The 144,179-nt window shown below is 35.2% G+C and overlaps 3 protein-coding genes across 7 annotated transcripts; 2 read left to right on the forward strand and 1 right to left on the reverse strand.

Annotated features, from left to right (window-relative positions):
* Positions 1-5,138: 5,138 nt before the first annotated feature.
* LOC134843634 (uncharacterized) lies at positions 5,139-56,616 on the forward strand. Of its 4 annotated transcripts, XM_063859818.1 has the most exons (22): positions 5,139-5,556; positions 18,750-18,883; positions 19,171-19,370; positions 19,611-19,915; positions 20,331-20,566; positions 21,569-21,699; positions 24,821-25,091; positions 41,304-41,579; positions 41,816-42,037; positions 42,272-42,575; positions 42,958-42,984; positions 44,724-44,922; positions 45,445-45,465; positions 49,470-49,715; positions 50,191-50,388; positions 51,951-52,070; positions 52,327-52,484; positions 53,412-53,540; positions 54,040-54,261; positions 54,796-54,874; positions 55,954-56,105; positions 56,348-56,616. In XM_063859818.1, the coding sequence occupies exons 1-22, from the start codon at positions 5,297-5,299 to the stop codon at positions 56,526-56,528; spliced, it is 4,071 nt and encodes a 1,356-aa protein (XP_063715888.1). In that variant the 5' UTR covers positions 5,139-5,296; the 3' UTR covers positions 56,529-56,616. The 4 variants fall into 4 exon arrangements, with proteins under 4 accessions (XP_063715888.1, XP_063715889.1, XP_063715890.1 ...); XM_063859819.1 differs by lacking the exon at positions 45,445-45,465; XM_063859820.1 differs by lacking the exon at positions 42,958-42,984.
* A 5,910-nt stretch (positions 56,617-62,526) lies between these two features.
* LOC134844606 (sodium/calcium exchanger 2-like) lies at positions 62,527-77,766 on the forward strand. Of its 2 annotated transcripts, XM_063861364.1 has the most exons (10): positions 62,527-64,037; positions 65,210-65,817; positions 66,034-66,051; positions 66,581-66,679; positions 72,663-73,083; positions 73,625-73,854; positions 74,495-74,920; positions 75,245-75,682; positions 76,597-76,670; positions 77,469-77,766. In XM_063861364.1, exons 1-10 carry the CDS (start codon positions 63,814-63,816, stop codon positions 77,706-77,708), a joined length of 2,778 nt encoding a protein of 925 aa, XP_063717434.1. In that variant the 5' UTR covers positions 62,527-63,813; the 3' UTR covers positions 77,709-77,766. The 2 variants fall into 2 exon arrangements, with proteins under 2 accessions (XP_063717434.1, XP_063717435.1); XM_063861365.1 differs by lacking the exon at positions 66,034-66,051.
* A 33,746-nt stretch (positions 77,767-111,512) lies between these two features.
* Positions 111,513-133,976, reverse strand: LOC134845186 (somatostatin receptor type 1-like). Its single transcript, XM_063862080.1, has 4 exons — positions 133,833-133,976; positions 133,427-133,676; positions 112,879-113,366; positions 111,513-111,742 (listed from the first exon to the last, which is right to left on the reverse strand). The coding sequence occupies exons 1-4, from the start codon at positions 133,899-133,901 to the stop codon at positions 111,572-111,574; spliced, it is 978 nt and encodes a 325-aa protein (XP_063718150.1). The 5' UTR covers positions 133,902-133,976; the 3' UTR covers positions 111,513-111,571.
* Between the last annotated feature and the right edge of the window lie 10,203 nt (positions 133,977-144,179).

Raw genomic sequence — 144,179 nt, forward strand, 5'->3', positions numbered from 1 at the left:
AAAGATCTTTGAATCACCATGGTTTTTAGTTGGTCTTGTTATAAACAAAATTTTACCATAAAAATCTTGGAACCACAGCTGTAGTCAGTCGGCTATTTAAAAAACAATTTCACATTCAAGATCTATCAAGATCTTTAAGCCACTGTTGTATCTAGTTGATCTCGTTTCAAGTTGGTATCATAATCAAGATCTATCAAGATCTTGGAGCCAGTGTTGTACCTAGTTGATCTCGTTCTAAAACAATTTCACAATCGAGATCAACTGAGATCTTGGAACCACTGTTACACCTAGTTGGTCTGGTTTCGAAAAATTTTCACCATAAAATTGTGGAATCACCGTTGTACCTAACTTAGCTTGTTCAAAATAATTTTGCAGTTCAAAATAATTTTACAGTCAAGATCTATTAAGTTCTTGGAACCACTGTTGTATCCAATTCATCTCATTTTAAAACAGTTTCACAATCAACACCTATTAAGGTCTAGGATATACTGTTGTACCTAGTTGGTCTCGTTTCCAGTAGTTATCACCATAAAAATTTTTGAACCACTGTTACACTTAGTTGGTTTCGTTTGAAACGGTTTTCACCATTAATATCGTGAAACAACTGTTGTACCCAGTTGACCTTGTTTCATAATATTTCCGCAACTAAGATCTATCAAGATCTTGAAACTACTGTTGTACCCAGTTGGTCGCGTCTTAAAACAATTTCACAACCAAGATTTATCAAGATCTTGAAGCCACTGTTGTACCTAGTTGATCTCGTTTCAAATTAAATTCATAATCAAAATCTATGAAAATCTTCGAACCACTGTACTATCTAGTTGGTCTGGTTTATACAGGTTATCACCATAAAATTTCTAAACCACTGTTGCACCTAGTTGATTTTGTTTCTCATTAAGATCTTGGAATCACTATGATTTCTATTTGGTCTTATTTTAAACAACATTTCACCATAAAGATCTTGGAATCACTATTATTTCTAGTTGGTCTTGTTTTAAACAAAATTTCACCATAAAGATCTTGGAACCACTGTTGTACCCAGTCGGCTATTTTTAAAACAATTTCACATTCAAGGTCTATCAAGATTTTGAAACCACTTTTGTATCTAGTTGACTTCGTTTCAAATTTTTTTCACAATCAAAATCGATCAAGGTCTTGGAAATCTTGTTGTACCTAGTTGACCTCTTTTTAAAACTTTTTCACAACCGAGATCTATTAAGATCATGGAACCAATGTTATACCTAGTTGGTCTCGTTACAAATGGTTTTCACCATAAAGATCTTGAAACCACTGTTGTACCTAGTTGGTGTCGTTCCAAATGGTTTTCACCTTAAAGATCTTGTAACCACTTTTGTACCCAGTTGACCTCGTTTTATAATAATTCCACAATCAAGATCTATCAGGATCTTGGAAATATTGTTGTACCTAGTTGATCTCGTTTCAGAATAATTTCACAATCAAGATTTAACAAGATCTTGAAACCAGTGTTGTACCTATTTGATCTCGTTTCAAAACAATGTGACTTTCACATAAATATTTTGGCATCACTATTATACTTAGTTGGTCTTGTTTTAAACAAAATTTCTCCACATAGATCTTGGAAATACTGTTGTACCCAGTTGGTATCGTCTTAAAACACCTTCACAATCAAGATCTATCAAGATCTTGAAGCCACTATTATACCTATTTGATCTCGTTTCAATTTAGTTTCATAATCAAGGCCTATCAAGACCTTGGAACCATTGTTTTACCTAGTTGGTCTCGTGTCAAATGGTTTTCACCATAATGATCTTGGAACTACTGTTGTAGCTAGTTGGTTTCGTTTGAAATGGTTTCCATCCTAAAGATCTTGAAACAACTGTTGTACCTAGTTGGTCTCGTTTCAAAAATTTTCACCATAAAGATCTTGAAACCACTGTTGTACCTAGTTGGTGTCGTTCCAAATGGTTTTCACCTTAAAGATCTTGTAACCACTTTTGTACCCAGTTGACCTCGTTTTATAATAATTCCACAATCAAGATCTATCAGGATCTTGGAAATATTGTTGTACCTAGTTGATCTCGTTTCAGCATAATTTCACAATCAAGATTTAACAAGATCTTGAAACCAGTGTTGTACCTATTTGATCTCGTTTCAAAACAATGTGACTTTCACATAAATATTTTGGAATCACTATTATACTTAGTTGGTCTTGTTTTAAACAAAGTTTCTCCACATAGATCTTGGAAATACTGTTGTACCCAGTTGGTATCGTCTTAAAACACCTTCACAATCAAGATCTATCAAGATCTTGAAGCCACTATTATACCTATTTGATCTCGTTTCAATTTAGTTTCATAATCAAGGCCTATCAAGACCTTGGAACCATTGTTTTACCTAGTTGGTCTCGTGTCAAATGGTTTTCACCATAATGATCTTGGAACTACTGTTGTAGCTAGTTGGTTTCGTTTGAAATGGTTCCCATCCTAAAGATCTTGAAACAACTGTTGTACCTAGTTGGTCTCGTTTCAAAAATTTTCACCATAAAGATCTGGAAACCACTGTTTTACCCAGTTGATCTGGTTTCATAATAATAATTCTACAATCAAGATCTATCAAGATCTTGGAATTACTGTTGTACCCAGTTGGTCTCGTCTTAAAACAATTTCACAATCAAGATCTATCAAGATCTTGAAGCCACTATTGTGCCTAATTGATATCGTTTCAAATTATTTTCATAATCAAGATCTATCAAAATCGTGAAACCACTTTTATAACTAGTTGATCTCTTGTTAAAACAATTTCACAATCGAGATCAATTAAATCTTAGAAACACTGTTGTACCTAGTTGGTCTGGTTTCGAAAGGTTTTCACCATAAAATCGTGGAACCACTGTTGTACCTAATTTATCTCGTTCAAAATAATTTCGCTATCAAGATCTATCAAGATCTTGGAGCCACTGCTGTACCTGGTTGATCTCATTTCAAAATAAATGTACAATCAAAATTTATTAAGATCTTAGAACAACTGTTGTACCTAATTGATCTCGTTTTAAAAAAATTTCACAATCAAGACCTATTAAGCTCTTGCAACCACTGTTGTACCTAGTTGGTCTCGTCGTTTCAAATGCTTTTCACCACGAAGATCTTGAAACTACTGTTGTTTTTTAGTTGGTCGCGTTTCTTATGTGAGCAAAACGATCAAAACAATCTTTTGATTTTGATGTGAAATTTGATAACAGTGTAATGGTGCAAAATTATTCTTTTATATTGCATATAGAAGCATAAAAAGCTTTTCTCGGAAATTCAATAACAAAACTTTTTCGTTTATTTTTTACACAATCCTAGCTCCCCTGGATCAAAAAAGTTTCTAGTTTTTTTACGCGGGCAAACTTTTAGCAAAACATGGAAAAATTGACATTTCAGGGCAGTTTTTTGACGATTCTGTTCTTGTTCTTGTTCGGCCTTAACAGATGCAACATTATCACATAGGGGATATTTTGGATAGTTAGGAGGGTTGAATCCCTGAGCAGGAAGGAAGTTTGCTCCTAATACCCCCCTCAACAATTCTCATGTTCCACCGTTTCGTTTGCGCTAACACTGGATATGGTTGCATAAAGCGCTGCACAAAACGGAAAATGAACTGAGAACTAATTCTATTGTTTGTCTCAGATTAATTTCCGGAGCAAATGACCTCTTTCAACAACCTTTGAAATTGAAAAGTGGAAAAGGTTTTTCTCACCCCGTTAAATACTTCTTAACGGCTCAAAAATCAGTGTTCATTGTTATTTTGGCAACACAATCAAATATTAATCTTTATCTTTCTTTTCATTCTTAGCGCTCAAGTTTTTCGTATCATTGAGAGTTCTAAACAAAAAAACCGCTCATAATACTAAGAGCAAACCCGAAAATAGATATTTTTTGTCCTTTTTTTGAAAATTCAGTTGACCAGGATTCGACCCCTTGACCATCAAAAAACCGACTTACTATTTTTCTTTGATATCGAAGACTTCTCACTAAGCCTAAACCAGTTTCAGTCAGTGGATCCTAAAAATTTTCAAAAGGCGCCATGGGCGCTTCCACATACCTATTCTGAGGGGGAGAGCGCCTTCTTTAGTTAAAACTAAAAACTTATAAATACAAAAAACTTTAGCAAAAACTGTCTTTATAGGGTTTCGGGAGGCCTTGAAAATCATTTGATCGACCTGAAAAGCGTTGACGAACTTTCAAAAAAATTTTCCCATCCATTCCGTTCAGAAAATTGTCCATACGCCCCTTTGTTTAATCGTCCTTTTAATGGATTCAATTTAGTTTTTGGCGACAAATAACGAGATCACAAATTAGGGGTGGTTTTAGGCGGGAGGTGGGGGGCGGGAGGCGAAGGGTTAGTGACGCCTTTCTCAGGGATTTGACAAATCGAAGACCCAAAGGGTCCCCCCTTTGTACTATTTTGAGATATCCATTTTTGGCTGACGGGCCCTAAAATTTGTCTTAGGGAGACTTTGGCGCCAATATTTACAAATTTCGAGGGGAAGCGCGCGCCGAAAAAACGCAATTTTTTGGTCAAAGTTTTCTAAACAGTGCCTAAAATCGCCTTTTTTGGCCTGTTTTATCAAAATTTTGCCTGCAGCGCAGAAAGTTTGGCCAAAACAAGGTCTTTCTAGTGTTTTGGGACAGCTCGGACAATCAATTTGGTCGACCTAAAAAAAATTTCGACAATTTTTTAACAATTTTTTGAAAAACCGCCTCCCCTCAACCTCGGGGAAAATCCTAGATCCGCCCCTGTCAAAAATCTTTGTTAAGCCCAGTATAGCGCATCATTTTCTTTTAGAACAAATTTAGGTTTTATAGGTGCTATGATAAATTTAGGTTTTGTTACCAAATGATTTGTCTATAATTATTGCCATATATCTCAATTATCGCGTGATTTCTTCTACTGTCTGGACTAATTTGTTTTTTGTCGCGATCAATTATATCAATTGCAAACCGTTTTTTATACAGAATTAAACCATGCAATAATCACCTCAAAATTTTTTTTTGAAAACAAAAGCATACAAAACACATGAGCTGATGAGCTCAATGCATTTTAAATGCTTTTAATATCAACTCGATTCTCAATTTTGATACCATTTTTAAACGTTTTGCTGTTCAAAGAGCGCTCTGGTCATTTAGTCACGTCGTGTATGCGTATACACAGGCGCTTGTATACAAGTTTGAGCAATCAATACAAAGCTTTCAAAAAATGCCGATGTTTATTACCATTGAAAATTAAACTCATTCAATTTATGATCAAATTTACCTTCAACTGATTACCAAAAATGGTGCATTTTGAATCTACCCAGCGCGTGGCAAAACTTCGTCCGGTTGAGAAAGGAGCGACTCAAGTTACATTTGAGAGGTCAGGAACTCTGGCTAGTTCCAGAAAGACAGTGGGGAAGGCGGTCCGGAGCCAGGCGGGGAAGATAAGGGGTGCTTCAGCTGTGAGTGGGGAGGATTCTTTTCAGCCGACAGGTCCTCTGGAGTCTATGGACCAGAGGAGGATCCGTAATAAAGCAGCGACTACTCAAGTATTAGACTGGTTAGCAAGTTTTTAAAATATCATTTCGTCAAATCGCATAGGAAATCGAAAGATAATTAACCTGTCGAGTAAAAGATACTCTTTTGTTATTAATTTAACGGCAGTCTAAACCAGGCATTTGTTTCAAACATTTTTCTAAACTCAAAGTCGCTTTAATTCAATTTAGAATTTTCATGTCGTACCAAGTTGTACAGGTATATATTGGATAGATTCGAATATATCATGGCTGCCAAATTAAGTTTTTGAAAACCTCGTTTAGTTTTATTTGCTTGCTCTAATTTTTTTTGCTTAACTGCTTTAACTGCTGAAAAAAAATGTTGTACTTAACGCAGAACACAGGAAAAATGGTTCAGTTTTTATTACTTTAAAAACTCCATCATATTGTGAGTTCAAAAAAAAAATATTTCACAAACATTACAGGTCAGTTATAAAAGCTAAGGCTTTATCCTGATACGAGCATTCTTGTCTAACGTTTTAGCTGCATTGTTTTTTCGTTTTAATGAATCTTGAGCTACAACTAAGCATCAGTAATAAAAAACAACAAGCGTTTTTTTATTGCAAGTATTTAGCCGGGTCGAGATGCTCACTCTGTGTTTCGACCATCTCGTCATCTCGACCACAACTGATTACTTTCCATCATTTCGACAAGTTATGTGTATAGTCTGAACATCTGAACCATCTTCGGGTAGATTTCGGCGTTGTCGCCGAACAAAAATAGCTCTCATTTGCTCTGCCCGAGCCTGATATATTTCCACCGACTCGACAGAACAAAAACAATCTCGACACGGCTAGGGCATCACTCGGCTGCAAAAAAAAACTAAAACGAAAAAGTAATCTCTTTGATCTTCAGATCGGAAAAAAGGAAAACAAAAGTATAATTGGAAACAACGTTAAATAAACATTTGAAAGAAAAAGATGTTGATTTGACACGATCAAAAAGATGAATTGTCATGCAAGGAAGTTAATTATAAAAGTTACGAATTACCAATATTTGAAAAAACTACTCTGATTAATTAAGCTTACAGATCTAAACTGGAGGTACAGCCTAACTCCAACTAAACAGCCTGAGGAGAGCGGTGGTGAAGTGGTTACGTCTCCGCCTCTCAATCGAAAGGTCGGATGTTCGAGGCCCACCATGATCCGCGCTCGTTGTTTGAGGGTGAAGCAATATTACCCAGCCCAGAAAAATAACCAAAAAAAAATAATTGCATGTAGTTCTTAAACAGGGGCACAACAGCGGTTTGCCGTGATGAGCTGTACAGCTCTTGTGTTGTTCCTTTCCCCCGTGGATAAATGATCTTAATTAACTTAATTAACTGATCCAATATGACCAATCTACAATAGAATTGCCAATATTGAAAAACTACTCTGACTAGTTACAACTACGGATCCAAATTGAAGGTACATCCTAGCTCAACGTCTGAATCCACAATGAACGATCTTTATTAGAACATCCCATTAAAAAAACTGCTCTGAATAGTTGAAAAGAATAACGTGAAAAGAATGCAGACTTATCTGAGCATTGGCAACGTTAGTTTTTTAATTCATTTTGTTGTTAGATGTTATTAGATGATTTCATGTTATTTTAATTTAGCAATCAAGGTTCAATTCATCTTTAGTTTTTGATTTCTACATTTTTTTATTAAACATCAAAAACAAAACTTAAAAATTCTGGAACTGGTAGCCTATTCCTTTTCCAGTGATGATCAAAGATTCTTTGAATAAGGCACTCTTTCGAACAGAGTCTCTCGCGTCCTAAATTATCTCGAAAAAGTCAAAAAAGCACCTATGTTTCCAAGGAAATTTTGGAACAAAATAATTGCTGACAACGACGCCATCTCAGCTAACTGCTTAAAGCGATGTTTTCAAATTGTCTTGGCGACTTTGAATTTTTTATTTTCTGATGAAAAAGTGTCTTTGGCGACTCAAGGAATGAAGTCTCCAATTAGAAGTGTGTTTATGAGAAGTACAGTCTTCACCGGACAAAAAGTCAAAATTATCCTAAGCAAGTTAATTCCTCATAAATTACGTGGCCCTGACGGAATTGGAAACTTGATTCTAAAACATGCAGCTAAAATTATCTTCAAACCTCTGTTTTTTTTAAAATTTTTTGCCATTAAAGAGCCATTTTACCAAAAAAGTGGAAAGAAAACGATGTCACTACCAATTTAGAAAGCGATAAAAATTAAATCACCGATCAATCAGTCTTCTGTGCTATCTTTCTAAGGTTTTTGAAAACTTGTTTGAGACAAAATCTGAGCAGAAAACTGTCACTTTTTCATAGATGTTACTTCGGTTTTACGTCCAAAAAGCTTATAACCAATCAAAAAACATTCTATGTTGTGACAGTCGACCAGAATGATCGAAATGCATACCGTCCACGAATTTTTATTTGGGGCGGTTTTGACTGATATGTAAATTTTCAGAAAAAAAATTCAATTGTAAAGACACGTTACGACGTTCAAAAAACGGCTCTATAATCCAGATTTGGATTTTTTGCTTTCGGAAAAGAAAGTGCGCCTTAGGTTTGCCTTAATTTGCTTAACTTTTATTGCTATTTTTTTCTGATTTTCAAAATCTTTCTAAGTGTAAAAATTTTGCTTCGTTTTGTACATAATTGATGATGCTAGTAGTAGTGAAAACTATCGTATTTTAAGGTAAAATGTTATGACTTGCAGTTATCTTCAGCAAAAATTTTTTTTTTGGAGATTTACCAGTTCTTTTAGACAAGAGCTCTGCCTTTTTGCAACAACATACTGGAACAAAAAGTACTCACGAACATTTAAGACAATGAGAGTCTGTGATAAGTTTTGTTTCATAAATTTTGTCTCGAAGATCAAACATAGACAGCCTATTTTTTATTTTTTGATGTAAAAGTGTCTTTGGCGACTCAAGGAAGGAAGTCTCCAATTGAAACTGTGTTTATGAGAAGTACAGTCTTGGTGTACAAAACTCAATAAAATCATAGGCATATTAATTCCTCATAAATCTCGTGGCCATGAACTAGAAACCTGAATTCTAAAACCTCTATCTGAATTCAACAAATCGGAAATCAGACAATGTCATTACCGTTATCAAAAACGATAAATTTTAAAACACCGACCAATCAGTCTTCTCTGCTGTCTTTCTAAAATTTTTGAAAATTTTGTTTGAGACAAGTTCTGAACAAAAATATATATAATTTTTAAATAGATTTAACTTCGTTTTTATGTGCACGAAATTTATAACCAATCAAAAGTTATTCTATGTTGTGAAATTTGACCACAATGATTGAAATGCATACTGTCAACAAATTTTTTTTAGGCAGTTTAGTTGGAAAACGCTGTTTCCAACAATTAGTAGTGCTTATCGTTCAGTTGAAAGAATTGGGAGAGGTCGGTTTTGACTGAAAAATAAATTTTCAGAAATTAGTTCAATTTTAAAGACATTCGTTAACATTTCGCGACAATCGAAAACCGCGAAAAACAGAACAACGAATTTCGCTGACAAAAACAAGACGTGGGAGAAATATAGCGAACGACAGAAATTGTATACAAATACATTCAAAGAAGAGTGCTCCGAGTTATTACGATTGTACAGCTGCAATCGTTACTGAGCAATTCCCGAAAATCAGTAGGGCTAATGGGAAGATTCGCTACCCTTAATGGTCGACAAGAACACAGCTCTTCGTCCGGATTCCAGAATCCGGAAGCGTCTCGGGAAAACCTTGTAAACAGTGGTTTTAACCTTTTTTAGTTTCCCAGATTGTCCTGAGCTGAATTGAATTAACATTTATTTCATTTTTTTTAGATATTGAGAAGCTAGGAACTGAACGAAAAGGCTGATCCATGTCCGATGGATCTGATGATTTTTAACTACTGAACAAAAACAAAAGTAAGTTGATAACAACGTAGTAGCCCTATTTCTAGGAGTACGCTGACGACTAAAAGATTCCGCCCACGAACCCAGAACCATTATAAAGTGGTTTTGCTAAACTACTGAGCAAATTTGCCACAAAAACAAGTTGAATTTTTCTTCGAAAGGCAATTCCCGAGAATCAGTAGGGCTAATGGGAAGATTCGCTACCCTTAATGGTCGACAAGAACACAGCTCTTCGTCCGGATTCCAGAATCCGGAAGCGTCTCGGAAAAACCTTGTAAATAGTGGTTTTAACCTTTTTTAGTTTCCCAGATTGTCCTGAGCTGAATTGAATTAACATTTATTTCATTTTTTTTTTAGATAATGAGAAGCTAGGAAATGAACGAAAAAGTTGATCCATGTCCGATGGATCTGATGTTTTTTAACTACTGAACAAAAACAAAAGTAAGTTGATAACAACTTAGTAGCCCTATTTCTAGGAGTGACCTCGTGGTCTGGGGATAAGGATACTGAGACCCAGCCACAAGCTGACTAGTTTTGCATGTATCTATGTTAATTTGCGCGCTTTAAGTACCAGTAATTAAAAACAACAAGCGTTTTTTATTGCAAGTATTTAGCCGGGTCGAGATGCTCACTTTGTGTTTCGACCATCTCGTCATCTCGACCACAACTGATTAATTTCCATCATTTCGACAAGTAATGTGTATAGTCTGAACATCTGAACCATCTTCGGGTAGATTTCGGCGTTCTCGCCGAACAAAGATAGCTCTCATTTGCTCTGCCCGAGCCTGGTATATTTCCACCGACTCGACAGAACAAAAACAATCTCGAGACAATTCGGGCATCGCTCGGCTGCAAAAAAATTTAAAACGAAAAAGTAATGTCTTTGATCTTCAGATCAGAAAAAAGGAAAACAAAAGTATAATTGGAAACAACGTTAAATAAACATTTGAAAGAAAAAAATGTTGATTTGACACGATCAAAAAGATGAATTGTCATGCAAGGAAGTTAATTATAAAAGTTACGAATTACCAATATTTGAAAAAACTACTCTGATTAGTTAAGCTTACAGATCTAAACTGGAGGTACAGCTGCTAAACTGGAGTTATTACGATTGTTCAGCTGCAATCGTTACTGAGCAATTCCTGAGAATCAGTAGGGCTAATGGGAAGATTCGCTACCCTTAATGGTCGACAAGAACACAGCTCTTCGTCCGGATTCCAGAATCCGGAAGCGTCTCGGGAAAACCTTGTAAACAGTGGTTTTAACCTTTTTTAGTTTCCCAGATTGTCCTGAGCTGAATTGAATTAACATTTATTTCATTTTTTTAGATAATGAGAAGCTAGGAACTGAACGAAAAGGTTGATCCAAGTCCGATGCATCTGATGAATTTTAACTACTGAACAAAAACAAAAGTAAGTTGATAACAACGTAGTAGCCCTATTTCTAGAACTGACCTCGTGGTCTGGGGATAAGGATACTGAGACCCAGCCATGAGCTGACTAGTTTTGCATGTATCTATGTTAATTTGCGCGCTTTAAGTACCAGTAATTAAAAACAACAAGCGTTTTTTATTGCAAGTATTTAGCCGGGTCGAGATGCTCACTTTGTGTTTCGACCATCTCGTCATCTCGACCACAACTGATTAATTTCCATCATTTCGACAAGTAATGTGTATAGTCTGAACATCTGAACCATCTTCGGGTAGATTTCGGCGTTCTCGCCGAACAAAGATAGCTCTCATTTGCTCTGCCCGAGCCTGGTATATTTCCACCGACTCGACAGAACAAAAACAATCTCGAGACAATTCGGGCATCGCTCGGCTGCAAAAAAATTTAAAACGAAAAAGTAATGTCTTTGATCTTCAGATCAGAAAAAAGGAAAACAAAAGTATAATTGGAAACAACGTTAAATAAACGTTTGAAAGAAAAAAATGTTGATTTGACACGATCAAAAAGATGAATTGTCATGCAAGGAAGTTAATTATAAAAGTTACGAATTACCAATATTTGAAAAAACTACTCTGATTAGTTAAGCTTACAGATCTAAACTGGAGGTACAGCTGCTAAACTGGAGTTATTACGATTGTTCAGCTGCAATCGTTACTGAGCAATTCCTGAGAATCAGTAGGGCTAATGGGAAGATTCGCTACCCTTAATGGTCGACAAGAACACAGCTCTTCGTCCGGATTCCAGAATCCGGAAGCGTCTCGGGAAAACCTTGTAAACAGTGGTTTTAACCTTTTTTAGTTTCCCAGACTGTCCTGAGCTGAATTGAATTAACATTTATTTCATTTTTTTAGATAATGAGAAGCTAGGAACTGAACGAAAAGGCTGATCCAAGTCCGATGGATCTGATGAATTTTAACTACTGAACAAAAACAAAAGTAAGTTGATAACAACGTAGTAGACCTATTTCTAGAACTGACCTCGTGGTCTGGGGATAAGGATACTGAGACCCAGCCATGAGCTGACTAGTTTTGCATGTATCTATGTTAATTTGCGCGCTTTAAGTTGGAACGACTTTTTCGACCCAATGTTAATGGACCCAACATTGAACTGGCTTTTGTAGAGTTGGTTAAAAGGATATGAAGCTGTATCTAGACGCTAGCCTGTCGTTTCATAACTTGACTTTTTTCCATTGGTATGTACTTCCGGTCGAAGGTACATGTAGACGAAATTTACTCATTTCGATCCTGAAACAAAAAATCCTAGTAGCTTACAACAATTCAAAAAATGTTTACAATTTTGTGTCTCACCAAATTTTTTTGAAAACGTTCAAAACTTTCGAACTGGCTGGAATTCATTTAAAACTCTTCCACAGCTTCGTTCGACTAAAAAAATTTAAAAATCGAATTGAATATGAGAAATCCAACAGGTTAGAAGCCTCGAGCGGGTTACCACGAGGCTCTTCCCTTGGACCTTTCTTCTGTGAAACGTTCACAAACTATATGCCCGAGGCCAATGCATTCGTTCCTTTGAGTACGCTGCCCGGGTCGAGATCCCGCTCAAAAACCGCTCAAGATTTGAGCGGTTTTAGCGGTTTTCCAGCAAGATTTGAGCGGTTTGAGCTGTTTGGGCGGTTTTTTGGAAAAACCGCTCAAACCGCTCAAATCTTGCTTAAAAAACCGCTCACAAACCGCTCATTTCTTGCGGTGATTTTTGACCGGTTTTTCAAGCAAGATTTGAGCAGTTTTTGAGCGGTTTTTGAGCGGTCTTCCCGGGTCGAGGTCCCAGACTCAACGTTTCGCTTCTCTGCAAAACTCGAACGAACACGTTCATCCAGGGGCGACCAATATGTAGTAATTCTCCAAAAAGTGCCCAAAAACAGCATTTTTGACCAGTATATTTTTTGTGCATGTCTAAAACATTGAACATTTTCATTTTGAAGCAAGATTTTGAGCGTAATTGTCTAAAAAAACCGCTCAAACCGCTCAAATCTTGCTTCAAATTAGGTGAAAAATCTCGACTCGGGTGACGACTACAAGATTCCGCCCACGAACCCAGAACCATTATAAAGTGGTTTTGCTAAACTACTGAGCAAATGTGCCACAAAAACAAGTTGAATTTTTCTTCGAAAGGCAATTAACTCGCAAACTCGCTTTCAAAAAGCGTTGACTGAAAAACTAAAGGGCGTATCAATTTATTTGATTCGGAGCAGCCCGAAGTTGAAAAAGACTCAGGCATATACAATTTCCACGATCTCTGGGGCAATACACGCTAAGAGACGTAATCAAAATTGATTCGGTATCTCAGGCGAACCATTGTCAACACAGTAAATCTGAAACTGAAATTAAACGCCTACTCCAACTACATTGTTTAAGTAGTATCGTATAAGTACATTGTTTAAGGAGTAAGTAGTTTTGTTGGAAACACGACAAATCCGAGCATGAAATAATCGAAGATGTTCAAGAGAAAAGAAGAAAATTCATACTAAATCAGGATTTGCAATACAAACAGACTAATTTTCTTCAAGTAACTACCTCTCTCTTTGTACCATGAGCTGCACGATAATCTTTGATATGCAGTGAACCCTCAGAACTATTACAACATCGTTTTTCAAGACATGCAAAAATTCGATGAACCAAGAAATCCGAACCTGCGAAGAGCCACAATAGTTAGTCTGATAATAAGAAAAAACTATACAACCAAACAATATCAAATTTTGGGATCAATAAACCAATTTTGCGAAACTATCTGATCAACTAATCAGAATTTATTGCAACTGCCTGTAATTAAAATCAAATGTATTCTTGTGAAACTACTGGAATTATTTCACGACGTTTTTTTTAAACAACCTTTGCACTTGGAACCTCATTCTTTGCACTGGGAACCAGTTTAGGAGCAGAGAGTTAACACTGTAAATTTAGTCCCAAAAAATTTTTGGTTTTTCAATTAAAACGTACATGTCTAAATCGAAGTTATGACTCAAAAACTTCCAGACAAATTAATTTAAAACTGTTTAATTATTTTAGAGTTTAAAAGTATTTTAATCTTAATAGTAATTTAGAGGTCAACTGTGATTGGCTAATTTTTTAACATGATGGTTTAGAACCAAAATGTATGTGAATTATTGTAAATAACATGTGTAAATTGATGTATTATTGTCATTTAGATTAGTTTTTTGTAAAAATCGTGACGATGCACAAAGTTGAGAAAACGATGGAAATTTACTTTTTTGCAAATATTTCTTCAGTTTTACTTGTAAACTTGTAATAAAACAAAAAGCGAAAAGCTTAAAATTCTAACTGTTTTCCCATTGAAGGGCCAGTAAAAAACATTTTTTTGATTTTCATCAATGTGTAGGGAATTGTTATAGTGTTTTTTTTAATCGATACGTAGATTATGGCCGTTTTTTATTTGAGTTACCGGAATGTTTCATATTGTACCTTAACACATGTGAGAAAAAGCGTTACGAGAGCCTTGCTACAGCAATTCCGGGCCTATCCTTTAATAAAAACTTGCTGAACCAAGGAAGGAACCTCCGACGATTACTGGAAGGCAGTCCATTGAAGGAGAAAAAAGTGGTTGTGTGGCACGACGTGGTGAACAACACCATTAGCAGCCACAGAACAAGCAACTATCGCCCAGCCGGTGTCGAGGAGCTGACAAACTATCTGAAGTCGAAGAAGCAGCAGATATTGGCGATCATCTATTGAAGAAGGGAAGGAACGCCCGACTTGTTTAGTCAGCTTCTCGGCACAGGAGTGCTCATTATTCCTGCAACAAAACGGCTACACTCCATGAGCAAGCAAAACGACCTGGAGCAGCTCAAGGAATACTTGAAGCTGCACCAGAGTGCTGAATTGGAGCTGAAATTTCTGCGATTGGTAGTGGCACACAAAGAAAGGCTGTCAGAGCTGATTGGCAATATCAGGGGCAAACAATAGAGACCATCACAGAAAATGAGGAAGGCGAAAACAAGACGTGAGTAGAAACTGAAGGCAGAGGAAGTGTCTGCGCTTCAAAGACAGGAATAAGAAGAGTGTGATTTGTTTTGCTTTGTGCCTTGTGAGTTTCATTAGTCGTGGTCTGAAAAACAATGACCACAGTACTTTTGCCTGCTGTTTGGCTCAGACAAATTTCCAAAAGAAAACTAACTTGAAAAATTGTGTTAGACTATTTAAACTTCTATAAAATGTTCAGGTACCTGTAACGATCTAATACCGGACTTTTGAAGTTTAGAGTCCCCGCAAACGGTTTTTCGGACCAAGCTGTGCATAATTTTCAATTAAAACTCCTAAGGACTGAAACTTCTAGGGCAAATGAGGACAGGAATAGGTACGAGGAGATGGTAATGAAGGCAAGATCACTGGTGCAAAACGAAATCGACGAACAGTGGTGGGCATCCATTTTCCGCTTCGTGAGGCGTCAAGTTGAGGCAAGCTTAAAGACAACATCACAAAACCATAGAAAAAAAAAACCTATCCGAGAGACAAGATAAACCGCTCGGGGGGAGAAATGAGCAATCAGTTAAGGTGCTTGATAACATTGAACTGCCTTACTGGGTACATGAAGTGCTATCAATGGGCCCGAAGCATCCTATTAGATACAAATTTAACGATACGCACTTTTTGGTTGATATCGACGTTTTCCTCTCACAATTGAAAAATCAAAAAACATTCGGTTACATTTTAAGCAAAATTGAAGCCGCGGCAAAGGCATATGCAAAAAACGAAAGGCAAACCCCAAAAGATAAAGCCGTTGAAAAAACAAGGAAATATCTCAAAGACAATGGGTTGATGGCTGTGCTTTTTGACAAGGGGGTTGGTTTTTGCACAATGAGGAAACAAACCTATGAATCAAAGCTGGAATCCTTGTTGCAATCTGCGCAGTTTTTGAAAAAAGATGCAACCACTGATGAGGTTAAACCGAAAATTGAGAAAGAACTTAACCAAGAATTACAAGCCATGAACAAAAGAGACAAGATAAGTGATCAATTATCTTCTAAGATGAGGTCAGCAGGGAGACAATCCGCCCATTTGTACGGTTTAGCTAAGGTACACAAGGCTGAGTCACCCCTACGCCATACTATCACTTCCAGGCAGCTCGTATGAGAATCTTAACAAAATGCTTGCAAAGTGTTTTGACAACATCGATGGAGCCAATATAGAAACCAATATTGAGGATGCCAGAGAAACAATTGAAAACATTGCTCGAGATCCTGATGAAACCTTAAAATCTCTTGATGTGAAAAATTTGTACACCAGCGTTCCCGTGAAGGATGCAATTGAAATTGCCTTACAGAAGCTGTACAGCCAGGAGTCTCCTCCTGAAGTTCAAAGAGCAACCATGAAAAGGCTATTGAATATGGCGGTCAGCAAAGTATATTTCAAGTTTAATGTTTCATGGTATTTGCAAGTTGATGGTTTAGCAATGGGCGGGTCCCTCGCTGTAATTCTGGCAAACTTATGGCTGAAAGAGTACGAGTTTCCTCTAAGACAAGAAATACCGATGGGAACGGAGATACAGCAAATTAATGACAGAAATGGTTTGTGCCCATGTTGCAGCAGGAAAGTCACAGACAGGTCAAAGGGGGTTGAATGCGAGAGCTACTCAAACTGGTATCATCTAAAATGCGGAAAAACATCCTATGACGTATATGCATCAATAACCGAGATAGTCTGGTACTGTGAAAGCTGCTGCCGCGCTAAGAACAAGGAGAAGGATACTCCCCAGGTGAAATTGTTCCTCAACTATGTGGATGACATTGTTAGAACAGTCAGAGTGGAGCCGAACTGTCTTCTCGATGCCGATTCTCTTTATCCAAATCTGCAGTTCACTCTAGAGGAAACTAACTCGGAGGGAATTTGCCGTTCCTAGATTTGAACATAAATGTATCGCAGACAAGGGCTGTAACTTGCAGTTGGTATCAAAAAGCAACAAATACAGAAACTATACTGAACTATAGAAGCTTCGCTTCAACTCAGTATAAGCGTAGTGTTATACAAGGCACTGTACACAGGGTTTTTACTACTACTACTACTACTACAACTACTACTACTAAAAGAATTTATTCCCTTTAAAATATAAAGGCATCAAACAAAAGAAACGGTATGATTATGTACACAAGACATCACGAACGACAATTTATGCAATGGCAACAAAGTAGCATTGAACAAGAGTTGTTTAAGTTGAACATATCAAATTTATTTTTCAGATAGATTTTCAATTTTGCTTTGTTGTTTGCTGAAATCATGTTGGCATACCGATAGACGCGATAGAAGGAAAATTGCTCTGTAAAGAAGAGTCGACAATTCCGGGTTGTTGAAAGCTTAGGGCGTGAGCTATTGCGAAGGTCTTTGACTGCAAAGTTAAAATTTATGTATCTGTAAAGGTCGAAATCAAATTGATCAGTCAGGACTCGATTAAGAAAACACATATCATGTAAAGCTATAGTGAAGGAAATTGGCAAGGAATTCGTTTTTCCAAGTTGTTCTGTATAGTCGTTCACTCCCGTTATCCATTTCAAACATTTTCTGTTAAATAATTCTAGTTTGCGGCGATATGTTAAAGATGGAAACCAGACCTGACTACCGTATACTAAAATACCCATAATACATAGCTGGTATTATTTGAATTTGGTTCTCATGGATACTCCATAAGGGATTGAACGTTTTAATCGTACATCTAGCTGGAGCAATTTGATAAGGCTATGGAAACTAACAGGGCGCAATGGCTGACAAATCAGTACCCAGAAAAATGGTCCGCAAAGGTGGCTTCAGACGCCCTGTGCAAAATTATTGACGGTAAGGGCAAGCCCCTGTATAGTAAGAGGTGTTTGTCAACTCAATCACCAAAGGATGTGAAGCTCCCAATGCTGATGGTGCAATATAGAGGTAACCAAAGCCAATATTTTGCTAACAGGTTTTGAAAACTAACTAACTTTCAAGTGGTTTTCACCAAAAGAAAACTTGAATCTTGTTTACCATCACTGAAGTCAGCATTTCCTACTGGCCTCAAGTCAAGAGTGGTTTATAAACTGTTATGTAGTGGATGGCAGACTCACCGGTAGGCCTCCACCTTCAGCAATGCCAACTTGAGAGAAATAGCGCAGATCTTGGGAAATTATAGATATGCCAAACAACCAAACAAAATTGTTAACACTAGAGGCAATACATATCAGGAAAGATAAACCGGGCTCGAACTTGCGCGATGGGTTTAGGAGCAGGGAGTTAACACTGAAAATTAAGTCCCGAAGTTTTTTTGGTTTTTTGTTTAAAACGTACATGTCAAAATCGAAATTTTTAATCTTAATAGTAATTTAGAGGTCAACTTTGATTGGCTAATTTTTCAACATGATGGTTTAGACCAAAATGTATGTGAATTATTGTAAATCACATTTGTAAATTGATGTATTATTGTCATTTAGATTAGTTTATTGTAAAAATCCTGACGATGCACATAGTTGCGAAAACGTTTGAAGTTTACTTTTTTCGCAAAAATTTCTTCATTTAACCTCATTGAAAAACTTGGAAAACTTATCATACTATCATTACATCTAAATCCTATACAGAACAAAATCATATCAATTCAAGCTCAAACATATGGACTTAACTTCGTTCCCTTGGAGACAAATTCTGTATTTTTATGATTTATTATATCATTGTAGTGCTCAAAATCTAATTCCTATCGTGATGTACTTTCTGCGTAATGGTTTTAATTCTGCGAAAAACGGGTCGATAATCCAGATTTGGATTTTTTGGCTGTTCGGAACAGAAAATGCGCCTTAACTTTGTAGTGTCTTGTTTTGAAATTTTCGATAAATTTGAATATTTTTATTTTTCAGATTATAATATATGGTCCGTTCGAAATATTTGCAACTATTTGGTTCAGGTTTCTTGGGGAATGGGCTACCTGGCAAAGACAGGGCTTCTTGTGCGGAGTCGCAAAAAGATGCAATAAAACACAGACAAACTACCTCCTGTCAGCGCTGGAACCCTTATTTCATAGGGATTATTTGTTGCAAGGTAATAACGTTTTCGAATTATAAGTAGGCACATAAGCCAATCCGAATCGAGATAAGAAAACAAACGTACGAAATATATATTTTTCTCCATTCTGATTGGCTTACGACAGGTCTAATTTATGACCTGTCTACTTTTTGCTACGTAACCACTTAAGCCCTTGTGTTGATAAATTTTCGCAGCTAACTAAATTATGTTTGTAGTTAATTGAAACTTCTTGAGGATTTTAAAAAATATATCGTCGGGTTTCGTGTTTCTGCCGACCTTAGAGCAATTGCGATTTTGTTTAGCCGGAGGGATCTATCCTTGGAGGCTGATCGGGAAAGGGAAGAAACCTCTGAAATTACAAAAAATAAATGGAAATAGATACAAAAAAACGCGTTTGTTGGAGCTAGCCAAGAAAAGGATGCAGTCCAATTCGAATCCGTTGCAAAATGTGGAGCCTGGAATAGCAGTCAACTTAATACTACCACAGTCTCCGGCGCAGAAGGTTAGTTATCTAGTTTTTCAAAAGCTCGCAAAAATATACAAAACGAAATAATTTTTCGGTCACTAATGGGAATGAACACATAACTAGCCAAGCTCTCTGTCATATTACATGCTCGTACCGTATTTTGGCCAAACTATATCGACTGGGTCTTCTAAAGGTGTGACGGATTTTTCAATTTTAACTATTTTGCTCACCTTAAATATCTAATGCTTTCTCTAATTGGCGTTTTTTTTTCATCAGAAAATGGAATTAAACGGTCTTCGTTCTACGGATAGTCCTGACAAACATCCGATACCGAAAAAATCTGCTGGTGAACGTGTTCGAAAAATTTCTGTAGTCGAGCCAGCTGGAATTGAAATATCAAAAGTTCAATCTCCACGTAATTCCTCAATATCTAGAACACCAGTTGATGAACAAATTTTGACCCCTGATGAAGAGAAGCAACTGGGACTGATTGCACAGAAATCGGAAGGGAGGAAGAAATGGCTGAAGCTGAAAACTGTTCAGATGATAGATCCATCTACGCTACTAGGCGATAAAGACAGGTATGTAGTAAGCTAATTTTGCTCTGAAGGTGATGAAGTGAACCCAAATGCTACACAAACCTCGCGAAGCTGTAAAAACTTGAACACTTGTTAGTTAATGTAAATGATCGGTCCATATTTCCTGAAATTATGGTTCGTTTGAAAGTTGGAACGTTATTGTTGCTGTGGTTAAAAGTTTTTTTTTAAACTCGTTGTTAATCTAGGCGAAGGAATGCTAAACGTGTCTCTGCATACAAAAAATGCACCCGACAGCGATTTGGTCCTTCTGTTTATCGCTTACAAGTTTTTTATCGCTTCATACTGAGTTTATGGAGGGGGGGGGCAGGTTTGGCTAGCTTCGTCTTATTGTATTATGGTGCCTAACGGGTTTTATCGCTACAGGCGCTACAGGTGTTGAAAATTGAGGGTTTTTTAGAGGACTGTCAATTAGAGAAATGCTAGTTGATGGACTAGGTGTTTGGAACGGAACACAGCTTCGCAGGAGTCTGCCTGGAGCTATTTTGGGGGTAAATAAGAAAGGAATGAGCCGCGGAAACAACAAGTGGTGGGTTACATTGCCGTCGCAGCACAAACACTTCAACTCAAAGTCAGCTATGATGGCAACAACCTCCAACAGTAGGAGAGTTCAGTTCGAAAGAGAGTACACTAAAAGTGAGTCAATTGTTTTTGTTTTCAAATAATAAGACGGGGAAAAGGGGAACGTTGATGATAATTTCTTGCTGATTTGTTTTGCATTATGCTGATTATGCGAGATAGTGATAATAGGAGAATCAAGCGGCAAAATTTTTATATTTTTTCAAGAGTCGATGAAAGAAGTTAAGACTCTTCTATTGGTCGCGATGAATTTTTTGTTTTTCAGGAAATTCTCAAAATTTGTGCAGGCTCAAATTTTATTCGCGGTTTGACTTATGCTTTCTTTTTAAGTTCAGTGCATTTCTATTGTTAAAAGGAAGGTAAACTTCACTATTGAACAGCGAAAGTGCAAAGGTCACGAAAAACGTGATCGACTTCTAGTTTATCAAAAAAGTGTCAAATAATTGTTTCCTGAAATTGAAAGAGCTTTAAGGCCATCTATTTTTTCCCGTGAAATTCGAAAGTGGAGTTTTTCAAAAAAATAAATCCATTTTTCTTCTGTTTTCTTTTAGCGTTCATTGCCTCTCTCTAACTTGCAAAAAAAATTTAAAGAAAATTGCGGCTTTTTTGCAGAATTAGAGAGCAATGCAAGAGCAATTAAATGAGGTCAAATATAGCAGTAAAATAAAATGAGGTCGAACATTGAGTTTCAGTACAATTTTTCTCGAATTTTTAAAAACTGTATAAAAACAATTTCGTAAACCATTTCACGGGTGAAAGAGGTCTTATCTGATACTCCACTTAATTGACCCCCTGCGAGTTTTTTTCAGACAATCGAAATGGGGAAGAAAAATTCAACCTTGTCGTGCAGTGGTTGGAACAATACTGACATAATAATTCTGAATGACGAAATTAATTGATGGTTAGCACGAAACATCATTACGACTGCTGAGCTCATTTGTATCTCTGTTAAATTGAAATTACAAAGATGGAATAAATCTCTGGTTATAGTGGCATTGGTTTTTCGACATCCAAACTGGGCAAATGTTGACAAGATTACTCGTTGTGTTGTTGATTAAGGTAGCATGTCGTTTCGCACGGAGAACATGTACACTCCTGGGGGAGGGATGGAGAGAGGACTGCCCAAGGACAAGGAGGAGATGCAGAAGATGAAGCAGGAGTACAAGAGACAGCTGCGAATCATATACCAAGTGAGTTGACACTGCTGACAAAGCAGAGATATAGTTGATCACAGAAGCTCAGATGGACAAAATAACATCAAAGCGGCACACTTTTTTCAACACTTTTGCCAAGCACTTTTGAACCATTTGAGTGGTGTTTACGAGTCGATGAACATAGTTCAGATTCATATAGAGGTCGTGATGATTTCGTTTATTTTTTCAGGAAAAGTCTTATAGTTGGTTCAGGCTCATATTTACTTTTTCGCGGTTTGACTTTTGATTTCTTCAAGTTCAGTTCTTTTCATTTGTTAAAAGGAAGGCAAACTCCACTATCGAACAGCAAAAGTGTTAATGTCACGAAAAAGGTGATCGACTTCCAATCGTGATCGGGAATCGGGATAAACGTGATCGGGAATTAGACTTTTTCTAGGAAACAGGTTTTAAATGTGTGAGAGTTTGTCAAGTTGTCAGGGTGCCAGCAGAGATAGATTTTGAGCATATCGGCATTTCGAATTTGAACTTTATTAGAAGTTTATGTGGATTTCGATCGTAAACAATTTTGGACTTTTGTAGATGTGCGATAAACAAGGGTATTGCAACAGGGTGCTACACTTTTTACTCGCAAAAAATTTTTGTTCACAGGAAGACTGAAATAGGTGATCATCTCCATGCCTGGACCTTTGTCAGCTAACACAGATATTCTGAGCATGTCTGCAATTTAAGCAACCGTTTAATTCAAAATTTGTTTTAGTGGTGATTGTAAGTTTACCTTCTGTTTCCTTGCATTAGTTGACTTGTTGTTCCGGTTTTCGATACGAAAGTAACGGAATATTTGTGCTCGGGGTGGGTTTTTTTTTCTTCAGACAAATTTCGACTTTTTAACTAGCCATTTTTGACGGAATTTTTTTTATATCATTCAAAAGGTATTGTTGTCCTGAGCTTACATTTGAAAAGATATTTCACCTGTGATCTATTTTCGTAAAGTTATGGGGGTTTAAAGATTGCCAATTTGGGATAATTAACGCGCGATATATTTCGCGCTATTAACGCGTAAGCGGAGATTTAATCCGTCTTAGAAATCGTTCCAAGTTGCCATAATTGATTTGTTACAAGGAGCGAAATCTATCCTTTTGTACTTTTTATGGCGTGTGGGGGGATGATTTTCGTTAAAAAATTTCAAATTTTAGAAAAAAAAATTTTCATTTTATTTTATTACATTTTATTTTTATAGGTTATTACTGCTCCTTAAACGTTAAAAGGCAATCGGAACATTCAGGGCTTCGCCCTGATAAGAGCAGTCTTGTTTACATTTAACGTTTGGATATTTTTTCTGTATTGGATTCACAGGGTACATTTTTAAAAGTCGGTCGATGAACGTAGCTCAGGATCTTATATAGGTCGTGATGATTTTTTCTCTTCGTTTTTTTAACGAAACGTCTTAAAATTTGTTTAGGGTCAAATTTACTTTTTCCCATAAATTTGCTTTGTATCAAATTCATTTTTTTTGTTAAAAGAAAAGCTAACTCCTTTATTTGAACTGCATAAATGTAAAGGTCACTAAAGTGTGATCGACTTCTAGTTTCGAAAGTGGATTTTAGTTTTAAGATTTACCAGCGAAATTTAAAATTAATTGATCCAGTTTGCTTAAATTGGGCTAATTTTATCAAAAAAGTGTCAATCATATTTGTTTTAGAAATTCGAAGAGCTTTAAAGCCATCTTTTTCTTTGAAATTCAAAAGTTGCGGTGTTTTTGAAAAAAAAATAAATCACTAGTTTTTTCTTTCCATTTGCGTTCATTGACTCTTTTCCAACTGACTATTTGCTGTTTTTGTAACTAAATATATTCATTAATTTTTTTCGGCTCTAGAATTTTTGGCTTTTTTACAGCTTCGTCAGTTTTGTTTCGATGCTAATTCAAAGTTTACTTTTCTTATGTTGTATGTTTTTCTGAAAATTGTTAATACAAATCGATACAAAGTATTGAAACTGTTGCTAGTTTTGTTGTAGGCTTTTTCAAAAAATGGTTATGCTTTGCGGCTTTTTGTCATTTTCTGTCGAATAGTGTTGTATGGCATTGTATGTTTGTGTAATAATGTAGTTGTTGCCAAGCTCTGCTTCGCCTCTGTGTAATATAGTTCCCAATCTTTTCACTTGCGAGATCAAGTGACTTGTATAAACCCGCGTCTCTTAACACCCTGTTTTTTTACTCCATGTCAACCAGTAACCGCATTGAAATTTAGCACTTGTTTAATACCATCTTAAGAGTCAAATTGAAACGTACTTTAAAGTGATTCGGAACCATAGCCACGGTAAACAACATCAGAGCTTAAATTGAGATATTTTTGCTAGAAAATTGAGAGCTTCTACGCAACTAAATGCTCTTTAGTTTTAAACAGAAAGACCTTGCCTTGCCGATCGTCTTGGATTTTACATGAACTTGAAAAGTAATTCGACCGGCAAGATTCAAATTCATAACCGAAGAAGATTCATAACAGATTTTCCCCAATTTGAACATGGTCTTTGAACCAAGACCTGCCAATAATAGTCTTTTTGACTCGAACTAATTGAATAATTGAATCGTTTTGTTTTCGGGTTTTAGATAGTTTTTGTAGCCTGTAACTACTTGTTTTTTGTGACTTCGGAAGATAAGTTAAAACGGAAGGACGCTTCAAATATTGTAACTTGTAGAATGGTACAACAATGTCCTACGTGTAGGTCAGAAGATTTTATATAAAAGCTGAAAACGTCAATTGTTGCGTTCAATTAGCATCATTAAATTTATCTCTGTTTTAAGCGCGTGAATGAGGGTTTATTTTCATAGTTAATTGATTGAAGAGCAATGAGTAGCTACATGCATCAAATGAATTGAGAATTCTTTTTTGCTCAAACTGTTTAAACGGGATTCGGCTAATCGTATATTGGATTGCTCCCCTCAAGTTGTGGCATTTGAAGGGCGAAAATAGTTTTTATTCTTGTGTGTGCTGAGAAGTGTGCGAATCTTAAACTTCGAAGATTTTTGTCTCTGACATCTGTGTTATGATAGCTCAGGTTATAAATAGATTATAATAATATCGGTATTGTGCAACAGTTATTGAAGATTGAAAGCATGTTATAATAAGGAAACAAAATTAGTAATTGTTTGTGTTCTCAGTGGATGCAGAATTTGACCGAGGTTGAGATGGGCGAGACACTTGGATCTCTAGTTATGAGTGCACCTGAGGGGGACCTCAGACTTCTCACTTCGTGTTTAGTGCAGCGACACAACGAGAGATATGACGTCAACCAGCTCACAGATTCACTACTCCTCCAAGTATTCCAATATCTCCATCCGAGGGACTTGTCGAATACTGCACAAGTGTGCACACGGTGGAACTACTTGGCTAATTTAGACCCGCTTTGGCAGTACCATTGTCTCAATTTAGGTAAGCTTTGTTCGCGAGAACGTTAAGATCGTAATAAAATGACTGCAAAACAATGACTGACAGGGATTTCATGTTTATGTCGAAAAGTTCAATACGCTCAATCAAAAGCTCCCTCATTTCATCCTTAAAATATTCTCATGCTGATTTTAGTTTTGATATGCTTTGCTTCTGTTTAGGCTAGGTGTTTGAGTTTGGAAGATTCATCTTCCAAAATTACATCTAGTCAAAGAATAGGCGTTTAATCAGTTGGGAGTTTTTCCTAGCTGTAGAAAAGCGCCCACATTTCAATAAAAAAGTTTCTTCATGCTGCTAGTAGTTTCTATTTTTGTTTTCTTTAGGCTAGGTGTTTGAGTTTGGAAAATTCATCTTCCAAAATTACATCTAGTTAAAGAATAGGCGTTTAATCAGAGATGGGAGTTTTTTCTAGCTATAGAAAAGCGCCCACATCTCAATAAAAAAGTTTCTTCATGCTGCTAGTAGTTTCTATTTTTGTTTTCTTTAGGCTAGGTGTTTGAGTTTGGAAAATTCATCTTCCAAAATTACATCTAGTCAAAGAATAGGCGTTTAATCTGAGTTGGGAGTTTTTCCTAGCTGTAGAAAAGCGCCCACATTTCAATAAAAAAGTTTCTTCATGCCGCTAGTAGTTTCTATTTTTGTTTTCTTTAGGCTAGGTGTTTGAGTTTGGAAGATTCATCTTCCAAAATTAAATCTAGTCAAAGAATAGGCGTTTACTCAGAGTTGGGAGTTTTTCCTAGCTGTAGAAAAGCGCCCACATTTCCATAAAAAAGTTTCTTCATGCTGCTAGTAGTTTCTATTTTTGTTTTCTTTAGGCTAGGTGTTTGAGTTTGGAAAATTCATCTTCCAAAATTACATCTAGTCAAAGAATAGGCGTTTAATCTGAGTTGGGAGTTTTTCCTAGCTGTAGAAAAGCGCCCACATTTCAATAAAAAAGTTTCTTCATGCCGCTAGTAGTTTCTATTTTTGTTTTCTTTAGGCTACGTGTTTGAGTTTGGAAAATTCATCTTCCAAAATTACATCTAGTCAAAGAATAGGCGTTTAATCAGTTGGGAGTTTTTCCTAGCTGTAGAAAAGCGCCCACATTTCAATAAAAAAGTTTCTTCATGCTGCTAGTAGTTTCTATTTTTGTTTTCTTTAGGCTAGGTGTTTGAGTTTGGAAAATTCATCTTCCAAAATTACATCTAGTTAAAGAATAGGCGTTTAATCAGAGATGGGAGTTTTTTCTAGCTATAGAAAAGCGCCCACATCTCAATAAAAAAGTTTCTTCATGCTGCTAGTAGTTTCTATTTTTGTTTTCTTTAGGCTAGGTGTTTGAGTTTGGAAAATTCATCTTCCAAAATTACATCTAGTCAAAGAATAGGCGTTTAATCAGAGTTGGGAGTTTTTCCTAACTGTAGAAAAGCGCCCACATTTCAATAAAAAAGTTTCTTCATGCTGGTAGTAGTTTCTGTTTTTGTTTTCTTAGGCTAGGTGTTTGAGTTTGGAAAATTCATCTTCCAAAATTAAATCTAGTCAAAGAATAGGCGTTTACTCAGAGTTGGGAGTTTTTCCTAGCTGTAGAAAAGCGCGCACATTTCAATAAAAAAGTTTCTTCATGCTGCTAGTAGTTTCTATTTTTGTTTTCTTTAGGCTAGGTGTTTGAGTTTGGAAAATTCATCTTCCAAAATTACATCTAGTCAAAGAATAGGCGTTTACTCAGAGTTGGGAGTTTTTCCTAGCTGTAGAAAAGCGCCCACATTTCAATAAAAAAGTTTCTTCATGCTGCTAGTAGTTTCTATTTTGGTTTTCTTTAGGCTAGGTGTTTGAGTTTGGAAAATTAATCTTCAAAAATTACATCTAGTCAAAAAATAGGCGTTTAATCAGAGCTGGGAGTTTTTCCTAGCTGTAGAAAAGCGCCCACATTTCAATAAAAAAGTTTCTTCATGCTGCTAGTAGTTTCTATTTTTGTTTTCTTTAGGCTAGGTGTTTGAGTTTGGAAAATTCATCTTCCAAAATTACATCTAGTCAAAGAATAGGCGTTTACTCAGAGTTGGGAGTTTTTCCTAGCTGTAGAAAAGCGCCCACATTTCAATAAAAAAGTTTCTTCATGCTGCTAGTAGTTTCTATTTTTGTGTTCTTTAGGCTAGGTGTTTGAGTTTGGATAATTCATCTTGAAAAATTACATCTAGTCAAAGAATAGGCGTTTAATCAGAGCTGGGAGTTTTTCCTAGCTGTAGAAAAGCGCCCACATTTCAATAAAAAGGTTTCTTCATGCTTCTAGTAGTTTCTATTTTTGTTTTCTTTAGGCTAGGTGTTTGAGTTTGGAAAATTCATCTTCCAAAATTACATCTAGTCAAAGAATAGGCGTTTACTCAGAGTTGGGAGTTTTTCCTAGCTGTAGAAAAGCGCCCACATTTCAATAAAAAAGTTTCTTCATGCTGCTAGTAGTTTCTATTTTTGTTTTCTTTAGGCTAGGTGTTTGAGTTTGGATAATTCATCTTCCAAAATTACATCTAGTCAAAGAATAGGCGTTTAATCAGAGCTGGGAGTTTTTCCTAGCTGTAGAAAAGCGCCCACATTTCAATAAAAAAGTTTCTTCATGCTGCTAGTAGTTTCTATTTTTGTTTTCTTTAGGCTAGGTGTTTGAGTTTGGAAAATTCATCTTCCAAAATTACATCTAGTCAAAGAATAGGCGTTTAATCAGAGCTGGGAGTTTTTCCTAGCTGTAGAAAAGCGCCCACATTTCAATAAAAAAGTTTCTTCATGCTGCTAGAAGTTTCTATTTTTGTTTTCTTTAGGCTAGGTGTTTGAGTTTGGAAAATTAATCTTCCAAAATTAAATCTAGTCAAAGAATAGGCGTTTACTTAGAGTTGGGAGTTTTTCCTAGCTGTAGAAAAGCGCCCATATTTCAATAAAAAAGTTTCTTCATGCTGCTAGTAGTTTCTATTTTTGTTTTATTTAGGCTACGTGTTTGAGTTTGGAAAATTCATCTTCCAAAATTACATCTAGTCAAAGAATAGGCGTTTAATCAGAGTTGGGAGTTTTTCCTAGCTGTAGAAAAGCGCCCACATTTCAATAAAAAAGTTTCTTCATGCTGCTAGTAGTTTCTATTTTTGTTTTCTTTAGGCTAGGTGTTTGAGTTTGGAAAATTCATCTTCCAAAATTACATCTAGTCAAAGAATAGGCGTTTACTCAGAGTTGGGAGTTTTTCCTAGCTGTAGAAAAGCGCCCACATTTCAATAAAAAAGTTTCTTCATGCTGCTAGTAGTTTCTATTTTTGTTTTCTTTAGGCTAGGTGTTTGAGTTTGGATAATTCATCTTCCAAAATTATATCTAGTCAAAGAATAGGCGTTTAATCAGAGTTGGGAGTTTTTCCTAACTGTAGAAAAGCGCCCACATTTCAATAAAAAAGTTTCTTCATGCTGCTAGTAGTTTCTATTTTTGTTTTCTTTAGGCTAGGTGTTTGAGTTTGGAAAATTCATCTTCCAAAATTACATCTAGTCAAAGAATAGGCGTTTACTCAGAGTTGGGAGTTTTTCCTAGCTGTAGAAAAGCGCCCACATTTCAATAAAAAAGTTTCTTCATGCTGCTAGTAGTTTCTATTTTTGTGTTCTTTAGGCTAGGTGTTTGAGTTTGGATAATTCATCTTCCAAAATTATATCTAGTCAAAGAATAGGCGTTTAATCAGAGTTGGGAGTTTTTCCTAACTGTAGAAAAGCGCCCACATTTCAATAAAAAAGTTTCTTCATGCTGCTAGTAGTTTCTATTTTTGTTTTCTTTAGGCTAGGTGTTTGAGTTTGGATAATTCATCTTCCAAAATTATATCTAGTCAAAGAATAGGCGTTTAATCAGAGTTGGGAGTTTTTCCTAACTGTAGAAAAGCGCCCACATTTCAATAAAAAAGTTTCTTCATGCTGGTAGTAGTTTCTGTTTTTGTTTTCTTAGGCTAGGTGTTTGAGTTTGGAAAATTCATCTTCCAAAATTACATCTAGTCAAAGAATAGGCGTTTAATCAGAGCTGGGAGTTTTTCCTAGCTGTAGAAAAGCGCCCACATTTCAATAAAAAAGTTTCTTCATGCTGCTAGTAGTTTCTATTTTTGTTTTCTTTAGGCCAGGTGTTTGAGTTTGGAAAATTCATCTTCCAAAATTACATCTAGTCAAAGAATAGGCGTTTACTCAGAGTTGGGAGTTTTTCCTAGCTGTAGAAAAGCGCCCACATTTCAATAAAAAAGTTTCTTCATGCTGCTAGTAGTTTCTATTTTTGTGTTCTTTAGGCTAGGTGTTTGAGTTTGGATAATTCATCTTCAAAAATTACATCTAGTCAAAGAATAGGCGTTTAATCAGAGCTGGGAGTTTTTCCTAGCTGTAGAAAAGCGCCCACATTTCAATAAAAAGGTTTCTTCATGCTGCTAGTAGTTTCTATTTTTGTTTTCTTTAGGCTAGGTGTTTGAGTTTGGAAAATTCATCTTCCAAAATTACATCTAGTCAAAGAATAGGCGTTTACTCAGAGTTGGGAGTTTTTCCTAGCTGTAGAAAAGCGCCCACATTTCAATAAAAAAGTTTCTTCATGCTGCTAGTAGTTTCTATTTTTGTTTTCTTTAGGCTAGGTGTTTGAGTTTGGATAATTCATCTTCCAAAATTACATCTAGTCAAAGAATAGGCGTTTAATCAGAGCTGGGAGTTTTTCCTAGCTGTAGAAAAGCGCCCACATTTCAATAAAAAAGTTTCTTCATGCTGCTAGTAGTTTCTATTTTTGTTTTCTTTAGGCTAGGTGTTTGAGTTTGGAAAATTCATCTTCCAAAATTACATCTAGTCAAAGAATAGGCGTTTACTCAGAGTTGGGAGTTTTTCCTAGCTGTAGAAAAGCGCCCACATTTCAATAAAAAAGTTTCTTCATGCTGCTAGTAGTTTCTATTTTTGTTTTCTTTAGGCTAGGTGTTTGAGTTTGGATAATTCATCTTCCAAAATTATATCTAGTCAAAGAATAGGCGTTTAATCAGAGTTGGGAGTTTTTCCTAACTGTAGAAAAGCGCCCACATTTCAATAAAAAAGTTTCTTCATGCTGCTAGTAGTTTCTATTTTTGTTTTCTTTAGGCTAGGTGTTTGAGTTTGGAAAATTCATCTTCCAAAATTACATCTAGTCAAAGAATAGGCGTTTACTCAGAGTTGGGAGTTTTTCCTAGCTGTAGAAAAGCGCCCACATTTCAATAAAAAAGTTTCTTCATGCTGCTAGTAGTTTCTATTTTTGTGTTCTTTAGGCTAGGTGTTTGAGTTTGGATAATTCATCTTCAAAAATTACATCTAGTCAAAGAATAGGCGTTTAATCAGAGCTGGGAGTTTTTCCTAGCTGTAGAAAAGCGCCCACATTTCAATAAAAAGGTTTCTTCATGCTGCTAGTAGTTTCTATTTTTGTTTTCTTTAGGCTAGGTGTTTGAGTTTGGAAAATTCATCTTCCAAAATTACATCTAGTCAAAGAATAGGCGTTTACTCAGAGTTGGGAGTTTTTCCTAGCTGTAGAAAAGCGCCCACATTTCAATTAAAAAGTTTCTTCATGCTGCTAGTAGTTTCTATTTTTGTTTTCTTTAGGCTAGGTGTTTGAGTTTGGATAATTCATCTTCCAAAATTACATCTAGTCAAAGAATAGGCGTTTAATCAGAGCTGGGAGTTTTTCCTAGCTGTAGAAAAGCGCCCACATTTCAATAAAAAAGTTTCTTCATGCTGCTAGTAGTTTCTATTTTTGTTTTCTTTAGGCTAGGTGTTTGAGTTTGGAAAATTCATCTTCCAAAATTACATCTAGTCAAAGAATAGGCGTTTAATCAGAGCTGGGAGTTTTTCCTAGCTGTAGAAAAGCGCCCACATTTCAATAAAAAAGTTTCTTCATGCTGCTAGAAGTTTCTATTTTTGTTTTCTTTAGGCTAGGTGTTTGAGTTTGGAAAATTCATCTTCCAAAATTAAATCTAGTCAAAGAATAGGCGTTTACTTAGAGTTGGGAGTTTTTCCTAGCTGTAGAAAAGCGCCCATATTTCAATAAAAAAGTTTCTTCATGCTGCTAGTAGTTTCTATTTTTGTTTTCTTTAGGCTAGGTGTTTGAGTTTGGAAAATTCATCTTCCAAATTTACATCTAGTCAAAGAATAGGCGTTTAATCAGAGTTGGGAGTTTTTCCTAGCTGTAGAAAAGCGCCCACATTTCAATTAAAAAAATTCTTCATGCTGCTAGTAGTTTCTATTTTTGTTTTATTTAGGCTACGTGTTTGAGTTTGGAAAATTCATCTTCCAAAATTACATCTAGTCAAAGAATAGGCGTTTAATCAGAGTTGGGAGTTTTTCCTAGCTGTAGAAAAGCGCCCACATTTCAATAAAAAAGTTTCTTCATGCTGCTAGTAGTTTCTATTTTTGTTTTCTTTAGGCTAGGTGTTTGAGTTTGGAAAATTCATCTTCCAAAATTACATCTAGTCAAAGAATAGGCGTTTACTCAGAGTTGGGAGTTTTTCCTAGCTGTAGAAAAGCGCCCACATTTCAATAAAAAAGTTTCTTCATGCTGCTAGTAGTTTCTATTTTTGTTTTCTTTAGGCTAGGTGTTTGAGTTTGGATAATTCATCTTCCAAAATTATATCTAGTCAAAGAATAGGCGTTTAATCAGAGTTGGGAGTTTTTCCTAGCTGTAGAAAAGCGCCCACATTTCAATAAAAAAGTTTCTTCATGCTGCTAGTAGTTTCTATTTTTGTTTTCTTTAGGCTAGGTGTTTGAGTTTGGAAAATTCATCTTCCAAAATTACATCTAGTCAAAGAATAGGCGTTTACTCAGAGTTGGGAGTTTTTCCTAGCTGTAGAAAAGCGCCCACATTTCAATAAAAAAGTTTCTTCATGCTGCTAGTAATTTCTATTTTTGTTTTCTTTAGGCTAGGTGTTTGAGTTTGGAAAATTCATCTTCCAAAATTACATCTAGTCAAAGAATAGGCGTTTAATCAGAGTTGGGAGTTTTTCCTAGCTGTAGAAAAGCGCCCACATTTCAATAAAAAAGTTTCTTCATGCTGCTAGTAGTTTCTATTTTTGTTTTCTTTAGGCTAGGTGTTTGAGTTTGGAAAATTCATCTTCCAAAATTAAATCTAGTCAAGGAATAGGCGTTTACTCAGAGTTGGGAGTTTTTCCTAGCCGTAGAAAAGCGCCCACATTTCAATAAAAAAGTTTCTTCATGCTGCTAGTAGTTTCTATTTTTGTTTTCTTTAGGCTAGGTGTTTGAGTTTGGAAAATTCATCTTCCAAATTTACATCTAGTCAAAGAATAGGCGTTTAATCAGAGTTGGGAGTTTTTCCTAGCTGTAGAAAAGCGCCCACATTTCAATTAAAAAGTTTCTTCATGCTGCTATAGTTTCTATTTTTGTTTTATTTAGGCTAGGTGTTTGAGTTTGGAAAATTCATCTTCCAAAATTACATCTAGTCAAAGAATAGGCGTTTACTCAGAGTTGGGAGTTTTTCCTAGCTGTAGAAAAGCGCCCACATTTCAATAAAAAAGTTTCTTCATGCTGCTAGTAGTTTCTATTTTTGTTTTCTTTAGGCTAGGTGTTTGAGTTTGGAAAATTCATCTTCCAAATTTACATCTAGTCAAAGAATAGGCGTTTAATCAGAGTTGGGAGTTTTTCCTAGCTGTAGAAAAGCGCCCACATTTCAATTAAAAAGTTTCTTCATGCTGCTAGTAGTTTCTATTTTTGTTTTATTTAGGCTAGGTGTTTGAGTTTGGAAAATTCATCTTCCAAAATTACATCTAGTCAAAGAATAGGCGTTTACTCAGAGTTGGGAGTTTTTCCTAGCTGTAGAAAAGCGCCCACATTTCAATAAAAAAGTTTCTTCATGCTGCTAGTAGTTTCTATTTTTGTTTTCTTTAGGCTAGGTGTTTGAGTTTGGATAATTCATCTTCCAAAATTATATCTAGTCAAAGAATAGGCGTTTAATCAGAGTTGGGAGTTTTTCCTAGCTGTAGAAAAGCGCCCACATTTCAATAAAAAAGTTTCTTCATGCTGCTAGTAGTTTCTATTTTTGTTTTCTTTAGGCTAGGTGTTTGAGTTTGGAAAATTCATCTTCCAAAATTACATCTAGTCAAAGAATAGGCGTTTACTCAGAGTTGGGAGTTTTTCCTAGCTGTAGAAAAGCGCCCACATTTCAATAAAAAAGTTTCTTCATGCTGCTAGTAATTTCTATTTTTGTTTTCTTTAGGCTAGGTGTTTGAGTTTGGAAAATTCATCTTCCAAAATTACATCTAGTCAAAGAATAGGCGTTTAATCAGAGTTGGGAGTTTTTCCTAGCTGTAGAAAAGCGCCCACATTTCAATAAAAAAGTTTCTTCATGCTGCTAGTAGTTTCTATTTTTGTTTTCTTTAGGCTAGGTGTTTGAATTTGGAAAATTCATCTTCCAAAATTACATCTATTCAAAGAATAGGCGTTTACTCAGAGTTGGGAGTTTTTCCTAGCTGTAGAAAAGCGCCCACATTTCAATAAAAAAGTTTCTTCATGCTGCTAGTAGTTTCTATTTTTGTTTTCTTTAGGCTAGGTGTTTGAATTTGGATAATTCATCTTCCAAAATTATATCTAGTCAAAGGATAGGCGTTTACTCAGAGTTGGGAGTTTTTCCTAGCTGTAGAAAAGCGCCCACATTTCAATAAAAAAGTTTTTTCATGCTGCTAGTAGTTTCTATTTTTGTTTTCTTTAGGCTAGGTGTTTGAATTTGGAAAATTCATCTTCCAAAATTACGTCTAGTCAAAGAATAGGCGTTTACTCAGAGTTGGGAGTTTTTCCTAGCTGTAGAAAAGCGCCCACATTTCAATAAAAAAGTTTCTTCATGCTGCTAGTAGTTATTATCTTTGTTTTCTTTAGGCTAGGTGTTTGAGTTTGGAAAATTCATCTTTTAAAATAACATCTAGTCAAAAAATAGGCATTTAATCAGAATTGGGAGTTTTTCCTAGCTGTAGAAAAGCGCCCACATATCAATGAAAAAAATATTCTTCATGCTGCTAGTAGTTTCTATTTTTGTTTTCTTTAGGCTAGGTGTTTGAGTTTGGAAAATTCATCTTCCAAAATTAAATCTAGTCAAGGAATAGGCGTTTACTCAGAGTTGGGAGTTTTTCCTAGCCGTAGAAAAGCGCCCACATTTCAATAAAAAAGTTTCTTCATGCTGCTAGTAGTTTCTATTTTTGTTTTCTTTAGGCTAGGTGTTTGAGTTTGGAAAGTTCATCTTCCAAATTTACATCTAGTCAAAGAATAGGCGTTTAATCAGAGTTTGGAGTTTTTCCTAGCTGTAGAAAAGCGCCCACATTTCAATTAAAAAGTTTCTTCATGCTGCTAGTAGTTTCTATTTTTGTTTTATTTAGGCTAGGTGTTTGAGTTTGGAAAATTCATCTTCCAAAATTACATCTAGTCAAAGAATAGGCGTTTACTCAGAGTTGGGAGTTTTTCCTAGCTGTAGAAAAGCGCCCACATTTCAATAAAAAAGTTTCTTCATGCTGCTAGTAGTTTCTATTTTTGTTTTCTTTAGGCTAGGTGTTTGAGTTTGGATAATTCATCTTCCAAAATTATATCTAGTCAAAGAATAGGCGTTTAATCAGAGTTGGGAGTTTTTCCTAGCTGTAGAAAAGCGCCCACATTTCAATAAAAAAGTTTCTTCATGCTGCTAGTAGTTTCTATTTTTGTTTTCTTTAGGCTAGGTGTTTGAGTTTGGAAAATTCATCTTCCAAAATTACATCTAGTCAAAGAATAGGCGTTTACTCAGAGTTGGGAGTTTTTCCTAGCTGTAGAAAAGCGCCCACATTTCAATAAAAAAGTTTCTTCATGCTGCTAGTAATTTCTATTTTTGTTTTCTTTAGGCTAGGTGTTTGAGTTTGGAAAATTAATCTTCCAAAATTACATCTAGTCAAAGAATAGGCGTTTAATCAGAGTTGGGAGTTTTTCCTAGCTGTAGAAAAGCGCCCACATTTCAATAAAAAAGTTTCTTCGTGCTGCTAGTAGTTTCTATTTTTGTTTTCTTTAGGCTAGGTGTTTGAATTTGGAAAATTCATCTTCCAAAATTACATCTATTCAAAGAATAGGCGTTTACTCAGAGTTGGGAGTTTTTCCTAGCTGTAGAAAAGCGCCCACATTTCAATAAAAAAGTTTCTTCATGCTGCTAGTAGTTTCTATTTTTGTTTTCTTTAGGCTAGGTGTTTGAATTTGGATAATTCATCTTCCAAAATTATATCTAGTCAAAGGATAGGCGTTTACTCAGAGTTGGGAGTTTTTCCTAGCTGTAGAAAAGCGCCCACATTTCAATAAAAAAGTTTTTTCATGCTGCTAGTAGTTTCTATTTTTGTTTTCTTTAGGCTAGGTGTTTGAATTTGGAAAATTCATCTTCCAAAATTACGTCTAGTCAAAGAATAGGCGTTTACTCAGAGTTGGGAGTTTTTCCTAGCTGTAGAAAAGCGCCCACATTTCAATAAAAAAGTTTCTTCATGCTGCTAGTAGTTTCTATTTTTGTTTTCTTTAGGCTAGGTGTTTGAGTTTGGATAATTCATCTTCCAAAATTATATCTAGTCAAAGAATAGGCGTTTAATCAGAGCTGGGAGTTTTTCCTAGCTGTAGAAAAGCGCACACATTTCAATAAAAAGGTTTCTTCATGCTGCTAGTAGTTTCTTTTTTTGTTTTCTTTAGGCTAGGTGTTTGAGTTTGGAAAATTCATCTTCAAAAATTACATCTAGTCAAAGAATAGGCATTTAATCAGAGTTGGGAGTTTTTCCTAGCTGTAGAAAAGCGCCCACATTTCAATAAAAAAGTTTCTTCATGCTGCTAGTAGTTATTATCTTTGTTTTCTTTAGGCTAGGTGTTTGAGTTTGGAAAATTCATCTTTTAAAATAACATCTAGTCAAAAAATAGGCATTTAATCAGAATTGGGAGTTTTTCCTAGCTGTAGAAAAGCGCCCACATATCAATGAAAAAAATATTCTTCATGCTGCTAGTAGTTTCTATTTTTGTTTTCTTTAGGCTAGGTGTTTGAGTTTGGAAAATTCATCTTCCAAAATTACATCTAGTCAAAGAATAGGCGTTTAATCAGAGTTGGGAGTTTTTCCTAGCTGTAGAAAAGCGCCCACATTTCAATAAAAAAGTTTCTTTATGCTGCTAGTAGTTTCTATTTTTGTTTTGTTTAGGCTAGGTGTTTGAGTTTGGAAAATTCATCTTCCAAAATTACATCTAGCCAAAGAGTAGGCGTTTAATCAGAGTTAGGAGTTTTTCCTAGCTGTAGAAAAGCGCCAAATTTTCAATAAAAAAAGTTTCTTCATGCTGCTAGAAGTTTCTATTTTTGTTTTGTTTAGGCTATTTGTTTGAGTTTTGAAGATTCATCTTGCAAAATTATATCTAGTCAAAGAATAGGCGATTAATCAGAGCTGGGAGTTTTTCCTAGCTGTAGAAAACGTCTACAATTCAATGAAAAAAGTTTGTTCATGCTGCTAGTAGTTTCTATTTTTGTTTTGTTTAGGCTAGGTGTTTGAGTTTGGAAGATTCATCTTCCAAAATTACATCTAGTCAAAGAATAGACGTTTAATCAGAGTTGGGAGTTTTCCTAGCTGTAGAAAAGCGTCCACATATCAATGAAAAAAATATTCTTCATGCTGCTAGTAGTTTCTATTTTTGTTTTCTTTAGGCTAGGTGTTTGAGTTTGGAAAATTCATCTTCCAAAATTAGATCTAGTCAAAGAATGGGCGTTTAATCAGACTTGGGAGTTTTTCCTAGCTGTAGAAAAGCGTCCACATTTCAATGAAAAAAGTTTCTAAATGCTGCTAGTAGTTTCTATTTTTGTTTTGTTTAGGCTAGGTGTTTGAGTTTGGAAGATTCATCTTTTAAAATTACATCTAGTCAAAAAATAGGCATTTAATCAGAATTGGGAGTTTTTCGTAGCTGTAGAAAAGCGCCCACATTTCAATAAAAAAGTTTCTTCATGCTGCTAGTAGTTATTATCTTTGTTTTCTTTAGGCTAGGTGTTTGAGTTTGGAAAATTCATCTTTTAAAATAACATCTAGTCAAAAAATAGGCATTTAATCAGAGTTGGGAGTTTTCCTAGCTGTAGAAAAGTGCCCACATTTCAATGAAAAAAGTTTCTCAATGCTGCTAGTAGTTTCTATTTTTGTTTTGTTTAGGCTAGTTGTTTGAGTTTTGAAGAATCATCTTCCAAAATTACATCTAGTCAAAGAATAGGCGTTTAATCAGAGTTGGGAGTTTTCTTAGCTGTAGAAAAGTGCCCACATTTCAATAAAAAAGTTTCTTCATGCTGCTAGTAGTTTCTGTTTTTTTTGTCTAGGCTAGGATTTTGAGTTTGGAAGATTCATCTTCGAAAATAACATCTGGTCAAAGAATAGGCGATTAATCAGACTTGGGAGTTTTTCCTAGCTGTAGAAAAGCGTCCACATTTCAATGAAAAAAGTTTCTAAATGCTGCTAGTAGTTTCTATTTTTGTTTTGCTTAGGCAAGGTGTTTGAGTTTGGAAGATTCATCTTTTAAAATTACATCTAGTCAAATTATAGGCTTTTAATGAGAACTGGGAGTTTTCCCTAGCTGTTGAAAAGCGCCCACATATAAATAAAGTTTCTTGATGCTGCTAGTTTTTTCTCTTTTGGTATGTTTAGGCTATGTATTTGAGTTAAGAAGATTCATCTTTCAAAATTACATCTAGTCGATAAATATGGGTTTAATCAGAGTTGGGATATTTGTCTAGTTGTAGAAAAGCGCTCACATTTCAATAAAAAAGTTTATTCGTGCTGCTAGTATTATTTTTGTTTTTTGGCTAGGTGTTTGAGTGTGGAAGAGTTATCTTTCAAAATTAAATCTAGTCGAAAAATATGGGTTTAATCAGAGTTGGGAGTTTTGTTCTAGCTGTAGAAAAGCGCTCACATTTCAATAAAAAAGTTTATTCTTGCTGCTAGTAGTTTCGATTTTTGTTTTGTTTTGGCTAGGTGTTTGAGTTTGGAAGATTCTTCTAAATCTAGTCAAAGAAAAGGCGTTTAATCAGATTTGCGAGTTTTTTCTAGCCGTAGAAAAGCGCTCACATTTCAATAAAAATTGTTTCTTCATGCTGCTAGTTTCTGTTTTTGTTTTGTTTAGGCTAGATGTTTGAGTTTGGAGATTCATCTTTCAAAATTACATCTGGTCAAAAACCAGGCGGTTGATCAGAGCTGATAGTTTTTGCTAACTAGAAAAGCGCCCACATTTCAATATAAAGAAAAGGTTCTTCATTCTGCTAGTAGTTTCTATTTGTTTTGTTTAGGCTAGGTGTTTGAGTTTGAAAACGATTGTAGTTTCGAAAGTGGAATTTAAATTTTGGAGTTCCAGCGGAATAAAAACTTTCGTTCATTACTCTTTTCCAAACTTCGATTGGCTATGTTTTAGTTAGGAAGAATCTTTTTTCAAAATAACATCTATGGGCGTTTATCCTGAATTGAAATGATTTGTTTTTGCTGTACAAAAGCGTCCCTTGATACCACCAAATATTTGTATTCATGCTGCTAGTAGTGTTTTGATGCTTTGTTTTGGTGTAGGTTAGATGTTTTTAAGATTCATCTTTCAAAGTTACATTTTGTCAAAGTATAGGCGTTTAATCAGAATTGAATTTTTTCTGGCACCAGCAAAGCGTCCAAGTTTCACGATCAATTGTGGTTTCAAGCTGCTAGAACTTTCTGTTACTGAGTGCTTCTGTTTAGGCTACGCGTGTGAATTTGGAATATTCGTTCTCCAAAATTACATCTAGTCAAAGAATATGCCTTTAAACAGAGTTGGGAGTTTTTCCTAGCTGTAGAAAAGCGTCCTTTGATACATGCCAAAATTTGTATTCATGCTGCTAGTAGTTTTTTTAATGCTTTGTTTTTGTGTAGGGTAGGTGTTTGAGTTTGTTAGATTCATCTTTTAAAGTTACATTTTGTCAAAGTATAGGCGTTTAATCAGAATTGAATTTTTTTTTGGCAACAGGAAAGCGTCCAAATTTCACGATCAAATGTTGTTTCAAGCTCCTAGAACTTTCTGTTACTGATTACTTCTCTTTAGGCTAGGCATTTAAGAGTAATGAACGTAGTGAAGACTTTTTTGTAGGTGTTTTTCATATTTTTTTTGTTTTTTTTTTATGGAAAAGTCTTAAAAAACTCTAATAACTATAGATGTGCATTCACATTTATTGATGCACTTATAAATGCACTTAGGTACATCTGCACTTTGTGAGTTCAATTGAAGTTCAACGGCTGAAAGTGACGTAAATAGCACTTCTCAAATACAAACATGGAAATGATGCAAAAAAAGGTAAACGATTTCTAGTTTCGAAAGTGGAATTTATCTTTTAGATTTCCAGCGGAAAAAAACTTTCGTTCATTACATTTTTCCAATCTTCGATTGGCTATGTTTTAGTCAGGAAGAATTGTTTTTCAAAAAAAGATCTAGGCAAACTATGGGCGTTTATCCTGAATTGAAATGATTTGTTCTAGCTGTAGAAAAGCGTCCCTTGATACATGCAAATATTTTTATTCATACTGCTAGTAGTTTTTTCAATGCTTTGTTTTTGTGTATGGTAGGTGTTTGCGTTTGTAAGATTCATCTTTCAAAGTTACGTTTAGTCAAAGTATAGGCGTTTAATCAGAATTGAATTTTTTTTGGCACCAGGAAAGCGTTTAATCAGAGCTGGGAGTTTATCCTAGCTGTCTAGAAGCGTCCACTTTTCAATGAAGAATTTATTTTTTTGCTGCTAGTAGTTTCTATTTTCGTTTTGCTTAGGCTAGGTGTATGAGTTTGGAAGATTCATCTTCTAAATTTGTATCTAGTCGAAGAATAGGCATTGAATCAGAGTTGAATATTTTTCTGTTACTGATTGCTTTTGTTTAGGCTAGGCGTTTGAGTTTGGAAGAAGAGTCTTTCAAATTTCATCTAGGCAAATTATAGGCGTTCATTCTGAGTCGAAATTCTTGCTCTAGCTGTAGAAAGAGCCTTGTGATACTTGCAAATATTTGTTTCTTTCTGCTATTATTTTTTCCAATGCTTTGTTTCTACTTAAGCTTGGTGTTGGAGTTTGGAAGATTCATTTAGTCACATTGGAATTTAAATTTAGTCAAATTATAGGCGTTTCATAAGATTTGAGCTTTTTTAATTTTAGCTCTAGCAAAGCGTCCAAATAACAGAAAAAATGAGTTTCAAGCTGCTAGAAACCTTTATTACTGCTTGCTTCTCTTTAGACTAGGTGTTTGAGTTTGGAAGTTAAATCTTTCAAAATTACATCCTGTCAAAGAATAGGCGTTTAATCAGAGTTGGAAATTTTTCCTAGCTGTGGAAAAGAGCCCATATTTTAATAAAAAATGGTTATTCATGCTGCTAGTAGTTTATTTTTTTGTTTCTTTTTTCTTTAGGCTAGGTGTCTGAGTTGTTAATATTCGTCTTTCAAAAAAATTTTATTCAAAGAATAGGCGTTTAATAACAGTTGGGAGTTTTTCCTAGCTGTAGAAAAGGTCCCAATTTTCAATAAAAAAGATGAGTCATGCTGCTAGTAGTTTCTATTTTAGTTTTCTTTAGACTAGGTGTCTGAGTTGTTAAGATTCATCTTTCAAAATACTTTAAGTCAAAGTATAGGCGTTTAATCAGAGTAGGAATGTTCTAGCTGTAGAATGTTCTAGCTGTAGAATCGCGCCCACATTTCAATGAAAAAAGTTCGTCCCTACTGGTAGAAGCTTTTGTTTCTGTTTTGCTTCTGTTTAGTTCAGGTTACGTGCTTGAGTTTGGAAGATTCATCTTTCAAAATTATATCTAGTCAAAGAATATGCATTTATTCAGAGTTGAAATTTTTTTATTCTAATGCTCTAGGAAAGTGTCCATCTAAATAACACGAACAAATGTTTCAAGCTGCTAGAACTGTCTTTTACTGGTTGCTTCTGTTTAGGCTATGTGCTTGAGTTTGGAAGATAAATTTTTTCAAAATTACATCTAGTCAGACTATGGGGGTTTAATCATAGTCGGAGTTTCTTATTTTAGCTGTAGAAAAGCGACCACTTTACATTAAAATTGTATTTATGCTGCTCTTCGAGATTTGAAAATTGTTCAAAAAAGTCATCTGCTTTCGATTTCTGTAGTACATTGGCATTTTTCCAATTTTCTGATGGCCATGTTTAAATAGGAAAGTTTTTTAAAAGTCGAATGTCAATGGTAGAGACAATTTTTTAAAGCTGGGTTGTTACAGGTAAAACGTGTGGAGTGGAGTCTCTTGAAGATCTCGTGGATGCATTCCGATTGGACGAGCCGGGAACCAATCAGTCTGCGTTGTTAGACGAAGAGGAGCCTGTGAAAATCAGTTTGAGCTCGATCGATTGGAAACAGGCTTACAGTGAGCTATCAGAGGCTATTAAAGAAGCAGCCGCTCAGTTGGGAACTGATGACGACAAACCAGCGCATATACTTGACCTGGATCTGACCGATGATGATGTCATGGCGGACACAGATAAGGAGGAACCAACACGTAATTTCTTTTTTTTTGTTAAGTCTTCTTGAACACAGTGAACACGTATATAGGGCGTGTTCATTTTATAGGGATCGCGGTTTGACGTTCGCTTGTTTGACGTTCGCGGTTTGACGTTCGCTTGCTTTTTAACTTCATCTCATTGTCAGTCCGCTAGTTTGCCATGCTATGTATTTGTGGGGCTATTATGAGAAAGAGTCGAGAAACAGATAAGTAGATAATGATATGTTTTGCAGTTCTGGATTCGCTTCGGAGGATGAGGCCAGTTATTCACAAGATGAGTACGGGAGGTGAGGATAAGTGGTACGAAAGGGACAACAGATTCAGATATGCACACCTGCTCAACGATCCAATCTTAGACACCGTAGGCGACATAGGCGAGGAGGAGGGGGAGGGGGATCTAGAAGGACTTCGGAAAGAGCCGACTTCATTGTCTGATTTCTATGACATACGTTCTCGTGAGTTGATTTTGAAATACTGTTCTCCGCATGTGAAGAAAACTGCAGCTGTTTTAACTAAATAAAGGCTAAAATATTTCAATATTTTGAATAGCAGTAATCAGAGTTATAGGGAAGTAACTTGAGTTAAGCAAAACTAGTCGAGTCAAGTAAAATTTGGTAGGTATATTTAAAAGGTAAGGTAATGGGTGGATTTGAAATTACATTGTTGGGGACATATTTGTCTTATTTTAGTAATGGATCGAAGAAAACGGTGGAAAATTAACCTGCCTACGAAAGAGGAAGAAGACAGAGTAAACAGTCCAGCCGGAACCCAGTCAATATTTGACTCCTTGGCCCTCGAAATGGGCAAAATGCCTCTGGATGCTGACGAAAAAGACGCCTCGGAGAGGTCAAAAGGATTCCAGTTGTACGAGGAGTCGCATGTTGACAGGATGTCTTCTTCGCAGTACAGTGAACCGGAAATGGGATTCTTGACTGCAGCTCAAATCAAAGAGGAGAGTTTGTTCAGTTTCGAACAGCGGGAGTACAATCAGTAGTGAGTTTGAAGATATTTTATTTTCTGATGGTTTTTCGGAGAGGGGGGGGGGGGGGGGGGGGTTCTGACGGGCTTTTAATGCCATTTTTGTTTAAATGCTTATGAAGTTTACTTTTAAGAATTATAGGGGGTTAGTTCGACTATGAGTGGTTTGCTTGAATCCTCTGAGAAAAATTTAATTAGATTGACGTGACAAGTAAAAAAAAGCCAAATTGAATGCTAGCAGAGCTGAGTTTCTTTATCGAGTTTTGAATGATTCAACGCCTGTTGTGTATTTCAAAGTTGAGGTATCTCGCCCCTCCATTATGCATTAAGTGATAAATCGTAAACTAAAAAGAGATCATTTATCTGTATTATTTTGAATTTGATATTTGCTTATTAGTCATGAAAAGAAGACTCGTCTTCCGTGGTAAATATTATTTAAAGTGTTCCATCAATAGCAAATGCGACAGTTTATAAATAGTTGCAAATGACAAATTTTGTCATTTCTACTTGTGTTTAAATTTTCAAATCGATCGAATGATTAAAATTGTTCAACCAGATCGAATGAAATCATTTGAACCACAATTCTGAAATGATCACTGGAGTAGTTGGTAGTTTCTATCTAATGGATCATTATCTGAAGTTGCTTCTGTCATGTTTAAACTATAGAACTCTCTTATAGCTTCATTGTTGTCATTATCAAAATTGCTTCTGGCTTAAAATTTTGCAAATTTCATTGCAACTGCTGTAATTGTTTCTTCGATTGAAAAACCGTGACCTTCTGTTCTGACAAACTGACATCTTAAATTTGAAGGTGAACGCGGCGTCGATTCTCTAGAAAGAACTCGCAAACTCATTTTGCTCAGCAAAACTGCCTTTCTCGTCAAATTTTGATCACTGTCAAATTGAATCCAGATCATGGAAAAAAATTTTTCATCGCTCAAATGTTGAGTTTTTTCAAGTTTCAGTCAACGAAGCGAAGGCACTTATTTTGGTCGTGTGACTTTAGTTTTTAAGAGTCGATGAGCGTAGTTTCAGTCTCATATATTGGTCATGATTTCTATGTTTGCCAAGCTAGTGTATTAGTACGAACCTTCTTTTTTTTCCAACCCAAGTCGCAAGTTTTGGGACACCTTAACAGCTTTTTCATAGCTTGTGCTTTGACATTCGAAATGTAAAAAGTTAACACAGTTGATGCTTTTTTAATTCATTAAATGAACCGAAAAAATTGATTTGTTTCTAACAACATAACGATAACTTGATTTCGGAAATTTTCTGACTCAATATCTCGCAATTTTTTGATATGCATAATTTATGCAAAATGTGGCTGTAAGCTTTGCGATTTAGTAGTGTGGATGCAAAGGTAGTGTGGATGCCTTCATCTGGGTATTTCCAAATTGTTACTTGCAAAATTGAATCTGTTTGTATTTGGTGCCACTTTGCTGAATTGCATTGGCAATTATTAGCATATGTAGCTGCTTTATTCGTGACAAGTGTTTGTCGTTGTTAAGATTGAGAGGATAGTGCGTGAGACTCCAAATCCCTTGATTGCAGTAGGTCGCAGATTTCAATCCTACACGTAGCCGAGTTTTTGCTAATTTGAGGCTTATTTCCTACACTAAGCTACTTTTTAGTCGTGTTCTTGCAAGTGTTTGCGAAGCGCAGCTTCTCTGTGTTTAAGGAAGTCTTAAAATTTGTTCAGTCTTAAAATAGGTTAATAGCTTCAGTTCATCTCCTTTGTTAAAAGGCAAACTCCACTATCGGACAGCAAAAGTGTAAAGGTCACGAAAAACATGATTGGCTTCTAATTTTGAAATTGGAATTTAATTTCAGATTTCCTAGAGGAATAAAAAATTCTACTATTGCTCGTTTTCTCAATTTGAGTGTCAATCATAAATTCTTATAATAAATCAAAGAGCTTTAGGGCCATCTATTTGTTTCTTGGAATTATGAAAATTATGAGATTTTTCAAAAAAAAGATCGCTATTTTTTAGTTTGCGTTAATTGACTCTTTTTCAATTTTCTGTTGCTTTGTTCTAAAAGTTTACTGGTAAAAAGATTGAAAGTTCAAAAATATCTGTAGTTTTTGTTATTTGATCATCTATAGCATCATTAGTTCGCCTATGCAAATAGCCCACAGATAGATTTACTGTTGTGTCCGTTTAGTCTGGACGAAGTGGCTCGTGAGAGGCTGGAGCAGCTGAAGAAGAAGAGGAACAAGTTGGTGTATGTAGCCGACAAGCTCACAGAGAAGAAACAGAAGGAGAAGGAGGAGAGGGCGAAGAGGAAGCGCTTCATTCTGACGAAGAAGAAGCAAGAAGAGGAGAAGGAAGACAAGTCGGAAGGGACGGTGCTGAAGGAAGAGGTAAGCGTTGAATTTTGAACATTTCATGTTAATTAAAGGGGTTTATTACCATTTTAGCCCTCTATAAAGTTCTATCCCCCATAATACAAAAACTATAGCGTAAAGACTAAATTTTTTTTTAACCAAGAGCGGGTCTTTCTTTTGAAAAAGTGAATTTGGGCATGTGTTGTTTATCATCCATACCGTGTCTCTTTAAGATTTCGAAAATAAGAAATTATAGTTTTAAGAATGAATATAGATTTCGTGAACGAATGAATGGGCTGTTATGAACACTTTTTTGTTCAAACTTCATTTTCTATTTTGACGCATTTGAACATAGTAGCATGTGAAAATCCAATAATACTGGAAAATGAACGAAGGGGTGAATCGGAAAAGAACGCTTACTGGTTTTAAAAATGCCATTAGTTTGAAAAGTATGAGCAAGACTGCTTAGGTAGCAGCTAAGGACTTTTACAAACCAAATTGGATAGTTTTTCATACTGAAATTTTTAAAAATTGATGTTTATTGATATGTCGGTTTAGGAACTGTTGTTGATGAAACATGTATGTATTGGCTGTTTTGTTTTATTCCACCGCCTCGGCCACAAGGTTGGAGTGGGGAATTGTTGAAGAGATTTTACAAACGATTCAATTAATATTTGGGCTGCTATAAAAACTGTACAATTGATTGAAGTTCTATCTTATTGACATGTAATACGACTTTTGAAAATAATTTAAGCAAAGCAGCGTCCTGTATTTTAAGCAAGAGATGTAATTATGAAAATCCGACAATTTAAAAGACGTTGATGGTTGAAAATTGTCTGCCATTCAATCCATCTGCCTCGAGAACAGCTCCCTTCTGATTAAAATGACGTCTTTTGACATCTTCCCAAGTGAACTAACTGTAAAAATATTTGAAAACGATTTCATTTTTCTTATATCGTTTGATTTTTCATCCTTTCAATTGTCATAACGGTAACTTCCAAAAAATGTTATCCAATTCTTTCATCTGAAATTTTCCGTCAGTTATTTCAGCCTGTTGGTATTATTGAGTCTCTCATTTTGTTATCCATACTTTTTAGTCGGATGTACGTGGAAGCAGTTAAGCAGCACATGCACTGCAATTGAATTAACTAACCGAAATTGAAGCCCTGGTTTTTCACGTCGACTAACTGTGGTAAAAATCGTCTGGATATAGCTTCATTTAGAGTTCGATTGAAATTCTGCTTTTTCAATTCGTTTTATGTCATTTTGGTTGATGAAAACATGTGTGAAGCGTTCTGGCAAAGTTGTGTCAGAGTTAAAGCTTGTTCGGATACTTTGTTGTTTTCACCTAGAGCCAACAAGAACTATGTTCAACTATTTGAAAATGAGTATTATCAGAATAATAATTAAAGGTATGAATTCATTTTTTTCACTTCCACATCGAGTAACTGTGGAAATAATTGTCTGGATATTGCTTAGCTGTAAAGCTCTCTTGAAGTTCTGTGCTTTTAAAATCTTTTTCATGTCATATGGGTTGATGGAAACTTGTATTACGCGTTTTTGGCTATATTCCCTAAGTTGCTACATAATAAAACTTGCCTGTTTACTTCGATATTTTCACCTGGAGCCGGTGATCACAAGTTAAACTGTTTGCATTAAATCATCACAAAAAATAGAAATATTTTTTCAATCAACTAAATGCTGAAATTGTTGTTGGTGAGCGCTGATTTTTTTTAAGAGTCACTGAACGCAGTGAAGACTTTTAAATATGATGTGATGATTTTGTTTTTTAGAATAAAGTTATCAAATTTATTAACGCTCAAGTTTGAGTTTTCAGGTTTTGACTGATTTTTAAGCGTCGATGAACGTAGTGAAGACTCTTATATTGGTAGTGATGATTTATTTGTTTATTTTGTAAAGGATATTTGTGAATGCTCAAATTTGATTTTTCGTTGTTAAAATTTTAATTTCTTTTTAAGAATTAGCCTAATTGTGCTGATAAACTTATTAATTAGGAGAGACATGAATACTAATTCACTAAATTCATTTGAAGTTAAGAACACTGAGAATAAAGTACAACAACAGCACTGAAGCAAAAGTTACAGGCCTGCTATATCTGGATCAGACATTTGCAATGAAAATACATCAAAAAGACCATGTACAACTCTGAGCCCACTTAGCGAAGACGAAAGCGGTACAAAATTGCTAAATTTATTAAGCTCCGCGGTAGAAAAAGCAATCAAAACTTTTGGGCTAAAAGAGGATAGTAAAACCGATGAACACGACAATCAATGAGAAATCAGAGGAAACCTTTAAAAGGTGCTAGATCTCCCAAAAACAGTTGATGCCTGCATGGATCAAAAAGATATCTCCATTGCACGCCGCCTACCAACTAGAAGTGGAGCCATTAAACCTATAGTTGTTAAGTTTTCACGAAGGGTTGCAAGAATCGATCTCATGCGGAGAAATCTAGCAAAGTCAACGGAAACGAAAGAAGTTAAAATATTCGAAGACCTGAGCCCAGCGCGATCCATGTTTATAGAACTGATGAAAAGTGACAGCCGTAGTCTAAGTGTTTGGACAAAAGAGGGCAATATTTTATATACATTTCACAACAATTTTTATTATAGCAAAGTCACCAACCTTTGATGGAGGAATTGATCTTGGCTATAATTTGAATGATGTTAAAAGCTGTTTTCGTTGATAAAAACTAATTCACCAAATAGTGCTAATCCTTATCACTCAATCTATTCGTGTGATGCCAAGTTAACTTTTATGCACCTTCATATAAGATCATTAAAAACCGCACTTCGAATAATTGGAAACACTTAAACTAAATCTTGAGTCTTCTCTCGATATTCTGTCTAACTGAAACATGGCTGGCAGAAAGTGACATAAGTGAAGTCTGGTTAATTAGTGGTTATAATCAATTCTACACCAAAATTAGAAGCACTCATGGTGGCGGTGTCAGGATACCAACCAGAAGTACTTACTGTTTGCTGAAACAGGTTCAAATAGTCTTTGAAGATGATATACTTGCTGAAATGTCGAAAGGTTCTTTCAAGTTTCCGGTTGGTGTAAACAATAAACCTAAAAGAAATAAAATATCATTCGTAGAAAAGCTAGATCAGTTTTTAGATGAGAAAAAAATCTTTAAATAGGCCTTTTATTGTGTGTGGCTATTTCATTATAGATACCAGGCAGAACAACCTACTTGTTCAGAATTATATGAACATAATAACTTCAAATGGTTTTGAGATCACTAGAGATGAAGCTACCCGCGTTACTGAAAATACGCAAACTTGTCTGGATCATTTCATATATTAAAATTTACCTTTCTCTGTTTCGAAGGTACTCAATTACGAAAAAATATCTGACCATTATCCGATAACTTTAGAATGGTACATAAATATTAAATGCACTGTAGAAAATGTTAAATTCGACCTAGATATTTTAAATATATGTTTGATAGCAAATAAGTTAGTAATTAATATATTTAAAACAGTGCAAATTAACGTTAAATCAAGCACTTCCTTTTGTGATTTCAATTTGATTTCAAAAGTTGAACCTGTATGCAAGTTTTTGGGCAGATTGCTAGCTCTCATATATCAGTAACATAAATTTCCTTAAATTGAGACTGGAAAAACAATGTGGTTTGATATCAAAACTAAGATATTATGTACCAACGGGCCAACTACTGGACTACTATCGCAGTAATGTAGTCTCCCTATTCTTCAGTATGGCGTTCTGTTTTATGGGTGCTGTAGTTTTTCTGTTTTCAACCCAATTTTCGTAATGCCTCTGTATAAAAAAGTTTTGATAAAGTTTTGAGTATGATATAATATAATGTTATGCATTTTCCATAACCTAACAATTATTGACTCATTTGAGTTTTTGGGTATACCCTTTGGAAATATTTCTGCTATACTGCATAATTCCAATACTTTTCTCAGTTCACTCTCAATAAATGAAAATTTGATAAGGGCATTTAAATAGGGCTCTGATATGTTTAGCTACTAGTTCAAACAAATGGTGTTCCTTAGAAAAAAAAAAGCTTGTTTTTAATTCATTGACTAGATTGATTAGTATTTATATACATATTCAAGGCAGATTTGAATAAGCGTTTCACTTTCTGATTAAATAAATCTAATTTTTAATGGATGCGTAACTAGAACAACATAATGCAATATAATTTGCACAAATTTTTTGTAGGGTCTAACACAAGGTGCTTGGCAAAAGGAAACACTTTCGAAGCCTGTAACAAATATTTGTGACTTTTCTCCTAAAACATCTTGGTGCTTTTATGAGAGAAACTTTTGTAACCTAAAAAAATTGCGCCTTAACAGTTTTGATATCTGGTCTGCAAGATCAGAATTATCACGAGCTGTTTGCGTTGAAGCAATATCTGAAATTCAATTTCAAAGGTGTGGGTAATTTCGGAAGGAACGAGGCATAGCAAAATAACATAGCAATGTAAAATAACATTCCCCCATAACAATGTTACCAAAACAGCCACCTAACGTCAATTGTTCGCTTGAGTTTAAAGTGATCTTTTTGGTTTAGTTTCTGAACAATATGTTTAGGTAGCGGCTGAGTTGGCGCAAGACGTGGAGGAGGCTAAGTCGATGAGTAGACATGCTGGTAATATGTCAGAGCTCCTTCACAGGGCCCAGAGCTACTTGGGAAGTCTGTCCCCCTCAGTGATAGACGAAGAGGACGAGGAGGGGGAGGGCAAGGAGGAAGAGGAGAGGGGAGAGAAAGTTGAAAAGGCTGTCGTCGGTCAGAAGGAAATTGACGCTGAAAAGAAACGGAATATTCTAGAAGACTACGTTAGTATTTTGTATATCTATTTGTTTTCGGTCTGAGCATTGAATTTGTGTGAAGCGTTGGCATCAAACAGCAGTTTGATTTGGCTTAATGTCTACTGTTGTTTCAGACACTTTGATTAAATTGTTGGACGGTGTTATATAATTTGGTTGTTTTTTAGAGGAATTCGTTTTGGGAAAGCAAATGTTCAGTTTCATTTGGATTTCGTAAATCATGAGACGGCTTGTTTAATTTTTGTTATAGTGCTGCTAGATACACAGCAAATTAGAAATTTAAAATATTTTTTCTAAACTGTCGCGTGTAGGGGAATGTTTCATGGCAGAATAACAAAAGATAACAGCCAATCAGAATTTAAAATCAGCCAGTCTTCAAAATGTGATTCAGTGTCTCTTAGTCTGTTTAAAAGATTTTGACTGGCTGGAATTCTTGTCATTTTTGCGTTCTGCCATGAGAATTGCTTCCGCTCATGTGTGTTAGGTTGAGGACGCTGTCGTGCGTACTCTGAATCTGGACCGAATTAGTGACTCCCAGTTCTCGGAGAGGGTCAAGTCTCGAGTTGCACTGGTGCGCATGGCCAGACACGAGGGCGAGGAGAGGGGGGCGGATGATGGGATGAGAGACGGACAGATTGGACTGGACGTGAGGCCACCTGTGCACCAGCCCCCGGAGATCATGGTTGGTACTGGAACCTTCGAAAAAAAATTAAAGATCATTATGCCTTTTGGCTTTTTTCATAAGCAATGCTAGTTTGATAATACGATTCCAGATCGGTCAAGCAAGGTAGCACCTTTTATTGTTAAGTTTTGAGCAAAGTTGTTTCTGATGTAGTATTGAAGCAGCATGAGTTATGCCAGCTCAATTAACGCCCATTCGTTGATGCCTTGTTTATCACTAAAACATATGAGACTATGATTATGATTGAAAGTAGGCGTTGTTAGAAAGAAAGAAAGAATTTATTTCTCGTTGTTAATGGTAAATTTGCATACAACGAGAATTTAAATATGAAGCACCAGAAACAGTGAGGGGACAGTTAACGAACCCAATTTGGTTACACAATACTGCCCGTTTTATCAAATAAAAGACAAATTTGTGATCTTCAAAGACAAGGAAAAATATATAAATATGAAAACATAAAAGAAAATATGGGAAAAAAATACTAAAGTTTGAATAAACATAAAGCAGCCGATTTATGGCATTGTGTAGACAGGTTAATGACATAAGTTCCAAGCTCTGCATCAATATTTAAATTGATTCTTCAATCATAGTCGGTATAAAACCAAATTAAAGAAGAAGTTAGTTCAAATTCATCACTCATAATTTCTGAAACTCGCTAGTCGTAGGCACCCCTATTCGGTTTCAAAAACAAAACTTGAACTTGTTCCCTTTACGGTTACTGCTTTACTAACTGTGTCCCGGGTAGGCGACAGGTTGCAAGTTATATACATCAGAATGCGAAGTGTTATTTTCAATAATTTATTTTCCTTTCAGGACTTTTTTGTAATTTGAGTGCATCTTTTAGTTTTCTTAGAAGAAGTCCTTAAAATTGTTCACGCTCATATTTGATTTTTCGTAGGTCAACTTCACATTTCTTGCAAGTTTAATTTCACTTGCGCGACTGACTTATAATCGGGAAATAGACTTTTTCCCCCTAAACAACTTTTCTTACACATTCAGCTGACAAATTTATTTAGTGAAAAATTATTGATGTTTTTTTCGGGTTTAGGTTCTCGTCGGCTAAGTTCTGTCGGCTGATTTTCCGTTTTTTGTCAAATACCTTCTTATATCTGGTACGCTTTTCAAGTAGTTTCCTTCGAAAACTTGACTTTTTGTCAGCTTACTTGCCACATCACGGATTTTTTGCACTGTCTGCAATTTTTCATTATAGATGCGAGTGTTGTTCATTGTAGTTTCGGGGGACTTTCAGGAGTTTCCGGATTTTTTTAAGAGTCATGGATGTAGTGAATACTTTTATATATGTCTTTCAAATCGACTTCTAGTTTCAAAAATAGTTTTCAGTTTTTCAGCGTTATAAAAAGTTAACCTAGTGATCCAATTTTCTCAAATTGAGTTAGTTTTATCATAGAAGTGTCACTTTAATTGTTCTCGAAATTCAAGGAGCCTCAAGGCCATATGTTTTTTATTCAAAATTTGAGAGATGGTTTTTTTTTCAGTTTCCTTTGTTCATGAGTCATGACTTTTTCCAACTGTGTTGGTTATGTTTGAATTGCTATTTGTAGAGTGAGCGAATTGTGCGACACTACGATGTGCAGTGGAAGTATCCGAAGAAGGTGAATCCATTCAAGGGAGCCAGATACACCAACAGGATACTCCATCTACACGCTCTCAAGATACTACACGTAAGTTATTCTAACTTAATTGTATCCGCCGAGAGCGCATATAGCACTAGACTAAATTGATAAAAGATAAAAATCAAGTATACGCAATACTGGGTTTATTGGAAAAGTAGATTTACGTGAGTTGCGTTAGTCAGAAATACGTGCCTTGTTACGCTTCATAGTTAATAACATATGCAGTTAAACTAGCCCTTGTTGTGTTTTTTAATACTTGGTCGAACACACCTCAACTGTGACCTTTGTTTTGTACTAACTTCAGGGTCATATGGAAGCGGTGTTGTGCATGAAGATATCAGCCGGCAGAATCATGACCGGCTCTATGGACCATTCAGTGCGTGTATGGTGCAATGGATCAGGCAGGTCTCTCCACAAACTATACGGACACAGGGGATCAGTCTGCTCCATAGATTTCAACAGGTAAGCAGTGCAATCAAGACATCAGAAGCCTCTCTAGGTCACACAAAATGTACCGAGTTAATCCGAGTATTTCAGCTATGACTTATCAAGAATTCGACCGGGATATGAAACTGCTTTGAAAGGGAAAATGACGGATATTTGAAAGACTCATGCAATAACCGCGACCTATTTTTAAGAATCTGACATGACTTCCTGGGGGCTGCTAAATATTATGTTGTATTGACAAGCCCCAAGGAATTCGCATCAGAATTTTAAAAAATTGGTGGCTGCTATTGCAAGAGAAGCTTAAAGACGTGTACTTCTTTTTCTGTTTCAAGCAACATAATATCCTGGACGTATGTATAGTACCAGTTGCGTTGGGCTTCAGGAAGCAGAAATTATGCATGAAGTTTTTTTCAATAACATTTAGAACAGGCTTTGGCGAATGGTTATTAGCAGATAATGTACGTTGAGCCGAACTGTTCTTTCGGTTTTTGATAAATACTGGAATGATTAGGATTCCTTGATCATCATCATCATCGTTGAGTTTTACACCATCTTCTGGTGTTCGACGGTGAGTTTACTGTCCAGTTTGGTGTTCGTCCCTTTTCTATCCAGGGATTAGGATTTCTTGCCCTCGAAGATTTAGGGGCGCCCCGCCGACCCAGTTTGAACGGGATAAGGCGGCAATGATGATGATGATGATGATGATGATGATGATGATGATGATGATGATGATGATGATGATGATGATGATGATGGTGGTGATGGTGATGATGATGATGATGATGATGATGATGATGATGATGATGATGCTGGATTAGTACTTTTTGATCCAGCTGGCGACCAAGAAATGGATAACACCCGCTCCCTGAGACTGAACTTGCAGTGGGTAAGGTCGGTGGCTAATTAAAAACAATGGAGTCATTACCACTGCTGTGTGTGTAGGGACTGGATAGTGAGTGGCAGTTGGGACATGACAGTGATGGTGTGGGACAGCAGGAGCTACTCCTACTTCGCCACCCTCTTCGGACACCTCGGCAAAGTCACAGCCATACAGCTCACCCCATTTCTACTGTGAGCACTGGCCAAGACATGTTTGTTCTGACCACGGAATTAGGAGTCATTTTTGATTAAGCTGTTTTGCACTTACTCAAGTGATACTTTTTTTTGAAGTTTTTTTGTTTGTGATTCGAGCTGCGAATCAAAAATTTCTTTAAAAATTATCAATATCGAGAAAATGGTTCTCACAATTTGTTTTTTAAAGTGATATCTGCAAAAATAATTAGAATTATTCAAGTATCGGTGAAAGAATAGCAGACACTTATTTAGGTCGTGGTGATTTTTTTCTGAAAAACCTTAGAATTTGTTCAATTGTGTTAATTTAAATCAGTTCACGAAATATCTTGTTCATGAAATTCCAAGAACTTTGAGGTCATATTTTTTTAACTTTGAAATTCGAAAGATCAAATTTTTCAAAAAAAAAAACGAGCAAGATTTCTTCTGTTTCCTTGCTTTCATTGACGCTTTTCCAATTTTCTGTCGGCAATGTTTTGTGATTTTTAATTGTTTCAAGCTTCACGGGTTCCCACGATGGAACCATCCGAGTGTGGGACATCTCAAAGAACTTCGCTTGTGTGCGAGTGTACGAAGCAGGGGCAGCAGTCACCTCTGTCACTATCCCTTTTGTGCCAGTCTCAACTGAAGGTCACAAGGACAGTCATGGACTGGCGGTGGATGTGCCAGAAGACGAGAACGAGAAGCTGCCGTTGGAGTGTGTATTTACTACATGTCAAGGGTGAGAGATATTTGCACGTTTACTAATCATTTATGAATGCCAATCAACTATTTAAAAAGAGTCAGAAGAGACTTATTTCAGCCTTTCTTTTTTTTCAGGCTAAGTTTTTGTTTGGGCTCAACTTGCGAATTGAAGATTGAAGTTCACATTCATTTTTTAAGCAATTTCAACCTACGCTATCCAGTATCTAAGATGTCCTAGAAACAAAAAACCGCTTCTCATTTGGTAGAAAAATTTTTAAAACTTTTTGATCAAATTGACTCAGTTTGGGTTGGTATTTAAATTTTACCATAACAGTTTATTGGATTTTAATTACAAAGTAGATTTTTGGTCTCAACGGGTAAATCAAAGGCAAAAAAAATAGAAAGAAGCTTGCAAATCAGATGATTGCTATGCCAGCTCTCGGAGAGATTAAGTCTCTTTCTGAAGTGGCGTATATCGTTGCAGAAAATAATGTTTTTTTCTTGTATGAAAAAACGCCGCGAATTGTTCTCAAGGCAACTGAACCAGACAATTAATCTATGTTTGATTTAGGTCGATCAAGATTATGGATCTGAAGAGAAACAGGACTGCCGCCTTAGAAGGACATTCTGCTGAAGTCACTTGTCTTAGAGTGAGTCAAATAGCAAGTTTTTAGTAATTTTTCCTACAAAAATGATCCAAAAATGAAAAGGATAATGAACGTAGTAAGTACTCTTAATATAGGTCTTGTAGATTTTTTTTGGTTTTTTTAGGAAAAAGTCTAAAATTTGTTCATGCTCAATTTTCATTTTTTTTCGGCTTGACTTTTGATTTCTTTTAACACTAGTGGACGAAATCAAGCGCAAATTCAGGATTTTACTCTGTAGAATGCCTGTTTTCAATGTACATTTTGGACAGCAATTCCTTCGAAATTCAGTAAAGTTGATCGAGCAAATGATCAGAGCTACCATCTATGAAAGTATCAATACTTGGTTCCAATGACTTACCAATGTAATCCGGGTCTGAAAATGCCAGCTTTCCTCATCTGCACTAAGTTTTGCTTCGTAGTAAAATCTTTCTTGAGTAAGCGGAGTAAACAACTTGTTCATGCGACATGAATCATTCTCAGCGAGAAAATGGAAACAGTGTGAAAACTTTACCAAGTTCAGACGTTTGTTACTTATTCATTTTTGTTCATTTCCTTGTTAAAAGGAAGGCAAACTCCACTATCTAACAGCAAAAATGTAAATGTCACGAAAAACTTGACCGACTTCTAGTTTCGAAAATGAAATTTAATTATCATATTTGCCAGCGAAATAACAAGTTGTTACCTATTGATCCAGTTTGCTCAAGTTAGCGTTAATTTAATTTTAAAAAGCACCGATAATAAATTGCTCGTGAAATTCAAAGAGCTTTAAGTGCATATAATTTTTCGTGAAAATTCGAAAGTTTTTTCAAAAACAAGTAAGTTTTTTTTTCTGTTTTCTTCCGCTCATTAATTTTTTCCAACTATGTTTTACAGCAGCAGTTATTTCAATTGTGTTGCTCCATCAACCATTTGGTTAGGTTTTATGAAAATCTGATGCAAGCTTGTTTTCCCCTGGCCAAATTTGAAAAAACTTTTTACGCATTTGATTCCCCGAAGTCGTTCATTGACTTTTAAATCCTCAAATCATGGCTTTTAAGTTCGTTGTTGCATAACTTGTTTGAAGTTTGTATTTATATCTTTAGATAAGTGGAAACTTGCTGATCTCTGGCTCACAAGATGGTCAAGTGAGATTTTGGAACAAACACACTCTCCAGTGCGAGTCAGGAATACAAGCTCATAATGAGCCAGTGCTCGCCCTAGAGTTCCACAGACGCAAGTTCTACACTGCTTCTGCGTGAGTCACAATAAAGTTATCGTTGGTTCTGAAAACAATTGATGGAACTTTTTTTTTCATTTTTTGGCTAAGATTTATTGACGATAGCACGGGTAACTTAAATATTTGAGTTCTCAGCTATTCAGGCCATGAATATTTTTTATTTTAACAATTAGGGTATTTTGGTTTAACGATCCATTTTATGACCAATTAATGTAAAAGTCAAGAATAACAGAAACTTCTCATGGATAATTAACATTTAGTGACTCAACAATTCGAGAGTGGGATCTCTATACTATGACCTGCATGAGGGTGTTACATGGACACAAAGCGGCAGTTAGGGCTCTCAAGGTATCCGACCGGAGAATCATTTCATGCTCTGACGATGGCGAGATCAGATTTTGGCAACTGCAGGACCCCCTGGAACCAGAAATGATGCTGTGAAAAAAAAACACAGATTACAACTGCTATTTTAAAATTGAGTGTTAATTTTAATCTTAACCTATATTCAAGATAATTTAGACTAATTTCATCTGTTGTTTTTTTTAGCTTAGCTAATTTTGTCATAGTTCTTCTAGCTATGAAGCCTACAAAAACACTATTGAAAGTTAGAGAGAAGTGAATTTTCACTTGTATAGATCGTGGCGTTTTTGATTAAACTGTTCTCGGAAAATGTTTTCGAAAAGATCTCACAACAACAAAAATTCAAGTGGGGCGAAACGAAATATGGCTAATTTAAGGTTCAAAAATAGATTATTGTTTGAAAAATCAAAGCAAGAAGAACCCAATGATTTTTTCTTGAAATAGGGTTAGTTTTTAAGAGTAGCTGGACGTAGTTCAGACTCTAATATAGGTCATGATTTTTGAAGGAAAAAATCTTAAAATTTGTTCCGGCTTAAAAATCATTTTTTTGCGGTTCGACTTTGATTTCTTAAGTTCAGTTCATTTTCTTTGTTTACACAAGCATGGCTTGTGTTATTGAATGAACAACGTTTTTTCCAACCTAAGTCGCAAATATTGTTCCGACGGTAATATTGTTGTGATAAAATGTGTTCTTTTTTGATCAATAACCAGCTATTAAGTGCAGCCAATGGATTTTATCACCGACTATTTTTGTTCCGATTTCGTAACGCAAGTAACGGAATACTTAGGCTTGGGGTGTTTTTTTTTCAGGAAAAATTCGACTTTTCAACTAGCTATTTTTGACGGAGTTTTTTATATCCTTCAATAAGTATTAGTGTCTTGAGCTTAAATTTGAAAATATATTCCACCTGTGATTATTTTTCGTAAAGTTATGGGGGTTTAAAAATTGCTATCTCGCATTAATTTGGGAAAATTAATGCGAGATATATTTCGCGCTATTAAGGCGTGAGCGTAGATTCAATCCGTCGTGAAATTGTTCCAAATTGGTTAAAGAAAGCTTATTTGCTTTAATTGATTTGTTACTAGGAGTAAATTTATCATTTTTCACTTAATATGGCGTGCGGGGGGGGGGGGTGATTTTCACAAAATTCTCAAATTTACAAAAAAAAAATTATATTTTTAATTAACTATGATTATTTTTGTGATTACTGCTCCATAGACCTTAAAAGGCAGTCGGAACGTTCAGGACTTTGTCCTGATACAACCAGTAATTTTGTTTCGACTTTCGTTACAAAAAAAAACGGAATAATTGTGCTCGGGATAGTTTTTTTTAATTAGCCATGTTTGACGAAGTTTTTTTTTATATCATTCAACTGGTTTTGTTGTCCTGAGCTTAAGTTTGGAAAAATATTTTAACTGTGATCGTTTTTCCTAAATTTATGAGGGTTTAAAAATTGTCAATTTGGGAAAATAAATGAGCGATATATTTCGCGCTATTAACGCGTAAGCGGAGATTTAATCCCTCATAGAAATCGTTCCAAATTGGTTAAAGGAAGCTTATTTGCCATAATTGGTTTGTTTCTAGGAGTGAAAGTTATCATTTTTTGCTTTATTTGGCGTGTGGGTTGATGATTGCTTACAAAAATATCAAATTAAAAATGAATTCACTTTAATTTAATTAACTTTTTTTCATGTTTTTACTGCTCTATAAACCTTGAAAAGCATTCAGAATATTCAGAGCTCCGCCCTGTTACGAGAAGTTTTGTATTACAAATAGCTCTCTAGCTTCAAGGTATCATGGTTCTGTACAGTAGAAGTAGGGAAGGAGACAAGTAACAAAATACGAGGGTTCAAACCTGGGCAGGGTCGGATGTTTCGAATGAACTTTTTCGAATGAAATTTTGTATACTGAAAGTTTTAGACATTCAGGTTTTCCCAGTAGGTTTATCGGTCATATTTTTGCTTGTGTATGCGAAATGCAACTTCGTCTCTGTGTAAGACCTTTATGAATGCACTTAGGTATGTATACTATTTTTGAATTCAATTGAAATTCAAGTTGAATTTCTTTTTTATAGATTTCCAGCAGAATAAAAGTTTCATCTATTGATCCAGTTTTCTTAAATTAGATTGTTATCAAAAAAAAGACAACTATGAACCGTTCTTGAAATTCAACGAGCTTTAAGGCCATTTTTGTTTAATCTTGAAATTCAAAGTTGAAGTTTAAAAAATTAATTAAGTGTTTTTTGTTTCTTGCATTCATGATTCTTTTCCAACTGCCTGTTGGCTATGTTCAAAAACTGTCCGTAATTTATTGTTCTTGGATTTCAAATAACTTTAACTTCATAATTTATGAGTAATGAAAGTAGTGAAGATTTTTATTTAGGTCTTGCTTGTTTTTTTTCAGGAAATTTTAATGCATTCGGGTATATACGCACTTTTTGAGTTCAATTGAAATTCATCTGCTAAAAGTTACGTAAATAGAACTCTCCAAATAGCACTCTTCAGACAAACTTCGGCTTTTTAACTAGCCGTTTTTGACGGAATTTTTTCATATCATTCAAAAACTATTATTGTCTTGAGCTTAAATTTGAAAAGATATTTCATCTGTGATAATTTTTCGTAAAGTTATGCGGGTTTAAATCTTGCTAATTTGGCCAGTTTGACAATTAACGCGCGATATAACTCGCGCTATTTACGAGTAAGCGAGATGTAACCCGTCTTAGAGATTGTTCCAAATTGGTTAAAGGAAGCTTATATGCCATAATTGATTTTTTACTAGGAGTGAAATTTATCATTTTGGGCTTTATATGGCGTGTGAGGTGATGTTTCCACAAAAATTTTCAAAATTTTCTAAAAAAAATTTTTAATTTCATTTTATTACATTTAAATTTTTCATGTTATTACTGCTCCATAGACCTTAAAAGGTAGTCGAAACGTTCAAGGCTTCGCCCTGATACCACTCAGGGCTTCGCCCCGATAGAGTCTTCCGTAATTTGTCGACTGTTTAGATAACACCATTTGACAGTTTTTTTCTAAAACATACAAAATATATTAATGTTTGAGCTCTAATGTCAAAAGATAACTCACCGAAGTGTTTCAGCTTCTTTAAAAAAACTACAAGGTGTTGAAAACTCCTATTGTGACCACTTTGGGATAAATAGCGCGCTATATATCTCATTTTCATGCTAAGAGGCGAGGTGATCCCCAGTATGGGAATATTTGGGAAAAAATCAAAAATTCAATCTACCAATTTTACATCAAAATTTTTTCATAAGGGCTGTTAAAAAAACGCCCTTGCCCTGATATGAACAGTTTTTGTATCATGCTTTTAAATTTGAGGGTAGTTTATTTCGTTCAGGCCAATTTTTATGAAAAATGATAGTTTTTCACGAATCAAATATATCGCAACAAAAATATATCGAATTAAAATATCGCAAAAAAAGATATTGTCTTCCTGAGCGCGAATGTAGCTACTTTTTTTGATCGTTTAGTTTGTGTTCTGGGCGTTTACATATCGTCAATTCGAATCAATTGGACATATGAACGCAAGCTTATAAAAAATTATCAATGAAGCACTACGCTTCAGAACAATTTATTTGAATTGAGGTGAGATACTAGGTGAAGCCAACTGTTCACTTGACGGTTTCGCTTAGTATCAGATTTTAAATTGCTTAAGTTTTTTAAGCGTTAGATATTTGGTCAGATTATAGACTTAAAAAAAGAAACAATTTAAAAACCAAAAAAACTATTTCAAAACAATGTTTACAATTTTTGTAAGGTAAATCTTCCTCCATACAAATTTAGCAGCTGGAAATTATATTGGTAACAAAAAAATTCATTTTTGACAATTAATTTCATGTAGCTTCGGATTTGTTGTATGTGGGGTTCGGATATATATAAAACATAAAAACTCCAGTTGCCAGCAATTAATAACTAACAGTGCAAAGTATGTGATTACGATGCCTTTCCTTCAATTAGCCCACGCGATGACAGCGGTGAACTCTTTTCACTGGTTATTAAGAAAAAAAAAATTTTTTAAATCGAGAAAAATAATTTGAGATTTTTTAAGGAAAAGTTCCTGTCGTCCATTTTTCTGGTATGAAAAGTCACTATCTTACAGTTTTCTTATAAGAACAATTCCCTCTTTTGTAATATTCTTCGAGCTTAATTTTGTAAGAAAATTTTAAAAGTTTGTTCTAAGATAGCGACTTCAGTCAGCCCAGAAACATCCAAAGTTTTGCGCTGCTAAATCAGTTTCTTCTTTAATTAGAGGGCCCTATAAATTGCCAAGTTATATTTATAATAGTGCGCTGCAAAAGTTGATAAGTCTCGTGAGTTTCCTGGTCTCATGAAACTCAAAAAATGGTGTTAAATCATTGCGCCAATAAATTGAAATAAAATCTTAATTTTGTCCAGAAGGATTGCTAGTGGAAAATACTGTGCTGATTTAAATTATCAGGACAAAACAAACAAAACTTGAATTTCCAAACACGCTTTCTCAAATTAGGTTAAGGTTAGACAAAAAGTGAAGAGAACAAAAGTTGCTTAGAATTTCATCAGAATTGATATGGTGTAGTTTTTTCTCCGAAAATTTCAGCCAAAATTTTACCACAAAAATGGGTCATTTTGGCTTTTTACAATTAATCAAGAATTACGCTGAAACTACTTTGTTAATTGACAAGGAATATATATCACAGGAAGCCTCTTACACAGCCCAACGAAGTTATAGAAGGGCTGAATCTCCAAAAAAAATTGAATGAACTGTTTAGAATTTGTTTTCAAGCAAAGATTTTTGATTTTATATAGTAAAAACACGTTTCTTGAATATCAAGCAAAAATGTTTTCTCTTACACAGTTTTTTGGAGATTGAGCCCTCGTACAACTTTGTTGGGCTGTGTAAGAGGCTTCTTGTGATATATATTCCTCATCAATTACCAAAGCAGTTTCAGCGTAATTCTTGATTTTGGGGTAAATTTTTGGTTGAAAACTTCGGAAAAAAATTGCACCATATTAATTCTGTTGAAATTTTAAGCAACTTTTGTCTAATCTTAAACCAATTTGAGAAAAACCCGTTTGAAAATTCAAATTTCGTTCGTTTTGTCTGGAGTTTGAATCAGCACTGTATTTTGCTATTGGATATCTATCCTTGTACTGCCTTAGTAAATCGGTTTAAAATTGTTTTATGAATCAATTTAATTGAGGAAAAAAATTGTTTGGCTGGAACTTTTTAAATCACCGGATCTTTCTTTCTTTCATTTACTGCTTTGAATATTTTAGCAGTTTTAAGTATAATCCGTTCTCGTGGTATTCACACATTTTGCCCCTCACACGTTTCGCCCCTCTTAAATCTAGTTGCACATTTCGCCCCTCACACATTTCGACCCGAATAACTTCACACATTTTGTCCTCGCACATTTCGCCCCTAATGTATTACACAGTTAATTAACGCCGCGTTCTTAATGTACATTTTAGGGACGAAATGTGCCACTGAATTTAAGAGGGGCGAAATGTGTGTGTGGCGAAACGTGGGACATTCCGTTCTCGTGTAGTTGTTGTTCTAAGCGGTTGTCGTATCCGCGCTCTTTACCTGCGGGCGAGGCAACAATTCGCACTCCATCTAAACATAATAAAAAAATTAAGTAACAAAATTAATGTACTTTTTAAGCACGAGTGAACCAGCCCGTATGTTGGTGTCCTTTCCTTCATAGATAGTCTCAAAAATCTCTAAAATGTCATATTGTCATCCTCGGACGCTGAACTGAATTGTTAGTTTGCGACAGTTTTTTTTGGCTTTGTCAATTTCTACAAATTTTTTTCATCAAACATTTTCATGTCTACAAAAGGGAATTGTATCCGTGTCCATTTTATGGGAGCTCCGATCGATTTATTTCACAATGTTTGGATTAGTGTACATTCAATTTTTTCATTTGACGGCAACCGATTTTAGCTGAAAATTAAACCAAATCGGTATTTTTGTTCACTGTCAAGTGGAATATTTTGTCTAAAACGAGAAGGTTTGATTAAAAGTGGAACGCAAAAGCTTTAAATAAATGATATATTGCGAGGTCTGCTCGTAGGTATAATTACCCGTGTGTTTTACTGCAGGTGTTTTGTTCATGCTCCGCTGATATTTTCCAAAACGAGTCTTCTTGCTGAACAAAAGGTTTTTAAAAATTTAGATTGTTTTTGAGCGGTTTTGGCAATAAGATCAAAATTCTCCTGCAATCATGCCCGTTTTTGGTTTTTTTTTAACCACTGAAACCACGAAAAACAGCTTTGAGGATGAATTTTTAATCGGATAAATTATTTTTCCAATATGTCAAACTACCCTTTTCCAGCTTCCAAGTTTGCTCAGATTGCTAAATTGAATTATTCAGAGTTGTTATTCAATATTCATCATCCGTATACTTGCATTTGGACAGTTGATAAGCAGCATTGAATTTCTTCTCGGGGGCACCCATGTTTAGCAGAGAAAAAACTTGACAAACGAAGAACATATCGGGAAAATTATATCAATATTTTAATTGACAGTTTTTATCAATATTTTAATTTTTACACTATTATTAATTTGAGTCACTTGCATTTCACCCCAAAAACTTTTTGTGTCGCTGCAGTATATCGATTTCTGTCTGCCTTCAGGTCTTTGATTTTCAATATTCTATTTTGAGCTCACGAGAAAAAAGCCGAAGTTTGTTTAATTTTACTGGTGTTAAACTAAGAACCCCTCCGAACCGTCTGCATCACTCGGATCTTCGCCTACCACATGCTGATCAATAAAGAGACTTGATGATAACTGATCCATAATTTTCTGCTTGAACCAAGGGTGCAGTACAGCAAGTAAAGGCTGAAAAACTACTCAACTTATCAAAACAAGCGCCAAAAATTTATGGCAATGAGCATGAAAGCTTTTTACAAAAAATGTATCAACTTGTTTTGACGTCTCAGCTGACATCTCGTGATTGTTTACGGGCAGCCTTAGACTACTAGTTTCAAAACAGGATCCAATCATCGAAACTTCAATCATTGAATCGATTCGAGCAAATCAACAGAAAATAAACATTTCATCAGATAATTTTACACATTTTAACGCCTGTAAAAAATCGTAGTCCAATTTTTCTCAAAAAATGACTAACGAGTATATTGATTATTTTTTTACGCACAGGATTGCAATTTCCAAAAAAATTGTTGAACAAATTCCACAACAAAAAACAACAATATAAAAAAAATTCCCTCGAAAAAAGAGAAACACGACAAACGACGAATAAAATTACAGCAGGTTTTACCAAAAAAAAGGAGAAAAACCGAACGTCCGAAACAATTACAACAGATATACTAAAAAAAGGTGAAAAAGCGAACCAAGTCAAAGATGACGACAACTTCGCCTAGCAACGTTACAGTTTTGTACCAGTGTCCTAGTGCGTACAAGTGCAGTGACATCGGACTGGTTCTCCCTCTCATGAATGAATCCGACTGGAGTGTGGTGTTGCGGAGTATTCTTTACTTCCTCGGCATGATCTACTGTTTCGTTGGAATTGCAATCGTGTCTGACATTTTCATGTCGGCTATCGAGACTATCACTTCCACCACAAGGTACAAATTATTTTTTAACTAGTTATAATTTTATATTTTTAATTTAATGTGTTTGTTCCATTTTTTTTTAGTTTTCTATATATTTTGCTAAAATATACCCTTAGTATCAGGCGCGAATCTAGGGTTTTCTCAATGGGGGGATTTCAAAAAAAAATCCAAAATTTTTCTCGACTTCAAAATTTTTAAATTGAATTCCCGAGCTCTCACAAATCACTATCAAGTCCCTTTACAGTGATTTGTGAGAGCTCGGAAAATCAATTTAGAAAAAAAATTAAAAAGTCGACAAAATTTTTTGAAATTGTTTTGAAAATCCCCCCTCGAGAAAATCCTAGATACGCGCAATATACTAATGGTGTATTTTAGCAAATTTATAGAAAACTACAAAAAATTGGAACAAACAAATGAAATTAAAAAGATAAAATTGTTACTAAAATCTTAAGTCAAAAAATAATCATAAAAGTTGCCTGAATGTTTAAAATTGCATGCAAATTATAAATTGTCATCAAAAATGACAGATTGAGCTTTTTTTTAGTTAAGTCTGTTTGTTCCAGCTTTTTGGAACTCAATATATTCTCCATCGCATTAAGTTTTTGATATTATTGCCGCTTTTTAGGTCAAATACCTAGTCTAAATATTTCCAAGTTTTGATTGACTTTAACTTCGAGTTGTTTTTGCATATCGAGAGTAAGAGAGAGCAAAGGGAACAAAAAAAGGCAATCGAAACGAGCAAAAATTCTCGTCAACAGTTTTAAGAGTTGAGCTATCGTTTTTTTTCTAGCTATAATTTTATTAAACAAATGCTAATTTATTGAAAATATCCCTTTCTGTCGACAAATCTGAACTATTGTTTTATGTAAGACGGCTCGTCTTGAAGTTTGGAGCCCAAAATTACATTTTTAAAAAGCATATCAATTCGAGTTACGACACAAAAAATGTAGAAGATGAAATTGACCCACAAAAAAAAGCGTTTTCTCGACATGAGAGAGAAAGAGAGCTAAGTCCCCCAATTTGACATTATGTCTTCAATTTTTGGCCATATAACTGTCCAAAGACTCTAACCCGTTCAATCTGAAAAATAGAGTCGGTGGTTCGAGTCTCTGCGTGGACAGTAACTGTGATTAAAAAAATCGCTCATTTGATTCCATTTAACTATGCGTCGGCTCTTTTTTCAGAACAATCAAGGTAGCTACAATTGGTCCTGCGAAGTCAACAGGAGGCCCCAAGTCCATCAAAGACAGCAAACCCGACTCGCCAGTTGCTGGAGTGGACCGGGACAGAGAACCGGAACAAGAGGAACTTCAGTTCAAAGAAGTCGAGATCAAAGTGTGGAATGACACTGTCGCCAACTTAACTCTCATGGCTCTCGGCTCCTCGGCTCCCGAGATCCTTCTCGCCATCATCGAGACCATCGGCAACGGGTTCGAAGCGGGGGAACTTGGACCCGCGACAATTGTCGGCAGCGCCGCCTTCAATCTTCACGTCATAACCGGAGTATGTATCTCTTCGATTCCGAACGGCGAGAAGAAAACGATCAAAGAAGGTGGAGTCTTTGTTTGTACAGCTGTAATATCTCTGCTCGCTTATTTCTGGTTGTACGTCATTTTGGGGCCGATCTCGAAGAACGTTGTGGACGTTTGGGAAGCGGTGCTAACATTGTGTTTTTTCCCGATACTTGTGATTTTGGCTTACCTGGTGGACAAAAATTTTTTCTGCCTCGGAGGCAAAAAGAAGTCAAAAATTGGAGTTATGGACGATGAAGATGACTCACCAATTGCAGCAGGTATCTTATCACTAATAACTTTTTCTTAACTTTAATTAGCTCATAACACAATGTCAATATAATTATGTAAGTTTGTCCTTGTTTACAGGCAAAGGTAAGTTACGTCATGCAAGAGTATCAAACAAAATTTGGTTTATTTTTGGATCAATTTTTTGTTTTTAGTATTGTTTTTTTTTAAATATTTTCTGTTTGTGTAAATTTTGACGTTTATTTCAGGTGTACTCTCCATTTTCAGTAAGTTGAGTGTGTGAGAGTTTGTAAATATAGTCTTGCTTTGCAATAAAACCGTTTTTTTTACCTGAATCTGATTTATCTATTGCTAAATAAAGTTTCAGTGTTTATGTTCTATTCTAGCCTTGTTTCTCAATTCTAGCTGTGTTTCTGGTTCTGAAACTGTTTTTATACCATGGGTGGTTTACTAAACCAAAACTTTCACTCATTGACTGATAATTGAAGAAAAAATTGAAGAAAATAACCGAAACTTCAAAAAATAATTTAATTGAAATTGCAGATTGCATATTGAGTTTTCTTCAAGATAAAAGGTCATTAAATCAGTTTTTTGTCCAAAAATGCTTGAGAAAATAAGCACCTATTGAACAACGCAAATGCGCCCGTGCTTAAAATTGGATAAAAAAAATGAAAATTCAAGTGTTTTACTTGAAAACGCAAGTAGAGACTCGGGGCCCATTTTTCACGAGACCTCGCGAAAACACGTGAACGTTTTTAATAATGTTATAGTGCAAACATTTCACACCTATTTCAGCCGACGGTCTCTACCTGTCGATGCCTGCCAATCACCACCTGGGCAAACGGATGTCTGTGGACAAAGCCAAAGTAGCCCAAGTCATGAAGTCAGTCGAAGGTAAGCAGGTTCCGATTAGGGGAGCGGTGGCGAAGTGGGTACGTCTTTTCCTCTCAATCCAAAGGTCGGATGTTCGACGCCCACCATGATCCGTAATCGTTGCTTGAAGTTAAAGTAACATCACCCAGTCCAGAAAAATAGTCAAAAAATTATGCATTTCTTAAGCAGGGGCACAACAGAAGAGCAGAAGAGCTTATATACTAATACTTTCCTATGTGAATAAGCCATCTTCACTTAACTAAGACTCCCACTTGATGTTTTCGGCTCTTTTCTATTAGTTCCCAATAAAAAAAATGAAGCAAAAGATTATTAATAACATTGTTCGCTGATTTTTGCTGCTCATGTTTTTGCCTAATTTCCTAATTTTCTATTTGAACCGTAGTTTGAGCCCTTATGATTGTATTTTGCTTGTGGATTAAGGAAACATGCTCTATTTTTCAGATACAGTAGCGGATTTAGGGGGGGGGGGAAGCTGCTTTTTCAGGGATTCAACTCCATCGCCACCCAAAGTGTCCTCCCTTTGGTACTGTTCTGTGACCTCAATTTTTGGCTGACAACCCTAAAGTTTTTCTAAAGGCGCCACTATATACAAATTTTAGGAAGGAACGCGCGCCAAAAAACGAGATTCTTCGGACCTTCCAAAAATGCCTAAAAACGTCTTTTTAGGCGTGGTTTTTTTTCAAAAATCTGGCTGAAGCGCAGAAAATTTGGCTGGAATAGGGGGGTATTATAGTGAATTTGAAAAGCTTGGAAAAGTCAAATTGGTTGACCTAAAAATCCCCCCTTAAAAATCCGCCCCCTTGAGAAAATTCTAGGTTCGCCCCTGCTCAGATATATATAACCCTAAATAACAAATTCGAATGTTGAAAAAAGAAAAAGAGTCTGCGCAAAACTTCACGGATTATCGGGTTCGACCATTGAAATGAGTTGCTCTGAAGAAGTGCTTCTCGCTATACTAAAAAGTTAAGTACTAAAAAATAATTTAGTTCAGTCCAAAAAATCCAAGAAAAAAATTGATTTTTTTGTAAACGCGCCCCTCATGCCTCGGCAAACATCAAAGTTTAAAAGGAAGCGGTTTCAACAATCCACTAGCATTTTTCGCAGAATCTCATATTAAGGAAGTTAAGGATAGGCCAACGTTTTTTTGAGCCCCTGGCGTGTAGTGATACTAGGGGCGGATTTAGGAGGAGAGGGGTAGACGCCACTTTTACCCCCCCCCCCTTCAACCTTGCCTCCTAACTATACATTTATACCCCCCTCAGGGATTAGACTCCCTCATCACTCAAAGGTTCCCCCTCTTTGGTACTCTTTTGTGACATCCATTTTTGGCCGACGAACCCGTAAACATTTTTTTTGGGGTGCTAAAAATATATATTTATTTTAAGAGGAAAGCGTGCTAAAAATACACAAACTTTTTTGCCAAACTTTTCCAAATAGTGCCAAAAACGGCACTTAGTGGAAGAGCAATTAAATGGTTACAAAGACTGTGGCCTTGAATTAAGGATCTACCATTAAGAATTTTTTTGATAGTACTTCAAATCGGTCAAATCGGTAAAGTATTTTATTTGAATGCGTTTGGCTTGTAGTCTGGCCTGTTAAACGAATTTTTTCAATGAATTTTTTCAACCCAGGTAGTTATAAGCTTTCATAAAAAAAACATTTGCATTTTCAAGCTTTTGATAAGTTCGTTTGTTCTTTACACAAGCGGGCGAAGTGTATTTTTATGACTCTTTTTTCCAACCTAACTTGCAAACAAAAAGCTCATTTCGTGGCACTTTTGCTATAATCACGGTCTCTAGCACAAGAAATTTCGTTTCATCTGTTCTCGGCTTTATTTTTCGCTAGAGAGGGAAGGACGTGATACTTCAAGCCCCGACGTCGCTGGTTCAAAACCTACACTTGGCAATAACTTAACTAATTTGAGGTTTATTTCGTCTTTTTCTTATTTTTATTTATAAAGCTGCTTTTTGTCTTTTTCTTGCTAGTATTTGTGAAGCGCAGCTTTGCATTTGTGCGATTACAACATGATGAAGTTAGATTTATCTGAAGTTAAGTTATGATGAAAATAGGTTCAAAAAAATGGCCTTTCAATTTTTGAAATTCGTAAAAGTTTTTGGTTTTAAAATTTTGCTTGGATGTTTTGTCTAAATTGACTTGAATCTTTAATTGAAATCAAGTTTTTCGATCAAATTTTGCTGATACCATGTTTTTGTTGGCACGACTGAAATTGTGTTGGAACTAACGATTGAAACGACTTTAATGTTTTTAAATACAGTTTTCAATGGGATATTGTTTTGTGAACAGTTAGATGACAATAAGATGTGAATTTAAACTTATGTGAAAAACAATTTACTCTATTTCGCCGGTAAATCCTATCTTTTTAAAAAATGAATTCAAGAAATTATTGTTTCAATTGCTTCACGAAGTGTAAAGACACTTAGGCGTAAGATGTGTTGTTTCCATTGCATTTTAACTAGGTCAAAGGAAGTCCATGTATGATCAAATGTTAGAACCGTTTCAGCTGTGCTTTGACTTTGGATGTTTAAAAAAAATTGACAGCAAAAAAAATGTCGGAGGCCAGTTTTATTGAAATAAACTTTTGGAATCACGACCATTAGGGCTTTATATGATACCGCACTTGACTCTCTCCAAGTTTTCTAATCAGATGGAAAAGAAACGGGGATGGTTCCTTTCCATTCTGTCAGGAGTGGTCGGAACAACAAGGGTACCGGTAGCTGTTAAATCAGGCCGAATCTTCCGACCACAGTGGTCAAGCCAATAGTTACAATAGTTAAAAAAGTAAAAAAAAACTGAAATTCAGAGGTTAGTTTTCCCCACTTTTTTTGGAATAATAATCAGTATGTTTTCAAAACAGAGAACGGAAATTACACTTCAAAAAAATGAAGTCTCATTTGTTTTTGACCGAAGACACAAATTAATCGGCTCTGCGCTCAATTTGTGTCCGAGTAGCCAGAAACAGAGATATATTTACTCTACAATGCAAAAGTTTCTTAAAATTTAAATTTGAATCAAAACCAGCAAGATTTTGACGTAATATCACACTTGAAACCACACGAAATATTTTGCGGTAATAAAATTGGGCGAAAAAACCCACCCTGCACCATAAATCCTTCCGGTTTCGTCATGACGAGTTGGGAATGAAAATGAGGTTTTTTTTAGTTTCATACACACTGCTTTTTTGGCCCTGTTCCTTCAGTCTAATTGATGACCTCATTCTAATCAAGAATGGCGGTTTTTTTTGTTTTACGGCCCAAAAATTGAAGAAAAAAAATTGATATACTCAAATTTGAATTGAAAGTTCAGTTTTTCTCTGGTTGTAACTGATTTCAACCAATCGAATTTCGTTATCACGAAACAGTTTTCAAGTTCTTTAACAAATCATCTTTGGCCGTAAAGACCTAGATTGCATGTGTTTGGTAGAACTTTCTAATTCAGGCAGTCTCCTAGTGTACTTGGAATGCAAATCTAGCACAAGCATCTGCTCTCTCGATTCGGAATTCAAATCTTGCATGTAACAAATTTGCGCTCCCTTAACCTAGTGGAAATTTCACTGATGATTTATGATATAGGCAACTTGCACAAGCACCTGGATTTGCAAATGTCTACACTTTTTTGGAAGTAATCTTTTATGTTAGGACTTATTAGCGGTAAAAAAATATCAGAATGCAAAACTACATTTTCCAAACATTAAATTTTGTCTACTTGTTTTCAAAATTTTTTTAAAACGATGTATATATTTTTAGGAACAGCATGCATTCGAAATTCAGACAATTCCCGCCAAAAGTATGGTGACCTTTCAGCCAGAGACAATTAAGTCAATAGTAGTGACCACCGCAGTCGCGCTAACGTGTTGCAAGCTTGCCAATAGAGGTCAGGACTCTATACAAAATTCAGATCCGGTTATCGCCGCGAAGCGGCAACGCGCGCAGCGCGCCCACTGGCCACCTTAAGTCAAGAAATAACTCCAATTCCGATTTTTTCTTTCGAATCTACCGTTTTGTAAAACTGGCTGAATTATCTCAGGCTGAATTGTCTGTATACTTTTGGCTTAATTGTCTGAATTTCCAACTAGCTGAACTGTCTTTAGCCGAATGGTCTGTGCGCCGTTTCATTCGCCTAAGATGAAAAATATTCCAACAATCGTTTGAGATTTTCCTGACTATCTGTTAGATAGTTACGTAGCTGTAAATAGACAACCGCATATTCAAACTCGTCAAAAAGTAAACAAATACTATATTAAACAACAAGACTGCTCGTATCAGGGCGAAACCCTGAGTGTTCTGACTGCCTTTTAAGATTTATGCCTTTTAAGGTAACATTAAAAAAATTATATGTATTAAAATAAAATGAAAAAAAAAGTTTCTAAAATTTAAATTTTTAATGAAATCATCCCTCCACACGCCAAATAAAGTACGTAAGAATAGATTTCGCTCATTTTAAACAAATCAATTATTGCAAATAAGCTTCTTTCAACCAATTTGGAACGATTTCTAAGACGGATTAAATATCCGCTTACTCGTTAATAGCGCGAAATATATCGCGCGTTAATTGTCCCAAATTGGCCAAAATGGCAATCTTTAAACCCCCATAACTATACGAAAAATGATCACATGTAAACTATTTTTTGAAATTTAAGCTCAGGACAACAATACCTTTCGGATGATATAAAAAAATGGCTAAAAAAATATTTCGGTAGAATAAGGAACAATAAGAACTAGCAGAAACTACAAAAAGCACTGACCAAGCCAAAAACAGTTTAAATAATTTCTGTAAATTTTTAATTTAAAATGCTAATTCTTGCTGATTTCTTGCAAATGGAATGCAAACCTGCAAGAACTTTGCAAAATCTTTGCAAATGTTGCAATAAAAAGTAAGATTATTTTATTTTCTTATTAGAGTAACTAGAAGAAGTCTTAGCGGATCTGATACGCATTCTAGATCATATGAAAGTAAACGACATTGTCATTCTAAAATGGCATGTTTGAAACTCATGGTTTTGGTCCCTTCATTAGAAAATTGTGAACAGTAGTTCAAAAAAACAGCACTCCCCATTTATAAAAATGAATATAAATTTTATAACATTTTTTTGCAAGTGATTCAAAAGAGGACATTTTGTCGGAAACAAAAAAGTTCATCATAAACTCAAATGAACAGAAGGTCCTTATTCACTAGTTCTCGGTCAAAAACTTCAGAAGCTCAAATATGTCAGTTTTTAGCTCAATTGAAAGACTATCGACATTTGTTTTAGCATTTGAATTTCAAGTTTTTAAATATGATTTCAAAAAAAGACCATTCGCTCCCAGCTTCCATTTTTGGGTTCTTTTTCAATAAGTAGATCTCACCCTTTGAAATGCGCGGAACCAATTTTTAAAAAGAGACGAAGAAGACTATTAAGGAATGTTTAGAAGATCAACCATCTTCCTGGGGATAAGCTGTGCTTTCCGTTTTAAATCGAAGGAAAGTTCTTATGCTAAGACAATTAAGTAAATTTGGCCAGTAGCAGGTGCATTCTTAATGGATTATTAATCGTCTTGAAATATGGTACAACAGCAAAAAAAAAACCATAACAGGAAGGAAAACAAAATCGCTCCTTCTTCGAGTTTCAGTTGCGCTGGTTTTAACTATCCTGCTTCAGATTCATGAAAAAGTACATCTGTTTGAACTAGTTTTTCAAAACAAACAAAAAATTGATTTTTCAAAAGCCAAAAAGTGTCCAAATTATGATGTTCAATTTTTATCACAAAAATGTATGATGTTCAATTCTCAGAAGATGACATAAATTTTGAAAAGCTATCTTTCATGAGAACAAATGCAAGCTTAGGAGCGGGGATGTTGGGTTGAGCGATAAACAGTAGCGATGACCAAAACAAAACTATAAGAATAAGAGATAACAATCAGTTCGACCCGTTAATTGAGTGCTCAAGTTTTCATTTAAGCTTCATCTAGACTTTTCTTTATTTAGACAAAAATATCAGCCCCGAAGATGCGGCAGCTCTAGTCGCCCAAAAAATACACGAAGAACGCCCACACAGCCGCGCCTACCATCGTGCGTCGCGACGCAGCATGCGCTCGACTCACTCTCTTGCTTCCAAAATGAGTTCGGCCTCCATCGGCCGAGACATCGGCGGAGACCAACACGGATCCGACGACGTCCGAGTGAAGCCCGACAACACATCGAGTCGGAAATGTGTCGTCGAGTTCACAGCTAACACTGTCTCGGTTTACGAAGGCGAGAAGAAAGCGCGAATCGGGGTGAAAAGAGTCGGGAATGTTTCGGCACGAGTGTCGGTCAAATACGAGACGTGCAACGGGACAGCTGAGGCGGGAACTGACTTTGTCGCCCAAAAGGATTTTCTGATATTCGAACCACAAGAGAAGCTTAAGTTAGTTGACACCACGTTTGAAAATTTTCCAGCTGCTGTTGATTTTTTCCGTTACAACGTTATCTGTAATTTGAATTTAGTTTTGCAATTATTTTGATTAGAAACTCTGAAGTAAAATTTTGGTGTTTATTTGTACTATTTTGTTCTTCAGTTCAAGGGCGGATTTAGGGGGGGGGGGTGGATTTTGGCCAAAACAGGGACTTTTTAGTGCTTTGGAAGAGCTCTGAAAAACAAGTTGGTCGACCTAAGAAAAAGGTCGACAAAATTTCGAAAATTTTTTGAAAACCGCCCCCTTGAGGAAATCCTAGATACGCCCCTGCTTTTAGCTATCAGTTAATTTTTAATTTTTACTATGAATTTATTTTGTGTTCGTAAGTAATTTTTTAATATTCCTCAGAAAATTTTAATTTTTCGCATGTAATTTATTTGCATCTACTTTTGTGACATTTCTATAAGCAACATTTTTAGTATCAGTAAGTTTTTGATGCTTCCTCGTGCAGCTATTTGGTGTGCCTCACTGAAACTTTGGTGTTCTGCACAGGTACATAGAAATCGACTTAATCGACGACAGTCTAGAAGAGGACGACGAGACATTCTTCGTGAAACTATCTCTGGACAAACAACTCAGCAAGGGATCCAACAACAACAACAACAACAGTAAAGAGAGGAACGAGAGCGGAAGTGCTGTCATGGAACATGCCACATCCTCCCCGCCCAAAGTGCAAATTGGAAGCAATGCCATATGTACGGTCGTGCTCATGAACGACGACGGTGAGATAAACTACTTAAATAAGTGGCGTTGTGGCGTATCCAGTAGTGATAGTGCCTAGAAACTCAATGAACATTGACTGTAAGCGCATACGCGTCATAACATAGTGCATGTGTTTTCGAAGATTTCATTTATTCGTGCGAAGTTGCACATATTGGTTTGTCGGCCGATAAACTCAAATTAAACCTAAATAAGTTGAAAATAGGAGAACTACTAAAATATGACCATGATTGAAAAAATCGAAGCATAATTTGAGCTCCTTTTCTATTGTATGTTCCATACTCGTTAACGTTGCATGAAAGTGAGTTAATATTTTCGATGAAAATTTAGTGTCATAATTTATTCTTGATCTTAATTTTTAAGGCTTTCAATGAAAAAGATATCAATGAATGCTCATTTCTGAGCAAAAAATGTACAGTGTAATTTCAACGGTTTTAATTTTCGTTTTTCTAAATTTTTGTTTTCAAATTTAGTGAAGAACTAATTTTAATCATATCAGTTGATTAAACTTTATGCTTAGTAGCATAGGAGGAATTAAATTGCCTTCCATTAAAAGCAAAACCACCTTAGTCTCATAAAATGCCATATTATCAATAATATACTATTGCGCTAAGCTTTCTTACCTCTTTTTTGTTGCTTTAGAACCAGGTCAGTTCGAATTTGAGAGACCCAGTTTCCTTGTGAAAGAAAGCGTCGGCACAGCTCGCATCCCCGTCAAACGACAGGGGGGCACGGATGGTGCTTGCAGTGTACAATGGCGCGCAATTTTCGTATCCTCCGGGCCCGGGGGAGGGGGCGACAACAATTGGGGCGGACCCGAGGAGGGCAAATTGAACTTCCAACACGGAGAGGCCTCTGGGTGTATTGAGTTAAACATAGTTGATACAAGTAAGGAAAGAGCGATGTCCGAGGCAGCGGCGGGGGAGGGGGACTTGTCGAGGGGGACTTCCCTGATGAGTGAACAGGGGGCGGGGGACAAAAGTGTCCAACTGGTGCTGACAGAGGCAACTAATGGGGCTAAGATTGGGAAGAGGAAAAGTGCAGTTGTAACTCTGGTACCAGATGACGGTAAGCTTATACACTCTATTTGAAGTCTTTTTTTGTCTTACAGCACTTATGTTTTATACTTGTCCCGGCTTACTTGACCCGGTTTTTAGTAATATCTTTAAATTTTTTCAACTTTGTATGCAGTCATATTATATTGAATACTTTTAAAGCTGTCACAATGATTGAAGATTTTTTCACAATAAATCAAATTAACAAAAAAAAATCACTGTTTCATTAAAACTAATAAATCTTTGCTATTGTCAAAAACTTACATAATCATATTATTCAAAAAGTCACCACTGACAAACATTACATTATAGTTACTAATGATAATTACTTTTCTAGAATACGCAGGCGTACTTGACCGCATCACTAATTTGGCCAACATTGACCTGCAGAAGCTGAACTTTGCCTTCCGCTCGTGGGGGGAACAAATTCACGAGGCCATGAATGTCAACGGCGGGGAGTTCAACGACGCTCACTGGACCGACTATATCTTCCACGCATTCACATTCCTCTGGAAAGTCACATTCGCATTGCTAGTCCCCCCTCCTAAATACCTAGGGGGGTGGCTGACGTTTGTGGTGTCCCTGACTATGATTGGACTCCTAACAGCGGTTGTCGGAGACTTGGCGGCTATTTTTGGATGTTTGCTGGGTCTGAAAGACCTGGTTACTGCAATTACGTTTGTGGCACTAGGTACTTCACTGCCGGATTTGTTTGCGAGTAAACAAGCGGCGGCTACTGACAAACACGCCGACAACGCTGTCGGAAATGTTACCGGTAGATTCTTCTTTCATAAAATTTTGTACCAAATTATCAACTTAAGATACTGTTAAAATGTTAGAATAGGATAAGATGAAAAATTAAACTAAGGCTAAAATACAAATTTGACAAACTGTCTTGACACTGTTTGAATGCTTGATTTGATTTTTTGCAGATAACGAAGCCATAAAGTTGAGCACTTAAATGAGTTGAACAGAAGTCAGCAGTGACCATTTTGTAAGAATAATGCAACAAAAATCACACAAAAGCGGGGGCGGATTTGGGGGGACGCCCATTCTATTTAGGGATTCGACCCCCTGCCGACCCAGAGCCTCCCCTCCCTTGTACTATTTTGAAATATCCATTTGAAGGACCCTAAAACTTTTCCAAAGGCGCCTTTGGCGCCTATATATACTAATTTTTGAGGGGGGAACGCGCGCCGAAAACGCAATTTTTTTTTGGTCAAAATTTTCCAAAAAGTGCCATTAAAACGCCTTTTTTGGCCTGTTTTTTCAAATTTTGCCTGTGGCGCAGAAAATTTGGTCAAAACAGGGACTTTCTAGTGCTTTGTGAGAGCTCGAAAAATCAATTTGGTCGACCTATAAAAAAGGTCGACAAAAGTTTCGAAAACTTTTTGAAAATCCGCTCCCCTCCCCCTCGAGAAAGTCCTAGATCCGCCCCTGCACAAAAACGTGCGGATCGGATCCATTAGAATCCAATTCAGGCAAACTTCAACTACGATATAGATTTATCATTCCGGATATTTTTCCTTGATGCAAGAAATTCCTAAGTCGGTTTTTCCGACGATTAAAATCTACAATGCATTCCTGATTATTGATTTTTGATATCAATGTTTTAAACATCTGTTCGTTTTTCGAAAACTTTTTACTTCGCATATTTTTTTCTACGTAATTTCTTCTGAACTGTTTCAGGGAGTAACTCAGTGAACGTGTTTCTGGGTCTGGGTCTCCCCTGGACTATGGCTTCCATATACTGGGCATCCAAGGTAACCATTATAATTCAATACGTCAAATTTTAACATCATCAACATCACGTGATAACTTCTGCTTGGTAAACTTTTTTTGATTTTTTCTTCGATCAGAAAACGCCATCGGAAAAACCATAATTTTGGTTCAATCGTCGTAACTTCGCCTATTACGCTAAATCAACTGCCTCGTGACTGTTGCCCTTATTAAGAATATTTGAAGCCTCTCGATTGATATCAACTTGAAATCAAGCTTTGTTTTGGAAATTTGTTTTTTTTTTCGTAAATTACTCAGAAAACTTTTCGTTCAATTGTTGGTTTTTTTTGTCAATTGTTGGAAACAGTAGCGGATTTAGGGGGGGGGGGGGGGGGGACCCCCTCCCACCCTTCAGGGATTCGACCCCCTGCCGACCCAAAGGGTCCCATCCTTTGTACTATTTTTAGATATCTATTATTGGTGAGGTACCCTAAAATTTTTCTTAGGGCGCCTTTGACGCCAATAAACATTAATTTTTGAGGGGGGAGCTCGAGCCGATAAAACGCGATTTTTTGGTGAAAGTTTTCTAAAAAGTGGCTAAAAACGACTTTTGTTAGCGGCGCAGAAAATTTGACCGAAACAGGGTCTTTTTAATGCTTTGGGAGAGCTCGGAAAAAAAATCAATTTGGTCGACCTAAAAAAAAAAAAAGGTCGACAAATTTTCGAAACTTTTTTGAAAATCCACCCCCCCCCTCGAGAAAAACCTAGATCCGCCCCTGGTTGGAAGCATGTTTTTGGCTTCAATATCAAGTGTCTCTGTGTCACTTGAGTGTGTGTTCCAGGGGGAGAAGTTTATCGTGATCTCGGGTTCCTTCTCGTACTCTGTCGTGCTCTACTCGGGCACAGCAGTCGTGTCCCTCTTCATCCTCGGCCTCCGTCGCTTCCTGCCTGTCTTCGGAAATGCGGAACTGGGCGGACCCACTTTGCCCAAGTACATCTCATCTAGTGTCATGCTAATACTCTGGTTCCTCTATATCATCTTCTCCGCTCTAGAGAGCTACAATTACATAGACGGATTTTAAAAGGGGATGAAAAAATCAACAAGACAAGTTTATGCTAACAAAGCGTTTATTTAGTTTGAGCCGCTTATCAGTTTTCGCCACAATATTCAAAAATTCAGGGTAAAAAACTTCATTTTCGAAATTTCAAATTGGAAAAAGTCAAATTGAAAATCAACAAAATTCAGCTTGATAAATTAGAATTTGGGCTGAAAAATCTCAACTCTAAAATTGCAAAATAAAAATTAAAATTAGAAATTCATGAAAAATTGCTAAATTGGGCCGCTATTTTGTTCCATTTTTTGTCAATGAGAGCCTGATAAAAGATTCGGTACTATATTTTTTCAAGCACATGTATGACAAAATGTATAAAAAATGAGAACATTGTCTTGTTGGGTCAGACAGCCTCTGTTTACAAACAACAATCGGATGCCTAAACGGGCATAATTTTGACGAGCAGTTTGATGAGTTTTGGATTGAGTTTTGAAATGAATAAATATAATAATTTGTGGTTGAATTTGCATTTATAGATTAAATCACATCGACCTATATTTTTAAAATTGACAAGTTTACATTCCTGTTATGAAAAAATTTGAAAATAATTTAGCTACGATGCGAATATATGTGATTCGAACTCCCCATTATACGACAGAAACTTCTCGACACTGGAAAGTAAAGACAGCCTAAGCTGCTTGTCTCACTCTGTATTCGGTAGCCAACTTCCGTGTTACACGATAGATAGTTTCTGCGAAGATAAACGCTTGACATGTAGCTACCGCGTGGTGGCTGTAATTGAAGGTATGCCTTGTAAGATACGTGGAGTAGTGTTCGCTTTCAAAAAAATTCTTCAAAAAAATTCCAAGAAAAAAATCAAAAACAATTTTGAGATTTTTTAAAAATCATCCCCACTCCTCTATAAAAAGAACGCTATTTTTTTCATATAGCAAAGTATTAAATAGACGAAATAGCATGCCTGAATTCAATTTGGAACGATTTTTAACTCGGATTTTATCTGCGCTCATGCATTAGTAGCACAAAAGATATCGCGCGATAATTGTCCCAATTGACCAATTTGGCAATCTTTAATTGTCCCAATTGAACATTTTTTTTCTCCAAAAAATGATCACAAGTGAATTATCTTGAGCTAAATTTGAGCTGAAGACAACAATATCTTTTAATTGTTATGAAAAACGAATTTTTTTTTATTTATTTTATTCGAAAGTCGAAATAACAAGACTGCTATTTCAAGACAAAACCCTGAATGATACGAGTGCCAATTAAAGTCAATGAAATTAATGAAAATTAAAAAGCAAAAAATATACTTTTTTCTAGTTTTTCATTAAGTCCTGAGCCCGCACGCTTTTTAGCCCGCACGCTTTGTAGTACAAAGATATATCTGTTGAGTCTGGGTAGCACCTTGATATAACTAAATCGCTAGAACGTTTTTCAATAACTTAACAAGCGGCCCAGGACTTAATAGCACAAAAAGTATTGCGTGTTAACTCTTCAATTAATGATATTTTTAAATAAGATCTCTTTAAAGAGTGATCTTGATAAAAATGATCTCTTTAGTTAAGATGTTAGGAATTAGTATCATTCAAATGATACAAAAAATGTCATAAGCGGCTGGATAAATATTTTAAGTTAGTTTGAAGGCAAAAAACCAACCCGAGCCAGAGCAAATTATCATAAAATGGAAACAAGATTTTTTTCTAGAATTTTGGCATATTCGACGGTCATAATAAAATAGGCAAACTGTGAAAAAAAAAACAGAAACCTTTTAAATTTGGAAACAAAATTTGAAGATTTATAATTTTCAAAGTGGCTCAAAAAAACCGCAAAAGATAATTTTACTCGTGTGAAATCAAATTTCCATGGCTTTAACTAACTATATATCAGCTATTTTAAGCATAATGTCTCGCCTTATTTGCTCTAATTTAGACGGAAATGGAAAATTTGCGTGGAAAACAAAAAAAGCAAAGAATAGAAAAAAAAACGAAAACACCCGAATACAAAATTCCTCCCCAATTTCAATAACCAGAACAATGCGCGGAAGTTTTCCAATTTTTTAAATTGCGCCTATATCATTAATAAACATTTGTCGTCTGAATTTTTGTTTATAGGCAACCATGGTAGGAGCCGAAATATCTGAAACTCTTGCTTTTTGCCCAATTCATAACTTCGGCACCGGAATTCAATGGATAAAACTTAACTAAATTTGAGTTTCAATGTTAGCATTTTTAAAAGGGAAAAAGAATCAATCATATTTAGTTTAAAAAGAATTACATTGATACTAATACATAGACGGAGCGTAGTGCCTAATTTTGTCAGCCACTTTTTTTAAATCGCAAAAAAGTGTCTAGGAAAATGGCACTTTTTCATCTTGTTTATTCCTGTATGTCATTATAATTACGTAGCTGGTTTATTATGCCTATTTTTTTTTAAAATAGGTAGTTTGAAAAGGTATGAAATTTGTTTCTTGTTTTATTTTACTTTTTTTTCAGAAAAGTTTGCTCTTTTCACAAAACTTTAATTTTTCTCGAGAACTATCCTTTCGATATGATAAGCCAATCAAACCCACAAATTAATCATGCACCACCATGACGCAAGCTACTTCAAATTAGGTGGTGGGAAAGAAATACACAGTTACTTCCCATTGCAGTTTGGTACAAATGACAAAATACAAAAATGTCAGCACAGTTGTTTGAATTGGGTTACGGAACAAAAAAATTCTAGTTAATTTTTTTGACATTTTTTAACATTCACCCAGAATTTAAGTCATAATTTTATTTGCTCTATTATTAAATTTTTTGGTCCTATCTTCGAATTACTTGACGGAAAACCCAGGAAAAAGAACGAACAAATGGAACAAACATCAAAAAACTTTCAAATTTCCAATATTTTATGAGTGATGAATGATTTTGATCGCACTGGAAAAAAAATTGTTGAAATTGCAAAAAAATCTCGAAATTGATTGCAAAATTGCGTACAATTTTGTAAAAAATAAATAAAATGATACTTTGCCGTTTTGATGACAAAAAACAGGTCTTAGGGGAAGTTTATCCAAAAATACTACCAACATGAAAGACACCAATGCTGAAATGTTAAAACTTACCCTTACAACTTATCAATCAGTTGGACGAAAAGAGGTAACTATTGGAGGTTTCCAGCTCTGATCTTGCTGTTACAAAAAAGTGTTGGGGATGGTATCATAAGTAAATGGCGTTCATTCCGTGGTTTTTCGTGGGCTAAGAGATCGAAGGATAGAATCAAAATAAAGAATATCACTTTGACTGATCAATTCGTTCTGTGTATTTCTCCATTAGGTTTACTTTGAAAACTAATTTTCCAATTTTTTTAAACTTTGCTAAGATTCCAAAATCAATATCAATTTTATTCATTTTTGTTTTACTTTCTTCACTTTTAGGTGTATAAAAAGCATATCTGCATTATATTGTTAATGTGGTCTCAAAATAAAGAAGATATTTTACCCGCAACTAAATTTTGTAATTTTATAATGTTCAAAACTGGCAAATAGGACAACTTGCCAATAAGGCCAATTTTAATCAGAGACCTAGTTTTTTCTAAGCTTAATTTGAAATCTACCACAACATTAATAGCGCGTGGCCCGTTCCTTACACTTTTTGAGCTTTAAGGAATCGTACAGTTATGCGGACTATTTTTACTATTAGGGTTTTGTTTCTTATTGTCTGGTTGTTATAAAACATGACATGCAATTTTTGCTGGAGTTCTGTTTTACCAACTTTTAATTTGAATCTCAAATCCATGACGCAGATTTCTTCCTGTTAGGTGGTGGCAAAATTATTACAAAGTTACTTCCGACTGCAGTTCGGTACAAATGAAAAATAACATTTCTAAGCACGGATGTTCGAATTTGGTTACGCAACATTAAAATTCTTGTTTCGACTTTTTTTATTCCCGCAGACTCCGAAATCAAAATCATTTTTGTTCAATTTAATTTTACTTTCTCTCCTTTTTTAAGTGTATAAAAAATATCCGAACTAAATTGATAATGTGGGCTCAAAATCAGAAAGATATATTACCTGAAACTAGCTTTTCAATTGTTAAGATGTTTAAAACGGCAATTTCGTCAACTTACGAACCAGGCCAATTTCAGGCCAAAATTTAAAATATAAGTTCAGTTGCGGTCTAATTAGATTTTCTTGTTTCTATCGTCAAAAACTCTTTGTTTTTCAAGTAAATTTATTATTTGAATCTTAAAAACAAAAAATCAACACTCTGAAGTTTGGAGGCTAAAATTCCTTGCAGCAGTCAGTAGCAGAATCGTTTTAAAGTCAGATTGCATATATTGCTCCCAAATTGATTGGGAACAGTTGAAACGCGTGATAAGACCTGAAAACGTTTTCTTCAATTTTCCAACCATTCGAATGTAGAGGAATATTGTAACCTGGTTTGTTTTTTTTCCATGCAAAATCAAGTACCACAAATAAATTTTGGATTATTTCGATTGATATGTCATAATAAAGCCCTTTCAGTCGTGATTTGAACAACTTTGAAAAATTTTGAAAATTTTTTCTCAGAGTTGAGAAACACTGGTTTGAAGTTTTTCACTTTTGGTCTAATTTTGAGCTGATGAGTTGAGCAGCGCACAGGCTTACAAAAGCCTATTTTAAATTTTTAATGTTTTTAAGACTATGGTCAGAGAGCATTTTCTGCTTCTTGTACAGTAGCCAGCTCTCCTTTTTTAAACATATGTCATCTCTTATTTAGCGTATATATTTTTTTCCAAGTTGATAAAATGAAAAAACGATTTTGTTTGTCTTTGAGTTTTGAAAAACCGATGAAACAACTAACAAAAAGCCTTGCACAGAAAACGCAGAATTTTTTTTTGGACTTTATGGCTTGTATGGAATCAATCGATTTTTTTTTCTGTTCCTAATGAGCGGAAAAAATTGGTTTTGGCAATTCGTTTTGGAGTTAGTGCAGGCTGGGAGAGGGAATTTTGTGGGAGAGGCTGGGAATGAGGAAAAGGCCGCAAAATAAAATTTTGCATTTCGGGAAAATACTGTAAGCAAAGAGGGAAATGTTTATATGTGTTCATTGGCTTCATAAGTTGACTCAGTTTTTTATGCCAGACAATAAGTCATATCATATTTCACGTTTGTTTCAGCGTCAGCTTATGATTATTTCACGATGTTTGGGGCGCTTTCTTCATGTTATTGTTCAGCCCGATTGATTTATAGAATATGCTTATGAAGCAAGGACTGATCGCAAAGTAGGCAGATTCGACCCCTGCAGACGCAAAACTTGGTTAGATTCCCATTAGATTCCCTCGGCCACTATGCAGACAAAATGATCAAATGTGGCATCTTTCAAATTGAAAGTTTTAAGTCGTCAAAAATTTAAAACAAGTTTCAAAGTTTGTTTAAAAAAATCGAATTAAAAAAAATCGAATCTCAAACACACAAACGAAATTAGTTTGGCTTTTCATACGAAGTAATACAGGTCAAATAAATTGAAAAAAAAAAACAAGCGAAGAAATTTTAACCCAAACTCTACAAAAAAAGGTAACACAGTTACCTGTAATACTTAAATTTTAGGTTTTTCTCAATATTTACAGACGCTGAACTAGCTAAAAATATGCCTGTTTAGATCTATTGGACCAAAAAAATCACCCGACACACGTTGGTGCAAAATTAGTTTTTTTAAACGCAAAGATTCAAAGTCATCTTTCAGATGTTTTTTAAAGAAAATTAGCCATAAAAATTATTGTAGCAATACATTAAATTTGTCCTTAAACAACAAAAGTTGGTAAGTATTAAGCGAATCGGGACTACAAAATAAGTCCATGAACAGACAAAAAAATAAAACTAAAAACCAATCAGTTATAGAAACAGCAAATCACTTTTTGCTTCCTTAACAGAAATAGTTCGCAAGTACTGAACCAGAAATCTAACAAAAATTACACAGCTCATAATTGAAACAGAAAAAAAATTAACAAAGGACATAAAACAAACAAAAACCCGAAAGAAGCGACAACTAACTAAAATTGATTTTTCAAAACGATAATATCTCAAACTTAGAACCAAAAAGTTTCTTTTTGTTTTCGAAACTACAGCTTTATAAACCCAAGTTTGTTTCTAAAAAATTTTATTTTTGCAAGAAAAAAACGCCACAGAGATTTTAAGCCAATATAAAAAAAAGCTGACGAAAAGGGCTAATCCAAAAATATACCAAGAAAATTGCACATGGTTTCAATTATGTTAAAGGGATAAATAAAAAAAGTTATCACTTAATATGCCACTCAAAAAGCAGCGATTAGAAAGTCAAACCAATTTGCTTCTGTGGAAAAAAAATCTAATGAAAAAAAAAACAGGAAATTTTTCTTTTTTTTTGTTTCCTGGAAGAGTGCCCGATAAGTTAAATTTAATCTTTGCAATCATTTTGTCAAATTTGAAAAACATTCGATTGTAAAAAAACTTACCAGAAACGATTAGAAAAAAAAACATAAGGTAAATAAGCCGAGAAAATTAAAGATGGCACCCAAAAAGCTAAAAATAAGCCAAAACTTTTTCAGAGAAAAAATCAAAATTCAAGATTTTGCATCTACCAACTATAAAGCAATCATGAAAACCTATATAGGCGACGGCACGTGTAAGATGCCATGTTGTACATCAATAATTTACCATTTCTGACTTTCTTCTAAAGTGATCTTTGCGTGATAAAAATTACGGCAAAACTCTAGAACCCTGTTGCAAAACCCTTGTTTATTACAAGGATAAAAAGTTTTTATTGAAAAAGGAGTCATTAGTTACTAGGTACCATGGTAGGGTGGGGGAAAATTAAAGATATCAAACAAAACACAGTTGTTAGACAAATCTGAGCAATTTCTTAGGAAAGAAATGACAAAAGCCAAAATAGCCGTTTTTGTGATCAGTTTGGTTTTTTTTTCAAGTTGATAGTATCGACCAAAAAAAATAAACAAATTGATTAAAGACTACACAAAAAACGCCATAAAAACTGAATTAATTCAAGGCTGACAGTAAAAACAGCCAAATGCTAATTTGAATGTTCTTTCCAAGCTAACTTTTGACATAAATTATGTTTATTTATGTTTAGGAGAATTTTTTTCAAAGAACTGCATAAAACTGAATGAGCTGTGATGAAATTTGATATGTACTTGTTTGTGATCGACTGATTGCAATTTCAAATCCTGTTTGGTAGCAACGGAACTCAAAACCAAGACAAACAGTGATCACTTTGTCGCTATTTGGAGCAATTTTAGCGCGTTTATGGCTCCCAGCTTCTTTAAGTTTGATATAATGAAAGCAAACTGTGGATTTGCTCGTGGGAACCTGATGTCAATTTTGAACAGCTTGACTTTTTTGTCGCGGTAACTTTTATGCCAGGTAAAAATCGTTAATTTTAGCTCTTAAATTTGCACACCCTAAAACATTAATTTTTAAAGTTCTGACTCATAAGCCGAAAAGCTCTGATTTCATAAGCGCTAAAATGCTTCGATTAAAATTTGAGAAAGATTTTTCTGCGTACTTTTTTCTTTGATTTGAGCCAAGTTCAATTCCAGCAAACGGGCTGCTCTGTGTTCACGTTAGAGTTTAACAAATTAAGCAACATTTTATATATTGTCGTTTCAATATACTACGTTAAATTGGTTATTCATACTAATTGAAAAACGTGAGGCAACAATACGTTACAGGCAAAAATTCGTAACATGCGAAAGATAAAAAAGCGACAATACATAACAATAGAGTAAGCGCAGAACAGTGATTCAAGCGCAAATATCTTTGGCGCAGGATGTAAGCCCAGTGGAGCGGAGCAAGCGTGTTCTACTTATCAATGCCTTGTTATGAATTGTCGCTTGTTGTTCCGACTTTCGTAGCGAAAGTAGCTGAAGTTTTGTGCTCAAGGTGGTTTTTTTTCTTGAGACAAAATTCGACTTTTTAACTAGCCATTTTTGGCAAAATTGTTTTATCTCATTCAAAATATGTTGTTGTCTTGAGCTTAAATTTGAAAAGACTATTCATCTGCGATCAGTTTTTGTAATGGAGGTTCAAAGGTTGCCTTTTTTGTTTTTTTTTGGCCAACTTGGGACAAGTAACGCGCGATATTTTTCGAGCTTTTAACGGTTTAATCCGTCTTAGAAATCGTTCAAAATTGGTTGAAGGAAGCTTATTTGCCAGAATTGATTTAATACTAGGAGCAAAATCTATAAACTGATTTTTAATATGGCGTGTAGGGGTTGATTTTCACAAAAAAAATGTCGAAGTTATAAAGATTTTTCTTTTCGTTTTATTTTATTACATTTTGTTGTTGCTGCTCCATAGACCTTAAAAGGTAGTAAGAACATTAACTGGTAAAAAGTAGTAAAAGGTAGTAAGAACATAGTAGCTGTCAGCAGTGCATCTATTGATCTCATCAAAATGGACAACAGAGTTTTGGACTACAATTGTGCAATAAGGACATTACAAGTAAGTTTAGTGTTCCAAATTTTAGATAATTTAGTCACTTCGATATGGTTTTTCAGCCGACTAGTTTCGACTTTTTAAATAATGCCAATCGAGCGTATTGTTTTATATATTCTGAAAAATATCTTTTCAGTGAGTTATAATTTCTACAATTTCACTTGAGTCACAAAAGTACATGTCAAATTTCAATTAACTTTCAAGGTTTGTTTAAGTAATCTATGCTCTGATAAGCTCTTTTTAAACCAGCGCTGAGGTTTTGAGAATAACTAAAAACTAACTGATTGCTAATATTTTACATTGAAGTCTATTGTAGGGAACAATTGATACGCGCACACTAACTGGTTTTGAAAAACAATTCTCAAAATTTTCAGAAGCATTTATCAGCGATGAAATTTCGGGTTTTTCAGTTTAGTTGAAATACCCGCAAAACCGAAGCGGACTTTTGGGGCGGGAGCGGACGCCCCTTTCAGGGATTCAACCCCCTGCCGAATCAAAGGGTCTTCCTTTGTACTATTTTGAGATATTTTTTTGGTGACGGACCTTAAAGTTTTTCTAAAGGCGCCTTTGGCGCCAAAAAAAAACTAATTTTTGAGGGGGAACGCCCACCGAAAATTTTTTTTTTGCCAGAAAAGAAGCCTAATAACGCTTTTTTATGGCCTGTTTTTTAAAAACTTGCCTGCGGCGCAGAATTTTTGCCCAAAACAAGATCTTTTTACTGCTTTGGGAGAGCTCGGAAAATCAATTTGTTCAACCTAAAATCTTTTGACATTTTTCTGAAAATCCGCCCGCCCCTCGATAAAATCCTAGGTCTGCCCCTCCCCCAGAAGTTGTATGGAAACAGTTAACCAAAAATCAGACGGTCCGGCTTTTGTTCAATGCATTGCGGTCAGTGACCCGCTATCTGGATTTCAAGACGGAAACATGGAATTTGTTTCAAAAACGCTAGGAAGCCGTTTATTCAGCTTGCACTATGTCTTGTGTCAATTGATGGGGTTTTTAACATATTTGAGCACCTATTCAGGTAGATGATTGACAAAAAAAAAGCTTACAGTTTCAGTACCCAGTTGCTAATTTTTGTTTTTCATGTGCGCTCAATTCAGTAAAAAACGCAATCAAAATAATTAATTTGTCCAAAATTCAATTTGAAAACTTAGAAACTGCTAATTTGAACTTTTTTGATGTTTGATCTAATTTATGTTTGAAAACTTTAGCTTGCTATTTGCTCTTGGCCAGCGCTGAGGTTTTGAGAATAACTAAAAACTAACTGATTGCTAATATTTTACATTGAAGTCTATTGTAGGGAACAATTGATACGCGCACACTAACTGGTTTTGAAAAACAATTCTCAAAATTTTCAGAAGCATTTATCAGCGATGAAATTTCGGGTTTTTCAGTTTAGTTGAAATACCCGCAAAACCGAAGCGGACTTTTGGGGCGGGAGCGGACGCCCCTTTCAGGGATTCAACCCCCTGCCGAATCAAAGGGTCTCCCTTTGTACTATTTTGAGATATTTTGTTGGTGACGGACCTTAAAGTTTTTCTCAAGGCGCCTTTGGCGCCAAAAAAAAACTAATTTTTGAGGGGGAACGCCCACCGAAAATTTTTTTGCCAGAAAAGAAGCCTAATAACGCTTTTTTATGGCCTGTTTTTTAAAAACTTGCCTGCGGCGCAGAATTTTTGCCCAAAACAAGATCTTTTTACTGCTTTGGGAGAGCTCGGAAAATCAATTTGTTCAACCTAAAATCTTTTGACATTTTTCTGAAAATCCGCCCGCCCCTCGATAAAATCCTAGGTCTGCCCCTCCCCCAGAAGTTGTATGGAAACAGTTAACCAAAAATCAGACGGTCCGGCTTTTGTTCAATGCATTGCGGTCAGTGACCCGCTATCTGGATTTCAAGACGGAAACATGGAATTTGTTTCAAAAACGCTAGGAAGCCGTTTATTCAGCTTGCACTATGTCTTGTGTCAATTGATGGGGTTTTTAACATATTTGAGCACCTATTCAGGTAGATGATTGACAAAAAAAAAAGCTTACAGTTTCAGTACCCAGTTGCTAATTTTTGTTTTTCATGTGCGCTCAATTCAGTAAAAAACGCAATCAAAATAATTAATTTGTCCAAAATTCAATTTGAAAACTTAGAAACTGCTAATTTGAACTTTTTTGATGTTTGATCTAATTTATGTTTGAAAACTTTAGCTTGCTATTTGCTCTTGGCCACCGCTTGTGATCGACTGAGTGCAATTTCGAAACCTGTTGGTACCAACTCAATTCGAAACCAAGACGAGCATTGATCACTGTGGTAGCTTTTTGGAGATACTTTAGCGTGTGTATGGCTCCCAACTTCTTTAAGTTTGATATAATTGAAGGGAACTGTGGATTTGCGCGTGAAAAACCAATGTCTGTTTTCATTGAAAAACGCCTTTTCTTAGCCTATCTTGATTTCTTTCTTGTCGCGGGAACTTTAATACCTGGTAAAATTCAATAATTTTTGCTTTTTTTAATCCTTAAGTTAACACGCTTCTAGAGTTCGAGTCCATTGGCCAGAAGGTTTTAGTTTCATAAGATCTTATACGCTTCGATGAAATTTTAGGGTAGTTTTTTTGCAAGTATTTTTTTAAATATGAGTCAAATTCGATTCCATCAAACTAAGAGCCCCCCCCCCCCTCTCTCTCTCTCTCTATTTAATCTTTAGCTCAAAATAATTAACAAGTGCAAAAGGATTGAAAGAAGCTTGATTTTTTTTCTTCAAAACAGTCAAAAGCTCCTTTTTAGGAATATTTATTGTGGTAATCAACCTGGCCAAAGTATTCAAACAAAGTTTATTTCTGAAAAACTGTCTCGCACTGAGAAGAAAAGGAAGATCTGTCTGATAGGCGTGTTCCTGTCATTTCTGGTGTGCGTTGTGACAGTTTCAACCATAACCCCAATCCTCATGTCAGTGGATAGAATCGATCCTGAAGTTGCAGCTCTGCTCGATATAATTCGGGTAAATGCTATCTACTTTTTTTCAAATCGAATTTTTTATCAGCTGATTTAGATCAGTTGAATCAGCCATCTTTCGTGATATATCACCGATAACTATTTAAAAAGTCAACCAAAATTTTTGCACTAAGAAAACCACATTCTAAGGACGCGTATAACCGTTTACTTTGTAATTGAAGTTATACAGTTACAAAATAAATGCATTACTTCTGAAGATATAAAGTTAAAAAGAAACTTGATAACTTCAATACTTGTCAATTTTAATGTGCCAGTAGGACAGAAGGTTCCGACAGGTCTTTAATAATCAAGGTTTTTTAAATTTGCGGTCGTTTTTTTTCTGCGTGGTGTGATAAAGGATCTGACGTAAAACTATAATTTAGACATACTCGATAGTCATAGTATATAGGCAAATTGTCAATTTCTTCTTTTTGCAGAAGTTTTTGAAGTTTTTGATTCTCAAAATGGCGTTAAAAAGCTCCAAAAACTGAATATTATTAATGAAAATTAAAATTAAGCTTTGATAAACTATTGTATATTGCCTTAATTAGGCATAAATAAGCATGCTCGCTCGCTGTAATAGCTCAAAATTAGACGAAAAATTAAAAAGTTCAGACCGGTTTTTCTAGACAGTGGAAGAAAAATTTGAAAAAATTTTAATGTCCATCGAATCACGACTGAATGGACTTGAAAATGAAGTATCACTCGAATCATTGCGATGATTGTTTGTGGTAGCTGATCTTGCAGAGAAAAAACGGAAACAAAAAAAAGCCAACTAAAACACGCCCTAATACAAAGTTCCTCCACATTTTTTAAATAGTCGGAACAACCACCTTCTCCCGATAGTAAAATACCAAGTGATATTTTTTCTAACAATATATCAAGGTCAGTAAGCATTCCTCGATCATTTTTTTGAAAATTCTCAATCGAAACAAATCGCCAGATACACACTGAGAGCAAAAATGGAAATAAAATTAGCCAGTTGCCAATTTTCAATCTGTTTATTTACAAAGGTATGTCGCAAAAGCAGTATAAATTTTAAGAAATTTTCACAGAAGTTTTTTTGGGACGACATAAAAACATTTTATGGAGTGGTGTTACTTAAAAACTTATTTTCTGATTCGAATACAATACGGACAAAAAACCATTGTTCAAGTTGTTTACTTAACTTGAAAATGACTCAATTCTAAATTGAAGAGTACCATCTAAATTCAAGCTTCTATTCACTAAATCAGAAAATGACCAATTTGATCTTATTAGGACTATAAAGTCTTGTTTTGCAAATCAACTGGTTTTTAAATAAATTCAGGGTTTTCTCATTGTTTATGCTCGGAATTTCAAAAGGGTGGTTCCTTTTAACTATAACATAAAAAATGGATTATTTTTTATTAGTGTTGCCGGTTCTCCAAATTTTCTCCTTGATTGGATTAAGCAGAGACGCACCTAAGAAAAATACTCTTAATTTTTAATAAAATAGTACCAAAAGCTGCAGTCTTTATCAAAAGAGACTATGATTAAAGGATATTTGATGACTCAGACGACAGGCGACTCAGAAGAAAGGACCTGATGAAGCTTGACTCGAGAAATCAACCCCACCATCAGCCTTAATGAGATGATAAAATATAAAAGTAAAAATTGTTTTGAAACCCCTTCCATCATAGTTATATTCCTTTATATAAAATAATAACCCTGTGCTTCATATTATTTAAGCTCAGTAATTCGTACTGTGCCGCACTCTCGTATCCTGTAAGACCTACAAAAACCTGCTTCAATTTTTGTAAATTATTGGTAATTTAACAGATAATATAAAGATTAAGTAATTTCTGAAACAATGGGTTAAACATTTTTCGGTTAACATTTTTAGCAATACGGTTTCCAACAATCTCAAAAATCTATAAACATTTTGATGGCAAACTGACCTTAATCGGACAGACCAGTAGTTTTCAAGGCCTTTTGTCTAAGAAAATCTAATTTTAGCTTTTTTCATTTTCGCGCTATAATGACGTCATTAATTTAAGATTAATTTAAGCGCGAACATCTTCCGCGCCCAAAGGAGCGAAAACGGGTGCAAGTTTTACGGCCGGTCGAGTTAGCTCCCCGGAGCGGGTGGTAACTACGGCGGATCGGGCTATGTTGTCTTTTCCGTAATTAAGGGTTTTTATACGAGCCAGAGGGTAGTGTCCCCTTGGGCTGCGTTCGTCAACAATCCACACTAAATCCCCTGTTTTTAAAATAACGTCACTATCGGAGTGCCACTTACTGCGTTTATTCAGCGCTGGCACGTAATCTCGCAGCCAGCGACTCCAAATTGCGTTGGCGTAGCTTTGCGCTCGGATATATTGCTTTCGATGGTCGAAGTGCTCCTGGAAAGAGAGAGAAGGGAAGCTAGTACCATTTCGGCCTAACAAAAAATGATTAGGAGTTAACACCTCGAAAACATCCGGACTTGAGCTTACTGATGTTATAGGTCGAGCGTTCAGTGATTGTTCTACAAGACAAAAAGTTGTTTCAAGGAATTCGGGAGTGAGCTTTCTACTTCCTAATATTGCGTAGAATACCCTTTACAACACCGAACGAGACGTTCCCAAGAACCACCGTGATGCGGGGCTGCCGGGGGGTTAAATTTCCACTTAATACCCTTTTTCGCCAGCTCTAGGGGTGCTTGATTGTTCCACGACTGAATACTATTCAAGAGTTCTTTCTCGGATCCCACAAAATTTGTGCCGTTATCAGACCAAATGACTGATGGAGTGCCGCGACGGGCAATGAATCTTTCGACTCCCATTACACACGATTTCGTGTCCATGGATGAGACAATCTCAATATGTACAGCTCTTGTGGTCATACATGTAAAAAGGAAGCACCATCGTTTTTCAGAACTCCTCCTTATTGAGACGTAAAAGGGTCCAAAAAAATCAACACCACAGTTTGTGAAGGGAGGCTGGCGGTAACCAAGCCTTTCAATTTGATGCTCTGCCATCATAGGTGTGACAGTTTTGGCTTTGCGCTTCCTACATATAAGGCAGTGGACTTCAATGGACTTTAATAAACAGCGAAGGTTCAAGGTTGCGAACTCTAAGTGAATTACAGCTCGCAGGTAGTCTAAGAACTGGTGCTGATAGCGATAATGAATATCACTTACGAACAATTTCACCAGAGCATGCCTTCCATCAAGGATTATGGGGTGTTTTGTGTCATATTCAGTTTCAACTAGGCGGCGATTTCGCCCGGTTGAACGAATGAGGAATGCAGGACCCATAAACGGTGCATATTGTGCGATACGAATAGACTTTTTGACGGTTTTGTCGCAGGACAGGAGTAAATATTCCGCTTCAAAAGATTCCTTTTGGGAAATCAACAAAAGTCTTCGTTTGGCGGTTTCTAATTCAACCGGATCGGTTATTTCCTTGACTTTAGTGCGGTAGTGCCGGTGTTTCGGACTAAGTCTGAGCATGAAGGCAACCACTCGCTGGAGCTTACGAAACGAGCTGAATTCTTCCCATGCAAATAAAATTGGTTGTTTTTGTTTTTGTGCAACGTTTGAAAAATTAGAGGCCTGCTGTAAACCTTCATTAAGGTCACAAGCGGGACCAGCCAGGCGGATTTTCTTAAGTATTTCTATGCTCGGCTTGAAAGGCCACCCGCCACTTTTCAGCAGACTTGGCCCGTTCACCCAGCTGCTTGTTTTTAAGGCCTCCGCTGAGATTCCTCTGGTTCCCGTATCAGCAGGGTTGTTTCCACTTAAAACGTGAAACCACTGGTCTACGGTCGTACTTTCCAGAATCTCTCCAATCCGGTTTGCCACGAACGTGGGTTGCTTACTTCCTGAATTTAACCACTGGAGCACAGTGGTGCTGTCAGTCCACATAAACGTTTTTGACACAGGAATGGTTAGTGCTTTGATGACATCTTCCTTCAAGCGGGTAGCGAGTAACGCGGCCTGCAGTTCAAGCTTCGGGATGGAAAGCGCTTTCATGGGCACGACTCTTGCTTTTCCAAAGACGAAGGCAACTTGTGTTTCGAGTGAAGTTTTCACACGGGCGCGAAGAAAAGCTACAGCACAAAAACTTCTTCTGAGCTGTCACCGAACATGTGTAACTCAACCCAATCAACTGATGCGGAGAAGTAGCTGCGCTTTACACTCATTTTTCCTAGAGATGGCAAACCAGAGTGCCAGGCAAGAAATTTTGTCTTGATATCAACGGGTAGCTCATCATCCCATTGTTGGTCATGAATGCGCCAGATTTTTTTCAACAATAATCGCGCTCTTACGGTATAGGGCGCTACGAGACCTATGGGGTCGACAACGGAAGAAACAAAACTTAACACTGTTCGCTGTGTTATCGAATTTTTAAGTTCACGGTTGACACCACGGCTTACGACCAAAGTGTCGTCGATATGATCCCACTTCAGACCAAGAACATGAGAAGAATTATCCCCACAAGTTACAATATTTTTACTTTTCCGTTGCGGCGCGCTTTGGGGCGGGTTTAACTCTTTATTAATTTTAGTTACGTTACTTAGTTAATTTAAAACCACCTAGAGCTAACAGAGTAATCAACTCTTGACTCATTTTAAATGCAACATCGGGGTCCTCAAAGGAGTCTAGGTAGTCGTCCATATAAAATTTCTCTAGAACTGCGGACGCTGCGTCAGGGAACATCGCCTGATTATCCATTGCAGTCCGTTGCAATGCATAATTTGCACACGTTGGCGAATCTCTCGCTCCAAAGATATGTCTGGTGTACTGGTGTACAACCACATCGGCTGTAGGGTCCTCCCGCCACAGAAAACGATGAGATGGTTGGTCCTCTGGAAGGACGCCGACTTGTAGGAACATCCCTTCAATGTCAGCCGATACGGCAAAATGATGTTGACGAAAACGGAGCAGAACGAACACAATGTTTTGCAGTAGGTCGGGTCCTACTAGCAACGATTTGTTCAATGATGTACCGTGGAATTTAGACGCTCCGTTAAGGACACGCCTCACTTTACCAGGTTTGTTCGGGTTCACCACGGGATGGTGAGGAAGATACCACTCGCGTATGCTGCGGTTCGAAAAATTATGGGGAAGAACTTGAATCACGTATCCTTTACTCAAATCATCTTTGATAGTTTTTGAGTATTGATCCCTTAAGTGAGGATCTTTCGCTAAACGTTTTTCCAACGATTTTAACTGAACCAAAGAGGAATAGTAATTGTCTGGTAACATGATAGATTCTTCTGCCCAAAGCATACCTACAGCGTATCTTGATCCATCATGGACGGTGGAGGAATCAAGTATTTTAGCCGCCATTTTGTCCTCGGCTAAACGGTAGTCGACCTGTTTGTAGGCTCCGTATGACTCTATTTCATACCAGCGTTTGATTTGACAAGCTAGTTCGGTATCATCTGTATTGCACTTGAAACAATTAGAAAGGAAACCAGTAGATGTCGGCATTGGGCCGCTCAAGACCCAGCCTATTGGAAGGCGAACTGCGACGGGTGAAGTGTTTGGATCGGCCTCACTCTTGAAATACTCCTCAGGCCGAATAGCATAAAAGGAGTCTTGACCAATTATTAAGTCTACATCGGCGTAGCTATACACAATTGGTTTGATTGGAGCAAGGTACAGATACTTGCTCTGTAATGCAGGGTTGTTGACGGTATCGGTACCGACTTTAAGTTCATCCTTGACAAATGCGGTTAATTCGAATATGTATTCGAATCCATCGAAATTAGAAGATACCTTCATCTGAACTTGTTTCGTTTTAACAACAGTCGTTGTGTTAATACCATTTACTGTGAGATCCAAATCTCTTCCTGAAAGATTCAGACATTTGACTAATTTAGCCGATATCCAGGAATGACTAGATGCTGAGTCACACAATGTTAAACAATCAGCACTCTGGAAATCGGTGGAATTTTGGAGCTTGATTATGGGCAGTAACCCTTTCGATGTTATGATTGATGATTGGTCGTTCGAGATTGCGCAACTTACATCCAACGGAACGGGATTAATATCTGCATGATTCGAACTTGCGTTTGGTATATTCTTGCTGAAAGATTTTCGATCAGCATTTGTGCTCACTTTATCCGGCTCTGCATTAGATCTTGTTTGACCAGCGTTGGGTCTTGTATGGCTATCATTTTTGTCCGGATTTCGACTCGGAAAAACACGTTCAGCACCATAGAGAAGTACACTATGGGTGCTAGTGCAACCTGGTTTGGTGCATTTCTTTGCTCTGGGACATTGCCGGAATGCGTGGTTCCCTTGTAAGCAGGAGAAGCACAATTTGTTTTCCTCAGAGAATTTCTCACGTTGTGTTGGAGTTTTCTCCTTAAACACAGAGCACTTCCACAAGGCATGTTTTTAGAAGCCAAACTTTCTTTCTAGAGTTTTCAGAGCATCCTTATACATTCTTCCGCTGTATACGAACTCTGCTATGGCTGACTTAGCTTTTCCGTGACTAATGTTTTTAAATAAGTTGACTTCACATCATCGCTTAGGGACGCTGCGTCTACCGTGCTGCAAAATCAGCCAAACCATTCGTTCCATTGAAGCGGGTTGCCATCGTACTGGGCCAGCTTCCATTCTGGAAGGTGATCCTTCTTTGAGACTGACAGAGCTTGGACTAAGTCATTCAGAGTCGCGACTTGCGGTTGGGGAGCTGGTTGCAACGACGACAATGTGTTGCTAGAATCAGCTGCAAAAGATTGCTGCTGATATATGTAAGTGTTTTCAGCCGATGCGTCGTGATTGGGAAACCCATAGTAAACGGTACCACCACTTGATACGTGGGGGAATTGTTGCTGAGATATTGGCGTTACGGATGAAAAAACACCAACTGATGGGTTCGTGTTACCATCACTTGTTACCCCAGTGATACATTGGGCGACTGCGGGTGTCCACTGTGACATTAGTGGCAAATTGGGCTGACTAATAACGGCAGACTGTCCGCTAAACGGATTGTTCACTGACGCAGGGTTGCTCTACACGTTATGTGATAGCAAGTTTTAATTTCTGCAGATTAAATTTGCAGGTGGTTGTGACACAATGGCATGGGGGGTGTGTCCAGAGTATTGATTGGAGATGGCGGGCATGTTTCCAACAACTCGGGAATCGTTATTAAAGTTGTTGACGGGGATATGTTGAATGGAAGACGAAGGATGAGGTACAGAGAAGTAACAGCATACCGGAGTATTGGTAGGTGCTGTTACAGCTGGATTAAAAAATGACGATGTATTGTTTTCGCAAAGTGTAGCGTTATTGGAAATAAGCAAAGACTGCGTTTCGTGCTCAGGATCAGTGGATACCACGTGCTTGATTCCATCGCCATCGCTGAAGGAGACAGTTGGTTGATAGGGATAACATTGTTGATCACAATCAAAAGTCTGATTCGGCAACGATCGCCGAGGTGAAGCTTCCGCTGTGGACACATTTCTGTTTGATGCGAACCACTTTCTATATTTATACAGATTTCAAACTTCGAAGAAGACGGAACTACCTTGGGTCCTTTTTGGTTTTCTAATGCATGATCAACCCAATCGTTTACCCTGTCAGAACGAAGATCAACCGAAGACGCCAGCTCGAGTTGCTGATCTATTTCAGACTCTTCGAGGTCTTCAGTTTCAACCATTTTTGCTTCAGCTACTTTAATACGATTTTCTTTGCTTAATCGTTCCATTTCAAGCCGACTTTTTTCGATTCGTAAACGATATTCTTGCTCTTTACGGTCAATTTCAAATTTAATTTCTTGTTGTTTTCGTTCCATCTCAATCAGATGCTGTTGCTCTTCAATGATTGCTTCCTGTTGTTTCAGTCTTAAGGTTGCTTCATGTCGTTTTTCCAATTCTTCTCGCTTCATCTTCGCTAGGAGCAGTTTTTTGCGGCGCTCACTGGGGGTCAATGATTTCATTGAGCTTTGCTTACTCGACCCGGATTTGGCCAATTTTGAACAAACTTTTGATCGACTAGTTTCACTGACGCAGACCTCTGAAGCTTGATTAGATTCCATATGAGCGCTAGCCTTACCAGTTACTTCATTGTTAACTTTAACTATCCTATCCCACCATGCAGCTAACTCCGTTAATATTTTGCTAGGTTTATCGGTTTTATTAGCTAATATCACAAGTTCGTCATTTTTAGCTAAAGCTTTTTCGAGAATACTCTTGCAAGATTCAATTAAGGCGTTTGTTTTTGTTTTCCGAATTGGTCCCTCTAAACTCTCAGTTATGCGACTGTGAACTACGGAAAGCTCATTTTCTAGTGATGTTCGACCATTCATCAATCGTCGATATTTCAACATAATTTGTTCTGTCATTTTGATTACTTTTAAATTGGTTCAATTCTACTCAACCGCTCAACTGCTCAGTTTGAGAGAAAAAAAGGAATAATTAATTTAAGAGCTTAACTTTAGTATCAATAATTTATATTATGAATCATTAAACAATATCACACCTCAGAGAAGCACTTTATTTAACTCCTAGCTGCTGCTCAGCATTTCTTCTGTTTCAATTAGTTTGCCGCTTGCGTTTTCCTGGCTTATGAGTATTTTTCTTTGAATTAGTATACTTCAAATTCTTGCTATAACGCCTAAGGATCGTAAACGTTTTCAGTTCTAAAGAGGGATCCTGGTGTAGTTGTAAGTACTTTTGCCTTAACTCAGTGAGGTTCTGCTTCCCTCTAGATATCAGGTCTGTTACTATATTAATAACTAATATAACTGACTCTTTCAACTTACTATGTATATCTTCTGTGCCTACACGTTTACAGTAAACGATTGCATAAAAATTACGTTTATAGTTTAAAAGAATCTTCTTAAGCTGGTTAGGAGTTAGTGCGTTAAAGTTATTACTACGGTGTCGACTAATAGAGTTATTAACGGCGTCGTGCCAAAAAACAATGTCGTTTTGGTTTAAGAGATAGTGATCAAGTTGATACTGACAAGTTATACGGACGTTCACTGCGTTATGGTTGAAACTTAACCCGGGAATGGCTAAGCACGATTGAGATACACGCTTTTGCGAGGCGGGGGAAAGTTTTTTCAAAGCGTGGTGCAGCGAGCTAGCAGCTAGTATTTACATTAAGTGAATTAAATTAACTTTAGAGGAAAGGAATCAAGCAAGCCGCGACCTGACCTCCCGCAACACCCTGAGCTAACAAGGTTGTAGCAAAAGGTAAGACGATTTGCTTGATAATACGCTAAGGGTCTCGACTACGGCTATTTTTAGCCAATTGAACTAGTTTAGTTAGCTGCACCATGTTTCAAGAATATACACTGCGTTGTTTTTCAGAAATTTTTCGAAAATTTCGGATTTTTTTTTCGAAAATTTTTCAAAGTTTTTTTTTTCCGAAAATTTTTTTTCGAAAATTTTTTTTCCACGTTTTCACCCAACGGTTCAAGTTCCAACAGTAACCTGATGCGCTTGCAAAATTTTGAGTTTTTTTTTCGTTAAAAAGTCCGAAATTTTGGCAAAAAACTCGACTCGGTCGTTCAAGTTAATGTATTATGAAACTAGGCGCTTTGCTGAATAATTTGCAAAACTTTAAAATTTTTGGAAAAAAAAATCAAAAATTTTCAATTTTTTTTTCAAATTTTTTTGGCCTTTTTTTCGATACGGTGTTGAGCTTACAAACACTAGCTTACGACTAATAGAGTTATTAACGGCGTCGTGCCAAAAAACAATGTCGTTTTGGTTTAAGAGATAGTGATCAAGTTGATACTGACAAGTTATACGGACGTTCACTGCGTTATGGTTGAAACTTAACCCGGGAATAGCTAAGCACGATTGAGATACACGCTTTTGCGAGGCGGGGGAAAGTTTTTTCAAAGCGTGGTGCAGCGAGCTAGCAGCTAGTATTTACATTAAGTGAATTAAATTAACTTTAGAGGAAGGGAATCAAGCAAGCCGCGACCTGACCTCCCGCAACACCCTGAGCTAACAAGGTTGTAGCAAAAGGTAAGACGATTTGCTTGATAATACGCTAAGGGTCTCGACTACGGCTATTTTTAGCCAATTGAACTAGTTTAGTTAGCTGCACCATGTTTCAAGAATATACACTGCGTTGTTTTTCAGAAATTTTTCGAAAATTTCGGAATTTATTTTCGAAAATTTTTCAAAGTTTTTTTTTCCGAAAATTTTTTTTCGAAAATTTTTTTTCCACGTTTTCACCCAACGGTTCAAGTTCCAACAGTAACCTGATGCGCTTGCAAAATTTTGAGTTTTTTTTTCGTTAAAAAGTCCGAAATTTTGGCAAAAAACTCGACTCGGTCGTTCAAGTTAATGTATTATGAAACTAGGCGCTTTGCTGAATAATTTGCAAAACTTTAAAATTTTTGGAAAAAAAAATCAAAAATTTTCAATTTTTTTTTCAAATTTTTTTGGCCTTTTTTTCGATACGGTGTTGAGCTTACAAACACTAGCTTACGACTAATAGAGTTATTAACGGCGTCGTGCCAAAAAACAATGTCGTTTTGGTTTAAGAGATAGTGATCAAGTTGATACTGACAAGTTATACGGACGTTCACTGCGTTATGGTTGAAACTTAACCCGGGAATGGCTAAGCACGATTGAGATACACGCTTTTGCGAGGCGGGGGAAAGTTTTTTCAAAGCGTGGTGCAGCGAGCTAGCAGCTAGTATTTACATTAAGTGAATTAAATTAACTTTAGAGGAAGGGAATCAAGCAAGCCGCGACCTGACCTCCCGCAACACCCTGAGCTAACAAGGTTGTAGCAAAAGGTAAGACGATTTGCTTGATAATACGCTAAGGGTCTCGACTACGGCTATTTTTAGCCAATTGAACTAGTTTAGTTAGCTGCACCATGTTTCAAGAATATACACTGCGTTGTTTTTCAGAAATTTTTCGAAAATTTCGGATTTTTTTTTCGAAAATTTTTCAAAGTTTTTTTTTTCCGAAAATTTTTTTTCGAAAATTTTTTTTCCACGTTTTCACCCAACGGTTCAAGTTCCAACAGTAACCTGATGCGCTTGCAAAATTTTGAGTTTTTTTTTCGTTAAAAAGTCCGAAATTTTGGCAAAAAACTCGACTCGGTCGTTCAAGTTAATGTATTATGAAACTAGGCGCTTTGCTGAATAATTTGCAAAACTTTAAAATTTTTGGAAAAAAAAATCAAAAATTTTCAATTTTTTTTTCAAATTTTTTTGGCCTTTTTTTCGATACGGTGTTGAGCTTACAAACACGGTGTTAGGATAACGCAATAAAGGTTTATGAGGCCAATTTTTTCCTAATCCCACAGAAAATTTTCTGATCAGTTTTTGGTATCGAGAAAAATTGGGGGTTACGATTTTGCCATCAAAAACCTCGTATCAGAATTTAAAGCATCAAATCAGCTAGTTAGCAGAAATGGATAAAGTTTTGATTTTGTAGTCTTATTAGTTTTGCGTTCACCGGTAGAATCCAAAATTCGGGTGTTGAGAAAAAATGGATGTCCACAATCCACAATCAGGATAATGAAAAGGCCTCCCCTTCTGCTAACTGTGACGTTTCGGCTAACTGGGTCGTTTCGGCCAATCGGGTCGTTTCGGCCAATCGGGTCGTTTCGGCCAATCGGGTCGTTTCGGCCAATTGCGTCGTTTCGGCCAATTGGCCACCTTCTGACAAATTTTGGCTAATTGGTCACTTTTTGGCCAATTCGGCAGTTTCGGGCCACTATCGGTTATTGCACAATTTCAGCCAATTGGGTCGTGTTTGGACAAATTTCGGCTAATTGGACTTTCGGCCAATTCGGATACTTAAGGGCAATTTTCAGCTAATTGCACAATTTCGGCCAATTGGGTCGTGTTTGGACAAATATCGAATAATTGGACACTTTCGGCCAATTGGGTTGTGTTTGGACAATTTTCGGCTAATTGGACACCTTCGGCCAATTGGGTTCTGTTTCGACAAATATCGGCTAATTGCACACTTTCGGCCAATTTGGTCGTTTGGGCAACTTTCGGCTTATCGCACACTTTCGGCCAATTGGGTCGTTTGGGCAACTTTCGGCTTATTGCACACTTTCGGCTAATTGGAGCCTTTGGGCAACTTCCGGCTTATTGCACACTTTCGGCCAATTGCGTCGTTTGGGCAACTTTCGGCTTATTGCACATTTTCGGCCAATTGGGTCGTTTGGGCAACTTTCGGCTTATTGCACACTTTCGGCCAATTGGAGCGTTTGGGCAACTTCCGGCTTATTGCACACTTTCGGCCAATTGGGTCGTTTGGGAATTTTTTCCACGGATATTGTCCCGAATACGGTCCGGAATATGTAACGTCCAGAATACTGTCTGGAATATCTAACGTCCAGAATACTGTCCGGGTCCGGCATTGCTTTTTCATTTCATGCAACACAGTTTTTGCAGGTTATCAGCACTTACTCTTCTCTTTTTTCTCTTTTATTTGTGTTTTTATCAATGACGCTGAAATATAATACCCGAAAACACGATATCTCGTGAGGACTAAACAGTACATTTGAGAGGCTTTCTCAAACTGGAACTTTTTTTGTATAAGTGCAGAACTTCTAATGATTGAAAAAAAACGTTTGAAATCTGGATAGGAACAAATTTTTACCACAAAGGCGAAGCAGTTTTTTTGCAAACACGATCAGAAAAAGTCAACTGTTTTTTCTTACTTTTGATGAAAAACAAAAAATGTTTAAAATTTGTTTAAAATACAGCGTCGCCTACCAGATTTTTTTCTACGTCTTTTCGCTGTCTTTTTTCTCACAATAATAGTTTTTTTAAAGAAAAGGTTGCAGAGGGCCTAAATTTGTTTTTTGCTTCTTGTTCAACTAGATTGCGGAGGTTGCTGAATATTAACTTTTCATAAAATTATCCGTTTCCTCGAAAACTTCGGCAAGAAATATGAATTATACTGCCCCAATTTGACAGAATAAAAAAGTATATTCCAAAGTAATTTGAAAAACTGAACAATAAACCGGTATATCAATCGTCTGACATAAAAAATGAAAAAATTGATCAAAATGGTGAAGTAGATAAATTTTTTCGAAGTCTTTCCATCAAACACATCTGCCTATTTTTCCAAAATGTAGGTTTATAAACTAAGTAAGCAGCTCAAATTAATGTAATGACACCGTTCAAAACGGCTGCAAAAAATAAGCTGATCTAACTTCAGTTCAAATACACAGTGCTGATTTAAGTTATTTTATGAAAACGGGAAAAAAGTCAACATTTTATTTTCAAATGCTTTTTAGCTCATGGAGCCCACAAAAAAGAGATCAGAACAAACTCAGGCTCAAATGTAAATACGGAAAAAATGTATAAGAAGTTTAAAGGACTCGATCAAAAACGACTAAAAACTGTGGAAACTGCCATCCTTTGTCGATGTAGACAACTCGACGACAACGGTGAAGGCAATGATGCCAATCGATTTGATAACTGAACAAGAAAATAAAATAATGGAGGAGAGCAATTTCTAGAAATTAAAGCAACGAACTGAAAACTGCTGTGTTATGCAAAGCAGGAGGAGCGCAGATAAAAATTTTATTTGACGGAATAACAGCGTTTCCTGAAAATTGAAAGGAAATCGATAGCCACCAACTTTCAAACAAAATAGAGATCAAACAACTAACAGACTAACTGAGCCAACTGACTTTAAAGAATAAGAAGAAGAAGCAAAAGGTAGCAAAACTGAAGCAAAAACTGGATGAATTGCAGAGGAAGACGGCGATACTCAGGTCTTACAACATAGAGTTGGAGAAAGGGAAGAAAAAAATGGAGAATAAAAAACCCATGTTTCAATTGCATCCTTTAGTTTAATTTCATAATCATGTGTGTTTTATTTGATGTTCATTTTAATGTTCTTGACAAAAGTATTTAAGTTTTTAAATTGCACCAAAATGAATGTAAAAATCGAACATTTTTTTTCTATAAAATGGGGCACAAGTAGTTTTGCGAATACTACAAGGACTAAAAATCATTGTCTAAATTGTTTATTTAACTTGAAAAAAAAACCCATTTCTAAATTGAAGCGTACCAATTAAATCAAAGCCTCTATTCACTAAATCAGATACTTACTACTTTTTTCTAATTAGGACTATAAACTCCCTAAAAAACTGAACACTAAACCGGTATAACAATCGTCTGACATTTAAAAAAACTGATCGTAGTCAATGGTTCTTAATCAAGTATAAACCATTATAATGGATTATTTTTATATAAAATAAACTAAGTTCATAATCCATTTTCGATGGACTCTAATCGATTACTTTTGTTTTTTTTCATGAAAAATGACATTAAAATTAAAACATAATCGAATATTATGGAACTCTTGTGCGGGTAGAAATCATATGATTGATCACAAAATACATTCGAAAACAAAAAAAAATTAGGTTGAAAACATGTATCACACCTGAATCACCACTTGCGAATTTATACCAGCAAATTTTTGTTCATATTATCCATTTTTTTTTACAAAACTTAGCGTGAGAAATTCATAGGTTATGAAAAAAAATATTGATCCCCATGCTCAACCTTGAAAAAAAATCTTCATTGCGCAAAAAAATTGATGCTGATGTGAATTGAGGGGAAAAGAAAAATGGTTAAAATTGTTAGTTTCAAAAAAACTTTCTCGCTTACAGTTTGCATGGCTTTTTCAGTGCATGCAAAACAAATTTTGGTGGTTTTCAGCTCTTAATCCGAAAACACGATAGCTTGTGAGGACTAAATAACATTTTTAGAGGTTTTCTTAAAGTGGAACTATTTTTGTATAAGTGTCGAGATTCTAATGGTGGAAAAATATATTTGAAAATTGGATAGGAACCATTTTTTACCACAATGGCTAAGCAGGTTTTCGCAACCAAGATGAAAACAGTCAAGATTTTTTTTCGTATTTTTGATGTAAAACAAAATTATTTCATTTTTTTTAAATACTGCGTCGCCTACCAGATTCTATTCTCCATTATTTCAATGGCGTTTTTTCTCACAATAACAGATTTTTGAAAAAAATTGGTTCCAAAGGGCCTAAAATTCTTTTTTACCTCTTGTTCAACGAGTATGCGGAGTTTGCTGAGTATTAAATTTGTTTGATGGAGAGACAGGAAATATAAATTATATTGCCGTAAATTGACTGAATAAAAAATTAAAAATTATATTCCAAAGCTATTTGAAAAACTGAACAATAAATCGGTATAACGATCCTCTGACATGAAAAAGTGATCGAACTGATCAAAATGGCGAGTTGAATAAAATGTTCCGAAGTATCTCCATCAAGCTAATCTGCCTATTTTGCAATCTGTAGGTTTATAAACTAACTGAGCAGATCAAACTTGTGTAATGATACCGTTTAAAAAGGCTGCAAAATAAGCTGATCTAACTTCAGTTCAAATACACAGTGTATGATTTAAGTTATCTCGAGAAAAGAGAAAAAAGTCAAATTTTCATTTTCAAATGCTTTTCAGCTCATTGAGCTCACAAAAAAGTAATCAGTACAAATTCTGGCTCAAATGTTAATCAGGAAAGAATGTATAAGAAAATTAACGTACTCGATCAAAAACGACTAAAACCCGTGGAAACTTAACTGAACGAAAAAAACCTACTATCAAAAATTTTGAAAATCTGAACAATATAACGATCCTGCCACCTGAAAAAAAAGTGAACAATCTGATCAAAATCGTGATGTAGACAAAGTTTTCTCAACTCTCTCCGCCCAGCAAGTCTGCTTATACTGCGATTTGTAGGTTTATAAACTGGCTGAACAGATAAATTTAATGTATTGACACCATTTGAAAAAGATGCAAAAATTTAGTTGCTCTAACTTGAGTTCAATTATACAGAGCTGATTTGATTTATCTGGAGAAAAACGATTGAATTTGTCATTTTCAAATGTCTTTTATCCCATTAAGCTCACCAAAAAAAATCTGAACAAAAATTGCATTAAATTTGAAGCTAACTGACGTGTTGCCATATAATTTGCTTTTTTGTAACAAAATTTACGACAAATATACTAGGAGGTTCACTTATTTTTTATTTCCAGCAACTGTTGCGATACTCATGGTGTATTTTTTGATTGAATAAAAGAAACCGAAAAGTTTTCAAAGGTGGAAGAAATAACAATCGAAAACTGCATAGCAATCAATACTTACCACACTGGTGAAGCTGCTTTTCGCAATTTTGATAAAACAATATCAAAACATTTTTTCTATTTTCGATGGAAAACAAAAAAGGTTTCAAATTTTTTTAAATACTGCGTCGCCTACCAGGTTCTCACAAGATGGGCATAAAGTTCAGTTTTGCTTCTTGTTCAACTAGAATACGAAGATTGCTCAATATTATTATTCAACGATTTTTCATACAAATATCAATTTTATTGAAAATTTTGGTAAAAACTAAAAATTTCTTTGCCAAAACTTGACTGAATAAAACAAACCTGCAATCATAAATTTTCCACATTTTTTAAGAGTCTGAACAATAAATGAAAATAACGATCGACCCATAAAAAAAAATTGAACGGTTTGATCAAAATCGTGAAGTAGATAATATTTACCCAATTCTTTCCACCAAGTAAATCTACTTATTTTGCAATCTGTTAGATTTATAAACTAGCGGAACAGATCAAATTAATGTATTGGCACAATTTTAAAACGATGCAAAAATTTTATTTGATCTAAGTTAACTTCAAATTTACAGTGCTGATCTAAATTCTTTGGAGAACAAAGTTCAAATTTTCAAGTGGTCATTTTCAAATGCCCTTCGGCCCATTGAACTCACAAAAAAATCAAAACACAATTCTTAAATCGTCTAACAACTGAAGCAAACTGACGTGTTGCCAGATTTTTTGCTTTTTTGTCACAAAAATTACAGCCAAGAACATATCAGGAGGATTGTTTAATTTTTATTTTGTCACCAATCGTTACGCTACTTTAAGTGTGTTTTTTGCTTGACTAAGTTGAACAGAAATCTATTTTTGATAGACAATTTCTAAAATATTTGTTTTTTGCTAAATGAAAAGCAAAACTAAAACTTTGACAAATGAACAGCGTTGTTTTTCTATTTTTATTGATATATTTCAGCCCAGTTTTTAATGAAAAAATAAGTTTGTAGTTTCCATCTTTGTTCATTTTGAGACGATAATTTAAAACAGAACTGAATCAGACGATCCTGCCACCTGAAAAAAAAGTGAACAATCTGATCAAAATCGTGATGTAGACAAAGTTTTCTCAACTCTCTCCGCCCAGCAAGTCTGCTTATACTGCGATTTGTAGGTTTATAAACTGGCTGAACAGATAAATTTAATGTATTGACACCATTTGAAAAAGATGCAAAAATTTAGTTGCTCTAACTTGAGTTCAATTATACAGAGCTGATTTGATTTATCTGGAGAAAAACGATTGAATTTGTCATTTTCAAATGTCTTTTATCCCATTAAGCTCACCAAAAAAAATCTGAACAAAAATTGCATTAAATTTGAAGCTAACTGACGTGTTGCCATATAATTTGCTTTTTTGTAACAAAATTTACGACAAATATACTAGGAGGTTCACTTATTTTTTATTTCCAGCAACTGTTGCGATACTCATGGTGTATTTTTTGATTGAATAAAAGAAACCGAAAAGTTTTCAAAGGTGGAAGAAATAACAATCGAAAACTGCATAGCAATCAATACTTACCACACTGGTGAAGCTGCTTTTCGCAATTTTGATAAAACAATATCAAAACATTTTTTCTATTTTCGATGGAAAACAAAAAAGGTTTCAAATTTTTTTAAATACTGCGTCGCCTACCAGGTTCTCACAAGATGGGCATAAAGTTCAGTTTTGCTTCTTGTTCAACTAGAATACGAAGATTGCTCAATATTATTATTCAACGATTTTTCATACAAATATCAATTTTATTGAAAATTTTGGTAAAAACTAAAAATTTGCCAAAACTTGACTGAATAAAACAAACCTGCAATCATAAATTTTCCACATTTTTTAAGAGTCTGAACAATAAATGAAAATAACGATCGACCCATAAAAAAAAATTGAACGGTTTGATCAAAATCGTGAAGTAGATAATATTTACCCAATTCTTTCCACCAAGTAAATCTACTTATTTTGCAATCTGTTAGATTTATAAACTAGCGGAACAGATCAAATTAATGTATTGGCACAATTTTAAAACGATGCAAAAATTTTATTTGATCTAAGTTAACTTCAAATTTACAGTGCTGATCTAAATTCTTTGGAGAACAAAGTTCAAATTTTCAAGTGGTCATTTTCAAATGCCCTTCGGCCCATTGAACTCACAAAAAAATCAAAACACAATTCTTAAATCGTCTAACAACTGAAGCAAACTGACGTGTTGCCAGATTTTTTGCTTTTTTGTCACAAAAATTACAGCCAAGAACATATCAGGAGGATTGTTTAATTTTTATTTTGTCACCAATCGTTACGCTACTTTAAGTGTGTTTTTTGCTTGACTAAGTTGAACAGAAATCTATTTTTGATAGACAATTTCTAAAATATTTGTTTTTTGCTAAATGAAAAGCAAAACTAAAACTTTGACAAATGAACAGCGTTGTTTTTCTATTTTTATTGATATATTTCAGCCCAGTTTTTAATGAAAAAATAAGTTTGTAGTTTCCATCTTTGTTCATTTTGAGACGATAATTTAAAACAGAACTGAATCAGACAATGTTTGTGAAATTTTTTTTGTACAACTGATGCAGAAAACGCGTTTAGAAGGAAACATTTTTGCTGCATTCCGAAGCTTTCTAAATTTCTATTTTGAAAATTATTCAAAAAAAATTTGAATCAAAGACAACTACAACTTTTTTCTCAATCATAGAAATACTGATCATCTCGAGTTAACTATAAAATAGAGGCCGTTTCTGTAGTACGTTGTTGTGATTTTTCACGAAGAAGGAAATCAAATTATTTCAAGTTGCGCCTGGTCTAAATTAGGTATCTCTATGTTCTTGGATTCTAGAGACAAGTAAAAAAAACATAAAATTTCCACTTAAAATTTTTTCTTGGATTTCATTTGCAAAAACTTGTAAAATAAAACGTGTCCGCATTTTAGTTTTGTCGTTGAATCCGCATTTAGCAAGTTTAACTAGATGTTTCGATCCAGCATATGCAGGACAATTCCGCAAAATGTAAACAATTTCCGCAAACGTGAGCTGATTGCACAATTATAAGTGGATCGTACTTTTGTTTGTTATACTGAACTGAATTAGTCCTTGCATGAATAATTAAGAGCTATAACTAGAGTTGTTATCAAGCAATGAGGAAATTATAAGGCAATTTAATTATTTTTTCGCGTTTTTTCTCACAACATTAGTTTTGAAAAACTGTTTTGGTGGCAAAGGGCAAAAATTTCAATTTGCTTCTTGGTCAACTAGATTACGGAGGCTGCTCAATTTTATTTTTTCAAAGTTTTTTAAAAATAAATATCAATTTTATATCAAAATTTTGGTAAAAACGAAGTTTTTCATTGCCAAAACTTGACTGAAAAAACAAACCCGCAATCATAAGTTTCCATATTTATTTAAGAGTCCGAATAATCAGTCGAAATAACGATCGACCCATGAAAAAAGTGAACGATTTTATAAAAAATGGTGAAGTAGACAAAGTTTTCCCAAATCTCTCCACCAACCAAATCTACTTGTTTTGCAATCTACTTAATTTTACAAACTAGCGGAACAAATCAAATTAATGTATTGACACAATTTTAAAAAGATGCTAAAATTTTATTTGATCTAACTTAATTTCAAGTATACAGTGCTGATCTAAATTATCTGGGGAACAAAGTTCAAATTTTCATGTTGTCAATTTCAAGTGCCTTTCAGCCCATTGAGCTAACAAAAAAAACAGAACACAATATACAAATAGCCTAAAAATTGAAACTGACGTGTTGCCATATTATTTGCTTTTTTGTCACAAAAATCAAAATTTACAGCAAAAAACATACTAAGGGGTTCGCTTAATTTGTATTTTGCCACCAATCGTTATGTTACTTTAAGTGTGTTTTTTGCCTGACTAAATTGAACCGAATCCGAATAGTTTTTTTGATAGATAATCTCTAAAATAATTGACTTTGGCTGAATGAAAAGCAAAACTAAAGTTTTGATAAAATGAACAACGTTGTTTTTCTAATTTTTATTGATTTATTTCAGCTCAATTTTAATTTTAAAAAATAAGTTTGTATTTTCTAATTTTGTTTATTTTGAGCAAAAAAAGTGAACGGTTTGATCAAAATCGTGAAGTAGCAAAAGCTTTCTCACATCTCTCCACCAACCAAATCTAATTCTTTTACAATCTGTAGAATTATAAACTAGCCGAAAAGATCAAATTAATGTATAAAATGAACGAGTCAACTGTTTTTTATCAGAAATTTTAATCAGAATTTCTTAATCAGAAATAAATCAGAAATTAATCAAGAATTCTTCAGTTTTTTGAATAAATGCATTAGTTTACCTCAGTTTGCTTCCTTCTTTTAGTATTTGAGATTGAAACAGTATTCATTCGTTTAAAAATTGAGATTTAGCTGATGACCTAAAAATATTAAAAGTAAATGAGATTGAACTGTTGGATAGTCTCGCTGATGACCCGTAAAAAAAACAGATTTATTTAAATTTTTTAGACGTGACATTATATATTACTGGAATACGCAAACACTATGCGGATTCGGCTTACAATTTACGGTTTTCGCTTGCATTTTGCTGATTCCGCTTTCATTTTTCAATTTTGCATCTCAAGTTTACTATACTTGTAAATTATTATTTGCTTGTGGATTCCACAAACTGTTCCCGATTCCACAAATACTTTTGCGGGATCAGCAAATTTGCCTTTTTAGGAGCATTTTGGAGTGGTACAGTATTTTGGCTTGTTGTGTGTGGAATCCATAACAATGAAAGTAAAATAGCGCTTTTGCTGATTCCGCGACAAATCTGATTTTGACCTGTTGCGGAATCCGCTCGCAATTCACACCCCGCTTGCAATTCACATTCCCGCATATACAAAAGTATTATCAAATCATGAAAAAAGTTTGAGCGCATTAGGTGAGTATGTGTGCTAAAATAATTGCTTATAACAGCAGGTGCAATAACATGTGCTAAAAGAAAAGCATTTCAGGAAACAAGGACTAAAGTTATTTATAGCAATATATTTTGAGGGCTGCAATATGCAGAATGTTGTAAGTGCACAAAGTGTCTAAGAACAGCTAAACAAATTCCCATAGGCAATTTGATTAAATAATTAATAGAATTGTCATTGATACAACTGAATTTTGTACTCATTTTATTGGTTCAAAAAATTTTGTTGCAGATAAACTAAGAGCAGCTTCATCGTTTTTTGATTTTCTATTTCTCAACCCAATCTATTCCTAGACCATTCTGCTCATTGACCGGCCATGGCTTATTGCTGAGGGAGCGAACTTTTTTTGATATATATATGATACGCCAGTTTAATTAAAAGTAAGTAGATCAGTCAGTATTCAGTTAACCAGAAAACAGCAGACCAGATCAGTAAACCAAAAGGGCTTCACAAATTTAGTATCAATAATAATTGTGGTTTATGCAATTCACTGAGAATATATGAAAGGCTATCCAGAGTATCTCAGCATGATCCATCTCTTTTCTGCATATTCCAAAATGAGATATTTTGTTGAGTGGCTCTTTTTTTGCGATTTTTTTTGGGTCTAGAATTTTTACGTGGTACCCTTATTGCAACTGAAATCAGTCAGGCTGTGATATGCCTGAATTGTGGGGTCAAATAACGTAAATTATGTAATTACGTGAACGGAATACTAATAAATGTATAAAACGAATTATTATTCCGACTTTCGTAATGAAAGTAACAGAATGTTTGTGCTCCGGGTGATTTTTTTTTACTTCAGACAAAATTTTTTTTGCTAGGCATTTTTGACGGATTTTTTTTGAAAAAATCATTTAAAATATATTGTTGTCCTGAGCTTAAATTCTAATAGATATTTTACCTTTGATCATTTTTTGTTAAACCATGGGGGTTTAAAGATTGCCATTTTGGTCATTTTGGGACAATTAACGAGCTATATATTTTGCACTATCAACGCGTAAGCGGAGATTCAATCCATCACCGAAATCGTTCCAAATTCGTCAAAGGAAGATTAACTGCCATCGTTGATTTATTCCTAGGAGGGAAATCTATCACTTTGTAATTTATATGGCGTGTGAGTGGATATTTTTCACAAAAAATCTCAAAGATAAAAAAAACTTCATTTTATTTCACTACATTTATTTTTTTTTCTGGTTAGCGCTCCATAGACCTTATAAGGCAGTCAGAACATTCAGGGCTTTGCCTTGATACGAGCCGACTGGTTTTTCTCAAAAAATGGTTATGCAATCAATGGTAATCAAGGCCGCAAATTTATATACCTATGATTATGTAAGTGATGTTATTATTAGGTAACTGGGTTTAATGATCTGGCTGGCAATTTACTGACGATTCGGTTTACTGGCGATCCGCTTTTCTTGTCAGTTTCTTGCGTTTTTTGGCTGACGCTGACGGTTAGTGATTGCAGTGGTGGTGTTTCGATGGTCGGTTTTTGTCCCACGCAATATTCTAAAGAATGTATTTCTGAAGTACGAGCTGGCTGCAAAGTACGCGTAGAAGTTCATTGAATTGTTCAAAACAGCTGGAAGCTTCTAAAACATAGAATTACATTAGGTAACGTTAAACTCATTGAAAATTAAGAATTTTCTCCTTTGTTCAAAACTTTGTCATAATTGCCAAAAAACGCCGGAAAAGTATGGATGTGGTTTCAAAATTAAACAATGCATACTTTTTGACAATTGTTTTTGAAGGGCTCATTTTGTAGTGCGTTTTTCATAATTCAGTGTAGTTGATATGTCATAGTACCTACTTTGTGCAGATTTTTACTTTGCAAGATTTTTGCAAAATACCCTTTCTAACAAAAATATGGTTTTTCTTTTTTCAAAAACCCCTTTTAGAAAAGAAAAAAAATATGCTGCCACATTCTATATCTTCAAGAATGTTCAGCAGGGGCGGATCTAAAATTTTCTCGAAGTATTGAGTTTTCGAAAGTTTTGTCGGCCTTTTTCGTTTTTAGGTCGACCAAATTGATTGTCTGACATCTCCCAAATCACTATTTAGACCCTATTTTGACCAAACTTTTGAGAAAAAATCGGTAAAAAAAGCATTTTAGGCATTTTTTGAAAATGTTTGACCAAAAGATTGATTTTTTTTGGCACGCGATCCCCTCAAAGTTAGTATATATTGGCGCCAAAGGCGACTTTAGAAGAATATTATGGTCAGTCAGTCGAAAATTGGCATCCCAAAATAGTACAATTGGGGACCATTTGGGTCGAAGCATTTTATAAAGCTTACATTCTTCTTAATGGGGTCTGCGAAAAATTTTCTTTGCAGGGCGATAACAAAACTTTAAAAAAATATGTCTCATTTATAAAGTGCCAATTTATATCTGGAGATTAAACCATAAAGAAAAACTTAGGCGGCGCATTTTAAGAATTTTTTTTTCAAAATTATCTGCTGGTATAACGCTCAAATTAATTTCGTAAAACACTCGAAGTCACATCCTTCATGAAGTAGAATTGTTAGTTGTTGTCCAAATAACACAAAAATCTCCGACCACAGTTTGGTTGAAAAATAAAGGTAAATAAAGCATCAACAAATTTTTCGCAGCAAAAAACTTCGAAAGGAAGAAAAAAATTCCTGTTTGTGTGTAAGTGCGTATGTGTGGGTGTGTGTGTGGGGGGGGGGGTTGGAAAGATTGTTGGCAAAACTATTTGGGCCAACTCACTCGAACATAATTGATCAAATTGGCTTCACTTGGTTTGGAGTCCGCAAATACCAGACTCAGTCGAGCCATGATTCCCAGCCCACTTAGGCATATCAGAAACGAAACACATACAATAATCAAACAAAGGGTCATCTCGCGGTCTTTTCTCGAAACGCTTGTTGATTTATGGCGCAGCTTGTAGATTATGAGGGCATTCACAAACACCATTGAAAGTCCGGGTAGAATGTAACCCCCAATGAATATGAACTCGTAGTATACAGAGAAGGTCCAGTCGTGGAGAAAATGCCAGGGGTTCGTATCATCAAAGTTGCAGTAATTTTCATCAAGTCCATACTCGAAAAAAATGGGTAGCATTGAAAGTCCTAATACGATCCAAATTGCTAGAGACGCGATTATGGCTCGTTTTGGCTTGGATTTCTGTTTGTACCAAATTGGTTTCCAGATTGCAATAAGTCGGTCAAAAGCAGCTGCTAGTAGCACATATCCAGCTAAAAATGAATAGACGAGGTTTTATGATAACTAGCCTGTATTTTAAACTTGGATAGACGTCTTGAATTCAAGATTTTTTAGTTTTGGTTTTGCTATGAATTTTTTCGTTTTCCTTTTGCAGGTTTCGGCTCAGTTTGTTTATGGAGTTTTTGCTTCGGTTTTCATTTTGTGAAAAAAAAGTGTGCACAAAACCTCAAAAGTTGTTTGATGAGTTGAAAATATGTTGCTAACGAAATGAAAGTTTTTAGTGAGCAGCTCTTTTTTGTTCTGATTACGGTAGAAGCTAAGTCACTATCGTTCACAGTACTGAAAAATTCCGAATCAATGAAACTTCACGCAACATTGAGGAATGTGGATTATTCACTTCGGCTTGATTGGTTCAGTTTTTTTTTCATTTGGTTTAATTATTCGGTTCTGCCCGAAAAACCCCCGATACCTAGAGTCAGATAATTTGGAAAGATCAGGTTTATTTTTGGTTCATCAAAGTACATTGCAGAGCGCGCCAACAGTTTGGCAAGATGACCATGTTCTTTGATGAAATCTTGGCAAACCAAACAATTTGCTGAAACAATTGTAGAAAAAAATTGTTTCATTTTTAAGAATTCAAGATCGCACCAAAATTTCCAAAATGATTTTGTGTCTAAAATGTTTGCAATTCTTTGACTTTAATCGACAAAACTAAGCAAAATTTCTGAAAAATTAGTTTGGATAAGCATTAATTCAATCAAAAGTGAACACTGAAGCAAATAGAGGTAAAAATCACCCTGATAACATTGTGTTTTGAGTTCTGAACACTTTTTTATAAAGTAAACAAAGACATTAGCTTAAAATTTTAAATTTACAATGCATGTTGCTACTTTCAAAAATGCAGTCAATTTCGAACGTGTTGAAAGCAAAACTTACCTATTTACATCAAAAATTAATGATTCAGATTTTTTGGATCGGAACAATGTTGTAAGAATTTGAATTTTTCAACACAAAAGACTGCTCTTATCACGGCAAAGCCTGAAATTTTCCGACTGCATTTTAAGGTCTTTGAAATAGTATTCTTTTTAAACAAATGGGTCAATTAAAAAAAGGAAAAAATTTTTTTAAAGTTTCTAGTTAAGAAACACCCCCAATAGCTATAAAATGATCAAAGTGATATATTTTGCAACTTGTTAATTTTTGATAGCAATCAGCATGCCTCTGAGATGGATTAAATCTCCGCTTACGCTTTAACAGTACTAAATACCTTGCGCGTTAATTGTACCAAAATGTCTTAATTGGCAATGTGTGGAAAAATGATAATAGGTGGAATACTTTTTAAATTTGAGCTCAGGAATACAAAACCTTTCTAATGATTTTTAAAAGCTTTTCAAAGTTTGGCTTATGAAAAGTTTGAAAATTGTCTGGAGAAAAAAAAACACCCCGAGCACCAACAACCCGGCATTTTCTTCGAAACAGTCCGAACAACAAAATACTCCTGAAAAAAAATTTGATTTGCTAAGAGTTTTTAAAAAATGCTTTTTTGAAAGCGAAAATTTTATACCAATAGGAAAAGAAAAAATTAAGAATACTTTTCACTTATTTGAACAGTTTTGTGATGATGTTTTGGAAAAAGTTTTCCATAGTTTTGCACAGGTTTTTTGGTTTGATATTTTACGAACTAAAATTGTTCTGAAAGTTTGCATTTATCCAGAAAAAGAACGTTTTTCCCTGAATACTTTCAAAAAATTATCCATAAAAAACTCTCAAACCTATAAGCAACATCGGCATCTAAATAAATTTACTTTGTTTTAATAACAAAAAAAACAGAGAGTTTGAGAAGTTAACTATTTTGAGTTTTTTATCAACCCGTGATGATCTTTTGCAAGACCGATATTTATCTTGAATTGAAATGCCAATACGCACACCAATTGTTCCGTTTAAACTCTATTTAGTTTAGGCACTAATATATGTAGCGCTTCAGTACGCACACAAATTGTTCCGTTTAAGTAGTATTTAGGTTTGGCACTTTTATATAATGCAGCGCTTCGAAATATGTATCTAAAGAAAAATTAGTGCAATTTGGAACCTGATCTAAACTACATTTTATGATTGGATAAATTAGATATTTTACCAATGTAAAGTATTTAATATTAACCAATCATGATCCATCTGACTAACAATCCACTTATTTGTAAGTGCTGAAATTACTTGTAATTTCAGCACCAGAGAGATTTGAATTTAACTTAGAAATTAGTTGGACTCTCCCGAGCACTTCAGCAGCCGCAATAAACCAGTATACCCTAGATCTATTGAGCCTAGCAGAGACTAGTTAAACAACCTGAGACTAGATAGTATAAGAGTAAGATTAGGATCGGTATTAGACTAAGAAGTTGCACGAATCTATCCGGCCGAAAATAAGATAGCGTGACGAGCAGACGGTGTACCCTATCCGAAATTACTCTATGAGTTATACCCTTCGGTCATAACTCATCTGGTGCGACCATAAGTCTCGAACAAGACCTTAATAGCTTAGAATTAACCAAAATAGATTAGAAATTAGACAAAAACATTTACAAAATGTTATACGACAATAATTTAATCGAAATGTCTCTACGACTCAATAGATCAGAGCCAATATTCCGAACCATAACAGAACTACCCGGAATTGGAAGAAGACCTCGAACCAGAGACGACATACGACAAAGTAGAAACTTGCCATATAGCTATATGATAGTTAGGCAAAAACCAGAACAAACTTTTATATTTAGAATACTACTGGCAATGAATTTAGATTTTCATTTGCAAACCTAAAATTTTGAAGTCAATCCTCAAAATCATTACAGGCGCTAAACAAAATTATTAATATACAATAACGATTGATAAAAAGATCTAAGATCGTTTTCCTAAAACTCTGCAGTAATATACAAAACATGTTTGAAAAATATTTATTGAAAAATAAAAAATAAAAATTAGTAGCATGACAATAAATGGTTAGTAATCATAAATCATCCTGTTGTTCCAGCTCCATCATCTAAAACATAACAGCAATCATAAACCCACTAACATCATCAAAACACTAAATCTTTCCTTTACACACATTTAAAAATTTATTAAAACTTAAATTCACTTAATTTTAAAACCAGATCATCAAGGCTTATCCTTGGATCTTAAATCATTTTCTACTTAATTAAATTTCAAATTTGATCATCAAGGCTTATCCTTGGATCAAACAGAACAACTTTGTTCTCCCCCACCCACTTAATTAGTGTCTAACGACCTCAAACGTCGATTCACTACCCAACCCTTTCTAAAGACCTAAGACTAATAGAAATTTTTAAACAAAACTAATCATTCAAATTAGGATAAATAGCGAAGAACTTCGGTTATTCATCCTTCACTTGACCCCCCCTCTTACCAGACCCAGGATAAATCTTAGACTTAGTAAGTTTAAAATAGTATCTAACGAACTACTCGCGTTCTAATTATACCTGAACCTTGTGGATCGATTTACTATTCTCCAACCCTTGAACACAATCACTACCCCTAAGTAAGATTAAGTAAGTTAACACCTTAACTTATACTAGTCACGAGAAAGTAAAAAATCATTCTTCGGAATCGATATACTTTTCTCTCCAACCCTGAACAAATAGACCCAGGTTAAGCTAACCAAAAAATCGTAAGAACTAACAGTTTAGGAAAATAGAAATCATTTAACAACCTTTTGCATCCGTCATCCTAAACCTTATGTCATTTAAAAACCTAGGAAATAAACAAACAATCGTTTTACACAATTGTGAAATAGATAACAAAAAATACGATCTTGTAATCACACCACACACACAAACAGTTGGATATATCAGAACAAAACGACAAACACTAAAGAGAAAAATAATAACTAAACAAAGACAAATAACACGAAAAAGATTTTCAAAAAATCGAAACGCATTTTCAGAATCAGAAACCAACAGTTTAGACGAACTTTATAAACTAAAAGAATCAATAGATAAAAGTTGCCCAATTCACGATCAATTATATTTCTCTGACTCAGAAACAACTTCAAATTCATCAAAAAGAGGAAAAAGAAGAATAAAAAAGCAGTATAAACACAAACCAGTACATTTATACAATCAACCAATTAGACACATTGATAATTACATATTAACAGTCATCGAACGAAAAAATGAGCTCAACGCACACCCCAGGTGAAGAAAGTCCAGATGATGATGATATCTTCCCCTTTATAGTAGATGCAACCACTGATAGAGGACAGCATATATTTTGCAAAAATTTACTCTTAAATTTGTTTGAACCCGGAATCAGTCCATGTAAAACAGAGTTCCCAGATGTAAGAATCAAAAGACAAATTATCGATCACTATCTAAAAGATATATGTAACCTAACACAACAATACGGAATCTACTCCATAGAATTCAGCTCACCAAACCAGAATCACAGTAAATATATAATTCAAACAGACGACCTTGATTTAGAATTTTCAAAAGTATTCTCAGAATATATAAAAAGCATCCAATATCATAACTCACAAAGAGCAAACTCCATATTCACCAATGAAGTTTTTGCGATAATATATAGTTATATCTCGATATTAGAAAACGAAATCCAGATACCAAATGTCTCACCGACAGAAAAATCTAAACATATAAGAGTACGACATGAAATCACACTACTCTCTAGTTTTCTAAATATAATTAAAGAAAATTTCACGAAAGATGAAGTTTCACAACATACAAAACACGACTTACAAAAACTTTTGGCATGGTTCATAATAGATTATTTCACACATAATATTGATTTAATTTCACAAGCAAGAAAAAATTTTAGACCCCAAAACTCAAACGATGATACTGCCATTACAGAACAATCAGACTATGTTTGGGACCCCGAATGGTCTCATCCCGCATTCATAAACTTCCCACAATCAATCTCAAGTCAAGCAATAAGTACGATATCTTATGTAAGAGATTATGTAAGAGTAATACCATTAACCATTGATGCAACACCATTAAACTATAATACATTTTTACCCGATATGCAAAATAATAGTTTAAACTCTACAGTCATACACAATGAAAACCTCAATGGAACTAGGAATCTTACTCAACAAGATATCCAGACACCATCACACTTCATAAATGAAGAAATCGTACACACAACAACTACACAACAAAGTATTTCACCAATACGTCCAAACTTAACAACACCAAGAAATACAAACCCTTCACAAACACAGGTAACCCTACAATCAACCGTTAAACCTTCGGTTGCCCCAAAATATTCACACATAAATTACCAAACATACAGACCCATGACAATACCGCCAAAAACACGCAAAACGTTAACTAGAAACAACTTTGCAGACCATAATTATAATTACACACATCCATCAAAAACAATTTATCAACCACGAAAAAATTTTAGTAATTATACAAGATCTCGAAACTGGGATAACCCAATGGCACCACCTAATTCAGTAAATTTCCAAACAAATTTACATCCTCCACAGGATCGTAGTGAAAACTATCCATTTTTTCAACAAAATAAAAATAAAAAACAAACATCTTATCAAATGGATTACTTATCCTCAGATGATGATTTCTTACAACCAGATATATTTGCATCCTATAATCAAGAATATCGTGGACAAGGAATACAGAAATCACATACATATAATAGAATTTTTTCTCCACAACCAATAGATACACAAAATCAACAACCAATTCAGCAACAAAACCCAATTAATACACAATCTTTTCAACCAATTCAGCAACAAAATCCAATGATTGCAAACTCGTACCAACCAACACAAATGCAAAATGAAATACCACTCCCATATTATCTTCAACAACACGAAATAACAAGAAATCAACTTTCAAATTTTTCTCAAATGCCAAATGCAGCAGAATCATTACAAATGACAATGAATCCATACCTTATGGGTGGATCATCAATAACATCAAATAAACCTTTAATGGTATTCACAGGAACAGACCCTGAATATTCTGTAGAAGATTATTTAAATGCAGTAACAGCAAATTTGATTTTAAATATAGGACCTGAACCAATTAATACGCCACTACATCAAAACTGGATACATCGACGCACAGCGTTAATACAAACAACTTTAGATGGCGCAGCCCAAAAATGGTTTTCAGTATTGCCTATAGAAATAAAATCAAATTGGAAAAGGTTTACACAAGAATTTTCAAAAATGTTTGACTCCGAAAGAAACAAACAACAACAAAGAGTTTTATGTAATGAAATTCGCAGATTACCAAACGAAACCATCAAGCAATTAGCAGTACGAATCGAAACACTAGTTCGAAAAGCATATTCATTAAATACACATGACTATAAAAACACAAAGATGACAGAAATCTTAATGATGACCTTAACACCACAATTAAGGAAAATAGCAATAAAAAAGAGAGCATCCCATCCTTCTTCAATTCGAGAACCCGATTTAGATTTTCGAAAACTAGTAGACAAACTAGAACAAGCAGAAATCACAATGAAACTCGAAGAAACGGAAAATCTGAAATTACAATACGTTAACAGAATTGAAACAGCTTCCACAAATATAAACAATATACAGGAATCAGATACAGACCTCGTTGAAAAAATCACTGAAATACTTAATATTTACGAAAAACACCCAAACTTTAAAGGCAAACCATCTTTCAAAAAATGGTGTAATTATTGCCGACGATACGGACATAGTATTTCTGAATGTAGACAAAAACAGCAAGACAATCAAAATAAACCTCAAAAATATAAAGAACCAAATAAATCATTCTATCAATACATGAAAAAAGATCAAAATCTACCGAACAAAACAGTCTACAGCAACAACAGTTCAGGAAAACCACTCCCGAACAATACAAACTATACAAGAAATCAATCACCATATAACTCAAGTTATAGAGGAAGATCACCAGAACGAAGAAACACGCAAAATTCATCACAAAATCACTACAATAGACCAAATAGTCGAAATAACTACTCCAGATCAAATTCAAATACACAACGATTTGTTTCTAGATCTAATTCCCAATCAAGAAATAATTACTATCCAAACAACCAATCACGAAATTCATCATACAATAGGAATAGAAACTACTCCAATAATCGGAATAGAAGTTATTCAAACAACCGAAACCAGAATTACCCGAACAATCAATCAAGGAATAATTCATATAATAGATCGAACTATAACAGACCAAACAATAATTACCAAAACAGATCACGAAATAATTCACAAAATCGACATTCAAGTTATAATAATCGTTATAGAAATTATTCCCAATCACCACACAGGAATAATAACCATTATAATAATTCTAATAATCGCCATAGAAGCAGTACACCTAAACATCAAAGGAATATAAATCAAGTACAATCTAATCCAGAAACAACATCAGACCCTCCAGGTATTGATGACACAGTAACTGATACGTTACAACTCAATCAAATAAACTGTACATCATCAGATTCAGAAAGTGATACTGAAAACACTCTTTCTATCAATATGATAAAAGTCGAAAATGACTATGAATCTGTCATATATGAACAACCCTTTCCATCACACATATATGAAAATCAATCAGAATTTCTTCAAAATTATTACACTACACCCATAAATTCCACACCAACGACACAAGAAACAAATGAGATTAACACTACAAATCAAACCAATAAAAATACCAAAACAAAATGCTTGAATACAAACCTACATTCAACATAAGTAACTACACAGAGGACCAACAAAAATTTTTAACAATGTTTAATTTCCAACATTCACAAATAACACAAGACGAATTCGAAAAATTAGCCAAACAGCTAATTAAATATTCATCAGTCTATGCAACATCAAAATTCGATGTTGGAAAAATCAGTTCATCACTACATCTCCCGTTAAAACCAGACGCAGTTTTCAAAAAACAGAGAGCAAGTAAAGTACCAATTCACTTACATGATAAAGTGAACAGATTACTCGATATTTTAGAACAATACAACATTATATCACCAGTTAATAAAGAAGAACAACCAAAAGGCAACACATTTATCAACCCTGTTATCATTCTAGCTAAGGAGAATCATTGAAAATCGTTCTCGATGCTAGATACCTCAATTCACTTATAGATGAATCAAAATGTAATTGGCCCATTGAACCAATACAAGTTATTTTAACAAAAATAAACGGCAAATACTTTACAACCGCCGATATGAATAGTGCATACAATCAAATGTCACTAGATGAACAATCACGACGTTTAACACAATTTGTTATCGGAAACCAACAATATGAATTCAACCGCTTATTCTATGGAATATCCATAGGACCAGCAGCATTTTCAGCTTTTATGAGCAAAATTTTTAGACCACTGATACTCAAGAAAAACGCAATCACCTATTTAGACGATGTTTTTATGCAATCACAAACAAAAGACGAGATGTTCAATGTTTTAGAAAAATATCACCAAATACTTCAGAACGAAAATCTGAAGGCCGCCCCCGATAAATCACACTTCTTTTTGACAAGAGTTAAATTCTTAGGACATAATATAGAAAGAAAAACAATCACTCCATTGAAATCACGCATTGACGCTATTCAAAAACTTCAACCACCAACAAATAAAAAGAAAATCCAAGAATTTCTTGGAATGTTAAACTTTTTAAGTAAATATGTTTATAAAATGCAATTATATCTACGACCATTTTATAACATCCTTAGACAACAAAATAATTTTGAATGGAACACAGAACATCAAACACGATTTGAAGAAGTAAAGAAACTTTTAACTGAACAAATTTCAAACACAATTCCAGATTCAAATCAACCATTTTATGCAATGTGCGATGCTTCGAACTTTGGCATCGGTGCAGCACTATTACAATCACATAATGGTACAAATAAAATGAACCTCATATCAGCAAATTCTCGATTATTCACTCAAGCAGAGCTACGACTCTCAACTCTAATGAGAGAATGTACAGCCATAATATATACACTGACAGAATATGAATTTCTGATACTTGGATCAAAACATCCAACAGTTCTATTCACAGACCATAAACCAATCATCTTTCTCTTTACACAAAAATCTAACCCAAACCACCGAGTTTACAGATTTCAACTAATTCTAATGAAATTTCCAAACTTACATATAGTTTGGACTGCAGGAAAAAATCTTGCATTACCAGACACCTTAAGTCGAAATACACCACCTGAATTACTTACACGAAAAACAACAGTTGAAATACCCAAAAACATAAAATTCTACCTTGCAGAAAACGAAACATCACCCCGATTGGAATGCAAATATGCAGTAAAAACTGATATTGAACAATCACAAATAAATAGTTTACAACATTTCCCACTTTATTTAGATTGTCAAAATAATCATTATGAAGTTGATTTACTTGGAACATCAACTTTCAAACCAATCCCATATTCTCAATGGATAAAAAATAACACCCAACAAAAACGAACAAAACAACACCCGCCTAAGAAAGACCATTTTCCACTAATTGAAAAAGAAGATTTAACTGATAAAATAAATTTATCAGGACCACAAACAAATGATTCAAAATACACAATAAATCAAGTTTTTGACCTTCACGACCCACTTGATACAATACCCTTATCTAAATTAGAAATCGAAAACATTTTTCTTCCCCCAACAGAAATAATTACAATTTCAACACTGAAACAATATCAAAACCTTGACCCAGTAATTCGACAACTGAAATCATGGCACAAATATAAAACTAAACCTATCAAAGCAGATTCAACCATTTTAGGAAATAAAACACTCCTCCGATATTTTCGAAAATTCAATAATACAACAATTAACGAAAACACAGACCTTCTAGAATACAAATTAAATGAATCTACAGTTCCATGTCTCCCTTTAAGTATGATTCTTATAGCTTTTAATATTTCACATACACAAAATATTAAAGGACACTCTGGATCAGAGAAAACATATTCAAATTTTATACAAAACTTTTATTTCCCAAATGCACCAATTTGGATAAAAGTACTATGCAATGACTGTATAGTATGTCAACTAAATAAACCTTACCCAAATCAAAAACAAATAGCACAAAAACAAGATTTTAAAGGACAAAGTTTGTACTTTAACCATCGTATCTCATTTGATACTAAAGGACCAATTTCACCCTCATCCGAAGGAAACTCCTACATTATGGTAATTGTTGACGCATTTACACATTATGTAGCACTTAACCCAGTACCACATTGTAACGCTTATTATGCTTACACAACGCTTTATGAACACTGGATAGCAAAATTCGGACTACCAGAAATTTTAGTTACAGACAACGGTACAGAATTCATAAATAATGAAATCATCACACTATGTCATCTATATAACATCAAACACAAACCACGTACATCTCACGCACCTTGGACAAACGGCTTAGTCGAAGGTATGAACCGTTCATTACAAGAATACCTCAGATGTATCATCAATGGAAGTGATACAAGATATACCGAATGGTCAGCAGATGTAAAACTATTTCCCTTAGCATATAATTCACAAATTACGACAACTCTAGGAATGTCACCACATGAAATGGTTTTTAACCAAAAGCCACGCAAACCAATAATGTTTACAGCAAACTCTCATAAAAACGCACAAGGTTATTGTCAACCAAATAAAGACTCAATTTGTTATAACCTACCATTACATACACACGATGAAGATCATTTTCATCACCCACAAATTCTTAAATTAGCCTCCGGTACACACACCGAATGGATTTTAAACAGAGATAAAAAACACAATGAAATTTATCAAAAAGTAACAAAAAAGTTGTTACAAAGGCAAAATATTAATGAACAAATAAATTCACGCTTTACACCAGCCTCCGATTTAAAAATTGGAACATTTGTTTTAATACCCAATTTTAATACTCAAAAAGGAATTTCAAAAAAGTTACAACCCCTTCGTAAAGGACCATACCAAATAATTGCAAAACCCACTGATGTCACATATAAAATCACCGACTCAGACAAAAAAGAAATCGTTCAACACCGAAATAACCTATTACCTTATTATCCAAAAGAATACGCACTTCGCGAACTAACTCAATTATATTCTTTTACAGGTTTAAAAGTTATTCAAAATGGCCCACATACGGAAAATACAACAAAGGAACAAAATGATATTCACCTCGGAAATCAAAATACAAAATCAACTACCACAAAAAACAATACAAAAAATCTAGATCAAAATACATCTCAAAAAGAAAGAAAAAATAGAAAAATGACAGAACAAATAATACCCCAAGAACAAATCGACAAATCAGAACATAGAGAGTCTTCACGACTTAGAAATCAACCACGTAAAAATTATAAATTATTCATCCCACAATCTAAAATATTAAAGAAAGTTGAATTTCAAAAACAACTTTAATTCTACATTTAATAATCTTTGCACCTCTGAAACATTTTACACTTTCATTTTTCAAAATAACATGCTGACAAACACGCAGCGATTCTAGTTCATAATTAGCCAATAGGATTCATCCAATCCGTCACCTTCTCTAACTCTAACACAAACCAACTAGACGAACGATATTAAACCCCAGGCATATCTATAACTATAACTTTACGACCTCCAGGTCAAAAATAAGCAAACCACTCCAACTTGACAACTAAAATAAATATCACCATAATATCATAACCCTCCCTTATCTAATAAACCAAAGATCAACAATATTTCCCCAACTCAGCCCTCAAATACCCCCCAAACAAATATGTTAAATTAGCCTAAAGTAAAAGAACGACCATTTTAATTAGCCTAAAGTATAAAAATCTCAAAAATACCCCAGATCATTTGACAAATGAAAATAAAGACAAAGAAGACCTCCCGATCACCATAAAAATTGCCCCCAACAATTTTTCACAAAACTCAACCCACTTGTCAAAAAACCAATAAATAATCCGACCACACTTAAAAATTGCCTCAAACAACAAAAAATATTCGATCAAGAAGTCATTTTTTAAATGCTCTTCTATCAAACAGTCACAAAAATTATCACAAACCTCAAACAATTTTTTACGATGCTTGAAACTTTCATAATATTTCTTTTTGATATCCTTGAATATTTTCTACACTATATTCGAACTATTTCTCCAACTTTCAAAAACCCTTGATTATATCCACAGGTACGATTCATACAACTTGTCTAAATGATACGAACTATTTTCAGTAGAACTGATATTTTTCTACTATTTGTAATTTTCATAACATTTCTATCATCCCTCATTTTGACCATATGCAAATGTATAAAGAAAGCAATCATCACATTCGCTCTAGCAACAATCCTCCTAATTCTTTTCTTAGAAGAATACTATAATAAACATAAACTTTTTCACTAAAAGAATAGACCAAAAAACTATCAAAAATTGCTACCCAACAGTCATAAAATCAGTCTTCACCGACATCATCCCAAGATAATCCAACAACACCTTCAACTACCCAAAATCCTCAAACATCTACACGAATTTCCTTTCAAGATAACCCATACACTTTTGAAGAACGACACGCTCGTTTATCAGAACCACTAGAACCAGCTCAACGACAAGCACCTCTAAGCGAACCAACATATAACTTATACCCGACACTACCACAAGAATTAAGTAGAATAAGAAACCCTAGTCAAAACCAAAATACAATCGAAATAAATAGACAAATTATACATCCTCGACGAAACAGAAATTTTCAAACTCCCCGAGTTCATTTTGATATACCTCAATCCCCATCACAAAACACTCCAGAAAACCCCATTGGTATATTACCAGAAACCCCTACGCTTCTTTCACAACGTAGCACCTCAAGCCTACCATCAGATTATTTAGGTTCAACACCAACATCTGAACAAATACGTGAAAATCCCTTTAACCCCCCAAACCAGGCATCACGACTACCATATTGGACAACACATTCATTTACACAAGGTGAACTAAATTTATTCAATGATCCAATAGATATTTCTACGGATACAACAACATCCTCATCACTACCAGAAACATTATCACTACCATCAACACCATCAATAAGCCAGATTTCACCACCACCTTTTAACTTAAATTTTCCAAATAATCTCGACGCCAGATATCGAGAACAATCATCAATAAATATTCCTTTATGACTAGATTGGAATACATTTACAGCACCTCCACCATTATTTGGACAACATCAAGAAAGTAACCGCCTTCATAACTGGGCACTTAATAGATTACAATATCGCCAAGATATTCACAACGATATCCGTGATCACAATATTCAAATACTCCAACAAAACAGTTTACAATTAAAGTTTGAAATCACAGTTAAGTTAAATAATATTACCCAACATCCCTACCCATTAAATCCACCTAACATAACAGCTCAATCACTACCACCACCGTTTATAACTACTGAAGTAATATAAAAATACGACAGATATACCAAAAACACAATTGGCTACATTACATTTTATAATCCATACTCAGGATTATCATACACATGTATATTCTAAAATTATTAATTTTTCTCCAACTCCCTTTTCTAGTAATCTCAAATCAAAACATAAACCCTTCCCCTCGTACAGGACCACAAGATTTATTAGTAACACATTACGATTGTGAAGAAAATGAACAAAAAACACTACATAAATATGCAATAAATCAAGTATCACAATGTGAAACAGAACCACAAGCTATAGAAACCACAGATGTAATAGCAACACTCTATTCAAAAGCCCGAGCAACAACAGTTACAGGTTATAAATTCACAGCAACATTTTCCGAAAAGAAAGTACATTGTTCACAAGTCTCAAACGGAAACAAAAACCGACTTGACCATGAATCATTCTATCAAAGTAATATAGAACGTCTTTTACATCTCAATCCCGACGATTGTAAAAATGAATTACTTAGACTAAACATCACACAAAATAAAAACTCCCAAAGAAAGTTAGTTAATTTTCAAGTTTTTCCAGACTCTGTACATCAATCACAACTTGAAAGACACCAAGGACATATAAAACTAGACGAAAAATACCCATATAACGGCGCACACGGACGATTAACCTATGACATGCACGATAAACACTGGATACCACACATTGGTATAAATGACCCATCAAACTGCAAAGCAGACACAAAAAATAAAGGATACCAAGAAATAATGTTTTTCGATTGGAAAATACAACTCGAAAAAATACAACTCACACGAGATTTATCAGACAACACAATGATCTATCAAGGAATTAGATTACCTTGTAAAAACGACCAAGGTTATTGCGACCCTACAACAAGAACACAAGCAACAATTGTTTGGTTCCCCGAAGACACATGTGCAACATTTCAAGTAGCAAAAATACACGCTCGTATGATAAAATTTCACGAAAAATATTTTATACAATCAATACCATATGAACAAGTAAATCCATTACGAAAAATAAGTTCTAATTTCCGAAACATTCAAAATATAGAAAATAAATTAACACGTTTTCAAATATATCAAGAGACAGAACTTGCATGTAAATACAGAAACCCACTTCACAAAACACAATACTCTGAAATATTAGTTGAATACGAAAATGGATTCGACATGACCACTGGAAAACTAAAAGTCGACCCATACGCCACAAGTCATCCTCCAAATGAAGGAACATCATACATACCAGTTCATTTTCAAAAGAATACAGGTCAACCTGGTGGACATTTAAAGCCCCAGACGATCAAAGCACACGTTTACAAGAACTATCACTAATGAATAGTACATATTTTGGTAATATCCACTATGATATTCACTTAGATATGAAACTAGACTACACGATTAGCCGAATTTTTCAAGAAATGTCACTCTCCGAATTAAAAACACTACACCAACTATGTGAATTAGAAAGAACACAAATATTACAATCACTTGCACTAGCAGTATTAAAAATACCCTACGCAGGATATTTACTATCAGGAAATAGATCAAATTTTTTAGACTATGAAGGAAACATCTTATGGTTTTATACTTGTACTAAAAAAGTATCACCACTATACGTTTTTGAAGACAAACGATGCTATAAAAGAATCCGTATCTTATATAAGAACAAAGTACATTTCGTTGACACACTTTCACGAAGAACCTATTTCTGGGATACCGCAGTCCCATGTGGATCAGAAAATAGCCACAACGTAGTACAACTAAACCCTGATGAAGATAAATATTACCTTCTCACCCCATATCCCACATTAATGCAATCACTCAAAAAATTTTCACCAGAAAGCATTCGCGCTATTGCTCGAAACCCAAATATAGACTTACAATCAATAGGAATATATTCAAAGTCAGATATTCAACATCACATTGGAACACAACAATTCCAGGAATTATTAACACAAATGGACACTATACAAAGACAATCAATTGACCAAAACTTACGCAAACTTGCAGAAACCGCAGGATTTGCAGACATCTATACGCAAGACTATAGCGGATATTTTAAAGACATTAAAGATTATATATATCTAAACGGTGAAAAATACCGTCCCCAAGATATATCACCTATCAATATTTTTAGCTTTGTTACACTCAAGAATGAAATTCTTGATTTTCTAGGATGGCCCTATTACATCTTAGAAAAATTGACTATTTTATACGCAATGTTTAACTTTATTGGATTTCTTTTCTCACTTTTAAAAGGAATCTACAACACATGTGCTATACACACACAAGTAAACAGACAAGCAAGTGTAGCACGCATACTATTTGCAGGATTTTTTGGAATCTTTTCTACATCTATAAACAAAATTCTTTTAGACGCACAAATAAAAGAATATAACACAAAAATAGCAACAAGACAGAACACATACGACGAAGAACATAACAATGTAGACACAACACCAACAGAACCACAGTTACCACCCCTACCACATAACCATCCATTATCCCTAGTCCCACGTAATTTTCGAAATTTACACACTATCAAAATTTTAGACCAACCATATCACAAAGTCCCATCCAACATATAATGCCGCACCACTCACAAGATGAAAATACTTATGAACAAATTATAGAACAACCCCATACCACCGCTTTTCAGTCTCAAAATAATAATTTTTTTAGCCCACGATGAGCCGACAACTTGGATCCCTACACCGATCAAATTCCCATCCAACCAACCTCACCACTCCAATCCAAATAATACCACTTTTTGCTTTTCCGCCACCCGATTTCCCCACCAGTAATGTAACATCCGGCATGAATTCCGATACTAATTCCCACATCTCAGTTTTATACTCCATCTCACAACTCAATAACCCGAATATTGAAACCCCCGATGAATTTGCCGACTCTGAACCATCTCCATCAAATAATTTTCACACCAACTCCTCAAATTTTTCTCAACCCAATTTTCAACCCATACTACCAAATAACCCTGACCCAACCAATTTTAAACCCTCTTATGCTTCCCAAGTCACTCCAACATACTCCTCACTTCACTCAGACCAATCATCTCATTCTCCAGACACCCCCCGAATCTCCCCAGAACTAGATAATTTCATTACCCTACAACAACAACCCTACCACCTTGACACCCCAACCATAAACCAAATCTCATCCACAATAGATTCATCCAACCCTCCTACCCCTACACCCTCTTCAATTTATACCGAATCATTAGCACCATCATCCACAACTACTGAATCTTCACTTAGCACTAACAGAGCTTACCGCACTTTTAAAAGAAAGTTCCCCAACCATCCTTTCCCAGCGAAACCAGGAACAGCCCGTGAATATATCAACCATCCAAAACACACTAACACAAAAGAATTTTTAGCTATCACCTTACCCTCATTTCCACAATACACCTTAAACACCCCTCACGACACTAACGAGACACGTAACTTTGTAGACGAATACGTTTTAATGCCTACCCTTCCTTGGACCTCATATTATCATTTTACTAATCCCCTTTGCTTACCTTTATCTAACACTCACATCGATATAGAACGAAATAAGGACATGCTATATCGACTCACTACACCACTAACACCTAGACAATTTACTTACATTGGATATAAAAAATCACTAAAAACACACACTGCACCCCGAGCAAATGAATATACACTAGAATATTACGATCATAACATCATCAGAGCTAACCAAGATCAATTCTTAGACGACGATCGCTTCGCTAATCCACAAATTACCGAGAAATTTTTCATCAAGACACCATATATATTTACACTAAACATCTTCGATCGAAAGTTTGATCACATTATTTCAGAAGCACTAACAGACACACAAGCATACGAAAGTTTTAAAGAACGCTTCCAACTATTTTCACTAACCTTTCATTTCCTTGCACCACACGAAAGAGATTTACACTGCTCACACGATATTATGTTGCGCACTAAACAAACCCACACATATAGTTATTATCGCTTCATCCAAAATCACTTTGACCTACACACACCCTCTAGACAACCACACCATCGTTTTCAATTCATTAATTCCAAATACACTTCACCATTTTTCCTAAATTTCACATATTGTATTAAAGACACTAACCTCCATGGTATTCTTCGTAATTATGATCCCATAACCCAAATGTACATCTTCTGTCCCATCACCAAGACCTTCAACGCCGAAGAATCCCGACCCTTCCTTATCCCGCACGAGTTTGTACAACCTATAGAAATCCCAATTTTAGAATTCATCCACAACACTAAATTCAATCACAAATTATATAATCTAATCCAAAACACACCTTATGAGTTTGCAGTTGGCACTGAAGAACTAACCACTATCAAGGCACTTCAATTGCTTTGGCCACTGCTTCAGACTAAAAATATCATCCGCATCTTAGCTAAACTACTAACAACTTCAGAACTAATTCACGACATCTTCCCCCACGGTTTTTTCCCCGACGACTAACAGGTAAGTATGAATTAAATGAATATTACTAACTAGTTAAAATATTAAAAACTCACCATTCTTTATCCATGTTTTCTTTAGATTTTTAGCCTTCATCCGACGATCACCTACAAAAACCACAAAAAACAAATAAAGATCGCAAATTTCATCAAACAGATTTCAACAATTCTATTAATCTCTTACACTTATAAATTTATAAATTTAATACCAATACAGTAAATTCATTTCTAAAATTTCCCCACAAGCAGTAAATCTAATTATGATGAAAATTTGTAACTTAAAATTCCCCCATAACTAGCAGTAAATTTCCAAATTCTATGTAGTAAATTAATAAAATGCAATTGCAGTACTAACCTTTTGATATTCTCATTCATTCGCACAGAAATTCTATCCACACTCGCACAGCTCGCCCACGAAGAATTGTTTCAAATAATGAATTTCAGTTTCAAGTTTTCACACTCAACAACTCTAACATATAATAACATGTTTCAAACTTTCCTTTAACCCGGTTGGAAAGGAATCATATACTAAACAAAACTAACCAACGCAGCTTACTAAATACCACAAATCATAGAATAACAGCATGACTAAGAAAAGGAAACCAACGGTACCCAAACCGGATTAACCCAGTTTAAAACTGGATAATTTATTCTTTTGAAGACTATTATAAAGTCTAAGAAAGAAATAATAAAACACAAAAAAGTCGAAAGACAAACCCATACCACGAACAATTTGATTTTTGAAAAAAGGACACAACCAACAAAACATAAGAAAAACCACAACAAACCCAACATAAAACGTTGTCACATAACAGGACTTCTCACAAAAACCGCATGCAATCATACTCCCACTCCTGGCCTAACCCACCAGGAAGGACGTCCTGAGCATGCTCTATAGCCGGCCTAACCCACCGTGCTACATCCACGCTTTGTGACCACACTCCTATTTTTAATAAGAGCTACTCAAGGGTGAGTAACTCTTCAAAATAACTGAACTAAAACAAAAAGCTTTTGTGAAAACAACTAACTAAAATCATAATTAAAAAATATTAAACTAATAAAAGTTTTATAAAATGTAAATTACATTATGCAATACATAGATCAGAATACAACACCAAGGACGAACATCCAAAGACAAAACGACCTCACTACACTCGAGAAAGAATGGCCAACTACAATCAATATGCCGCTCACAATCACAACTCAAAGGATTTAGAGTACGACTTGACTTCGCAGAAAAGGACTTCATTGAACTAGACCAATGACCACCTCGATGTTCAAGTATACGTACAGATCCGAGTAACCAGGCATCCCCTCCACGCACAATCTCCACGCCATTCCTAGACAAGGTCAAAACACAAAGAAGTTCTCATCAATGAAACCTGACATAGCCAACCATTCTGAAATCAGATTTGAGTTTGTTGCGAAAACCCAGTCGTTGTCTTGAGAAGACACAACGATTGAATCTGGGACTTCTCTAATAAGAAAACCCAGAAGAAATAAGATGTTCGCCAAATACCAACGTCCATCATCCATCCTTTGAATTGCAGAAAGACTATTCTAAAAAACTCTGTAAAACCCGGATGGGTGGAACCTGATCTAAACTACATTTTATGATTGGATAAATTAGATATTTTACCAATGTAAAGTATTTAATATTAACCAATCATGATCCATCTGACTAACAATCCACTTATTTGTAAGTGCTGAAATTACTTGTAATTTCAGCACCAGAGAGATTTGAATTTAACTTAGAAATTAGTTGGACTCTCCCGAGCACTTCAGCAGCCGCAATAAACCAGTATACCCTAGATCTATTGAGCCTAGCAGAGACTAGTTAAACAACCTGAGACTAGATAGTATAAGAGTAAGATTAGGATCGGTATTAGACTAAGAAGTTGCACGAATCTATCCGGCCGAAAATAAGATAGCGTGACGAGCAGACGGTGTACCCTATCCGAAATTACTCTATGAGTTATACCCTTCGGTCATAACTCAAATTATTGGTCTTTCTGTTAATGTCTGTCAAAAATATAACAACTGCATCGGAAAAGTCAATGTGTAAAATTATGTTAGTTTTATAAAAAAAAGTTTATATGGAAACTTGTAAATCACCTGCGCTTGAAGAAAAGTAAGTAAACCATCCAAGAAAACGACAGAGAAGAGGATGAAGGGTGAAGAAACTAACTCCTAGAAAAGCAAGCATTGCTTCCATGATTCCATCTTGGAACGCCGCTATAGTGTCACTCACAGCCAGACATTTAATGAATGTTTGTCCCGAAGACTTTTTTGTGAAACTAGATGCCGTCAAATAGGCAAAGAAGTTTCCGGCAAAACCCAGAAAGGCGGTCACTATAGTAATAAACTGAAACAAAAAAATGTAAATTAAATAAGATTATCTATTTTTTTTTGACGCAAAGCGATTCCTGCAAAAATGCCTTTTCTTCGGTTGTCTTTTCTTCGAAGCCATATGGATTGATCTAAAGTTTTCAGAGTAAATTAATCTAAAACTTAAACTGACCTGAAAAACTTTGACTGGTAGTTGATATCCAAAATTCATCATTTGTTTTTCTTCACCGGTCGCATTCATTGCCAACAGTAATAGGTAAAATAGTCAAAAAGATTAAATTATTGTTTTATAGCCCTTGAAATTGTTTTGATTCGCCGTAAATATAACCTTTCAGCGCATTTTTTAGATGAAAAGAAACTGGATACCAATTAAACAGAGAAGCCATTGTTAGGAATCAAAAAGGAAAGAATAAAAATTGTATTGAGTTTTCAGAAGAACAGGAATTGAAAATTGTTGATTTTAAGGGACGATTTTAAGGTTATATGTTCGACATTGAGTTTTTGCGAGACTTAATTAAAAGTTTATGTTTTCAAGAAGTTGAAGTAGTTAGTGCTTTTAAACAAAACTGTGTAATTTATAGAGGTTTTTCCGTAGAAGATCAGCGGTGTTTTTGCCAATGTTTGCTGCGTGTGTAATTTATGTGTAAGTGTTCATGGGGGATATGAATTATGATTTTAGTGAAATTAAGCTCCTCAGGTTTTCATATTGCTGAAGATGGTGTTTTTTGAAGTGAGTATTTTGAAAGCAATGCATCACTTGTTGAAAATCAAGATTGACTGTTTCTTTTTCTACATTTCTTTTCTAAAAATTAATTCAGGGATGTTTTTTTATTTTATAGCTAAGTTTAGTTGTTAAATACGCCAATTCTTGAGACTTAAAATTAAAAGCTAAAATTTTTAGTGAAGCGACATTTAATAGTTTTTTACAATTTTCCTGAAAATATTTTAATTAGCTAAAAAAAATAATTTCTCGTATTGACTATCAGAGAAAAAGCGTGGAGCGAATGGAAATTTTTGGTCAAATGTCAGATTTTAATAACCATTCAATCAGGTCTGGAGGCTTTATTTTGCTCATTATTTAGTAAATAGGTCTTTTTTTCCTGAAATATTTCTTGAAGCAACTATTGTGTCTATCTCAGTGCCCTCCAGTGAACATTTTAAACACAACTAACAGTTTTTTTCCGGCTTTAATTACTTTCCCCGCTTGATTTTTGTCACTAGACTTTTAAAAGCCTTATTTAAATTGCAAAAATGATTAGTTTAATGTAGTTCTTTCAAAATATCAGAGAGCTTTTTACTCAGGGACTTTTGTTTTAGTTAGAACAAAAACTGTGGGTTAAAAAGTGACGCATTGGTTTTTTAGCCTATCAGAACATTGCTCAAAGCAAGCTGTTTGTTGTAAATTAATAGCTCCAGTTACCTCAAAATATAAGCATCAAACGTTTTCGTTAGAAATTAGGAGAAAAAAAAGAAAAAAACGATAACGAAGTCGACCAAACGCTAAGAAGATAAATGAGAGCCAACCCTCATCTTGCCTGCCAAACCGTTGTTCGAAAATCAAATCTGAAAACTGTTTATCAAAAAATGCTGAATTTTTTGTTTTCTACTCAAATGATGAAGCTTGATTTTTATTTTTGTCAGAGCTTTATTAGTATCCATTTTACATGCTATGAGGTTCGCTTAATTTTTCAACCCATCGTTATTACTTTATAGTTATTTTTTGACTGAATAAATTGAGCCGAACAAATTTTTCTGACAGACACTCCTAAAATTATTTGACTTTAGCTAAAAAGAAAGCAAAATTAAAATTGTTGGTAAAATGAGCAGCGTTGTTTTTCTTATTGTAACTGATTTATTTCAGCTCATTTAAAAAAATACGTTTCAATTTTCCAATTTTCCTCATTTTAAGAGGATAGTTTATATCAGAACTGTACCAGACAATGTTTGTGAATCCCCTTTTATAAAACTGATGCAGAAAATATTTTTAAATAGAACATTTTTGCTGCATTACGGAGCTTTCCAAATTTCTGTTTTAAAAATTTAAACAAAAAACTTTTATTTGAATAAAAGTGATTTAAAAAATAAATCAATGAAAATTACAATCTTCAGTCAATCATAGAAATACCGTTCAGTTCCAGTAAACTATAAAAATGCGGCCGTTTCTGTATCAGATTGTTGTTTTTTCTTACGATGAAAAATGATCAAGTTAATTTTTTTCAAGTTACGCCTTGATAATAAGAAGCTAAACTTTGCTCTGGATAGGTGCACAATTTGGTGTCTATAGGTTCTTGGATTCTGGAGACAAGTCATTAAACATGGTCCAAAATCTGAGTGGATTCATCATATAAAATTTCACAAATAAAAGTAGATCGTAATGTTGCTCGTTATTCTGAATGGAAATTAATTTATAAGCACCGATTTAACTATTATTAGTGAAATCCAATCAAAATTCCTAATTCATTGTTCAACTAAAATTATGGACGTGCCCCTTTAATGTTTTTAATAAATGAAACTAGCAAGCGTCTTCCATGATCAATCGGCTCGCAAAAAGTTGGTTGTTGTTCTGATCAACCTAACTTAATCAAGTTAAACAATATGGCAAATCGCTCTACAAAATTTAAATTTCATTTAGCAAATTGGTCAGCGAAAGGTTTAGATTTTCTAAACAAACTATGAAAAATTGAAGTATTTCAAGATACGTGATGAAGCAAATTGGTCCGCTAAAAGTTTGAATTTTTCTAAGCGAACTTTTGCAAGCGATAGAAATTTATTTCTTGATAAAAGAAAATTTTTAGTTTTTCAATTGAAGCCATTCAACCTGTGAAACTTTGAATTATTTCAAAATATTTCAAAGACCGAATCTGGCGAAATTTTTAAAATTTTCTAAGATAGCTATTCGAGCTATGAAGCCTCGAAATATGACCAGTTATTTCATCGGATGGCAAAAATTTAAGGTTTTTCTTAAGTTATTCAAATGACAATTCCAATTTTTTTTGAGTTATTTTTTAGACCAAATTGGCTCGCGAAAAAAAAGTGTTTCCAAGCAAGCAAACTTTTCAAGCTAAAAATTTTTGAATTATTTCGAGTTTTTTTTGCAGATCAAATCGGTTCGCGAACAAATCAACTTTCTCGAAGCAAGTCTCAAAACATTAAAAAATTATTTCATGAAGCGAAACCGATGGCAAAAGGTTATTTTTTTGTCTTAGCAAGCTGTTCAAGCTATTAAACTTTGAAATATTTCAAGATATTTTATGAAACCAATCGGATGGCAGAAGTTAGAATTTTTTCTATTGAATTCATTCAAGTGATGATACTTTGATTTTTTTTGAGTTTTTCGTAGACCGAATTGCCATGCAAAAAACAAGTATTTCTAAGCAAACTTTTCGAGCTATGAAATTTTGAATAGTTTTGAGTTTTTTGTAGATTGCATTGGTTCGCAAGAATCATTTTTTTTAAACAGGCCTCGAAATTTTAAAAAATGTCAAGTTATTTCATGAAGCGAAACAGATGGCAAAAAATTAGTTTTTCCAAGCAATCTTTTCAAGCTATGAAATTTTATGATTTCACGTTATATCATGAAGCAAATCGTCCAGTGAAAAGCGTAAATTTCTCTACTGTAAGCTTTTAGGCGGTAAACTTTTGAAATATTTAAAGTTGCTATTGAGCAAATTGGTACGCAAAAAAAAACTTTTCTCAAGCGAGCTATTCAAGTTACAAAACCATCAAGCTTAAAACGAAGCCATTAATTTTTTTTAATTAAAGCCATTCAAATTATGAAACATTGAATTATTTCATATTAATTCATAAACCAAATAGGTTCGCAAATATTTCAAGTTTTTCCTGAGGAAGCATTTCAAGTTCTACAACTCCGAATCAGTTCAAATTATTTCATGGATAGTGAATCGGACGGCATGCAGGCAAGCTACTCACGCCATGAAACTTTGAAACATGAAGCAAATCAGTTGAAGAAAAATTAAGTTTTTCTATAAAAGCCATTCAAGCGATAAAAAATCTCAAGTTATTTTACAGAACGAATCAGTAAGTAAGCTAATCCAGCTAGGAAATTTCGAAATGAATCAAGTTGTTTCATGTAGCAAATGGGGTATACGATAAGAGTTTGAAATATATCAAGTTATTTGATAGTGCGAATTAGTTTGCGCGCAAGCTGGTTTTTCTAAGCATGGTGATTTTGAGTTGATTCGTTTCACACTGAAAAGAATCTGTGAATGCAAAGCTTAAAGAATTTTGAAGATTTTCTTAAATGTTGACCATAATGATTGCTTGCTTTTAACCATTGCACCTTATGAAACTGAAATTCTTTAAAATGTCTGGCAGACAAATCGGTTGGCGAAAGTTTAAGTTTTTCTAGGCAAGCTATTCAAGCCTTGAAACTTGGAATATCTGAAGTTCTATCATAGACGAATCATTTCGCGAAAAGGTAAAGTTTTTCTAGGCAAACTAACCAAAGCTATGAAACTAGAAAACTTCAAGTTGTCTCATAGACTAATCGGTTGGCAAAAACGTAGGGTTTTCTAAGCAAGCTATTCAAAGCTATGAAACTGAAAATTTTCAAGTTGTCTCATAGACTAATCAATTCGCAAAAATTCAAGTTTTCTAAGCAAGCTAATCAAGCCTTTAAATTTGGAAACATCTGAAGTTCTATCATAGACGAATCATTTCGCGAAAAGGTAAAGTTTTTCTAGGCAAACTAACCAAAGCTATGAAACTGGAAAACTTCAAGTTGTCTCATAGACTAATCGGTTGGCAAAAACGTAGGATTTTCTAAGCAAGCTATTCAAACCTATGAAACTGAAAATTTTCAAGTTGTCTCATAGACTAATCTAAGCAAGTTAGTTTTTCTAAGCATGGTGATTTTGAGTTGATTTGTTTCAGACTGAAAAGAATCTGTGAACGCAAGGCTTAAAGAATTTCGAAGCTCTTCTTAAATAATGACTAAAATGATCGCTTGCTCTTAACCATTGCACCTTATGGCAGCTAAAATAGCATCAAAGTTTTTGCCATTAGTTTGAAATATAAGACAAGAAATTCGTCCTCAATAATCAATCGGCTCGCAAAAATTTAGCTCTTGATTTGATCAAGCTGTTCAAGCTATGAAATTTTGATCAATTTTAGCTTACACCATATCGTAAATTAATTTAATTTTTTTTATTTTCAAAAAAACGAATCGGTTTGCAACAAATTTAGGTTTTTCTAAGCAAGCTGTTCCAGCTAAAAACTTCGAAAACCTTCAAGTTAAATCATGAAGCAATTTGGATGGCAAAAAGTTTAAATTTTCCTGTTGAATCCATTTTCTGTTGAATCTAAAAATTTCAAATACCTTCAGATCAAATTTTTTCGCGGAGAAATTGAGTTTTTCCATGCGAGCATTTCAAGCTATCAAAGTTTTAAAAACTTTAGTTATTTCATGGAGCAAATCAAGTGGCGTTATTTTATCGTTTTTTTATTGAAACCAGTAAGCAAGGAAACTTTGAAATATTTCAAGTTGGTTCTTAGACCGAATTAATTGGCGAAAAATCAAGATTTTCTCAAGCAAGATATTCAATCTTTGAAATATTTCAAGTTATTTCATTGATCTAACTGGTTCGCAAAATCATGTTTTTTGCAAGCTATTAAGAAAAACTTTTTGAAAATTTTCAACGTATTCCATAGAGCGAATCAGTCCGAGAAGAATCAAAATTTCGTCGTAAGATATCTACTCAAGCTATGAAAGTTGAAATAGTTCGAGTTGTCTCATGAGAAGATTCAGAAAATGAAAAATTTATTTTTTCAATCGGAGCCACTCAACCATTGGAGTCACTCAACGAAACTTATTTCATAGAGCAACTCGGTCTGCAAAAATCTTTAATTAAAGGAAACTATTCAAGCTATGAAGCTTTGAAATACTAAAAAAAATTCTCGAAATATTTTTCAAATTTTTTTGAAAGGTATCGTCTTATTTCATAGAGCGAACCAGTCCCGGCAAAATCAAGGTTTTCGAAAACAAGCTATTCCATCAATGAAACTTTGAAAATCTAAAGCTATTCCACACTAATCAGCTAATCAAAGACATGAAACTGAAAATTTTCAAGTTGCCTCGCAGACAAATCGGTTGGCGAAAGTAAAAGTTTTTCTAGGCAAAACTTGAAAATCTCTCAGAAAATCTGAAATATCTGAAGCTCTATCATAGACGAATCATTTCGCGAAAAAGAAAAATTTTTCTAGGCAAACTAACCAAAGCTATGAAACTGGAAAACTTCAAATTGTCTCATAGACTAATCGGTTGGCAAAAACGTAGGATTTTCTAAGCAAGCTATTCAAAGCTATGAAATCGAATTTTTCAAGTTGTCTCATAGACTAAGCGGCTGGCGAAAAGTTAAGTTTTGCTAAGCAATCTATTCAAAGACATGAAACTGAAATTTTTCAAGTCGCCTTGCAGACAAATTGGTTGGCAAAATTTAATTTTTTCTGGGCAAGCTATTCAAGCCTTGAAACTTGAAATATCTCTCAGAAATAATGAAACATCTGAAGCTCTATCATAGACGAATCATTTTGCGAAAAGGTAAAGTTTTTCTAGGCAAACTAACCAAGGCTATGAAACTCGAAAACTTCAAGTTGTCTCATGGGCTAATCGGTTGGCGAAAAATTAAGTTTTTCTAGGCAAGCAATTCAAGCCTTGTGTCATGAGGAGACCTTCGGTACCTCACTCTATTCTATTTATTTATGAATATCTTATATAACTATGTCTTATTATCTATTCATCATAGTGCTGTAATTTGACTCAAGGACAAATCTCACCAGCCTGATCGTCTGTCACTTGAGAATGAGAAAATGCCAGTTGCGAAAGCCTGATGTGTAAATTCGAGTTGTGAAAACTGTTAATCTTTATTAAGGTCTGGAAACGATTATTCCTAATACATTACTCTATTCTATCTGTTTATATATCATATCTAATTCAGTATTCGGATTTTATGAACAAGTTTTCCCTGCACTGACTGAGGGAAATCTCATGGCGCAGCCAGCAGTTCCTGTGAATGAAGACAGGACTGACATACTCGGAATACCCCAATTTTGGGCTAAAACATCGATTAACCCACCATTTATTTGGGAGACATGGTTGGGACAGTTTTTCTTGGCCGTTAGTCTCAAAGGCAATATCTCGCCGGGGAATGTGTTAGTTGCCCCAGCGGAGTTAGTTGATGAACCTTATCCGAAGCCTGAAGCTCCAGGAATCGATGAAAATGCAGCAGATGTGGCAAACAGGACTCTTCGAGTTACAGCAGCGAATAGAAGAATCGACGAGTACAATCAAGAAAGGAGACGGAAAGGCCCTCGTATAGGACATAACTGGTGCTATCACAAGGCAGAGGCGCGTCTAAAATCTAGACTCTTCTTTGCGCTAGGAAATGAGGGAAAGAAGCGATTTTTGGATTCTTATCCTCATGTGGACTTGAATACATCCTCTTTCATTGACTTTCACAAATGTTGTGAAGATCTATTCAAAGCAGAGCGGGATTATACAGTCGAACAAATTAAGTTGTATAACACAATTTTTATGCAGGAAAATGATTCGTTTTTCTCGTTCAACGCACGACTAAGCGCTCAAACCGCGTTATGTAATTGGCCGATCGACCAAGAAAGAGCCACTTTGAAGGACTTATTTATTGGTCGTATTAGTTATGTAGAGGTTCAACGGCAACTAATCAGGGCGAAGGCTAATCTTGACGACACTCTGCAATTGGCATTGGAGAATGAGAAAAGAGCTAAGACATCAGAGCAATTCCAGAAGTTACTACCACATAAGAACTCTTCTTCGACAAACGCCAGTTCCATTCGGGTCAAACTTCTTCGGTCCAGCAATCCAGGAATCAGGGAAACAACAGTCGCGGAGGAGGCCCAAATCGTTCCAATCAACGCCAGAATCAAAACAAACCTTGCTAATTTTGTTGTAGCCCATTTTCCCTCGAACGCCGTCGGACGTGCCCGGCCAGAGAAGCTACTTGTAATGATTGTAAAAAAAGGTCAATTTGCCAAGGTATGTAACACTACAATACGCCGAGTCAACAGGACGAGGCATCTACCGATCAAGAGTGCAATTTTATCGATGCAAACGATGATAGCGAACCGGAATATGGAGTCATGGCAGTGGATATCGTATAAATCAATAATATAGAACTCTTAAAGGCGGAGGAAGGACAACCGAGGAGCCCCTTTATTCAATTACGTTCCGGTAACTCATTTTTTAAGCTACGGTGGATACCGGTAGTCCCGTTTCATTCCTGAACAAGAAAACGGCGGAAATACCGGTGAGACAGCTTCCCCATGTTACGTTTAAGGACGTCGGGAGATATCCACTAGGTGTCACTTACGTGGATTAAAAAAAAACCAATTAACCTGTTTGGGTCATTGGAAATTCCGATTGCGTCGAAAGGGTAGAAAATCGACAACGCGCGTTTCTTGGTGTCCGAAAATCGGACTCGAAATTTGCTTGGTTAAACCTTCACGAACAATTGGGAATTGAAGCAGTTCAACGAGGACCCACTGAAGTTAACTTCACAGAGGATGTGGAGGAATTGGACCCTTCTTCTCAATTCTGGAGGGACCACTTTGTGAAAAGGTAGTCTAATGTGTTCAACAGGCTGGGGAGGTCGAAAAACCATAAAGTGTTCACCAACTTTAAAGATCGTTTGATACCTAGGCAAGTTAAAGGCCGCAAAGTCCCCATTCATTTACAAGATCGAGTCACGTCTGTGATCAAAAAGTTAATCAAAGATAAACATATTGAAAAATTAGAAAAGTGTACGACGGACCATTTTTTTGCACCCATAGTACTAACTGCTAAAAAGGACGAGACAACAAAACTTGCACTTAATGCTAAACCAATGAATGCCCAAATCTGGCAAAACAAGTACCAAATGCCTAATATGCATGAATTGATTGATTCGGCGGCTCAAATCATCACTAGAGACACACCTGGAAAAGTGTGGTTTACATCTCTTGACCTCAAATAAGCTTTTAGTCAGTTACCATTATCTGATTTAACCAGTAGTCCTTGTAACTTTAGTATTTTGTGTGGAGAAGCAACCGGCACATATCGATTCAATACTGGTTTCTACGGATTGACGGATATGCCCACGGAATTTCAGAAAGCGATGGATTGTACTTTACAAGGATTGGAAGGAGTCATATTTTACCTTGATGATATACTGGTGGTCACTAAAGGAAGAGTTGAAGATCACAACACTTTAGTCGAAAAGGTCAGGGATCGATTGAATGAAGAAGGATGGGCGCTAAAACTAAGCAAATGTGAGTTCTCGGTTAACAAGTTAGTCTGGTTAGGGTATGAAATCGATGAATCTGGTTACACTCCGAAGTTTTCAAAAATCGAGGCTATCCAATCATTTATGCCATCGAAAACCCTTAAGCAATTAAGATCATTCATGGGAACTCTCAATCATCTTCAACAGTTCATTCCAGAATTGCTTAAGTACACGGTCGCATTCCGAGCATCTTTGAAAGCGGAAAATAAGAAATCCTTTGTGTGAGGGGAAGAGCAAGATACTGCTTTTCAGAAAATTTTAGACCTCATTGCAAACATTCCTAACTTGTATCACTATGATGCCTCAAAAGCTTCTCGAGTAAAATGTGACGCGAGTCACAGTGGACTAGGAGCTTGTTTGGAACAGGAAGTAGCACCAAATGTCTGGGCCCGATTGCGTTTGCCTCTAGGTTTCTTAATTCAGCAGAAATCAAATATAGCACTAATGAGTTAGAGCTTCTGGCCATTGTGTGGGCGTGCGAACTAGGTAAGCGTTTTGTTATCTTAACCGATCACAAAGCTATTATCTCAGCACTCATTGAAACGTATGGCAAGAAATCTTATCAGTCGCGGTTATCTCGTTGGGCGCATCGTCTCATCCCGTTTGATTATGTAACTGAACATGTACCAGGTCCCTCTCTGGGTTTTGTAGTTTATATGTCGAGACACCCGACATTTAAAGCTCCTCTACCGTCGTCGCATGACGAAGTATTTGTCATTAAATCTATTCAAGCCTTTCATAATACTTTAAACTCAATCTGCACTCCGTTCAGATCGCAAATACTGTCTGTAGGGGCAAGTTTCATATCATAATCGACTTCAAACGACCAAACGGTACGGTAAAAATTGGAGGTAATATTCGCCACCTCCTAACGAAAACAATGGACAAATCATCTGCTGTCTTAATTGACCAATCGGATTCTTGCAAGTGTCGCTCGTCGCCCATTGAGGGCGTCGCGTTTAATAACCAACTCATTACCCAATCCCTAGAGGTTAATTTGTTATCTAGTTACGGTATCTCGTCGCTAGAGGGCGTTAAATCATGCTCTCAGTCAATCAGCCAATCACAGGCTCGTATGCAAAATCGCGGTTTTGCGTTCTCGCCGCGAGAGGTCGACTCTTCATGCTCTAGTCCGCTCGACCACTCACAGCCTAGTATGCAAATAAGATACGTTAAACCGGAAGTTTGTGAAGGGAAATCAT

The sequence above is a fragment of the Symsagittifera roscoffensis genome, chromosome 4 (assembly GCF_963678635.1).
Source record: "Symsagittifera roscoffensis chromosome 4, txSymRosc1.1, whole genome shotgun sequence".
Taxonomy (NCBI): Eukaryota; Metazoa; Xenacoelomorpha; order Acoela; family Convolutidae; genus Symsagittifera; species Symsagittifera roscoffensis.

Bases quoted from the DNA above. Each gene is read 5' to 3' on its own strand.
- LOC134843634 (XM_063859818.1), top strand. From the start codon at position 5,297: ATGGTGCATTTTGAATCTACCCAGCGCGTGGCAAAACTTCGTCCGGTT. The intron at 19,916-20,330 runs GTATGTAGTAAG...AGGGTTTTTTAG, and splicing joins CTACTAGGCGATAAAGACAG to AGGACTGTCAATTAGAGAAA. The intron at 41,580-41,815 runs GTAATTTCTTTT...TATGTTTTGCAG, and splicing joins AGATAAGGAGGAACCAACAC to TTCTGGATTCGCTTCGGAGG.
- LOC134844606 (XM_063861364.1), top strand. From the start codon at position 63,814: ATGACGACAACTTCGCCTAGCAACGTTACAGTTTTGTACCAGTGTCCT. The intron at 73,084-73,624 runs GTTAGTTGACAC...TGTTCTGCACAG, and splicing joins GAACCACAAGAGAAGCTTAA to GTACATAGAAATCGACTTAA. The intron at 74,921-75,244 runs GTAAGCTTATAC...TTACTTTTCTAG, and splicing joins AACTCTGGTACCAGATGACG to AATACGCAGGCGTACTTGAC.
- LOC134845186 (XM_063862080.1), bottom strand. From the start codon at position 133,901: ATGAATGCGACCGGTGAAGAAAAACAAATGATGAATTTTGGATATCAA. The intron at 133,677-133,832 runs GTCAGTTTAAGT...TTTTTGTTTCAG, and splicing joins TACCAGTCAAAGTTTTTCAG to TTTATTACTATAGTGACCGC. The intron at 113,367-133,426 runs GTGATTTACAAG...ATTCATTTTTAG, and splicing joins TTACTTTTCTTCAAGCGCAG to CTGGATATGTGCTACTAGCA.